Source organism: Barbatula barbatula, assembly GCF_947034865.1.
Source record: "Barbatula barbatula genome assembly, chromosome: 3".
In the NCBI taxonomy this organism is placed as follows: Eukaryota; Metazoa; Chordata; class Actinopteri; order Cypriniformes; family Nemacheilidae; genus Barbatula; species Barbatula barbatula.
Window position 1 is genome coordinate 4,759,718 of NC_136764.1, and position 121,896 is coordinate 4,881,613.

General features: G+C 42.6%; 5 protein-coding genes and 1 pseudogene across 9 annotated transcripts in view; all 6 read left to right on the forward strand.

The window, feature by feature from the left end:
* LOC306891759 (NLR family CARD domain-containing protein 3-like) overlaps window positions 1-1,466 on the forward strand; it is a 14,395-nt gene extending 12,929 nt beyond the window's left edge. For 2 of the 3 annotated variants that reach the window (XM_079452270.1, XM_079452271.1), the window contains 2 exons: window positions 1-81; window positions 852-1,466. The exon at window positions 1-81 is cut by the window's left edge and continues 93 nt beyond it. In XM_079452270.1, the coding sequence (XP_079308396.1) occupies window positions 1-81; window positions 852-870 (100 nt within the window). In that variant the 3' untranslated portion in view covers window positions 871-1,466. The remainder of the gene's footprint in view (window positions 82-851) is intronic. The other variant, XM_079452272.1, reaches the window with a different exon arrangement.
* Window positions 1,467-7,818: 6,352 nt separating this feature from the next.
* LOC306891771 (NLR family CARD domain-containing protein 3-like) lies at window positions 7,819-23,861 on the forward strand. The gene is made up of 11 exons (XM_079452291.1): window positions 7,819-7,911; window positions 11,423-11,490; window positions 11,911-12,021; window positions 12,201-12,252; window positions 14,598-14,802; window positions 15,124-16,885; window positions 17,201-17,374; window positions 17,652-17,825; window positions 19,901-20,074; window positions 20,370-20,543; window positions 22,986-23,861. The coding sequence occupies exons 2-11, from the start codon at window positions 11,465-11,467 to the stop codon at window positions 23,020-23,022; spliced, it is 2,889 nt and encodes a 962-aa protein (XP_079308417.1). The 5' UTR covers window positions 7,819-7,911; window positions 11,423-11,464; the 3' UTR covers window positions 23,023-23,861.
* A 5,200-nt stretch (window positions 23,862-29,061) lies between these two features.
* On the forward strand, window positions 29,062-31,362 carry LOC306891805 (uncharacterized protein). Its single transcript, XM_079452354.1, has 5 exons — window positions 29,062-29,174; window positions 29,449-29,516; window positions 30,083-30,193; window positions 30,373-30,433; window positions 30,866-31,362. The coding sequence occupies exons 2-5, from the start codon at window positions 29,491-29,493 to the stop codon at window positions 31,067-31,069; spliced, it is 402 nt and encodes a 133-aa protein (XP_079308480.1). The 5' UTR covers window positions 29,062-29,174; window positions 29,449-29,490; the 3' UTR covers window positions 31,070-31,362.
* An 8,352-nt stretch (window positions 31,363-39,714) lies between these two features.
* LOC306892496 (NLR family CARD domain-containing protein 3-like) lies at window positions 39,715-40,533 on the forward strand (annotated as a pseudogene). The gene has a single exon. The product of its transcript is annotated as an NLR family CARD domain-containing protein 3-like (transcript).
* An 18,468-nt stretch (window positions 40,534-59,001) lies between these two features.
* Window positions 59,002-80,228, forward strand: LOC306891760 (NLR family CARD domain-containing protein 3-like). Of its 2 annotated transcripts, XM_079452273.1 has the most exons (13): window positions 59,002-59,076; window positions 59,351-59,418; window positions 59,742-59,852; window positions 62,008-62,068; window positions 63,198-63,402; window positions 63,670-65,437; window positions 65,752-65,925; window positions 68,944-69,117; window positions 69,545-69,718; window positions 71,232-71,405; window positions 78,207-78,380; window positions 78,731-78,904; window positions 79,810-80,228. In XM_079452273.1, the coding sequence occupies exons 2-13, from the start codon at window positions 59,393-59,395 to the stop codon at window positions 79,826-79,828; spliced, it is 3,234 nt and encodes a 1,077-aa protein (XP_079308399.1). In that variant the 5' UTR covers window positions 59,002-59,076; window positions 59,351-59,392; the 3' UTR covers window positions 79,829-80,228. The 2 variants fall into 2 exon arrangements, with proteins under 2 accessions (XP_079308399.1, XP_079308400.1); XM_079452274.1 differs by lacking the exon at window positions 65,752-65,925 and having other exon boundaries at window positions 59,005-59,076.
* A 2,612-nt stretch (window positions 80,229-82,840) lies between these two features.
* Window positions 82,841-112,038, forward strand: LOC306891749 (uncharacterized protein). The gene is made up of 15 exons (XM_079452247.1): window positions 82,841-82,942; window positions 83,217-83,284; window positions 83,612-83,722; window positions 85,175-85,235; window positions 85,807-86,011; window positions 86,339-88,106; window positions 90,113-90,286; window positions 90,633-90,806; window positions 97,238-97,411; window positions 101,759-101,932; window positions 103,141-103,314; window positions 103,466-103,639; window positions 106,629-106,802; window positions 106,926-107,099; window positions 111,310-112,038. Exons 2-15 carry the CDS (start codon window positions 83,259-83,261, stop codon window positions 111,344-111,346), a joined length of 3,600 nt encoding a protein of 1,199 aa, XP_079308373.1. The 5' UTR covers window positions 82,841-82,942; window positions 83,217-83,258; the 3' UTR covers window positions 111,347-112,038.
* Window positions 112,039-121,896: the final 9,858 nt, after the last annotated feature.

Genomic DNA, 121,896 nt, shown 5'->3' on the forward strand with positions numbered 1-121,896 from the left:
ATATAATAATCCAGAAGATTCAGGAGTGAAGCTGCTCTCTGATCTTCTGAAGGATCCACAATGTAAACTACAGAAACTACTGTGAGTTATTTATTATTTTTTAAAACATTTTATTTCTATGAACTATTTCCACACTGTAGGGTTTGCTCAAACTAGTTGACATGAATGCTCTGCCACGACATTTAAAGCTTGATGTCGACTAGTTGCGGGTCATGTGGGCTAATAAATATATTGACGTTGTTCTAAAGTCATAGGCCGTCACAAACAAACTCGACACATGTTTCTGTTGTTTCATCTATTAGTGCTCAAGACACTTTCAGTGGACCCGCGGCTAAACTAGTCATCGACTATTCGACACGACTTCTATCACAGTATAGTCGACCTCAAAAAATCTAAAGTCGTTCAACCGCTACCACACTGTAAAAATATTACAGGTTGAGAAATCTATAGGACTTTAGGACAAACTTAAGTTTACTCAACTTTGGGACTTCGGTTTGCATAACTCAGTTTTCTCAGTGAAGTCACATGTATTTCAACACTCACACAATGTTAAATGAATCCAACTTTCAAATGAATCTGAGTAACCTACATGTCTGAGTCCTTTTAAGGAAATGTTCCTTTAAGTATCCAGTCAACAAAATCATCTTTATTAGAGACATTTTAGGACTAGTGTGTTTTGTACTCACACTTGTGTTAATGTTGGTGTGGTTGCACTTCTTGTATTGTGTTTTCTCTCTCAGATTAATTTAATATGATTTGTAAGTATAAAGTCATTGTGACATGATGTTGATAATGACTGAGATGAGTGAATATTAATATCATATCTGATGTTTCTCCTCAATGTTTTACAGTATTGAGCCTCGACTGTAAAGATCACATTAAGAGTAAAAGGATTCCCTTCATTCAGTAAAGATCATCTGAGCCTTTTTCTCTCTGAAGACTGTGACATCACCGCTGACGGCTGTGAAGCGCTAAAAAGTGTCTTATTTATCATTATTTCCATTAGTATAACATTCTGATCTCATATTCTGAATCATCCTGTATCTCTGAGCTCCTAAAGTCTGATGTGTGTCTGGTCACAATATATTATGGTCAATGGACACCTACATTTACTGCTTTAAAGTTAATTTAATAAAGAATTAACTTAAAATAAAATACTTATAAAATAATAGTTTATGGCATCAGACAAATTGATACTTAAATGATCGTTGACATGAAACAATATAATTACTTTTTCCATATGTGAGGGAGTGTAAGTGATGATGAATATTGATGTGTTTCACACCTGGAGAGATAAACACTGTAACACTGTCATTGTAAGTGTACACAAATAAAAGTAAACCCTTTACACTTTCAAATGATGTTTGATCACAAATGACGAGTTGATTCACATGTTAACTTTTCTGTTTTATCTTGCTCTCAGTTGACATTAAAGGACAATTAAAAAACTTTATTGTTTATAAGCTAATAGTGATGTGTGGTCTGTAAGCTAAAAGTATGTTAAGTGTGTAAAAAAGTTAAATCTGACAGTACGTAGTTGAGAAAATGTCGGCCGACGTCCACATCAATTGTTTTCTTTCCTTTGTTCCTTCCGGCTCCGGGCATTTGTGGGTTATTGCTGTGTGTGTGGAAAACAGCTGTGTGTGTAGTACAATGTTCACAGGGTAGTAAGTTACTGCTAATGTACAGAGTAAGACCAGTTCCAGCTGCAGCCTTGTTTTATGGCGCACACGTTATATATAAGACAATGACACAGTTTCAGTTCAAAGGATTTGGCGCCAAGTTATGAGGTAGACATGTTTATTATTGAAGTTTGTGTTCATATAGTGTTAATGTAGCTTAATACAGCTTAACTGCAAAAGGATTTGTTCTGTTGTATAAAGTGAACACTTATAAAATGTACATTTATTACAAAAAGACTCTTTTGATGAGAGGACAAAGATGACAGGTGTTTAAAGGCAGCAGTGCAGATTGATCATAGACAGAAAATATGATTTAAAAGGAAAATGTTTGTTTTTGGTTTCATACAAATTTGGATAAGTTAATGTTTGGAAAATATGTGAGGAGACATTTATGTGAATACAGACCTCGAAGAATATATGGCTTCATGTTATCCAAATGTGGATATAACCTGTGCAACAATGCAAATCAGACAAAATAACAGAAAATAATTCATGATTGCCGTCACAAAGTTCAAATGAAGATGAAAGTAAACATAATCCAGATGAATGGAGGAGTTAAGCCATTAGGTGCTCATGTGTTCGTAAGTATAAGCCCTTGTACCAGAGCTCAGCGCTCCATATGTGTGCCGTCCCATTGGTCTTCCCCTTTGAAGCTCTAGGCCAGTATGGCTGAGCACCCTCACCCTGTAATATCATCCCAGAGGTTTTCCATATCAGGCTAGATGTGGTCTCCAAAGTGTTTCTTCCAGGTAAGGTGCTATATGGCTAATCTGGCAAACTATTTTTATGAAAGCCGCAGTCTATCCACCTTTTTCACAATATGTCAACATATTAATCGTTTAACCGTTAATCGATAGTAAAACCCAACGACCGATTAATATTATCAGTTAGGGCTGGGTGGACTAAAAAACATTCTTTTGTCCTTCTTTCAGTCTGTAGTTTAGTGATCTGCTCCAGCACAGAAAAGCTCATTCTCAACACGTATTTCAGAAGTCAGGTTGTTTTGTAAAGCAGTTAATAGCATGGGCGTAGCGTAGGTTTAGGGGGGGACGCTAGGTAGGCTTCTAGTCCCAATCAATATTTTGAGATGACAAATTTGTCCCCACCAATATTTAGCTAAAGTTCCTCTGAACTGCTCTTTGGATCTTTGCGCTGCTTTTTGGATCGATTCCAACGGCCAGGACGACGACATACAAGAAACGCCGTAATTTGATTGGCGGAGGGATATCTGACATACATGCGCGGGCCGGGACTACTTTAGCGCATGCACTGGCAGCGAGCGAGCGGGTGGTGTGTGTGTGTGCGCGCGTGTTGATGACGCTAATGGTAAATTACCAGCGCGAGAGTAAAACATTTTAATATTCCGGTTTTTCCCCTTTTTGTACTTTGTAGATCAGTTATGACACCCAAGAAGAAGAAAGGGGACATATTTCATAAAGCAGAGTGTAATTTGGCGAAATAACTAGCCACACAAATAAACTAGCAGCAGTGACTGACAGGCTTTCAAATGCAGATTTTATTGTGGATAATAATATTAACTGGTGATAGTTTGTGTTACTCAGGATGATAGAATGATGTGTTAGTCACTGAATGTTAGTTAGCCGACATTAACTTAGCATCTTGCAGTCAACATAAACAGTGGATCTGAGACATTTTTCGTTTCTACATTCTGTTTATGTATTTGTGAGTATTTGTGACTGGTTTCCATTTTATTTGTCTGCATGCAACCAGACACAGTTTAATGAAGGACTGTCATTGCATCACTAGACACATGTGCTGGAAAAACGTGTTGGCAATGTTAAAAATGCAAAAGTTATTCAAATATAATGAATCGTTATTTAATTGATAATATCCAAAAACACTATCTGGTAGGAACACTGGTATCTGGTAGGAGGGTTAAACTTGCTAGCCATAGGATAGACTACAAAATGAATGAAGTATGTTACTATGTACATAGTAAATTATGTTTGTTTGTTAATTGTTCAGCATTTCACATTCCCAGGTATTAACATGAGTGTGAGTATTTGTTGGAGGTACTGGAGGGTAAATAGTGTTTACAATAGAAAAAGGTTTTTATATTTATTTATTTAGATTTGTTTTGCTCCACAAGTTCTGAAAGTGTGACAGTATTTTTTGTTAGTTTAAATACTAAGGTACATAATAATTTATGTTAATAAAACGTTTGGTTGTTCAGCATTACACAGTCTCAGGTTTTTATTTTAATTTTTTGAGAGCATTATTGAGATTATACAGTTATACTAGCTCTTTAGGGACAGCATACAGGATGGTGTATCGGGGTCAGGATACAAAATAATGAGATGAACTAGATTCACTTTTGTATTGTGATATTCTGTATTTAACTAACTAAACCTACCTATTGCACTGCAACTTTAATAGCCAATGTCTATTTTACACTATTTTGCACTATCTTAGTCTAAATTATTATCTGTTCACATCCATCCTGTACATTTATGTTCATAGTATATAGCCATCTGTATATATTGTTCATAGTATATACCTACTTTCATATTTTTGTAGAACATACCTACTGCTAAATATTTTTATAATCCATGCCCACTGTATTATATTCTCTCATTGTACTCTGTATTTATTTTAACTGTATATCCTGCACTTGCTAACTGCACTTCTGGTTAGACCTAAACTACATTTCGTTACACTGTACTTGTATATGTGTAATGACAATAAAGTTGAATCTAATCTAATCTTGAATCATCTAAAATTTCCAACAGTCTGAAATAAAAATGGAAATCGCCATAAAAGCACCGTTAACTTACAATAAAATTTGTCCGGGGGGAGGGGGTGTCCCCACCAAAGCTGAGACCAAACCTACGCCCATGGTTAATAACTTTAATAAAATGTAAATTCAGGCAAACCAAGGTGAAACTTGCGTTGAAAACGTTAAAGACCTACAGTACAGACCCAATGAGCCCCACTGCCACCACCCACCCTCTTTTCACACAAAACAAAAAATGTGTCTATTGAAAAATAACTTAATCATTTTAACATTGATTCAACTAACTCCAAAATCCAGAATTTTGGAGACATTTTTTGCAGAACAGAACTCCTTGCATGGCAATCCCTTTAAAGTAAGAATGTTAGAACGGAGCCGTTTTAACTAACTTAACCGAAAATACTGAATGAGTGTTCGCTAACACATCCAAACAAGGTTTGAGACCTTTTCAGGACACCAGTTTAATTGTGAGAGTTCACACAGACAGCCCCCGTAACAAACACAAGACCTTCTTCACACAGCTTTTCCTGACCCTTAACTCCATGTGCCTCCTTTTCTATCAACAGTCATCAGATTGGTTAGATTAGATCTTTATTGTCATTGAACAAAGTAACAGGTACTTGGACAAGCTCAAGTCGTCAATGGAATGAACACTTCAGACTGTGTGTTGGTACACGACTTCAATGGATTTATTTAAACAGCAAGTTACACACCTGACCCAGGCGACAAAACAACATGTAACAGAAAATCAGAAATATTAAACAGATGCTGTAGCCAGCACACAGAGTCGAATAGACTTGGTTCTAGGCAGACACAAAACAACCACCCTTGACCATTAATAGTACAAACCAAGAACTCAAAATCACAGCACACACGTAATATAATCATCACCAATAAATCCACTGTGTGTCTTCACTGCAATACACCACCAGTGACCAAGGGGACGATTAACCTGGTAATGGAGGCTACAGCCTAAAAAACGAAACAAAGAAAAGTATAACAATAATTAAAAAAATAGATCGTTTTCTCTTAATAATCTTCTGAAATGATAGAATTCGTAGTGCTGGTTTAATCCCTTTTTCTGTGACTTTAACATCATCTTTCCATAGGAAAAATACCCTAGCAACCATCTGGAAAACCCTCAGTTTCTGCCATAAAAAAACAAAAAAGTTAATATATAAGAGCATATTGTTCATTTCTCATGTATTTATCAGCTTACATTTGACCGCTATTGACGACAGCTATTTGTACAGCTTGAGTGATATGAATTGCATGTACTGATTTATTATTGTGTGGAGTATTGAATAACGTGCATTGTGAAGCTTTCTGGGTCTGTTGATATTTGCTGTGTAACGTGTGTATACTGTGGGTGGGCACATACTTTACTTTATGAATTGTACGATCCTTTTGTATCCCTGCTGGTTGCATACATAAGAAATATTCTACCTGGACATAATGTGGACCCTCCGCTGCTCTAGGGGTTTAATGTAATGCGATGAGACTGATCGGTGCCTCCCCTTCTGTTTCTAACTTGCATTTGTAGAAATAAAGAATTTTGTACTTTGAGTTTGATGGGATGATGCTCTCTTGGCTGTTGGCCAGAATAAACGTTGTCCAGTACTGAACCTGGTGATGTGATTCTTTACACAAGCATCGTGTCAAGTCCGCTTTATTTATATAGCGCTCTTTACAATTTTCATTGTTACAAAGTAGCTGTATAACAAAACATTGACTTTAAGCAAAACCTATAAGGTTATGCAAGTCAAAAACAATGATTCACTTTAGAAGACCTTTACAGTAAGAACACAGAGTCGTGTCGAGCTGTTCTTTGATCGATGGATGTACTTTTTAGAGCTTCCAAAAACTGCCCACCATTCACTCCCATTCTGCCTCTTGATACTTGGAATTATAAATCCGACTGCAGTTTTCTTCAAGAAGAAAGTAATATTCAGTTTTCAGTATTCAACTTACACTATCTTAAAATATATCAGTGTGATTGTTTTGTCTCAAGATCACACAGCACACAGTAATGTTTTTATAAGTATGTTTTTTGTAAACTGTTTAAATATCCTTATTTAACTAAGACCTAGTCCTGGCTCAGACTAACCCTTGTCTGGGAAACCGGCCCTATAAGTAAATGTATTGTTGTGATGTTTCTGCAGATGTTTATTCATCCGGAGAAGTTGTCCAGCTCTGTGTCCTCTCATTCAAACACGAGCAGGAAGCCTCACAACACAAACACAACACAGCCAGGACACCGTAAAGCCAAAGATCATGAAAATACAGATACAGACATTTTATTCTTCTAGAGTCTCTTGTGTTTTATCTTTCAGATGGACAGTGATCACTGTTTCACTAACACACATGTTATGAGATACTGCAGAACTTACATTTGACATGTAATGAAATCTTTCAGATTTTAGTCAAAGTTGTGAAAAGTTTGGTTTTATTTGTGATTTTAATCATTTTGATTGAAGAAAAAATTAAGTATAGTTGAAAAAATGTGGAAGAGTTTTGATCTCTGTTAACCCTTTACAGACATGTTAGCAGAGTTTAAGGGATGAAGTTTATTGCTTGTGATCTTATATTTTGTTTATCATTACTGAAAGGACAGTCAGTAGTCATTGTACAAGTTAAGATCTCTTCAGTGATTCATTACAGAACAGTTTGTGTCTTATTAAATGATCATTCATGTAAATATCTGTTTTTATTTGGTTATTATTTTGAGATTCACATTCAGGGATATTTGGCTCCAGAAGCATAACACTAGACAGTCTTAATGTTCTTTATTGACTCTTTATTGAGTGAAATGTCAATTTATTGGAGTTTTATCTCCAGTTTCCAGATGTTTTTTAATGGATGTCTTGCTGTTGTCAATTGGAAAATAATGTTTGAGCAAATATTTTGTTTTGTTTATAAAAAAAAGCCTTGTTTTCATATCTGGAAATAAAGTTGATACTAGTGAAAGTTAAGAATGTATCTATACAGTATTAGTTTAAACAGTTGTTGTATATTTCTTCTGCACCTGATGATGTCTTAGAATGAACCTGTACATTGTAAATATTTCATTGCAGATTAAGCTTTTTTGTTCTTGTATGGATGAAGTAAACTTGTACTTTAAAGTGCTTGTTTTTGTGTCATTAACTTATTTAATCTGCTGTTATTAAAATAATTGTTACCTCAGTTGGTTCACTTAAAAAGCACATTTCTGTTTTCTGATTTTGATTCACAATAGTTGTAGAACATAATAAAAAAGAGTGTGTGTGTGTTTGTACGTGATCACGTGTGTGTGTGTTTGTGCGTGATCACGTGTGTGTGTGTGTTTGTACGTGATCATGTGTGTGTGTGTGTGTGTATCATATGTTTGGTGGCTTCTTCTCCTTCACAGGAAGCTGCAGCTGAAAGTGAAACTACTATTTGCCATTTTACAGCAAAGCCTCGTTCAAGAAAATAAATCATAAACAAGCTAAAAACACAGTAAGTATAAACAGCCTCATGTTTATTCAGTAGATTTAATATCGTCTTGATCTGAACATCACATTAAGTTTATTGCTTGAAGAACTGTCTTGAATATTGTGTTGTTTTTGGAATGAGGAAGTGTGTTTATAAACTCAAAACATTAAGACGTTTTGAAAATGTAGTTTAATTGTTTAAAGACCAAATGTGAAGCTGATTGCTGTAGAAAAGGGGTTCTTTTTGGAGAAAGGGACCCCTTACAGCATTTTTTTCATATTTATTTGCACTACCTGTATGCTCATTTGCACTGCTGACTGTTCATTGCAGTAACTACTGTTTACACATGAATCTTTGCACTCCGGTACTTCAACTAAATATGCAAAAACTTCTCCACTGCACTGTTACTTATATAGCTGAGAGGTTTGGGTCTTGCCCACGTGGGGTACCCGCAACTCTAGGCATTCGGTGGACATGGGGAGTGCGTGCTGATCCCCCACCCTCCGATGGAGTCAAGCGCCGACATGAGAAGCGTTCTTTATTATTAGAGAGAAAGATCGGGTTCTACAGGGGTTCGAACGGGGCCTTACGGAGGCCCGCCAGGGCCATGTTAAGGTCCCACAAGCGTACGGATAGCAGACGGCGCGGAAGATGTACTTACGCTTGTCCGGCAGCCAGCTGAGCGCAAAGGCATCCGTCCCGAAGATGTCTCGGTCAGGGAGTACCTAAGTGGGCAATGAGGTTGAGGGCAGCCTCCCTGACCTTCGTAAAGGCACAGGGAGGCAGGGCCAGACCGAGGGGGAGGAATGAAATGGTCTGCTGGGGGAGAGTCAAGACACGAAGTACAGCACGTGTCCTTCGGGTAGTATGGATTATGCTCTTTTGTTAAATGTCATATTATACTACCACTGTATTAATAGTCAAGTCAAGATTTATTTATATAGCGCTTTTTACAATTTTCATTGTTACAAAGCAGCTGTACAAGAAAACATTGACTATAAGTAAAACATAAAAGGTTATGCAAGTCAAAACACAGGTCAAATATCAGACACACTATAAATTCCTATATGCAGTGTTAATTAAATAAAACTATACAATTCTAGCAGCCCCCCCGGCCAGGCAAACAGTGCAAAACAGTATGCAAACGGTGGCAAGGAACCCAAAACTCCATTGGAGGAGAAAAAAACCTCAGCGGAAACCCATGCCTAACCAGGGGATTCCAGTTCCCCTCTGGCAAAAACTGCAGCCTCTGCACAAGCTCGACAGTGCTTGCACAACAAGGCAAAATAAAAAAATTATTAGATTTAAGATTTTCATTAATAATTTTGTAGAGTCGCCACGTCCTTTGTCCAGCTCTGTCATCAAAGCATTTGTCAGGTCTGGGCATGGACTGCGTCCTGCCCGCTCTGGTAACCTTGGACTGCGTCCTGCCCGCTCTGGTAACCTTAGAACAATGAGACAAAACTGGCTGAGAGTAGAGTACTGTTCTGCACTCTTTGATGCAACAAATGCATCAGTTGTTATTGGAAGTGTTCCTGGTTCCGGTTGATCTAACTAGTGCAGCCTAAACATTTGGAAAATATATATTATGATAGTGTAGTGTATGCAAGATTAAAAATATGCGACTTTAGTCTAGATTTAAACTGACAGAGTGTGTCTGCCTCCCGGACAGTGTGGGGAAGACTGTTCCAAAGTTTAGGCGCTAGATAGGAAAAGGATCTGCCGCCTGCACTTGATTTTAAAATTCTAGGTATTACCAACTGACCTGATGCCTGAGAGCGTAGTGCACGTGATGGACTATAATACGTTAGAAGTTCTCTCAAGTAGTGAGGAGCTAAACCATGCAGGGCTTTATAGGTAATAAGCAAGATTTTAAAGTTTATGCGATGCTTTATAGGTAACCAGTGCAAGGTTGACAGAACCGGGCTAATATGCTCATACTTTTTTGTTCGTGTAAGATCTCGAGCTGCCACATTTTTGATCAGTTGTAATTTTTGTAATAGGCCTGCAGGGCAACCACCTAATAGTTTATTTCAGTAATCTAGTCTTGATGTCATAAAGGCATGTATACGCTTCTCTGCATCTGATGGTGACAGCATATGATGTAGTTTAGATATATTTTTATGATGGAAAAACGCAATTTTACAGGTGTTGGCGACTTGTTTCTCAAATGACAGAGTACAGTAGAATAAAACGCCAAGATTGTTTGCTGAAGATGAGGGTTTTATGGAACATCCGTCAATAGTTAAGCAGTATTCTTGGTTGTTGCGTATGGCTGGTTTTTGGTCAAATAAGAAACGCTTCTTTTTTGTCGAGTTCAGTAATAAGAAATTGTTACTCATCCACTTTTTTATATCGACTATGCATTACACTATTCAAGGGAATTGCTGTGTTTCATGAGGCTTCGATGACATATAAAGTTGCGTATCATCAGTATAACAGTGAAAGCTTAATCTGTGTCGCTTTATTATATCTCCTCTATCGTGTCCTGTCGGGTCAATTTATTATTATTGCTTGTTCATTATTGTTTGCCCCTCATGGGTTCTTGTGTTTTATAAATAAAGCCTTTGGTTTCACACCACCTTCCGCTGCCTGCAATTGGGTTCTTTGCCTGAAACTCGTGACATATATACATACAGTATATATGTCATGAATCCGCTATCATGTCATGTTTATTCTTGGTCTTGCAGCGGAGTCATGGCATAGCCTTAGGTTTTGTGTGAGAAAGACATGGCTTGGTTTTGATTCTGACATGCCATGTGCTTTCTCGTGTCTCGTCAGTGTTTCCCGCCCTTTTGTCTCGTTAGCCTTACCATTAGTGTTTCATTACCTTCAACTGCCCCTTAGTAATTATCCTGTGTTTGTTCCCCTATTTAATGCCCTCTTGTCTATTGTCTTTTGCTGGTTCGTTGTATATTGTTCCTGCTCCGTAAAGTACCCTTGGTCTTGAGAAATACGTTTAAGTATATTCTAGTCAGTGTTAGTGTTTTGTTTCAGTCTTAGTGTTTTATGGTTAAGTCTTGTTGAGTGTTTAGTTATCAGTTTATTGTGTACTCTGCTTTTTACCCCCTCGTGGGTTTTTGTTTTGTTTCCTGTGTTATTATTTAATAAAATCCTGTTACCCCTTCATCCCTGCTGCCTGCGCTTGGGTTCTTCACTACCTGTTCCATAACAATATATCTATAAATATTGGCCTACATGGATTCACTCTTCTCCCTGGACATGCGGTTGTTTGTGAGTGAACAGAGAGCGTGTCATGCCATGTGACATGAAAATACAAAAGACAGATATATGATTTGTTAATTATTTGTTATTTATCAGTAAGTGAATAATGTAACATGTTTTTTGCGTGTTCTGGAGATTAAGCTGCAAGAAATCATGAGGTTCCGTTTGCATTTTCCACACTACGGAAATCATTTCGTGGACCCCTGACACACGTGGACCCCGCTTTGAGAAACCAGCTGTAGACTGACTTGAAAGAAGTGTGTATTTCTGATATGACACATGACATAACACACCAGTATTTTGTTTACAGGTTTAAAATTAACTCTTTACGTTCTGATACTGTGTGTTCATCATGAATCTCTCCAAACAGACCAAAAGGTGAGATCATTTAAAGATTTTAATAAACAACCATTGTTTTTATTATAATTGAAAAATGTTTGTCTAAAGTTACATGTGCTTGTACAGTAGAAGGCAAAATTTTGGTTTGACAGATGTAAGAGTTTGTATTTAATAACTTAATTCAGTTTAACGTTTATGTATATAACAAAAAAATTGTATAACTTGTATACACAAATATATTATGAGTTATATTAAAATAAATTTTATAATTTGTTCATATTTATATTATTTGGTGAAAACGCTAATTAATACAAGTGCTTTATTGAAACACTTTTGAATATTAAGATCATATGCTGTTGTTGTTGAATTTGTGTCCTATTGCTGCACTGCGTAAATAGATGATATTTATAACAAACTGATGAACTAAACATGAAGTAAAGTGTTGTGATGTTGTTTTAGTTTGACTGGTGGAGAATCTCCTAAACCCAGCTGTGTGTCCATGAAGAGTGAAGCATCAATGGGTCAACCATTTAACTTCAGTTCAGGAGACTGTGATGATCCAGATGTGAGGTGAGAACAGTCTGATGGTTTAGACGAGTAAATCACTTCCTCAGTCTTTATTCTCTGATCTGAGTCTGTGCTGTTGATGTTACTGCAGATATTCACTGAACACTTTACCGACAGATACACACATTAATCCATGTGTTCACTGTGTGGAAACAGATATTTAATTTATTGTTCAATTACAGAAACACAACAAATGTCTCATTCAAAGGGAAGCACATGGAGTCTGTTTTCCAGGTGGGTGTCCGTGTGCATTTTTGTTGTGTTTTCATGATTCATCATCTGATTCATTCATGTAGGAGATGTAATATAATACAGTAAAACTCTTTCCTGACTTTATTTTAGTATAAAACTTAGAACAAACTCAAACCACATGCACATATATCACAGACTTTGGCCTTAATAAAGAAATGGGTAGCACTTTATTTTACAGTCCTGGTTCTCATGTTCATACTGTGTACTTATAAATATAATAACTGGGGAATAATGAGGGTCTAATCCTGAACCTAAATTTATACCATGTGTAGTTACCGTACACCACAGCACAGAAACCGCCCTCCTCAAAGTCCTCAACGACCTCCTCACCTCGGCTGACACCGGTTCCCTCAACATCCTCATCCTACTCGACCTGAGTGTAGCCTTCGATACCAGGAGCCATAAAATCCTGCTCACCAGACTCAAAGACCTCGTCATCGAAGGTACTGCGGTCAGCTGGCTCCATTCCTACCTATCCAACAGATCCCACTTCATCTCTCTCCATAACCACACCTCTACAGCAGCCACAGTCACCCAAGGCGTTCCCCAAGGCTCTGTACTCGGCCCCCTCCTCTTCCTCATCTACATCCTCCCTCTTGGTCAGATACTCCGCCACTTCAGCCTGGACTTCCACTGCTATGCTGATGACATCCAGATCTAACTCAGCACCAAATCCCCCCACAATCCTCCCCTCTCCCACATTAATTCCTGTCTATCAGCTGTTAAAACTTGGATGCAACACAACTTTCTCAAACTCAACCGTGATATAACGGAATTCCTCCTCATCGGCTCCAAATCCACACTCAGCAAAACCAATAACCCTACTCTCACCATCGACGGCACCATTGTCTTTCCGTCTCCCCAGGCCCGCAACCTTGGCGTGATTTTTGAGTCCACCCTCTCCCTTGAGCCTCACATCCGCCAAGTCGTTAAAACCCCCTTCTTTCACCTCGGCAACATCGCCAAAATCAGACCCTCTCTCACACTCCCAGCTGCCGAAAGACTCATTCATGCCTTTATCTCCTCCCGACTGGACTACTGCAACTCACTTCTCCTTGGCATCAGCTCCACCCACATCAAACGACTTCAACTGGTCCAGAACTCAGTCGCCCGACTCATCACCCGCTCCAAATCTTGGCATCACATCACTCCAGTCCTTAAACAACTTCACTGGCTTCCCATCTCCCACCGGATCACCTACAAAATCCTGGTCCTCACCTACAAAGCCCTTCACCATCTGGCCCCCACATATCTCACTGACCTCCTCTCCCTGTACCAACCCTCACGGCCCCTCAGATCCACCTCAGCTAGTCTCCTCTCCATCCAAAAGTCCAAGCTCTGCAGTTTTGGGGACAGAGCATTCTCTAGGGCAGCTCCCAGGCTCTAAAACTCCCTCCCCCATGACATACGCACCTCTGAGACACTTGCCATCTTCCAGTCCTGCCTCAAGACCCATCTCTTTACCTCTGCCTACCCATAGCCCCATGTCCCATTTGTTTTTGTTTTTTTGTATCTTCTTGTAAAGCGACTTTGAGTTCTTGAAAAGCACTATATAAATTCAATTTATTATTATTACTACCCATTACTTTCTTTGCTAAGTACACTGTAAGTACACTACATACAGTAAAATAAAGTGCAACCAAAACATGTTTCAGCCTACACCAGGATGTTTCTATAAATATACTTATTAGAAATATAATTATTGCAAGTTGATTAATGGATGCGTAACATCTACTGTGTAACAACCGTTTTTATATAAACATTTATTATTTTAGAGTATTTAATTTAAGAAAATGTGTCTTCTAGTATTTTACTTTAATTGAAAATAATTTATTTGACATTCATTTGATTGACATTCAAAATCATGTTTCATTCACAGTTTATTCAGAAATGTAGATGCTCTTCTTCAAATGAAACTTTAAAATGATTTTATCCCAAAATATGTTTATAAGCCCAAAATCAAAGCTGTATGTTAAAGAGGCATTTCATGAGATTCTTTTACTGTCAGTCGTACTGCAGCTTTACACAGATTACTGTATTTATTACTGATGATTCTGAAACATGTTTAGATGTTTAGTTTCAAACTGATTCATTGTAGTAAGAAGTCACAATCATATTGATTTGAAATAGATCTCAGTGTGTTATCAATGCTGATGTGTATGTGATGCTTGGAGAATCATTTGAAGGCAAAATATGAATTAAAGAAAATATGATTTTGTTTGTGTAGTTTCTGTAGGAAAAAAACTGTGTTCACTAAAATGAGCATTAAAACCTTTTTCTGCTCTCAGAAGAAAACAAAATCATGTGTGTTTGAACAATGTTTTCAGGAGCTTGAGCACAAACTCATCTCTCTGATGAAGAAAGAGCTGAAGATCTTCAAGAGTCTACTGAGTCCAGATTACCCATCATGCTCTGAGAGAGAAGAGGAGGATGATGAAGATCAGATCAAAGTCAGAGAGATGTTTCTGAATATCACACTGAACGTCCTGAGGAAGATGAAGCAGACAGACCTCGCTGACAAACTACAGACCAGTAAGAGCTCTCAGTCATGTGACTATGACATCACTTTACCTTCAGACGAACAGACACAGTGTCTGTATTTACTGATGATTATTAGTGAAAATACATTTACAGTTAATAAATCAACAGAATAGAACCATGAAGCTTTTTGTGTTCATCTAATGTCATGATCAGCAAAATCTTAAGACACTCTTAAGGTCAAATATAAGAACAAATTAGGCAAAAATATTCATTTGGTTTAATAAGCATAGAGAGCTTTACTATATTAAAATGATATTAAATAAGAAATATATATTTGCTTGTTTTTATGCTTAAATACTCTTTGTTTATCAGAACTTGCCCCTTTATACATGAAGAAACACAAATCCAGACTAAAAGATAAATTCCAGAGAATGAATGAAGGAATCTCAGGTCAAGGAAGCTCAACACTTGTGAATGAGATCTACACAGAGCTGTACATCACAGAGGGAGGGAGTGAAGACATCAATAATGAACATGAGGTGAGACAGATTGAGACGGCATCCAGAAGATCAGAGACACAAGAAACACAAATCAAATGTAATGACATCTTTAAAGTCTCACCTGAACTAAACAAACCCATCAGAAGTGTGCTGACTAAAGGAGTCGCTGGAATTGGAAAAACAGTCTCTGTGCAGAAGTTCATTCTGGATTGGGCTGAAGAAAAAACAAATCAAGATCTTCACTTTATATTTCCACTTCCTTTCAGAGAACTGAATCTGGTCAAACAGACAAATATCAGTCTGATGGATCTTCTTCATCAGTTCTTCACAGATACAACAGAACTGAGATCGACAGACTTTGATGATTATAAAGTTGTGTTTATCTTTGATGGTCTGGATGAGTGTCGTCTTCCTCTAGATTTCTCAAAGAATCCGAGTTTGTTTGATGTCAGAGAATCAGTGGATGTGCTGCTGACAAACCTCATCAAGGGGAATCTGCTTCCTTCTACTCTGATCTGGATCACCTCTCGACCAGCAGCAGCCAATCAGATTCCTCCTGAGTGTGTTGATCTGATCACAGATGTACGAGGATTCAATGACCCTCAGAAGGACGAGTATTTCAGGAAGAGAATCAATGATGAGAGTCTGGCCAACAGAATCATCACACACATGAAATCATCCAGAAGTCTGTACATCATGTGTCACATGCCAGTCTTCTGCTGGATTTCAGCCACTGTTCTCCAGAGAATGTTGAGTGAAGCAGAGAGTCCAGCACAGATCCCCAAGACTCTCACTCACATGTTCACACACTTCCTGATGTTTCAGATCAAACTGAAGAGTCAGAAGTATGATGGGAAATGTGAGGTAGATCTTCAGCAGGCTAGAAAGAGTCTTGAGTCTCTGGGAAAACTGGCTTTTCAACAGCTGGAGAAAGGGAACCTGATCTTCTATGAGGAGGATCTGAGAGAGTGTGACATTGATGTCAGAGAAGCGTCAGTGTACTCAGGAGTTTGTACTCAGATCTTCAGAGAGGAGTTTGGACTGAACCTGGGGAAGGTGTTCAGCTTTGTGCATCTGAGCGTTCAGGAGTTTCTCGCTGCTTTATTCAAGTTTCTGTCATTTCTTCAGCAAACATCAGGACTCTTCGGCAGATTGAGATCAAACATGAGTGATTTACTGAAGAGTGAAGTGGACAAGGCCTTACAGAGTGAGAACGGACACCTGGATCTTTACCTCAGATTTCTTCTGGGTCTCTCACTGGAGTCCAATCAGACAATCTTACAATATCTGATGACACAGACAGGAAGAAGCTCTGACAGTAAACAGGAAATAGTCGAGTACATTAAGATGAAGATCAGAGAGAATCTCTCTCCAGAGAAATCCATCAATCTGTTTCACTGTCTGAATGAACTCAATGATCATTCTCTAGTGCAGGAAGTACAAACATATGTGAACAGAAGAGATGAGTCTAGTCTTACTGGAGTCCTTCTCTCTCCTGCTCAGTGGTCGGCTCTGGTGTTTGTGTTACTGAATTCAGAAGAGAAGCTAGATAAATTTAATCTGAGGAAATATGATCGATCCGATGAATGTCTTCTGAGGCTTCTGCCAGTGATCAAAGCATCCAGAACAGCTGAGTGAGTCATTTACCTGCAGTTTCACCTGAACATCTAACAGTCCACATTACTGTAGTTAATGTCCTACAGAGACACAATAAAACATGATGGAATGGTTCACTGCATCTATAGAGTGAGAGCTGCTCTCTTGTGGCTTCTTTCTGATTTTTATTCATTTGTTTTTTATTTATAATGTCTGTCAGGGTTCAGTTCTTGCAGTGATTCTCTATCAGGTGCAGATGTTGCTTCAGCTCTTTTGCAGAGGATTCTCATTGTTCAAACATTATCTCTTGATGTGTTTATATCTTCAATGTTATCTTGTTATTTCTCTTTCAGTCTGAGTGTCTGTAATCTGACAGAGAAAAGTTGTTCATCACTGGCGTCAGTTCTCAGATCAAACTCCTCAAGTCTGACAGAACTGAACCTGAGTTACAATAAACTGAAGGATTCAGGAGTGAAGCTGCTCTCTGATGGACTGAAGAATACAAACTGTAAACTTAAAACATTAAAGTAAGAAAATCCAATAAAGTTAAAAATGTATGTTTTTATATGTAAATAGAATAAAAATTCATGTGAATCATCTTTATATAATGTTGTTGTAAAAGACACTTGATTCAGATTATTCTGATCATCTTACATTGAGAAATAACTGTGAGACACTTTAACCAAACACACATCTGATGTAAATACAGAATTAACCATGAGACAACGAGGAAAGCTAAATAACCCCAGATGTAATTGTAAAATATCATTGAGTTTTCTAATTAAATGTTTCTTCTCTCTTCAGTCTGTCTGGTTGCAGTATTGGATCTGAAGGTTTTGTTGCTCTGACTTCAGCTCTGAGATCAAACCCCTCACATCTGACAAAACTCAATCTGAGTTTTAATAATCCAGAAGATTCAGGAGTGAAGCTGCTCTCTGATCTACTGAAGGATCCACACTGTCAACTACACAAACTACTGTGAGTTACTGATTAAATTATAATTTTGTTTATAAACTCACTATTTGTAATAAACAGCAAAAATACTTTAGTCACTTGTGATTATGTTTTGCTGTTTCACTCTTGTTCTTGTGAAAAATTGATGTAGTCACTTTACTTGTATTATGTTTTCTCTTGGATAAACTCGTTCTTCTTCTATTAATCTCATGTGTAAATCCCTCTGGATAAAATCAGTTCCCAATTAATAAATGTAATTTTATTATACAGAAAGTTGCTCCATTTACATGAAGTTAACATGACATACTGTTCTTGTGTTTCTGGACACACACACCATGTTTTACTGAAGTTCACTGTCACTCATGGAAGTTGTCAAGCTTTCACGAGTTCGCCCTCGCCGATAAACAGCTACTTGTTGGGATAGATGGTAAAGCATGGGCATGAAGGTTATGCGTATTTTGCGTGTTGTGCAGGGAGTGGGCTCCGAGCTCGCCGGATCTATCCGAACCCGGTCAGAGCAAGTGCTCTGCAGAGCACTTGTTGGAAGCTCGGACCCCTGCGGGGCCGGTCGCTGCTGCGATACTGGCATAATGGCAAGTTGTGAATGGTGCTCCAGAGCACTGGTTGGAAGCTCGTGCCCCTGCAGGGGCGGTTGCTGCTGCGATACTGTCTGCATGGCGAGTGGTGCAGTCTTCGAGACTTTGAGAACAACGTCGTGAGATGGAAGTGCTGGCTGCAGTGTTAACAAACTGTATGGTGGTGCCACCTTCAGCAATAAGGCCCGGCTCAGCCGAGCACAAGATGTGAGAACCATCTCCTGCGAAGGGGTTCCCGGGTGACAAAGCTGGACAACTGGTAACTGTGAATGTGACACCTGCTTAAGTCGATAGGTCCGAAGGTGATGCGTAATCGAGTAAGAAATCGTCTCCGAATCCAGCACTTGGAGGTCATTCACGGTGGGGTGAACCGAAGGGTCGGTCGAATGTGGATGTGGTGGTGATCTATGAGCATCGTAGAAAGCCGAAGAACGCCAATGTGAACATGGCATCGAGTGTGTGGGCAACATCTGTGGAGTGATATCCCTTGCGGAGGGTGGAGATGCATTTGGTGAGAATCTCCGGGGTAATGGGCCTCCTGGCGTCCTGACGGGCGGGTTGGGATCTTCGTTTGGGAGCTTGCTATGGCCCGTGACAGGGAGTTGAAAATCAATTTATGGAAGAACTGGAGTCCGCTGAGGTAACCTCTGATTGAGCTGGCCTGAAGGTTTTTTGCAGTGTTGAGAAATTAGATGTATGAGGTAATTGTGAGAAGAGAAAATTCCGGGAAGGGAATGCTGAAAGCCTGGTGAAAAGATCTGAAGCTTCTCCATAGTGATGGAATTGAGTGAACATTCTCCTTAGTGATGGAATTGAGAGAGGCATCAAGAAGCGTTTGCACTGGGTGATTCACTGGAAGATCAACTCTGGATAAGGTGGTACAGGAATAGGCATGGGGTCCGCTTCGGGCGCCAGCAGCCTGAACTTCTGTTTACGCTCTGATGCTGCTGGAGACTGGTGGAGGTTCCATCGCATGAGCGTGTGGAGGCGCTGGCATCGCAGCGGCTGTGGCCAATGAAAACGTGGGGCGTGCCTGTTGTAGAGAGAGAATGGCAGCCGTTTGCATGTTGTGCGGAGACAAGCTCACGCTGACGTTGGCAGCGTTGGAAGGCTGGGGTACGCATGGATGGCGCCGAAGGATCTGGAACATTTGCTACTTTGGAGACCACGGGAGACTCTGACATAGTGGCGAAACTTGACGATGCTTATCTGGCAAGATGCATAAGGTAAGATTGTTTGTCTATTTATGATAGAGCTTGCTGGAGCTGATAGGGTAGATACGGTGATTGCTGATGGTGAACCAGCCCAGATAATTAAGAAGAGATTGCGTGCTCGGTTGATAGGTGATTGCTGCTGATGGAACATCGGACTGATTTATATGCTTAGGTTCCTCCCGAACTTTGTTAATAAAACCTCATTTCATTGAAATTAGATCAACTTGTTTTGACTTTAAGTTTATTACTAACTTTGTGACTCACTGTTATCTTGTTATTTCTCTTTCAGTCTCAGTGACTGTAATCTGACAGAGAAAAGTTGTTTATCACTGGCGTCAGTTCTCAGATCAAACTCCTCAAGTCTGACAGAACTGAACCTGAGTGACAATAATCTGAAGGATTCAGGAGTGAAGCTGCTCTCTGATGGACTGAAGAATACAAACTGTAAACTGAAGACACTAAAGTAAGAAAATCCTTAAAGCAATAAAGTTAAACATGTGTATGTATTATGTAAATGGAGGTCTTCATAAGTTTATCAGAATCATCTTTATATGTAAGAGACTCAACAGTGACTGTCAGTCAATGACTCTCTGTAGATTCAGATTATTCTGATACTTTCTTACTGTGACAAACATACATCTGATGATAATTTATACAGCCCATTAAATCATTTTACATTAAAGGTATAAAAAATATGAAACAAGATATTATTGTAAAATGTCATAGAGTTCTGTAATTAATTTTTCTTCTCTCTTCAGTCTGTCTGACTGCAGTATTAGATCTGAAGGTTGTGTTGCTCTGACTTCAGCTCTGAGATCAAACCCCTCACATCTGACACAACTGGATCTGAGCTTTAATAATCCAGAAGATTCAGGAGTGAAGCTGCTCTCTGATCTACTGAAGGATCCACACTGTCAACTACAGAAACTACTGTGAGTTATTTATTATTTTTAAACCCTTTAATTTTTTTAAACAATTACCACAATGTAAAATGTTGAGAAATCTTTAATATTAAACTCAACAAAGTGTTGGACAAACTTTTAATATAACTCGACTTTTGGACAAGATGTTTGCATAACACACACAAACACACACACAGACACTTTTTTAAATTAATATGAGTAGCCTATATTTCTGAGTTTACTCAAATAAGTTCACCCAACCTCATGTTCTTCTGCAAAACACTGAAAACCGTTGGTAGCCATGAACTTCTATTGTATGTATACAAAACCAATGACAAGACAATGGGGACCAACATTTTTCAAAATATATTTTGTGTTCTGCAGAAGAAAGTCATACAGGTTTGGAATGACACAAGGTGTAAATGATTAAAGAATTTTCACTTTTCGGGACCAGTTGTTATAAACCTGAATACATTTCTTTGTTGTGCTGAACACAAATAAACATGAGAGTTTGTAACTCTAGGTGTACTCAGTCTTTATTACTTTTGTGTTCAAGTGACTGTCATATCAATGTTTTGTACTCACACTTGTGTTAATGTTGGTGTGGCTGCACTTCTTGTATTGTGTTCTCTCTCTCAGATTAATTTAATATGATTTGTAAGTATAAAGTCATTGTGACATGATGTTGATAATGACTGAGATCTACAACTTCTAAACCTACAACTTGCTTACTAGACCCCATACCAACTAAATTATTAAAAGAGTTACTACCTGTTGCAATTGAGCCCATTTATAACATTATCAACTCGTCAATTAATCTAGGCCATGTCCCAGGACCCTTTAAGATGGCCGTCATTAAGCCTCTTATCAAGAAACCAAACTTAGATCCAAATGAACTAGGAAACTATAGACCGATTTCAAATCTTCCATACCTGTCTAAAATCCTAGAAAAAGTAGTGTGCACTCAGTTGTGCTCTTTCTTACAAAATAACAACATGCACGAAAAATTTCAGTCAGGCTTCAGACCGCATCATAGCACTGAGACTGCGCTCGTTAAAATTACAAACGACCTGCTTATAGCATCAGATAAAGGTAACATCTCACTCCTGGTCCTGCTTGACCTTAGTGCTGCGTTCGATACCGTAGACCATAACATACTTCTAGATCGCTTAAACAATTATACTGGTATTGAGGGACAGGCACTACAATGGTTTAGATCTTACTTGTCAGACAGACATCAATTTGTCCATTTAAATGGGGAATCATCAAATCTAACGCAAGTAAATTATGGATTACCTCAGGGATCGGTTCTGGGACCCGTTCTGTTCTCCATATACATGCTGCCCCTCGGAAACATTATTAAAAAACATGGAATTAGCTTCCATTGCTATGCAGATGATACTCAGCTATATATCTCATCAAGACCAGATGATTCCTCCAAGCTATCCAAATTGGCAGAGTGCATTGTAGATATAAAACATTGGATGACCTGTAATTTCCTTCTTTTAAATTCTAATAAAACAGAAATATTACTTATCGGACCAAAGACACGCAAACCAAATATTTCTGATTATAAACTGCAAATTGAAGGATGTACTGTTACTCCAACAAATACAGTAAAAGATCTAGGCGTTATATTAGACAGCAACCTGTCATTTCAAAATCACATCTCAAATGTCACAAAAACAGCCTTTTTCCACCTAAGAAATGTGTCCAAGCTACGAAATATTCTGTGTGTTGCTGACGCGGAGAAGCTTATTCATGCATTTATAACCTCAAGACTTGACCACTGTAATGCGCTACTCAGTGGCTGTCCTGCATCATCAATAAACAAACTACAGTTAGTTCAGAACGCAGCTGCCAGAGTTCTGACCAGGTCCAGAAAATACGATCACATAACCCCAATTTTATCAACCCTTCACTGGCTACCCATTAAGTATCGTATTGACTTTAAAGTTCTTTTAATCACTTATAAAGCCCTAAAGGGTTTAGCCCCTACCTACCTAACAGAGCTTCTATCACACTACAACCCATCACGCTCTCTAAGATCTCAAAACGCGGGACTTTTGATAATACCCAGAATAACTAAATCCTCCAAAGGGGGTCGAGCTTTCTCATACGTAGCACCTAAACTCTGGAACAGCCTCCCTGATATTATTCGAGGATCAGACACACTCGCCCAATTTAAATCTAGATTAAAAACGCATCTTTTCAGCCAAGCATTCAATTAATGCAAATATGCTAAATAAATCAGATTTACATAGATATTATTTACTAGAATAATTGGATTTTTATAAAACACCATGTAGCGTGTTTTACCCTTTCTTGGGTTTTTCGTTTTTCCCCTGTAAAGCTGCTTTGGAACAATGCAAATTGTGAAAAGCGCTATATAAATAAAATTGAATTGAATTGAATTGAATAGATGAGTGAATATTAATATCATATCTGATGTTTCTCCTCAATGTTTTACAGTATTAAGCCTCGACTCTATCAATCACATGAAGAGTGAAAGGATTCCCTTCATTCAGTAAAGATCATCTGAGCCTTTTTCTCTCTGAAGACTGTGACATCACCGGTGACGGCTGTGAAGAGCTAAAAAGTGTCTTTTTTATCATTATTTCCATTTGTATAACATTCTGATCTCATATTCTGTATTATCCTGTATCTCTGAGCTCCTAAAGTCTGACGTGTGTCTGGTCACGATACATTATTACATGGTCAATGGACCAGTAGCGGCGCCAGGATTTCGATTGTAGGTGGGCCTCCAGAAAACTGGATGGGCCAGTTAAAATAAGCCCAAAAAACGGGTTCCCCTTTATCTCCTTTCAGCGCTTTGGACAGAGGACAGCGACTCAGTAGCCGACCTGTGTGGCTCTTGTGTCGCTGTCCTCAGCTCAGTGCTGAAGCGGACAGAGACGTACACCTTGGCAGTAAGCCTAACTTCATTTATCTCTTTTGAACGTTCAATACACAAAAAGACTGAAACGGAATTATATCTTTGGAGGGTCTGTTTCTCTCTCCATTTATTCACCCAGCACGGCGGGAAGGGAACTGTCCAAAATGATTGAACTGTTTCTTATGAATTCAGAATGACAGAAGAATGGTAAAAAATGTAAACTACAAATCTGACAAATGTTTCATATTACCCTTTCAATTATTAAATTATGTTGATTTGTGGCCTTTTAAATGCAAAAAAAATATGTTTTTCATGCTTTCTGATGATATTTGTTTGGTGCACATAATCCATTAGTTCATATTTAGATATGTTAGTTCACGTGTCACTGGAGGTTAATGTACGTAAAGTTAATAATGGTAATTATGTATGTGACAATAAAAATCTCGAACAGTAAGTGTCTTTGTCCAGAAGAGGGCGCTCACCCTCATTAAATCAGTATCAATCATTCTGTGCTCCGCTGTACACTGCTTTATAAAGGCCTGAGCGTTTTGGATACATTTTTAGTTGACTTAAAAATAGTTTTTAATAGATTCGCTAATTGTATGTAGAAAATCTTCGCTTTTATGTGATTCATTTAGTTTTCTACAATTGAAGAGTTTTAAAAGAATGGTACCATTTTTACCCAATGGTAGCGCCGCGGCTGTAGACAACCAGACACTAACGTTAACATTAGCCTAACTGTTAGCCTACTTGCCTTGCTGGTGTGAGTGGGTGGCTATGAGAGTACTTGATGGAGAGAGGGCGGCCGAGCAGGATGGTAGCTGGTCACTAACCGCATTACTTATGGCAGGAGTTTCCTCCTCCTGCTCCTCGGAGCGTTTCTTACTGAAATTAAATGAAAATAAGCTGCTTTGCTTTGCGTTTCATAGCTACCGTGTGCAAAGAAAAACTTGGCTAGGCTACAGAAAAAAAGAGAGAAGAAAAAAAAAGAAGAAAAAGTAGCGGCTAGTTTTTCTTCTTTTTTTTCTTCTCTTTTTCATTCATTGAGCTTGCTTGAAAAGCTTGCGCGCCAACGTCATTCATTTCATTGGATCTCTAGCTGGTGACGATACAGCCTGTGGGCGGGTTTAAGAGTCCACACGTGGGGTAGAAGGTTCTCTTAGCCGCTGAAAGCTTTCCTCGGCCTGGGTGAAAATGGGCGGGCCCAGGCCCACCCGGGCCCAATGGTAGCGCCGCGGCTGCAATGGACACCTACATTTACTGCTTTACAGTTAATTTAATAAAGAATGAACTTAAAATAAAATACTAATAATAAAATAATAGTTTAGGCATCAGACAAATTGATTCTTAAATGATCGTTGACATGAAACAATATAATGACTTTTTCCATATGTGAGGGAGTGTAAGTGATGATGAATATTGATGTGTTTCACACCTGGAGAGATAAACACTAAACACCTATAATGGACATCAAGGTGAAATATTCTGAAGCAACTAGAACAAAGAATGTGATTAAACTTCACATGTTTTATTGGTCATTTCTTTTTAAAATCTCTTCAGACTACGATCAACATGAGCACACAGTTACACGTCATATGTCTGTCATGTGTTCTGTCTTGAACATGTAAATTATATAAATCTGTAAATAATTGTTAGCATATATTGTGCAAAGTATTAAATAATATGAATACCAACAATGACCATGTGTAACAAAAACAACACTTTATTGGTGGTGTGGAATGATCTCCACTGAGTGCAGTCGCTCTTCACAATGAAATGTTTTGTTGTCATTGTTATTGTACACAAATAAAAGTAAACACTTAACCCTTTCAAATGGGTTTACACATACATGTATGATCACTAATGACGAGTTGTTTCTTATGCTATGAGAACAAAACCCAGTGTTCTGCAAGGATCATGTTTGTCGACGCCTTAGGGTTAATAAAGCAAGAAAGAAGAAAGCACATGGACAAGTCATTGATACAAACAGAAAGTGTGAACTTTATATTCTGTCATCTGAGAGTTTAAAGGAATCACGAGATTAAATGTTACTTGAAGAAACTGAATGTCTGATTTGCTCAGAAACTGTATTGAATAGCACAGTGCTGGTAAAGCATGTGTACAGTAAACATTGTGTCAGATAGACAGGTCATAAATAAGGGATAATCCACGGCTAGCCGTGCACTGAAGGATTTTAATGCTTCACCTCATTTGGTTCTTCGCCTCCACGTTGTGCATTACGATCCTTTATACCATTGTCATTTACCAAGTTCAAAACAAGTTAAAGCTGTTGTTGTTGTTTTCCCGGTGGGCAGCTTTTAAATGTGGTGGGTGCTCTTGCCGAAGATTTCCAGGGCTGCTGCTTTTAATCCTAGTCCAGATTTGAGGAAATGTCAAAAAACTAAATCATAAACTTTTTGCAACTGGTAAACCGTTTTTCTCGCAGGGTCCATCCCAGGGGCTTTCCATTTCCAGTTGGATGTGGTCTCTCCACTATTTCTTCTTCCAAATGAGGGAGAACTTCTCCCATTCTTTTCAAGCTAGGTGGCTAACTACTTTTTTAAGGAAGCCACCATCTATCCATCGATTTGGCAATGCGAAATCAAATACAGTGTTTGGTTGAGTCTTCTATGCACCCCAGCACTTAAAGGGGCTAACCTCTTACATTTCCATCACAATAAGGCTAATGAATCACTCTTTAAATTAACTCAAAATATACACAAAGTACAAATTTGTCTTCACTTAGTGTAAACCACCAGTGTGATTCTGGTACCTGTGCAAACTCAGTTCAGAACCAACATATCAGTCACCAATTCAAAATAAACAACTTATTGTGGGCCCACCACACACACACACACACACACTCGCACATTCACCGATGTATGGCATAAACTTGAGTAAAGTTTCTCACCAGTAACACTAATAGTACAGTTCACTGCAATAAAGATCAAAGATTGAACTATAACAGTTCTTCTGAATGGCGTCGTGTTGACTTCACAACAGAATATTATTATGTTTAACACTTAAATACTGCAGTTCTGACTATATTTCACACAAATAAACCAGCGCGCTCTGGGACCCGTTTCAATAAGGAGGTTCAAGCAACACTGAGTTAAAATATGAACTCTGAGTTGATTTACTCAGATAATCGCTACTCTGAGTTTTCTGTTTCAGAACAGCTGGTTTCAATCAGTTCAATCCACTCTGAGTAAGTTCACCCGAGGTTACTCGTGTTCACCGCGGCTTTAAAAAGCCATCATCAATTGAGCGAAGATAACACGATTCACCATGGCAACGCCACGTGACAAAAAACGCTCCGTTTATTTCTCGCCAGTCGAATTGGAGGAACTATATATATATATATATATTATGTATATCGTATATGTATAAACATATATACCTACGATTTTTTGTCATGTAGGTGCAATCCTTCTGCAATAAAAAGAACGTGGCAGCAGCTGGAAATGAAATATAAAAACATCATTCAGTCCGGTGAGTTTAAATGCTCTTGCTGGTAGGATGCCTGACTGGGAAATGTTTGATATATTTAATAAACTGGCCTTGAAAGTTATGAGGATATGAGAACCGAGCACTGTGGCTATAGAAGACAAAAAACTGGCCATGCTTGCCCCTGCTCCAGCTATGTGTAACGGAGGCCAGCTAGAGATGCTCTAGCGACAGACGTAATAGGGACTGCGGTCGTTAGGCTCGTGGTTAGAGCGCCGGTCCCTCGTTCTGACCGACGGCAGTTCGAAGCCAGAACAGAACGGGGCGAGTGGGACCTTTTAAATGTGCACCCAATCACATTGGGAAATCCTGAAGGGTATTTGAATTATTAGAGGTGGCAGCAAGAGCACATTTATTTGATCAGCTTATTCAGAAAGACGTTCACCATTCACCTGCAATCCTATGAAACTCCTCTTTGATGGCTCTCACAGGAAACTTAACACAAATGTATATAAAGTGCTTGAGAGCGATACACACTTTTCTTACTGCTCTGCATACAGTTGCCTTGCTAACGTGTTCTGCATCCCCGGTGTTATATAGAAAGCTTCCGTTAGCAAAGAAACGTAACAGAGAATCTGCTCAGATGTAAGAGCGTGACCCCGATGAGTGAGGTTTGTGATGTAAGGATGAAGCAGATTATGAATATATTTAATGGACTGTAAAGAAAAACTGTGCCTCTCAAATAAAGAATCCTCCGGATATGATAAAACATCCAAACGTGGCTTCACCATATATTCTCTCCCGACGTAAATGTAACTCTCTCTGAATGAATGCAGCTTCCTCATCTACGGGTACTGAATAAACGGACATTTAATGTCTGTGTTACGAACTTGTGCGCGATTAAGGAAAACGAATGAAAAAACGAACGGCGAAGGCAATTTCAACACCGCTCGCGCTTCGAAAAGGGGCGGAGATTGTAACAAACCTCGGGTTAGTGGAATAAAACCTGCTCCTGACCAGGTTAGGTTCACAGAGTAGATTACTATGGTTACTCACTCTAAGTATAAGATACCTTGATTTCTGAAACAGGCTTGACTTACCCCGCGGTCACGGGTTTGATATACCTCGCGTTCTGAAACTGAAAACCCAGAGTATCCCGTTTTCTGGGGTTAACTTACACTGAGTTTGCTCTTACCCTGCTTTCTGAAACGGGTCCCTGTTATCATGACGACAACTCTCGCTTCCCGCTTTTAGTTTTTTTCCCTCCCCCTCTCTCTTGACTGACATTCGCCCTGGCCAATCACCGTTGCCGTAACTGATACGAGACGGGATCAAGTTGTTTTTTTAGCCAATAACGTTAAACCAAACACAACTTACTGACATGAACATTTCTGAACAGGTACACTTTGAGTCAATAATAAGCTCGAAACCAAGCAGCAGATTTCTGCATATTCCCATTTAAAATAAACAAATAAATAAAAAGCCCCTTGTGTCACATCATCAACGCCTCCATTAGGGAACGGACGTTGATGTCACCACCTGTCTGATCTGTAATGTTGTACTTCTCATTTAAGAAAAGAAGCTCCCATGTGGGTGTGTGGAGAAGCGGAAGCCAGAGAAAATGATTGTGAAAATGAGGTTGTGATAGCAGGAGGTTAAGAGCGGTTCTGAGTAAAGTGTTACATTTTCTAATGAGTAGCCTACTGTTGTCCGCCTCAATGGCGATTTTCAATGCGCAGCATGAAGACGAACTATAAAGGACAGCATCTTATGGCATCGATCGGATTGTCACTAGGACCCAGAGAAAAAGAAGCTCCAGATATCGCTGTGCAGAGACATGGAAAAGTGAGTGAAATGTAAGAGAATGGATTAAGAAAGAATAAAAAAAAGTATATATATTGTAAGTGGATGCCTTGCAACTGCAGACTATACAATCAATCTGCCAATGACTGTACACAAGTAAACAGGATAAACACTATTCAACAAACTTGTCCCTGTTGGTTTATAAAACCATGCCCCATTGATGAGCTATTTCCACCCAGAGAGAGAAACTAATGTCATTGCATCTTGGCACAGAGAGACAAAAACAATGACTCACCGTTCTCCAGCACAAGTGTTACATTCCCACAGGTCTTGTTGTCCGTCTCAAGTCATTACTGGATCTTGCAACACATAATCAAGTCAAACAAGTCTTTCATGTTTGGTGGCTCCTCCTCCTTCACAGGTAACTGCAGGTGAAAGTGAAAGTATTACAGCAGGAGCCATTTTACAGCAAAGCCTCGTTCAAGAAAATAAATCATAAAGAAGCTAAAAACACAGTAAGTATAAACAGCCTCATGTTTATTCAGTAGATTTAATATCGTCTTGATCTGAACATCACATTAAGTTTATTGGTTGAAGAACTGTCTTGAATATTGTGTTGTTTCTGGAATCAGGAAGTGTGTTTATAAACTCAAAACATTAAAAGTGACGTTTTGAAAACTTAGTTTCACTGTTAAGAGCAAATGTGAAGCTCAATGTTGTGGACGGACTGATGGGAAAGAAGTGTGTATTTCTGAGATGACACATAACACATCAGTATTTTCTTTACAGGTTTGAGATTAACTCTTTATATTCTGACACTGTGTGTTCATCATGAATCTCTCCAAAGAGACCAAAAGGTGAGAAATGAAAGATTTTAATAAACTTTTATGTGTTATTGTAACACTCCCGTCTGTTCCCCTGCTGGTTTTCTCTATGGACTTTATGTCACACGATCCCGAACCAGTTTGTTATCCGTAATCACCTCGTTTCCCTCACCTGCCAGCCATCAGTGTCATCACCAAAGACTAATTATAGTCTGTGTTTCCTTTGTCGCCTTGTCGATTATTGAATGTCTTTTGTAAGTCTCGCGTTACATGTACCAGTCTGTTTAATTATTAAAAGTTACCTGTTTTTGTAAACCGGGTTAGTCTCGTCCGGCAGGTGAGCTGTGACAGTTATCATCTATAGTTAGATGTGTTTGGTCTGACAGATGTAGGAGTTTGTATTTAATAACTTACTTTAGTTTAAATATTTTCAGTTTAGTTTGATTTAATATTTGTGGTTTTATAATAATTCAAATGTGAAGACATTTAACTTTTTATTTAAATTTTTGTTATTTAAAGTATTATTATTGGGTAAAATATATCATTAATACAAGTGCTTTATTTATTAATGCATTAAACTGAATGCAATGTTGTTTTAGTTTGACTGGTGGAGAATCTCCTAAACTCCGCTGTGTGTCCAGGATGAGAGTAGCATCAATGGAACCTCCGATTCTCTTCAGTTCAGGAGACTGTGATGATCCAGATGTGAGGTGAGAACAGTCTGATGGTTTAGACGAGTAAATCACTTCATCAGTCTTTATTCTCTGATCTGAGTCTGTGCTGTTGATGTTACTGCAGATATTCACTGAACACTTTACTGACAGATACACACATTAATCCATGTGTTCACTGTATGGAAACACATATTTCATTTATTGTTACATTACAGAAACACAAACAAATGGATCAGAGTCCACAAAAAAAGGAAGCGCATGGATTCTGTTTTACAGGTGTGTGTGAGTGCAAAGTTGAGAAATGTTTGCGAAGAAACTTCTGTGTAACAACCGTTTGTATATACATTTTCTTTCAAAGCGTTTCATGAGATTATTTTACTGTCAGTCGTACTGCAGCTTTAAACCGATTACTGTTATTATTACTGATGATTCTGAAACATGTTTAGATGTTTAGTTTCAAACTGATTCATTGTAGTAAGAAGTCACGATCATATTGATTTTAAAATAGATCTCAGTGTGTTATCAATGCTGATGTGTATTTGATGCTTTGAGAATCATTTGAAGGCAAAATATAAAATAAATAAAAAATATAATTTTGTTTGTGTATAGTTTCTGTAGGGAAAAAACTGTGTTCACTTAAATGAGGATTAAAACCTTTTCTGCCCTTATAAGAAAACAAAATCATGTGTGTTTGAACAATGTTTTCAGAAGCTTGAGCACAAACTCATCTCTGTGATGAAGAAAGAGCTGAAGATCTTCAAGAGTCTACTGAGTCCAGATTACCCATCATGCTCTGAGAGAGAAGAGGAGGAGGAGGATGATGAAGATCAGATCAGAGTCAGAGAGATGTTTCTGAAGATCACACTGAACGTTGTGGTGGAAATTTTCAAGACGTGGGTTTCTTCATACTAATCTCTGTAAAAGTTGATTCAAGACTGTCTATCTTGTTGTTCTTAAATTCCTTAGAAATGTTTTGCTACGTGGCAGACCACTCAGCTCCTTTGCCCTTGAGCAAAGACCAAGAGGTTCTGGTCAAGATGTTACCAAAGATGCGTTCTTGCTCGAGGGAGGGGAGGGGAAGGGGTGTCACGTGGGAATAATATTAAAGCCCTGTAATTGAGAAGGAGGGCACCTTCTATCTGCACCATGCTTGTGATGCGGACTGAATGTCAATAAAATATAAAATACCTTGCAAGGTAACTCATGCTCTCTGTGTGTTGCATTTGTCTAAAGTGTTTAAAACTCACCTTGATTAAGGAATAAGAAAATTCCACAACAATTTGGCGACGAGGTATGGGATCACAAGGCTGACGGAGAACGGACTAGAGTTGACTGATCATCCTGGACATAGCAAATCCAGCTCTAACCCCATACAGGGACGAGAGAACTCTACTCCGGACCCCAAGCTGATGTGATCCCAAAAGAACTCAGTGCAAGGCACAAAAGTGAAAAACGGTGAGTTAAAAAGATTCTAAACAACCTGATTAGAGGGGGGACTACTCAGAATCGTGAGTGGGCGGTGAGTATGATTTCCTTAGCATATGCAATGAAGAAATGCTTTTTCCTACTGTATGCAACGAAGATCTGCTTAGCTCACATTCCATGATGAATGAAACCGCTTTCCGAACTTTGCTAAAATGCACAATGCTTGTGTGCAACAAACCGCTTGAATTTTTGATAGATTCAGGGGCAACAAATCGCCTACTGTGATTCACAAGAAGTGTTTAAATTTGCCAGAGTCTAAACTAGCTGTGTTTTACTTAAATGCTAGTGGCTCTAATGTAAAATAATTTATGTCAAAAGGGTGCAATGTGAGTTGGGGAGTGTCAAATTTCAACACAGGTTTCTCATGTCTGACTGCTGACCAATTCATTTGCTGGGCAGAGTCATAATGTGTATGATGACAGATTGAGCATGATACCAACACGACCTGAGTGCAGCGCTCGTACAGCTGTACGATGTAGTTTTGAATTACGTATGTACGATGCTAAAAATGTTTTGCCTCACAGAGCCTCATGACGTTGATTACAATGGTGTGGGGAGCTGTGGGTGTTTTGCTAACAAATATGCGCACGCAATAGAATGGGTTAAAAGGGATGACGCGCAATATTCAAATTTGTTGCACACCCATCGTGAGAATCATGCCTGTCTGTCAGTAACAAGGGGACTTGAAGTGTTTTCACACACAAAAAGATTAATGAAGAGTATTGACATACCAGAAATTTTGGAAAGGTGCCCTTTCAACTGTTGGAAACAGGAAAATATTATGTTGGGTTGATAAAGAACTGTGAACCCTGTTGTGATAACGCCCAAGGGTAATTTTCATCCGTGCAAACAGCAATACCCCCTCAAAACAGAAGCCTCAAAAACGAAGCCCTCAACAGCATAAGGCCAATATTAAACGAGTTTCTCAAAAAAGGCATAGTTGTGCCATGCCCAAATTTACAGGTGCGCAGGCCTTTGTTTAAGAGAAAAGAACACAAAGTAAATGTCTCCAAAGTCCAGCTGGCAAAACGATTTGTTCATTTTTGGGTCACGAAATTACTGACCGTGGCAGAAAGCTGTCCGCAAAGCGTGTCTGCAATTTCAGACATTGCATGTCATAAAGAAAATAAGTAATTGATATCATTTTTAGGGACAATTTCTCTGCTCAGACAGCAGAGCTCATTGCACTCACACGTAGGGCCGTGCACAGACATTTTGAGGGGCAGTGGCCTAAACCAAAAAAGGGGCACTAAGGGGGTGGTTGCTTGTTAACACAAATTATCCAGTTATTAGAAAATATACAATTAAAAAAGAATTCAGCACACGCTCAAATACATTTTAGACTTTATTGTAGATGTTTTGATAGAACATACTCTAACCAGGGGTGTTCTTCATACCACTGTCCCTGAAAAGAACGTACTTGTTCATTGTACCACATTGTACATTATATTGTCTTTTTTTTTTACATGCACAGGATCTGATGGATTTTGTAACTGAAGCAAAAACTCAAATGCTTCTGGCTTTTTCTCCCTTGTGTACATGGCAGTGGCTGCCTCACTCTCCATTTCTTCCTGCCCGCGTCTGTCTCTTCCCTCTCTGTCTCTTTGCATTGCATGATTCTTTCTCATTCTGAACTTTTTCTGTCTCTGACTCAGTTCCAAGACCTTCACTTTTACTCTGTTGAGTTTATTCTGAGGCAGTTTCATCTTAATAGAGAGAGTTTGAATAACAATCATATCCCAAATACAATTGTTAGGCTTAGTGCTAATTCAATTTATGTTCTTGTAATATAACTACTCTTCCATTCAAATAATTTAATGTCTATCTTTCTTTTTATCAAACTCTAGCGTATTCAGAATCCTTTACTGTCAGCCAGTTTAACAACACTTACCTGTAAGTGGCTGATTTACAACATCTCACTCCTAGTCCTGCTTGACCTTAGTGCTGCGTCCGATACTGTAGACCATAACATACTTCTAGATCGCTTACACAATTATACCTGTATTGAGGGACAGGCACTAAAATGGTTCAGATCTTACTTGTCAGACAGACATCAATTTGTCTATTTAAATGGGGAATCATCAAATCTAACGCAAGTAAACTATGGACTACCTCAGGGATCGGTTCTGGGACCCGTGCTGTTCTCCATATACATGCTGGCCCAATTTAAATGTAGATTAAAGACACATCTTTACAGCAAAGCTTTCACTTAATGCAAATATGCAAAATAAACCAGCGGGAGACTGCTGACATTAGATATTATTTACTAGGCGTTATATATCAAGTTAAACTAATCATGTACTGTGTTTTACCTTTTCCCCTGTAAAGCTGCTTTGGAACAGTGCACATTGTGAAAAGCGCTATATAAATAAAATTTGAATTGAATTCAAATCCCTCACTCTCTGAGCCTGCCTCTGCCTCATCATCAATGGAGTAATAAGTAATAAACATTTAATTTCAATATACAACTCATTTAGAGCCTATGATGTGTTAGTCAGAACTAAGACAAGTGATTACAATGGGAAATATATTTACAAGAATTAAACTGGAGCTTTGAATCCATGTTTGCAGTGTTGAACTGCCTTTAACAGCCTCCCTTCGCTCATTCTCTCTCGGTCTTCTTTTTTGTGAAGGCATTGTTGTACATTTGGGGGGGATTGACAAAGTGTGCCAACAACAGGACATTATCTAAATCTGATAGTTGAGTACAATCCTTTGATTAGACTAGCAGCTAACTTTAATTCTAAAAACGCGGATATGTTGTACAAGTTGTTAGCACTAGTAGAAGACCAAGAGCAAAACATTACCGACATACAAAAAATAAATAATACCAAATGACAAATTTTGCAGATTAAAACACAGTCTCTTGCGTAACCGACCTGTCAATGCGACAGCTTTCGTTAACTGTCGTGTTCACTCTCAGTTTCAAGAGACAGAGAGCGCGCTGCCCAGAGACACTGTGAGTGATGCTGCGGAGCGAGCGGGAAAACCTGGAGCGGAAGACTTTGAGTGGAGCGGTGGGGGATTGGAAGAGGGGCGATGGGAAGAGGGGCACCTCAGTCGATGAGGGCAGAGGGGCAGTGGCTCTAGCCACCGGGCCACCCCCCTGTGCAAGGCCCTGCTCACACGCGCATACGAATTAGCAAAGAATAAAAATGTAGACATTCACACAGATAGTAGATATGCATTTGGTGTAACTCATGATTTTGGCACACTGTGTAAACACAGAAACTTTGTAAAAGCTGATGGTAGAAACATTCTTAATCACACATAGGTTGCTGATATGCTATCTGCCATTCTTCTACCATCAGCCATTCTTCTACCATCAGCCATCAGCCACACACACACTTTTTATCAGAAACAATTTCTACAGGAAACCGACAAGCTGACCTTGCAGCAAAGCAAGCAACATCAGAGACAGACAGATAGATTTTCTCCAGAAGTCACTAACAAAACTCTTTCTCTTGCAGAGATGCAAACATTTTGCAGAACCAGCTGAGTGTGCACTCTGGAAGGAGTGCTCATGTAAATACACAGACAATGTTTGGGGGGGCCCAAATGGCCTCACCTGTTTGCCAAAAAAAATTTTCCCTGCTTTTGCGATTTTGACGCATGGCCTAGACCACACGTCAAGAGGGGGGATGTTACAAGGCAATGTGTTTTGGTGTTTTTGCTCTCAAAATGTTTGTGCAGGTCAAAAGAGCAGGAGCAAATGGAGCTGACAAATCATTACACAGCCTCCAGGAAGTTGTGGGAAAGACATGCCTCCCACTGCAAAAAGGTGTCTAAGGAGTGGCTACCCCAACCGTAGGCCATCAAAATGGCATCCACAATGGCTCTTCGCAATGGTCGTGCAAGCGACAGGAGGAGCGACACTGCTGGTGCTCGCAAAGGGAATCAACAGTTCGAGTCGGGGATGCATCGAACCCCGACAAAATTAGAGATTATAGAATTTTGTTTCTGTGCAACACTATATTCCAAGTTTAATAAAATGGTATGTGGAGGGACAGTGTTACCCTAATTCTGCAAGGTACTGGGGAACAAATATGTTTTTGTGTAGAGGTACGTGTACCTCAGGTCATGTTGTGGATAAGGCAACAACATTTGAAAATGTGGGCCATTATGTCCCCCGGGGCGGTCAAATAAAAAGGGAAAAGAAAGTTTTAGACTAGCTCTAACTCAGACAAATTTAAATATTAAGGAATGGGAGGAACTCCACAAATGAGAGTAAGAATATGGAATCTGACAATGGAAGATGCAGGGCAGTACTGGTGTATGTGGTCGACGAAGGGGAAAGACACAGGTCAGAAGGTCCAGATATCAGTGCAGCCAAGGAATTTTCAGGCCGCAGAGCAGGCAGAAAAAGAGGCACGAGAAGCAGAGGCCGCACGGAAGACAGACTGCAAAGAACCAGGTGGTATGTACAGTATCATGACGAAATTGAATGGATTGGCTTGGCAGATTTTGGCATTGGCAAACTCGACTGAAAAAGCCTTGGGTCTATTGAGCAAGGAAATGGCACAGATTAGGGAAGTAGTATTACAGAGTAGATTAGTTTTAGACATGCTTACAGCAGAGGAAAGCTGTGTGTGTGTAAAATGCTCGGGGTCAGTTGTTGTTTCTACATTCCGGATTATGCTGATAATGTAACCGACATTATAAAACACATGAAGAATGCAATCAGGAAACCGGATGATATGACTAACAGTCTGTTGAAATGGTGGAATAGCCAAGGTTGGGGGGCGTGGCTGATGCAGGTGGCATTACCCATTCTAGTGGGATTGTTGTTGATTATAATTATGTCACCATGTTTAATTTACTGTTTTCAAAACTGTTTAAATAAAATACTATTAGGGAGCATGGCTGCAATTGAACAAAGGTTCATGGTGCAGACCATCGATCTCACAGAATTTATTGAGTACTATGACAACGGCCCATGAAATCTGTAGGAGAAAGGGCAGTGCTCATCTTACAGGTTGAGGCATAAAGATTTTGGTTATCATATATGATAAGAGATGGGAATGTGGTGGAAATTTTCATGACGTGGGTTTCTTCATACCTCTGTAAAAATTGATTCAAGACTGTCTATCTTGTTGTTCTTAAATTCCTTAGAAATGTTTTGCTACGTGGCAGACCACTCAGCTCCTTTGCCCTTGAGCAAAGACCAAGAGGTTCTGGTCAAGATAAGAGATGGCGACACATTTTTGTTACCAAAGATGCGTTCTTGCTCGAGGGAGGGGAGGGGAAGGGAAGGGGTGTCACGTGGGAATAATATTAAAGCCCTCTAATTGAGAAGGAGGGCACCTTCTATCTGCACCATGCTTGTGATGCGGACTGAATGTCAATAAAATATAAAATACCTTGCAAGGTAACTCATGCTCTCTGTGTGTTGCATTTGTCTAAAGTGTTTAAAACTCACCTTGATTAAGGAATAAGAAAATTCCACAACAACGTCCTGAGGAAGATGAAGCAGACAGACCTCGCTGACAAACTACAGACCAGTAAGAGCTCTCAGTCATGTGACTATGACATCACTTTGCCTTCAGACGAACAGACACAGTGTCTGTATTTACTGATGATTATTAGTGAACATACATTTACAGTTAATAAATCAACAGAATAGAACCATGAAGCTTTTTGTGTTCATCTAATGTCATGATCATCAAAATCTTAAAACACTCTTAAGGTCAAATATAAGAACAAATTAAGTAAAAATATTAATTTTGTTTAATAATCATAGAGAGCTTTACTATATTAAAATGATATTAAATAAGAAAAATAAATATGTTTGTTTTTACATTGTACATACTGTAGAATTAAGGATTTTCGTATATGTGTATTTTTATTTATATTCTCTTTGTTTATCAGAATTGGCCCCTTTATACTTGAAGAAACACAAATCCAGACTAAAAGAGAAATTCCAGAGAATGAATGAAGGAATCTCAAGTCAAGGAAGCTCAACACTTGTGAATGAGATCTACACAGAGCTGTACATCACAGAGGGAGGGAGTGAAGACATCAATAATGAACATGAGGTGAGACAGATTGAGACGGCATCCAGAAGATCAGAGACACAAGAAAAACAAATCAAATGTAATGACATCTTTAAAGTCTCACCTGAACTAAACAAACCCATCAGAAGTGTGCTGACTAAAGGAGTCGCTGGAATTGGATAAACAGTCTCTGTGCAGAAGTTCATTCTGGATTGGGCTGAAGAAAAAACAAATCAAGATCTTCACTTCATATTTCCACTTCCTTTCAGAGAACTCATTCATTCATTCATTCATTTTCTACCGCCTATCCGGGGCCGGGTCGCGGGGGCAGCAGTCTAAGCAGAGATGCCCAGACATCCCTCACCCTAGACACTTCCTCCAGCTCTTCCGGGGGGACACCGAGGCGTTCCCAGGCCAGCCGGGAGACATAGTCCCACCAGCGTGTCCTAGGTCTTCCCCGGGGTCTCCTCGCGGTCGGACGGGCCCGGAGCACCTTCCGGGGAAGGCGTCCAGTAGGCATCCGTAACAGATGCCCAAGCCACCTCAGCTGACCCCTCTCGATGTGGAGGAGCAGCGGCTCTACTCCGAGCTCCTCCCGGGTGACCGAGCTTCTCACCCTATCTCTAAGGGATCGCCCAGCCACCCTGCGGAGGAAGCTCATTTCAGCCGCCTGTATCCGGGATCTTGTCCTTTCGGTCATGACCCAAAGCTCATGACCATAGGTGAGAGTAGGAACGTAGATTGACCGGTAAATTGAGAGCTTCGCCTTGCGGCTCAGCTCTTTCTTCACCACGACGGACCGGTACATCGACCGCATTACTGCAGAAGCTGCACCGATCCGTCTGTCAATCTCCCGTTCCATCCTTCCCTCACTCGTGAACAAGACCCCGAGATACTTAAACTTCTCCACTTGAGGAAGGAACTCTCCACCAACCTGAAGTGGGCAAGCCACCCTTTTCCGACTGAGGACCATGGCCTCGGATTTGGAGGTACTGATTTTCATACCAGCCGCTTCACACTCTGCTGTAAACCGTCCCAGTGCATGCTGAAGGTCCTGGTTTGAAGGGGCCAACACGACAACATCATCCGCAAATAGCAGAGACGAGATCGTGTCGTCCCCAAACCTGACACCCTCCGGCCCCTGGCTGCGCCTAGAAATTCTGTCCATAAAAATTACGAACAGAACCGGTGACAAAGGGCAGCCCTGCCGGAGTCCGACATGCACTGGGAACAAGTCCGACTTACTGCCGGCAATGCGAACCAAGCTCCTGCTTCGGCCGTACAGGGACCTGACAGCCCTTAGCAAAGGACCACAGACCCCATACTCCCGAAGCACCCTCCACAGGATGCCACGAGGGACACAGTCAAATGCCTTTTCCAAATCCACAAAACACATGTGGATTAGTTGAGCAAACTCCCATGAACCCTCCAGCACCCTGTAGAGGGTGTAGAGCTGGTCCAGCGTTCCACGGCCTGGACGAAAACCACACTGTTCCTCCTGAATCCGAGGTTCTACTATTCAGAGAACTGAATCTGTTCAAACAGACAAATATCAGTCTGATGGATCTTCTTCATCAGTTCTTCACAGATACAACAGAACTGAGATCGACAGACTTTGATGATTATAAAGTTGTGTTTATCTTTGATGGTCTGGATGAGTGTCGTCTTCCTTTAGATTTCTCAAAGAATCCGAGTTTGTTTGATGTCAGAGAATCAGCGTCAGTGGATGTGCTGCTGACAAACCTCATCAAGGGAAATCTGCTTCCTTCTGCTCTGATCTGGATCACCTCTCGACCAGCAGCAGCCAATCAGATTCCTCCTGAGTGTGTTGATCTGATCACAGATGTACGAGGATTCAATGACCCTCAGAAGGACGAGTATTTCAGGAAGAGAATCAATGATGAGAGTCTGGCCAACAGAATCATCACACACATGAAATCATCCAGAAGTCTGTACATCATGTGTCACATCCCAGTCTTCTGCTGGATTTCAGCCACTGTTCTCCAGAGAATGTTGAGTGAAGCAGAGAGTCCAGCACAGATCCCCAAGACTCTCACTCACATGTTCACACACTTCCTGATGTTTCAGATCAAACTAAAGAGACAGAAGTATGATGGGAAATGTGAGGTAGATCTTCAGCAGGCTAGAAAGAGTCTTGAGTCTCTGGGAAAACTGGCTTTTCAACAGCTGGAGAAAGGGAACCTGATCTTCTATGAGGAGGATCTGAGAGAGTGTGACATTGATGTCAGAGAAGCGTCACTGTACTCAGGAGTTTGTACTCAGATCTTCAGAGAGGAGTTTGGACTGAACCTGGGGAAGGTGTTCAGCTTTGTGCATCAGCGTTCAGGAGTTTCTCGCTGCTTTATTCAAGTTTCTGTCATTTCTTCAACAAACATCAGAAAACTTCAGCAGATTGAGATCAAACATTTGTGATTTACTGAAGATTGAAGTGGACAAGGCCTTACAGAGTGAGAACGGACACCTGGATCTTTACCTCAGATTTCTTCTGGGTTTCTCACTGGAGTCCAATCAGACAATCTTACGAGATCTGATGACACAGACAGCAAGAAGCTCTGACAGTAAACAGGAAATAGTCGAGTACATAAGATGAAGATCAGAGAGAATCTCTCTCCAGAGAAATCCATCAATCTGTTTCACTGTCTGAATGAACTCAATGATCATTCTCTAGTGCAGGAAGTACAAACATATGTGAACAGAGGAGATGAGTCTAGTCTTACTGGAGTCAGTCTCTCTCCTGCTCAATGGTCGGCTCTGGTGTTTGTGTTACTGAACTCAGAAGAGAAGCTGGATGAGTTTAATCTGAGGAAATATGATCCATCTGATGAAGGTCTTCTGAGGCTTCTGCAAGTGATCAAAGCATCCAGAACAGCTCAGTGAGTAATTTACCTGCAGTTTCACCTAAACATCTAGCAGTCCACATTACTGTAGTTCCCTTTCTGTCCGTCTCTTGACGTTGTGTCGACAGAATGGGGTTTTACGATTCTCAGCACCAAATTGAAATGAATGCAGCACGCCAGTTCACTTTTATACCCAGATTTCCGGGGAGGACACTGGCATGTAAATTTCATTCGCCAATTCTCATTGGCCTTTTCAAGTCAGTCAGAGATGATAGGTTCACAAGTCAAACCCCATTCTGTCAACACGTTAATGTCCTACAGAGACATAATATAAAAATTAAGGTATTGTTCACTGCATCTAAAGAGTGTGAGCTGCTGTCTTTTGATATTTTCTGAAAATCATGATAATTTATTTATAATTGTCAGTCAGGGTTCAGTTCTTGCAGTGATTCTCTGTCAGGTGCAGATGTTGCTTCAGCTCTTGTGCAGATGATTCTCATTGTTCAAACATTATCTCTTTATGTGTTTATATATTCACTGTTATCTTGTTATTTCTCTTTCAGTCTCAGTGACTGTAATCTGACAGAGAAAAGTTGTTCATCACTGGCGTCAGTTCTCAGATCAAACTCCTCAAGTCTGACAGAACTGAACCTGAGTTAAAATAATCTGAAGGATTCAGGAGTGAAGCTGCTCTCTGATGGACTGAAGAATACAAACTGTAAACTGAAGACACTAAAGTAAGAAAACATCAAAATTCTGTGAAACATGTGTCTGTATCAAGTTCACTAGAGGTCCTTCTAAACGTTCATGCAATTCATCTTTGTATAATGTTGTTGTAAGAGACTTGCATTGACTGACCAGTGACCTGTTGATTCAGATTATTCTGATCATTTTACAATGAGAAATCACTGTGAGACACTTTAACCATACACACATATAAATACAAAATTAACCATGAGACTATGATATTTCTGTACTACAGCCTATACATCTACATTGTCATTTTACAGACGCTTTTATCCAAAGCGATTTACAAAGAATTCAGGGAGCAATAAGCGATATGTCATACAAGAGCAATAGGTGCTAATACATAGTTACTAGTTTCAACAAAAGCTAGACCACTACCTGTTGAAAGAAAGAGGTGTATGTGTACTTACATTTTGTTTGGTTCATTTGTCTGTCAAGTATTCACAGTAAAGATGGGTTTTAAGCAGTTTTTTGAAGGTTGTGACAGATGTGGTTGACCGGTCCGAGTTAGGAAGAATGTTCCACCAGGAAGGAGTTGTAAAGGAGAATGATCAGGAAAGTGATTTACTGCCCTTATGAGAAGGCAATACAAGTCCCCACTCATTTGCTGATCGCAGGGTTCTTGATGAGATGTAGGACTGTAGGAGGGTGTGAAAGTATGTCGGTGACTATCCAGTGATAGTCCTGTAGGCAAACATCAATGACTTGATTCTGAAACAGGCTTCAACCGGTAGCCAGTGGAGAGGGATAAAAGGGGTGTCACATCCCAGCAAACACAATCATGTGGGGCCCAAATGGGTTGCACTTGGGCTGATATCTGGGGCCCACCTGGGCAACCCAACTGGGACCCAGCTAATTTTGTCCGCAGTTTCCATGGAGGCCCCACATGTGTTAGCCCACATGGGCTTATGATGGGCCCTTAATGGACACCATATAGGCCCCACTTGGGTTAACCAGATAGCTCCCATTTGGTGTCTACAGGAGTTTGCCTAGATGGGTTAATGATGGGACCTAGCTAGGTCTTATATGGGTCTCTTATGGGCCACAATTAGTGTACATATGGGCTAATTTATTTGTATATACTGTATAGTTTGTATGGGTTAAATTATTTTACGCTAAATCCAAACATTTATCTCATTAAAATCCTAAAAGTATTTAATGAATCAAAACCAGTAGTGCATGCTTTTAAGCAAAGTTTATTTCAATTTAAAACTTTTCTTTTGAATCATACATACATAAAATATAAATTCAAACTTTATAAAACACATGTACATTTATAACTTTGTGTATTATAATCTAAACTTTTAATACAATTTTCAGGAAACAACTGTGCAGCTCCTCAGTCCTCGTTCCTCTCTCTCCCAACAGCCCTGTGAAAAGACAATAATTACTCAACCATGATAACACAAGGGCTGTCAGGTTAGCATTTTGGCGCCAAACATCAAGATTTAAATTAAAAGTCTTTTACCGATCTTGTGCCCTTGCAGAACGATTTGTTTGCATGATAAATATGAAATAATGTTTTAATTGTATGTATTGTTAAAAGTTGTTAAAGCCTTTTTGTTTATCATTGACAGAGATCTGTCCCAAGCTGCTTTATACACTAGCGTATACTAGCTTCTCTGCTATGAGCCCTTTCATCTAATTATAACGCTAATCTTCCTCGATCATGAGCACACCGTATGGTGCCAAACTTGTAGTTTAAGTATAAGCTTTTTCGTGTCTTGAACTATTAGTTGGCGTTGGGAACAAAGGCATAATTTACAGCATTGGCGCCAGAAATAAGAAAAATGATGTGATATTGTCTTAATTCTATCATGACAAGAATCAAAACTACGTTTTTGAACCATAATGAAACAGTATTTTCATACTTAAAGAGTATATACATTGTGTATGTATATATATATATATTATTTTATAAAACTTGTAATTCTTACCTTCTATAAACTGCAGGCAAAGTACTGCCAAGTCTGTGCACTTGCAGGAAAATGCACGATTCAAATACTTATAGGGGGATGGGAATTGCTAAAGGAAATCTCACCGGATCTTTCTGGGCTGCATCTCGCGATACTTTGATGACATACGCCAATCGTTCTGCTCAGTGAAGACCATTCTTTTTTTATTCAAATATAAATGTTGGGTACATTAGGCAAAAACAATATTTAAATTATAGAAATATATAAAATAAAAATAAAAAAAGGTTAAATTAACACTAAGTAACAATATACTTTTATATTTGCTAAACATTACATTGAATTAGATAGGATTTCCGCCTTAACAACTATATAGGTTTGTCTCCTGGAAATGTACAATGTACATTTGTGGATACTAAATTTGGCTAGAAAAAGAAAACATAACTGTAGCCCATTTTAAACCCATGCACACATTTCCCATGAATTGCCCAACTAGAAACCACATTTAGGAATTCCCCTGGGCGTTCAGCAGCTGTCACAGGTGTCAAGCATATTTCTAACAGAGCACATTACAGCGTCCTACAGCGTACACATGTTGCCAGGCATGTCTTGCCGCCATAGACTTGGATGCCACCGATCGTCGACAAGCTAAACAGGCACGATACCTGCTTCACATGTCTGGGAGCAGGGCATGCGAATCCTCAATTATCTCGACGACTGGCTTACCTGCCAATTCGCAAGATTTGTTGTGTATAAACAGGGACCCTGTGCACGAGCACCTTGACCAATTGTGCTTATGGGTCAACTGGGACAAGAGCATGCTCCCCCATGCACGGAGCACCTCTTCTCCTAGTATGGAAGTAGACTCTGTTACCGTAACAGCGTCCCTGATAAGAGCGTGCACAGTTGGTGTAGTGCTGTCTGGCCTTCATCAGGCAGCAGTCAGTGGTCCCCCTGAAACACTCAGAGGCTCCTGGGGCATATGGCCTCCTCATTGGCAGTAATGCCACCTGCAGTGGCATCTAATTGCCCGGAGTTACTGAATGATTGGCCTGCGATGAGACAGCCGATGTGCTCTCGTGACAGGTTATGCTCCGCAGAAGTGTGACTCAATCCCCACGGCAGCCCAGTTGGGAAGAGTTTGGGCGGGGACAGGTGGTCCTGTTCGTCTCCCCAGACCCTTCCCATTGCCTGTGTTGGCACTACCTGACGAGGTCCCCAGGTAGGGTGCAGAATCTGCACGCACCCTCTGTGTCCAGCAAGGGAAAGACCAACAGAGTGTGCAGTCAGTGTCACGCTGTCCACTTAGGTAAGTGTCTTGGACGTCACGACCTGACCAGCGATTTCTAAGGGGCACAGCGGAGGGGCTAATCCCCCCGTCCACCCCGCACCCTTGTACCTTAAGGGGACCTGGTGGGCCTGCGTAAAGGCCCCCTCGAGCCCCTCGGAGGACCCCACCTTCCTCTTCACGATGGAAGACGGTTCTCCTGATGGCGCTCGACCCTAGGGAGGGTGGGGAATCTGCATGCACCCTCTGTGTCCAGCAAGTGCATGGGGGCAAGTCCCCAGTCTGGCCATGTGTCCGGACCCCACCACTCCCTTCAGGGCCAGGTGGGGAATTTGCAGGTGCCTCCCCCATGGGAGGAAGACCTGACCCTCAGGTATCGTATCCAGCATGCGCCTTTGCGACTCTGTTGGACCTGATGCAGAGCTCAGACGGTCTGAGCAGCTCTCTGTCTTTACTGGACCCAGGAGGCTGTCTTCAAGCAGGGACTGGCACACTTGATCACGGATGCCCTCACTTTATCCACTGCTTCCAGGCCCTGCCCATTATTAGTGATGACTCACTCGACCAGGGTGTAGCCTACATTGACCTGACCAGCGATTCCTAAGGGGCGCAGCAGAAGGGCTAATACCCCGTCCACCCCGCACCCTTGTGCCTTAAGTGGTCCTGGCAGGCCTGCGTTAAGGCCCCCTTGAGCCCCATGGAAGACCCCACTTTACTCTTCACTATGAAGGCATCTGCAGGCATTAGCACGCATCTGCAGAGTTGCGGGTGGCAGCACTCCACCAATGTTGGACCTGGTCTTGACCAAGTAAAGAGCCTGTCTTGATCACACAAATTGATGCTGTGGCGGGCAGAAAGCAACTCAGACACAGTATTGTACAGTTGGTACCCCGGAGGGTGATTTATTAGTGACCAACAGCTAGGAAGAAGTGTACGGTGAGAAGGGGAAGTAGCGGTTGGTTCCCAGCAGGGTGCGTTGGTGAAGGATCTTCCGGTGTGCGTGCGGTGATGGTGAGTGTCTGCCGATCCATATAGGCACTAGTCTCTGTGAGAAAGAAGCAAAACCAAGCATTAGAGATTACTTCAGTCAGGAGAACAAGCTCACCCTCTTCTCCTCGGCTTCTACTTATAACTGGTGTTTCTGCCGAGGCGCATGTGAGATCGATCGGCAGGTGACGAGGCGTGATTGTGGCGTTTCCATGGCGACGCTGATTGGCCATTGGCCCGCTCGCCACAATGCCTTACTACACCACTGGATGGTTACAGTTTGTAGAGAAGGTCACTTTTGACGCGCCTAGGCTGGTCAGTATCGTTCCACTGGAAATCGTGACACGGCGCAGTGCCGTTTTCAATAGGAAACCCATTCTGTCAGTCTCAACACAACGTTGAGAGACCGACAGAAAGGGAATGTCTCGGTTACCTATGTAACCTCAGTTCCTTGATGGAGGGAACGAGACGTTGTGTCCATCATGCCACAGGCGCTGTGCCGGCCCTTTGCAGCGAACGAGAGTGCCTCTCAGGTTCCTCAGCCCAAAAAGGTGAATGAATGTGTGAAAATCGCTTCAAACCCACAGACAGATGTTTCATAACCACAAACGACCACGTTCCTGGAGTACGAGTCTAAAATATACACCAAACAAAAAATGAAATGAACAGCAAGTATTATTAAATATAAAACATTTATTACCTTGTCACAGTGCAGGTTATTGTAGATGTAGTGGCAAGGTTGAAGCATTGCAAAATCTGTGACATCTAAATGAAAACACAGGCAATCAAAAAACACATGCAGATATTTTATTCAATGAACTGCGACTGCGCAACACTGGCACATGGAGTACATTTTTTAATTATCGTATATAAGTAATTACATATGTAACCTCGGTTCCCTGATGGAGGGAACGAGATGTTGTGTCCATCATGCCTCGAGCTGTAATGATCTCATCTTTGGGTTGCTTGTTCCCTCCACTCCTGCAGATGGCGCCAACGTCCCTAACCTTGTCCAGTACTCTGCTCGTTAATCCTCATACCCTACACCTGTGTCTAGCCCTTTATAAGTCTGTTTGTTCCCTTCCTTTGTGTTCAGTCTTGAGCCTATGTATTCTGTGCTTCAGTGTGCTGTGATCAAGTTTTCAAGTGTGTTACTTTTTTTATATACCTTTTTGACCCTGTCTGTTTTGTTTCACTGTTTTATGGAAGCTCGGCTATCCTTGTTTATTTGTACTTTGTATTTTTTCTTGGGTTCAACTGTTGGGGAGTTAGCTCAGTGGTAAACACCTTGCACTTGAGCACTGCAGACCCGGGTTCGATCCCCGCCTAAGGCAGCCACGTTACAGCAAGACTGAACCATTGAAGAGAGCCCAGCAGAAGAGTCTTCACCACCCTCAAATGTAGAATGAATTCTGTCAGCCCTTTCGGATCAAGCCTCAACAGTTCAGAGGCATGATCAGGCTCACCTTCTGAGTCACCAGTCCAGACCCACCTCCTGATCTCCCACTCAGATCTATGGTTGCTTTACCATCAGAGCCCAGACTACCTGCCCCTGAACGATTTGATGGCAGTCCTGAGAGATGCAGAGTGTACACTGGCCTTCCAGCTCCAGCCTAGCAGCTTTCCCACTGAAAGTAGTAGAGTGGCGTACATCATTACCCTTCTCACTGGCAAGGCATTGGACTGGGCCTCAGCCTTATGGGATCAGAGATCTCCACTCACAGCCAACAGTCAAGACTTCATTTCTGAGATGAAGAGAGTTTTCCATCATCCAGCTAGTAGGGGAGATGTGGATGACCGCTTACTCAATCTCTCTCAAGGTACCCGGTGTGCAGCAGAGTTTGCTATTGAGTTTCGCACTCTCGCTACAGAAAGTGGATGGGATCAACGAGCCCTGAGAGCTACCTTTCACCATGCCTTGTCTCCTGAGCTCAAGGATGAGTTCACATACCGAGACCCTGTGCCTGATCTCGAATCTTTCATTGACGTGGCCATCCGGGTAGACCATCGTCTCAGGGAACGTCGACAGGAGCAACAACTGGAGAACAGATTGCTTGAGTCTGCTAGCCCTATTAAACTACTTTCGTCTCCTAGTGACCCAGCGGAACCCATGCAGTTGGGTGGGACCAGGATATCTCAAGCTGAACATAACCGACGGATGAGAGAGAGATGCTGTCTCTATTGTGGTAAGCCAGGCCACTTTCGCTTTGCATGCCCTGAGTTGTCGGGAAAAGCCCACTCTCGTCCAGGAGGAGGGGGTCCAGGGCGAGAATAGGAATCACCCCTGCTCGGTGACCTCTGGTTTGACCATCCATGCCGCCATCACCCAGGGCATTCAACATCATCAAGTTAGTGCCTTTGTAGACTCTGGGGCCGCTGGGAGTTTTATGGACTTTGAGATGGCCGAGAGACTTTCTATTCAGCATGTGATGCTTCAGAAACCCCTTAACATTACGGCAGTTGATGTCAGTCCTCTGGGTTCAGGACAGGTTAATCATTGTACCCCATCTCTCCAGCTAAAGGTGGGGCAACACCAGGAACAGATACAGTTCTTTTTGATTCATTCTCCTAAACTCCCTCTAATCCTTGGCTCCCCTTGGCTGACTGCTCACAACCCACACATTGACTGGGCCCGAGGGATTGTTAGATCCTGGGGAACTAACTGCCGGGTTTCAGACATCGCCTTCTGCTGTTCCCCCAATCTCCTAGAATCATTCCCAGAACCTTCGTCAGATATCTCCATGTGGAGATCTGCCTCTGTTCCCGAGACCCTGTCCACTGAAGTCATGGCTGTTCCCAAGATGGAGTCAGCTAAGACCAAGTCTGTAGCTCATCTTCCCGAGTTATCCCGAGTTCCCCCGGAGTATGCAGACCTTTATGAAGTTTTCAGTAAGGACAGAGCTGCCTCACTGCCCCCTCATAGACCTTATGATTGCCCTATTGAACTGGTTCCTGGTGCCTGCCCACCTTGTGGAAGGCTCTACTCTCTCTCTGGTCCTGAAAGATTAGCCTTGGACAAGTACCTAAAAGAAGCTCTGGACAGCGGATTCGTCCGTCCTTCTACCTCACCAGCTGGAGCGGGTTTTTTCTTCGTTGAAAAGAAGGATGGCAGCCTCCGACCCTGCATAGACTACAGAGGCTTAAACCGTTTTACCATCAAGAACCGGTACCCTCTTCCCCTCATGACCACAGCTTTTGAGATCTTGCAAGGTGCCACCATATTTACTAAGCTGGACCTTCGTAATGCATACCATCTAGTTAGAATCCGTGAGGGAGACGAGTGGAAGACTGCATTCAACACCCCAACGGGCCACTACGAATACCAGGTAATGCCATTCGGCCTGGTTAATGCTCCAGCAGTCTTCCAGGCCTTTATTAACGATGCTGTCAGAGAGATGCTGAATATTTCTGTATTTGTTTATCTGGATGACATACTCATATTCTCCCGCAACTACCAAGAACATATTCAACATGTTCGGCAGGTTCTGGTCCAGCTGCTAAAACATAAACTCTTTGTGAAGCTGGAGAAGAGTGAGTTTCATGTTCCTGCAGTCTCATTTCTAGGCTTCCATGTGTCCAAGGGCAGCCTCCATATGGATCCTGGCAAGATCCAGGCAGTCCTGGATTGGCCCCATCCAACTTCGGTGAAGCAGGTACAGCGCTTTTTGGGTTTTTCCAATTTTTATAGGAGATTCACTAGAGACTTTAGTTCTGTTGCAGAGCCTCTCTCCGCACTGACTTAGAAATCAGCCAAACCATTTGTGTGGACCAGCAGAGCTAACCAAGCCTTCAATAGATTGAAGCGACTCTTCACATCTGCCCCAATCCTAACTGTCCCTGATCCAGAGATACCCTTTGTATTGGAGGTGGATGCCTCAGATGTGGGGGTAGGAGCTGTCCTATCACAGAGGAGTAGGAGTGATAACAAGCTTCACCCGTGCACATTTTTCTCTCGTCGGCTTACCCCAACTCAGAGAAATTATGATATTGGGAACAGGGAACTTCTGGCCATTAAGATGGCATTGGAAGAGTGGAGGTATTGGCTGGAGTGGTCCAAACACCCTTTTCTCATATGGACGGACCACAGAAACCTCATTTACATCTGGGAGGCTAAGAGGTTGAATTCTCAACAAGCCCGTTGGGCCCTCTCTTTTAAACGATTTAACTTCACTCTTTCCTATCGCCCAGGTTCCAAGAATCTCAAACCTGATGCACTCTCGAGACAGTTTGAGCCACAAGAGGGGGAGTCCGTTCCAGAACCCATTCTCCCCACTTCCATGGTGGTGGCCCCCATCCAGTGGGATATTGAGACGGCTGTCAAGAGGGCCCAACTGCAGCAGCCAGGACCAGGTAATGGCCCTCCTTGGCGCCTCTTTGTCCCTAACGGTCTGCGTTCTGAGATTTTGCAGTGGGCTCATGCTTCCCTCCCTTCTGGACACCCGGGAACTACCAGAACATGCAAGCTTGTCCAGAGGAAGTTCTGGTGGCCTAAAAGACGTCCGGGCCTTCGTCACTGCCTGCTCCGTTTGTGCCCAGAATAAGGAGCCTAGGACCCACCCTCAAGGCTTGCTGCACCCACTTCCTATTCCAAGACGCCCTTGGTCTCACATTTCCTTGGACTTTATCACAGGTTTACCACACTCAAGGAAATACAGTAATTCTGGTGGTGGTGGATAGATTCTCAAAGACATGCCATCTCTTACCTCTGCCCAAGCTCCCCACAGCAAACCAAACAGCAGAACTGTTGATGAGGCATGTGTTCAGGATCCACGGCTTCCCGCAGGATATGGTTTCCGACCGGGGTCCACAGTTCACTTCACGGTTCTGGAAGGCATTCGGACGGCTTATCGGATCTTCCATCAGCCTGTCTTCCGGCTTCCACCGCCAGTCCAACGGCCAGACAGAGAGAGTAAATCAAGACATTGAAAGGACATTAAGATGCCTGGTTTCCGACAATCAATCCACATGGAGCTCTCGATTATTCTGGGCTGAATTCGCTCATAACACCCTTTACCATTCCTCCCTAGATATGTCTCCTTTTGAATGTCAGTATGGTTTCCCTCCCCCTCTGTTTCCCGGACAGGAGCCAGAGGTTGACGTCCCTGCTGCTACTCAGCTGGTCCGCCGGTGCCGACATTCCTGGTAAAGAGCACGTGTTGCTTTATTGAGGGCCAGTCGACAACAACAGAGGCAGGCTAATCGACACCGGAGGGTGGGACACTCGCTTCACTTAGGGCAAAGAGTGTGGCTGTAAAACCCGAGATCTTCCTCTGCGGGTGGAATCCCGCAAGCTGGCCCCACGATACATCGGTCCATTCAAGATCCTCCGGAAGATTAATCCAGTTTCCTATCGACTCCACCTCCCCAGGTCCATGAAGGTTCACCCCACTTTTCATGTTTTCCGTCTAAGACCTGTTGTTTGCTCTACTCTGTCCCCAGCTAGGAATCCTGCCCCAGCACCTCACATCATTGATGGGCAGCCAGTTTACACAGTCCGTAGACTGCTGGATTCTCGCCAGGTCCGTGGGAGAACTCAATATCTGGTGCACTGGGAAGGCTATGGCCCGGAGGAGCGGACCTGGGTTCCGGCTCGAGACATCCTGGATCCGACTCTCATCTCAGAATTCCACCGAGCCCGAGGGAACTGCCAGAAGAACGTCAGGAGTCGTTCCTAGGAGAGGGGCTCCTGTAAAGATCTCATCTTTGGGTTCCTTGTTCCCTCCACTCCTGCAGATGGCACCAACGTCCCTAACCTTGTCCAGTACTCTGCTCATTTATCCTCATACCCTTCACCTGTGTCTAGCCCTTTATAAGTCTGTTTGTTCCCTGCCTTTGTGTTCAGTCTTGAGCCTATGTATTCTGTGCTTCAGTGTGATGTGATCAAGTTTTCAAGTGTGTTACTTTTTATACCTTTTTGACCCTTGTGTCTGTTTTGTTTCACTGTTTTATGGAAGCTCGGCTTTCCTTGTTTATTTGTACTTTGTATTTTTTCTTGAAGCAAAGATTATATTTTTTGGGAAGAAACACAGGCATCCTGGCTCATTGCTCTTCTGCTGTTGGGTTCAACTGTTGGGGAGTTAGCTCAGTGGTAAACACCTTGCACTTGAGCACTGCAGACTAGGGTTCGATCCCCGCCTAAGGCAGCCACGTTACACGAGCGCTTGAGAGCGACTCATGCAGTGAACGAGAGTGCCTCAAGTTCCTCAAAAAGGTGAATGAATGGGCAATCGTCCCAATTGCCAAGTTCATTGGCCTTTTTAAAGTAGAATCGGAGATGATAGGTTCTCAAGTCAAACCCCATTCTGTCAGTCTCGACACAACGTTCTTGTTCCCTCCACGAAAAGTTATGTTGATATTTATTGTAAACTATACATGCTATTATTGTAAAATGACAGTGATATACAATCATTTAATTTATTACATCTTGTAAAAAGGGACACATATTGATGAATACATTTGAATATTATATTATAATAAACAATTTCACTGATTATTGTCTAAATGTTATTGTCATTATCTCATTTATTTTTCTTCTCTCTTCAGTCTGTGTTACTGCAGTATTGGATCTGAAGGTTGTGTTGCTCTGGCTTCAGCTCTGAGATCAAACCCCTCACATCTGACACAACTCAATCTGAAATATAATAATCCAGGAGATTCAGGAGTGAAGCTGCTCTCTGATGTACTGAAGGATCCACAATGTAAACTACAGACACTACAGTGAGTTATTTTTAAAAACAATTACCACAGTGAAAAAGGTTGAGATATCTTTCATATTTAACAAGACAAAGTGTTGGGCAAATTGGTAATATTACTCGACTTTTGTTTGTATAACACACACACACAGACACCATTTTAAATTAATCAAACTTTCACATTAATATGAGTAACCTATATTTCTGAGTTTACTCAAATAACTCCACCCAACCTTATTTTCTTCTGCAAAACACTGAAAACCTTTGGTAGCCATAAACTATTGTATGTATACCAGATCAATGACAAGACAATGGGGACCAACATTTTTTGATTACCAACATTCTTCAAAATATCTTCTTTTGTGTTTTGCAGAAGAAAGTCATACAGGTTTGGAATGACACAAGGTGTAAATGATTAAATAATTTTCTTTTTTGCTTTGTTATAAGCCTGTATAAATTTCTTTGTTGAGCTTAACACTAATAAATACGAGAGTTTGTAACTCAGCCGTTGTGGGTAACCATTGACTCCCATAGTATTCTTTTCATATTTGGGTGAACCGTTCCTTTAAGTATCCAGTCTACAAAAAAGGGACTCGTTTTATTCAGTAAATATAAATAATAAAAACTTAAAATCTTTGTTTTAGTTACTATTAAATTTCAGGTTCCTTCCGAACACTAAATCTCATTAACACTTTCTGTGTTTTGGATCACCATTAAAATCTCAAATCATAAATAGGTTGGAAGTTGTGAGGGAATTCTTCTGCAGATCTGGGAGCACAAAAACAAGACACAGAGAGGCATCAAGCGTTTGAACTCATTTATTTCAGGGAAGACACGTCTTTATATAGTGCACAATAAGACACCTGCCCTGTACCAAATAAGGTACAGAAAACAGCATGTCAGACAAAGAATGTTTAGTTTAGAATAAATCCCCTTCCTCCACATTTAGGCAGCTGTCCGCTGTGAGCAGTAAAACCCCACATAGGCTACACTTAGTCATTCATTTATATGGATTTATTAATCCATGGGGAAAATAAATCTAACAGGTACTTAAAGGACTTTTTGGGAGCCTTTTTCAAGTAATTTTTTTAAGTGGAATCACTTGTGTTCAAGTGACGGTCATATCAATGTTTGATACTCACACTTGTGTTAATGTTGGTGTGGTTGCACTTGTATTGTGTTCTCTCTCTCTCAGATTAATTTAATATGATTTGTAAGTATAAAGTCATTGTGACATGATGTTGATTATGACTGAGATGAGTGAATATTAATATCATATCTGATGTTTCTCCTCAATGTTTTACAGTATTGAGCCTCGACTGTATCAATCACATGAAGAGTGAAAAGATTCCCTTCATTCAGTAAAGATCATCTGAGCCTTTTTCTCTTTGAAGACTGTGACATCATCTGTGACAGCTGTGAAGAGCTAAAGTGTCTTATTTATCATTATTTCCATTATCCCCTGGTTAGGCCTGGTTTCCCTTGTATAGTTTTATTTAATTAACACTGCATATAGGAATTTATTGTTTGATATCTGACCTGTATTTTGACTTGCATAACCTTATATGTATTGTAGTCAATGTTTTCTTGTACAGCTGCTTTGTAACAACGAAAATTGTAAAAAGCCCTATATAAATAAAGCTGACTTGACTTGACTTGTATAACATTCGGATCTCATATTCTGTATCATCCTGTATCTCTGAGCCCCTTAAGTCTGGCATGTGTCTGGTCACTGAACATTATTACATGGTCTATGGCCATGCGTTTGTGGCTTTAAAATTAATTGAATGTAGAATTAACTCTATAAAATAAATTACTTAAAAAAAACGATTTTAGGCATCAGACAAATTAATACTTAAATACGACAAAATAATGACTTTTGCCACATGCGAGGTCATGGTTCTGTACTCTTTTGTCTTGATTTTGTAGTTGTAGGATCATTATAGAGCTTTTGTGCGGAGAGATATATTATCGTCAGTCATGACTATGCGTTCTCTCCAGTCTTGTCTCTGGCTCTGCCCCTCTCGTTTGCTCATTAGCTTCCATTAGTGTTTCACTCCCCAAACCTGCCTTGTGTTAATTATCCTTTGTTAGTTTCCCCTGTCTTACGCCCTTGAGTGTGTTTTCTGGAGTGTGCGCTACACTGTCTTACATTTCAAATAGATGATCTTGTTTTTGGTGAGGTTACCGGTTAGTTGTGTTTTAGTCTTTTGAGGTTTTTCCATGTTTATCATGCTGCTTTGTTTTGCCCCATCGTGAGAAGTTTTTGTTTCTTGTTTCTACATGATACGATCCTGTTTTTCCCCCATCGTGGGTTTTTTGTTTTATAATGTTTTCGTGTGTTCCACTACTGCTGCCTGCCCTTGGGTTCTTCTCCCTCCTGCCGTTCCTGACATATGCCTGACAATATATTCTGATGCTATGAGAACAAAATCTAGTGTTCAACATGGATCATGTTTGTTGACCTCTGGGGGTTAATAAAGCAAGAAAGAAGAAAGCACATGGACAAGTTATTGATACGGACAGAGTCATGAATGGTTCTTGTTGTCAACAGCTGCTGTATTTTAGGGAGAGTAAATGTGTTTAAAATAGAAAAAGACACATGTTAAATTCTCTGTCTCTGAGTTGAAGAACACACAGCAATGATTTTCTTCTGCAAGACTACTGAAGTGTGAACTTTATATTCTGTCATCTGAGAGCTTAAAGGAATCATGAGATTAAATGTTACTTGAAAAAAACGAATGCCTGATTTGCTCAGAAACTGTATTGAATAGCACAGTGCTGGTAAAGCATGTGTAAAATACAAATAAATTCCTGCAGACAAGCTAGACACGTCATAAGGGATAATCCAAGTTTGCCATGCAGTAAAGGATTTTAATGCTTCACCTCATTTGGTTTTTCGCCTCCACATTGTGCATTAAGATCCTTTATACCATTGTCATTTACCAAGTTAAAAAAGCTGTTATTGATGTTTTACCAGTGGGCAGCTTTAAAATGTGGGCCGGTAAGCGAATGGACACTACTGGCGGAGGGATCTTGATTTCCAGGGCTGCTGTTTTTAGTTCTAGTCCAGACTTGAGGAAAATTTGAAAACATATATCTGTGAGCGAAATGTCTGAACTATGCATGCGCATCTGTGTGATATGATGACAGAGGGAGCGCATTCATTATTAACGGGGATTAAACTGACTAAAACTACCTGTGCATCAAACAGTTTTTATATATTTGGCTTCCAACCAATCATATATGAGAATTCCGACACACCATGGTATAATATATACAGTTCATTTTAAATGACACCCCAAATGGAAGGAAGCAGGCGGGAAGCGCAGAACGTAAAAATACTTTTAATAAAATAAACAAACAAAGTAAAATGTAATACATAATACAAACATAATCTAACATAAATCAAAGTCCAGGCCTGGTCCTCTCTCCCTGACGGTTTGGTCGCTCGTCCTCTTATGCTCCAGATCTCCTCCGTGATATGAGACTGGTGCGCGTTCAGCGGCCTCGAATCTCTGCTTTCGTCCCACCTACCTCACTACAGTAAAAGAGCAATGTCTAAATTATTTCATAGAGGCGGGCTTCAGTTTTTACATAGACCATCAAAAACTACTTTCTGACCATAAGAAGTTATACAGTGACATTTACTGGGATTGTGACATTAAACTCCAGACCAAGGCTCTCTCGAATTGAAATGGAAAAAATGGTTACAAAGATTTGAAACAAAACCAGACGAAGAGCCATTTTACTGTACTATGCAAATGAACAGGTGCAAGATATTTTTGAAACTGTCCTTTGGAAGAAGAACCTGTAAGTGCATAAACAACTTTACCCTTATTTGTATATGTGTGTACCTATTCTTTATGTCTGCAACATGAGTTGCAGGAGTCCACACCTAGAGAAAGGCTTGCAGAACAGTCTGCACAAAGAAAGAGGCGGGCAGTGTTGTACTTTTACTTTTGACTTTTGAGGCATGTTTTGACCCATGTTTTTCATAACAATTACACAGGGTGACATCCGTTCCCTATATAAGTGGCATCTTAAACAAAAAATAGAGTATTTTGAGGTGAAAAGAGAAATTGAGAGGAGAAATATATCTCGACAACTTGAAAAAGAGAAAAATTGCACAGGAGATAGAGTTGCTTCAAAAGGACCTTCAGAGTAAGTGCTAATACACTATTTTACACATAGCGGTATTGCTGACATTACATTCTCTTATTGCAGGCAAAAGATGACTTGCTGGCTTTTCTTTATAAAGAATCTTTTAAATAAAACTCAAGGAACTAAGCATATTTGTCTTGACTTGTCTTGTCTTGTCCCGTGCAGCTCTGCCACTAGGTTGGTCCAAGTGCACTGGCTGGAGGTCATCATCAGGGATCCTCTCCTTTCTGATAGTGGCAATGTTATGCAATATGGCACATGCAACAATTATGTCACAGGCCCTATCAGGTGCAACCCTCAGACTTTTCAGACACTGAAATCTTCCCTTTCGTTGCACAAAAGTCTTTTAAATGCGTGCCCTTGGCCTGAGCTGCATTGTAACGGGTTTGGCTCAGGGACGGGCATCATAAAATAGCATTTGTCTCCAATCAGGATCCCGTAAAAATCCCCTTTATAATGGAAAATTGCAGTTCTGTTAGGCTCAGCATAATACTGTGTATAATACTGAGCTTGAAATCTATATGTTCCCTTACCACATTCAAATTATGTGCATAAATGTGACTCTCTTAAAATTCTTGAGTCATGCACTGATCCTGGCCATTTTGCTTCCACATTTGTTATATGGAACATACAGTAGAGTCACACATTTACATTTAATCATTTAGCAGACGTTTTTATCCAAAGCGACTTACTAAGAGTTCAGGGATCAATAAGTGATATGTCATACAAAGAGCAATAGTACAATAGATGCTAATAGTTACTAGTTTCAACAAAAGCTAGGCCACTACCTGTTGAGAGAAGAGCAGGTTAGTGTGTTTTTGTTTTTTGTCTCAAGTATTCACAGAAGAGATGGGTTTTTGTCATGATTCCACTATCATGTCATGTTTATTCTTGGTCTTGCAGCGGAGTCATGGCATAGCCTTAGGTTTTGTGTGAGAAAGACAAGGCTTTGTTTTGATTCTGACTTGCCATATGCTTTCTCGTGTCTCGTCAGTGTCCTTTCCGGCCCTTTTGTCTCGTGTACCTTCCCTGAGTGTTTCAGTACCCGCACCTGACCCTTGTTAATTATCCTGTGTTTGTTAGTGAGTGAGTGAGTGAGTGAGTGAGTGAGTGAGTGAGTGAGTGAGTGAGTGAGTCTCGTCTCGTCTCGAGTCTAGTTAGTAAGTGTCCTGTTGTCATTATTATTTGTCTTGTCCTGTTTTACCCCCTCGTGGGTTTTTGTTTTCTGGTTATTGTTAATTAAACTTATTGTTTACCCCTTCATCCTTGTGTCTGCTTGCAATTGGGTTCTTCCATTACCTGTTTGTGACAGGTTTTAAGCTGTTTTTTGAAGGTTGACCGGTCCGAGTTAGGAAGAATGTTCCACCAGGAGGGAGTTGTGAAGGCGAATGAGCAGGAAAGCGATTGAATGCCCTTATGAGAAGGCATTACAAGGCGCAGCTCGTTTGTTGAACGCAGGGTTCTTGATGGGGTGTAGGAGTGAAGAAGAGTGTGAAAGAATGCCGGTGCAGATCCAGTGATAGTCGTGTAGGCAAACATCATTGACTTGAATCTGATCCGAGCTTCAACCGGTAGCCAGTGGAGAGATGAAAAGGGGTCACATGAGTCCTTTTTGGCTGTTGGAAGATGAGGTGTGCTGCTGCGTTTTGAACCAGCTGAAGTGGTTTGATAGCCTTTGCAGGAAGACCAGCCAGAAGAGCATTACAGTAGTCCAACCTTGAGATGATCAGGGCCTGGACACACACCATCTAAGTGATTTAAGTCAGTCAACCGTATACTTTTTGATTCCATTTCTTTTTTTTAAGTAATTCATTACTAATCTGGAATATTATAAATTACCTGCACGTTTACACTGTGAACCCCCTTTCACAAAATCCCCCTCAGTGGGAAGTCTGAAGGACACATACTGTTAGTCATAATTATTGCCATGGTCATCGGTGCATGTCATTAACAATTATAAATGTACTTGAAATAGCAAAAAAATCCTGCTTTACAACCTCTGGGGTCTTAAGTGGCTTGGATATACCACAAAAAACCCTAAAAACTGCTTGAGCGCCAGGTAAACTTTGCGAATGGCACGACAGACAGCACTTTTCACCAAGTTCTTTGCATCTCCAATAGTTAAAGGAAAGTCTCGAAAAGAATCTCAAATAAATACAAACAGTCTGTGCTGTTGTTAAAGCCCGGCTCCTCCATGTTGAACACATAATGTGTGGTTCCAACAAACTGATGATGTAAATAACCCTCACAAGAAAAACGGTATCTCTCAACAATTACACTATTGCGCTGCGCTACAGGATCCTGTCTATCCCAATTCGAATAGCTCTGCGAATTATTCTTGCACCTTCCGCAACAGGTTGCTGTCGAAAAAATGGACAAGACATGGCTGCGACAGACTTACCTATCTCCTCTGCTAATAAAGCCGCAATCTAATCCTGTTTACATGAAGTAAGCCTGCTCCCGAGCAGGTTCAAGCTTACGGTCCTGTTGCTATGACAGCAAGTCCAGGATGAGCGTACAGGAACCAAACAATCCAAGATCATGAAAAATTGTCAACAATCAAATCCAGCAACTGAGTTAGCGACGTATGAAGAACGGACCCCTGTTGTCCGCCTCATGTCATTACTGGATCTTGCAACACATAATCAAGTCAAACAAGTCTGTCATGTTTGGTGGCTTCTCCTCCTTCACAGGTAACTGCAGCTGAAAGTAAAACTATTACAGCAGGAGCCATTTTACAGCAAAGCCTCATTCAAGAAAATGATGAATGAAAAAAACAAGCTAAAAACACAGTAAGTATAAACAGCCTCATGTTTATTCAGTAGATTATATATCGTCTTGATCTGAACATCACATTAAGTTTATTGGTTGAAGAACTGTCTTGAATATTGTGTTGTTTTTGGAATCAGGAAGTGTGTTTATAAACTCAGAACATTAAAAGTGACGTTTTGGAAACTTAGTTTCAGTGTTAAGAGCAAATGTGAAGCTCAATGTTTTGGACGGACTGATGGGAAAGAAGTGTGTATTTCTGAGATGACACATAACACATCAGTATTTTGTTTACAGGTTTGAGATTAACTCTTTATATTCTGACACTGTGTGTTCATCATGAATCTGTCCAAAGAGACCAAAAGGTGAGAAATGAAAGATTTTAATAAATGAAAATGTGTTGTTGTCTATAGTTAGATGTGTTTTTGTCTGACAGATGTAAGAGTTTGTATTTAATAACTTACTTTAGTTTAAATAGTTTCAGTTTAGTTTGATTTAATATTTAAGGTTTTATAATAATTAAAATGTAGAGACATATATTAAGAATTATATGTTTGTCAATTATATTCAAATCTTTTTTTATTTACAAAAAGTATTATTATTGGGTGAAATATCTGATTATTACAAGTGCTTTATTTAAAAATGCATAAAACTGAACATGAAGTAAAGTGTTGTAATGTTGTTTTAGTTTGACTGGTGGAGAATCTCCTAAACCCAGCTGTGTGTCCATGAAGAGTAATGAGTCAATGGATAAACCAGTTAACTTCAGTTCAGGAGACTGTGATGATCCAGATGTGAGGTGAGAACAGTCTGATGGTATAGACGAGTAAATCATTTCATCATTCTTTATTCTCTGATCTGAGTCTGTGCTGTTGATGTTACTGCAGATATTCACTGTTCCCTATCAAAACCTAGTTTAGATGCTGCGTTTCAAACGCTTTGGAAGAACGTCTTTGTTCGACTGGTTGTGAAACACGTGTGTCAAACACAGACACCTGTGGCTGAACCTCACGGGCATCAAGGACCGGGACCGTGCGTTTTTCCTTGATGCCCCAATCTCGGCTTCTGGACTGTTTGGTGATTCGGTTTATACCGTAGTTATTAACGGAGTGTGGCGAATTGCGCCCCCCTCAAAGAGGAAGGGGAGCGGCCGACCGTGGCCCTCAGGCCACCTCCAGTGTGGGAGGGGTGCTTAAAATTCCAAGAGAAAGAGGCTCCTCTTCGGCACCCTCAGGGACGCTTTGCAATATCGGCCGCTACCGGTGTTTTGGAGATTAGCGGTCTCAAAAATGCTAAATGTTCGGTCATATCCTGCCACGATTCAGGACGCCGAATGTCTGGCATCCCCCCAACTAGACAAGGTGACAACATTGATTTACATAGACGACTGGCTGATTTTAGCTCAGTCTCGGGAACTAGCACCAGCGAGATCAGGATGTCGTCCTAGTTCATCTCGAGACTCCTGGGTTGAAACTCAACGTCAAAAAGAGCATTCTTTCCCCTATGCAGAATACAACGTATCTGGGGGTTATATGGGACTGGATCGCAATGCAGGCACAACTGTCACCTGCACGTGTCGAATCCATCCAGAGCACCCTGAGCAGCATCAGGTTAGGCCAGAAAGTGACAAATCATCACTTTCAAAGAGTTCTAAGTCAAATGGCGGCAGCTTCTATAGTAATTAAATCTTGGCCTTCTGCATTTGAGACCGTTTTAGTTGTGGATCAGAGCCAGGGGGTTTCACCCTTTCTATGTGGTTCAGACCACGGTTTCTGACTCTAGGTCCCACTCTCGATCCGTGTTGTCGTCGCAAGATGCTAACAACAGACAGATCCCTCAAGGGTCTGGGAGCGGCCTTAAATGCTACACAGGAGACAGCACAATGTCCACCTTACTTCTCTCCGATTCATCCAGCTCCCCTGGGTCTGGACGCGATGGCCCATTCGTAGCCCAGACCATGTCTTTACTCAATTCCTCCGATAGCTCTGCTGCCGGGAGTACTAGTGAGGGGTCTCGCCTCTTAATGATAGCTCCCCATTGGCCAACCAGAATATGGTTTTCGGACCTAGTATTGTACACCATGCACACCCAATTCACTGCCAGATTGTTTCAGTGTTGGAGTTTCTGCAAGAGAAACTGTCCTCAGGGACAAGCCCCGGTACTCTCAGGGTTTATGTGGCCGCCATTTAGGCTTGCCACGACCTGATTGAAGGGGTTTCTCTACCATGCATCCGGTTGTTCTTGAGGCCTTCTATCCTCTGCTGTTTACGATGTCGGAGCAGGAACGACTACACCTACTGTGTCCAATAGGTACTCTTCAGAATTACATCCACCGCACTAGCCAGTGACGTAAATCGGAGCAGCTTTTCATATGTATGGGAGCCGCAGCAAAGGGGGGGCTGCCACCAGGCAAACAATGTCACATTGGGTGAGGGGTGCTATTGCTCTGGCCTGTAAGGCCCACGGGCAAGCTTCACCTCTAGGTGTCAGAGCTCATGCAACAAGAAGGGTTTCATCTTCTATGGCCTTATCAAGAGGTGTACCCCTGCAGCAAGTGATAGGGAACTTCTCAGGTTACTTGGCTGTAACCCTGTTCCCTGAAAAAGCATGAATGAGATGCTGCGCCTCAATGCCGCACTGTAGGCGTGCCGGACGTCCTTTCAGACAAAGTCGGAAGCTAAAAACGCATTCGTGCCATGCGTATTTATAACCTGCAGGTGCAGGTGTAATTAGCTACGTCACCTGCCGAGGTAATTTAAAGCCAAAAAATATTTGCCGTGTTTAACACACGTGCTTCACAACCGGTCAAACAAAGACATACTCCCATAGCGTTTGAAACGCAGCATGAAGTCCAGCCAAGTAACCCAAGATGATCACTTTACTAATAGATACACACATTAATCCATGTGTTCACTGTATGGAAACAGATATTTCATTTTATTGTTAAATTACAGAAACACAGCAAATGGATCAGAGACCACAAAAAAAAGGAAGCACATGGATTCTGTTTTCCAGGTGTGTATGTGTGAAAGTGCAAAGTTGAGAAATGTTTGCAAAGAAATTACTGTGTAACAACCGTTTGTAAAAAAATATTTTTTAAGGCTTTTTTTATAGTATTTTATTTTCAAAAAAACTTATCTTTTGGAATTTTTCTTTAACTATGTCATGATTCTGCCATCTCTTGTCTTGATTTTCTGGTCTAGGGGCAGAATCATGACAGACCCACGTGTTTTATGTGGAGATAAACATATTATTGTCAATCAGGACATAATATGTGTTCTCTCCAGTCTCGTCATTTGGCCCCGCCCCTCTCGTTCCTAGTATAGCTTTCCTCCTGTGTCTCATTACCCACACCTGCCCATCGTTATCTCCTTTGTTAGTCTCCCTATTTAATGCCCTCTTGTCTATTGTTTTGTGCTCGTTCGTTGTACAAGTTTCCTGCTCTGTACTTGTTCATTGGAGTCATAGTTTATGTATGTATATTGCCATTTCCAAGTTCCTTATTCATTGTCCCTAGTTGTCTATTTTTGCCCCCCTTGTGGGAAGTGTTTGTTTTCTGTTTTTGTATTTAGTTTTGGTTAGTGGTTTTTCCCCATCGTGGGTGTTTGTTTTGTATATTCGTTTTATCATTAAAACCTATTTGTTAACCCCTTCATCCCCACTGCCTTGCACTTGGCTTCTTCCACCACGATTCACGACAAATTAACAATAATTGATTGTACATTCATGCTCAAAATCACAGCTGTATGTTTAAGGGGCGTTTCATGGGATTTTTTTACTGTCAGTCGTACTGCAGCTTTACACAGATTACTGTTATTATTACTGATGATTCTGAAACATGTTTAGATGTTTAGTTTCAAATGGTTCATTATAGTAAGAAGTCACGATCATATTGATTTTAAAAAGATCTCAGTGTGTTATCAATGCTGATGTGCATTTCTTGCTTTGAGAATCATTTGAAGGCAAAATATGAATTAAAGATAAAATTATTTTGTTTGTGTACATTTTGGATTTTGTTTCTGTAGGTTTCATGAAATTGGGTTTATCCAATTTAGAAAAATCTTTGTTCACTGAAATGAGCATTAAAACCTTTCTCTGCTCTTATAAGAAAACAAAATCATGTGTGTTTGAACAATGTTTTCAGGAGCTTGAGCACAAACTCATCTCTCTGATGAAGAAAGAGCTGAAGATCTTCAAGAGTCTACTGAGTCCAGATTACCCATCATGCTCTGAGAGAGAAGAGGAGGATGATGAAGATCAGATCAGAGTCAGTGAGATATTTCTGAAGATCACACTGAACGTCCTGAGGAAGATGAAGCAGACAGACCTCGCTGACAAACTACAGACCAGTAAGAGCGCTCAGTCATGTGACTATGACATCACTTTACCTTCAGACGAACAGACACAGTGTCTGTATTTACTGATGATTATTAGTGAAAATACATTTACAGTTAATAAATCAACAGAATAGAACCATAAAGCTTTTTGTGTTCATCTAATGTCATGATCAGCAAAATCTTAAAACACTCTTGGGCATTATACATACAGTAGAATTTAGGTTTAGATTTTCCTGATTGTATACATGTATTTTTATTTATATTCCCTTTGTTTATCAGAATTTGCCCGTTTATACATGAAGAAACACAAATCCAGACTAAAAGAGAAATTCCAGAGAATGAATGAAGGAATCTCAAGTCAAGGAAGCTCAACACTTGTGAATGAGATCTACACAGAGCTGTACATCACAGAGGGAGGGAGTGAAGACATCAATAATGAACATGAGGTGAGACAGATTGAGACGGCATCCAGAAGATCAGAGACACAAGAAACACACATCAAATGTAATGACATCTTTAAAGTCTCACCTGAACTAAACAAACCCATCAGAAGTGTGCTGACTAAAGGAGTCGCTGGAATTGGAAAAACAGTCTCTGTGCAGAAGTTCATTCTGGATTGGGCTGAAGAAAAAACAAATCAAGATCTTCACTTCATATTTCCACTTCCTTTCAGAGAACTGAATCTGATCAAACAGACAAATATCAGTCTGATGGATCTTCTTCATCAGTTCTTCACAGATACAACAGAACTGAGATCGACAGACTTTGATGATTATAAAGTTGTGTTTATCTTTGATGGTCTGGATGAGTGTCGTCTTCCTCTAGATTTCTCAAAGAATCCGAGTTTGTTTGATGTCAGAGAATCAGCGTCAGTGGATGTGCTGCTGACAAACCTCATCAAGGGGAATCTGCTTCCTTCTGCTTTGATCTGGATCACCTCTCGACCAGCAGCAGCCAATCAGATTCCTCCTGAGTGTGTTGATCTGGTCACAGATGTACGAGGATTCAATGACCCTCAGAAGGACGAGTATTTCAGGAAGAGAATCAATGATGAGAGTCTGGCCGACAGAATCATCACACACATGAAATCATCCAGAAGTCTGTACATCATGTGTCACATCCCAGTCTTCTGCTGGATTTCAGCCATTGTTCTCCAGAGAATGTTGAGTGAAGCAGAGAGTCCAGCACAGATCCCCAAGACTCTCACTCAAATGTTCACACACTTCCTGATGTTTCAGATCAAACTGAAGAGTCAGAAGTATGATGGGAAATGTGAGGTAGATCTTCAGCAGGCTAGAAAGAGTCTTGAGTCTCTGGGAAAACTGGCTTTTCAACAGCTGGAGAAAGGGAACCTGATCTTCTATGAGGAGGATCTGAGAGAGTGTGACATTGATGTCAGAGAAGCGTCAGTGTACTCAGGAGTTTGTACTCAGATCTTCAGAGAGGAGTTTGGACTGAACCTGGGGAAGGTGTTCAGCTTTGTGCATCTGAGCGTTCAGGAGTTTCTCGCTGCTTTATTCAAGTTTCTTTCTTTTCTTCAGCAAACATTAGGACTCTTCGGCAGATTGAGATCAAATATGAGTGATTTACTGAAGAGTGAAGTGGACAAGGCCTTACAGAGTAAGAACGGACACCTGGATCTTTACCTCAGATTTCTTCTGGGTCTCTCACTGAAGTCCAGTCAGACAATCTTACGAGATCTGATGACACAGACAGGAAGAAGCTCTGACAGTAAACAGGAAATAGTCGAGTACATTAAGAAGAAGATCAGAAAGAATCTCTCTCCAGAGAAATCCATCAATCTGTTTCACTGTCTGAATGAACTCAATGATCATTCTCTAGTCCAGGAAGTACAAACATATGTGAACAGAAGAGATGAGTTTAGTCTTACTGGAGTCCGTCTCTCTCCTGCTCAGTGGTCGGCTCTGGTGTTTGTGTTACTGAACTCAGAAGAGAAGCTGGATGAGTTTAATCTGAGGAAATATGATCGATCAGATGAATGTCTTCTGAGGCTTCTGCCAGTGATCAAAGCATCCAGAACAGCTGAGTGAGTCTTTACCTGCAGTTTCACCTGAACATCTAACAGTCCACATTACTGTAGTTAATGTCCTACAGAGACACAATAAAACATGATGGAATTGTTCACTGCATCTATAGAGTGAGAGCTGCTCTCTTGTGGCTTTTTCTGATTTTCATTCATTTGTTTTTTATTTATAATTGTCTGTCAGGGTTCAGTTCTTGCAGTGATTCTCTATCAGGTGCAGATGTTGCTTCAGCTCTTGTGCAGATGATTCTCATTGTTCAAACTTTATCTCTTGATGTGTTTATATCTTCATTGTTATCTTGTTATTTATTTCTCAGTCTGAGTGACTGTAATCTGACAGAGAAAAGTTGTTCATCACTGGCGTCAGTTCTCAGATCAAACTCCTCAAGTCTGACAGAACTGAACCTGAGTGACAATAAACTGAAGGATTCAGGTGTGAAGCTGCTCTCTGATGGACTGAATAATACAAACTGTAAACTGAAGACATTACAGTAAGAAAATCCTTAAAGCAATAAAGTTAAACATGTGTATGTATTATGTAAATGGAGGTCTTCATAAGTTTATCAGAATCATCTTTATATGTAAGAGACTCAACAGTGACTGTCAGTCAATGACTCTCTGTTGATTCAGATTCATACAGAATTATCACCATACTGAGATCATTTTAGATAAGGTTAGATTAGATTAGATTTAATTCAACTTTATTGTCATTACACATATACAAGTACAGTGTAACGAAATGTAGTTTAGGTCTAACCAGAAGTGCAATTAGTAAGTACAGGACTGTCGTGATTCTGCCTTCTCTTGTCATGATTTTCTAGTCTAGGGGCAGAATCATGACAGACCCACGTGTTTTATGTGGAGAGAAACATATTATTGTCAATCAGGACATAATATGCGTTCTCTCCTGTCTCGTCATTTGGCCCTGCCCCTCTCGTTTCTAGTATAGCTTTCCTCCTGTGTCTCATTACCCACACCTGCCCATTGTTATCTCCTTTGTTAGTCTCCCTATAAAATACCCTCTCGTCTATTGTCTTGTGCTCGTTTGTTCTTGTAAATCTCACACGTCTCGTGGGTTTTAGTTTTTTCAGTTGTATTATTAAAATCCGCGTTACCCCTTATTGCTGCCTGCGCTTGGGTTCTTCACTACCTGTTCCGTGACACAGGACATACAGTTTGAATAAATACATTTACATTTATTCATTTGGCTGACGCTTTTATCCAAATGACTTACAAGTAGTTTTTTTACAGTGACACATTACTGCAGAGCAATCAGGGGTAAGGTGCCTTGCTCAAGGGCAGAATACAATATTGAGAAAATATTATACAGGGACTATGAAATTATTTTGGAGTAGGTATTTTCTTATGAAAATATGACAGTAGGTATGTACTATGAACAATATATACAGATGACTATATACTATGAACATTAACACTATGAACATTAATGTAGAGGTGGATATGAAAAGATAATAATTTAGACTAAACAATAGTGTAAGTGACTTAAGTGCGCATAAATTATTGACATTAGCTAATAAAGTTGCAATGCAATAGGTGAGTTAATGCAGTTGTTGAAGTTACAGTGCAGTGGGTGAGTTAATGCAGTTATGAAAGTGGTCCATTAGTGCAAATGAGAACTCAGTTATATATTTCTGGTGTGCAAGTGAGCAGTATAGACTGCAAATGATACTGTGGGTGTGTAAGCAGGTAGAGCAGATAACATGAAGTACTGGTGTGTACAGTTCAGTAATGCATGCAGCCCTGTAGTGCAATGTAAACGATGTTATAGCAGCGATGAAGTTAAAGGTAAGAAAGGTAGTGTAATCAGTGAGGGGCAGAATTCAAAAATGAAACCGCTCTGGGAAAAAAGCTGTTTCTTAGTCTGCTGGTTCTTGTCCGGAGTCACCAGAAGCACCTACTGGAAGGCAGGAGAGTAAACAGTCTATGAGGGGGTTGAGAGGAGTCCTTGAGAATGCTGCGAGCTCAATGCAGACAGCGTTTCTTCTGGATGTCCTCAATGGCAGAAAGTGTAGTCCCTGTGATGCGCTGGGCTGTTTTCACCACCCACTGCAGTGCCTTGCGCTCAGCAACAGAACACTTCCCGTACCAGACTGTGACACAGTTGGTCAGGATGCAGGATAGTTGAAAACAGTTCTTGTTTAATAACTAACTTAAATATATCAAAATATTCATGCTATTTATGTAAAATGACAGTGATTTACAATAATTTTATATATTACATCTTGTAAAATGGGACATAATTTGATACATTTAATGAATAATAATTGCATAATATATGAAATAATTAAAATATATCAAATGAAATATAATTAACTATATTAAATAATTGTACTCTAAATAATGACAATAAAATTATTTGGATGTCATCCCTCGGCTCGGTCATTCAGAAGCATGGCTTTTCTTATCACTGCTATGCCGACGACACACAACTCTACTTGTCATTTCTACCAGACGATCCGACGGTCTCTGCTCGCATCGCGGCATGCCTGAGTGACATCTCGCTTTGGATGAAGGGTCATCACCTGCAGCTAAACCTTACAAAAACGGACCTGCTTGTGATACCAGCCAACCCAAACATTCACCACAAACTTACCATTCAACTAGTCTCATCAACTATCACACCATCCAGCACAGCCAGAAACCTGGGGGTGGTAATGGATGATCGGCTTAACCTCACAAGTCATGTTGCCAGCCCCACCCGGTCCTGTAGATTCATCCTCTACAACATTAGGACAATTAGACCTTTCCTATCAGAGCACTCTACACAATTCCTAGTCCAGGCTCTTGTCCTGTCCAAACTGGATTATTGCAATGCGCTTCTGGCAGGACTTCCTGCTTGCATAATCAAACCTCTCCAGATGATCCAGAATGCAGCGGCAAGAGTGGTCTTCAATGAACTGAAGAGAGTGCATGTAACTCCGCTCTTCATCAGGTTACACTGGCTCCCTGTTGCCGCCCGCATAAAGTTCAAAGCTATGCTCCTGGCCTACAAGACCCACACCGGATCTGCACCATCGTATCTCCACTCGCTAATGCAGATCTATGTTCCTGCCAGATCACTGTGGTCTGCAAAGGAACAACGATTAGTGGGACCATCCCAAAAAGGAAAAAAGTCACTCTCCCGTACCTTCTCTGGATCTGTTCCACATTGGTGGAATGATCTACCAGCTGCTACAAGATCAGCAGACTCTATTGCCATCTTTAAAAAACGCCTAAAAACGCATCTCTTCTGTCAACACGTCTCTGATTGATTTATCCTAATTCTTTTCCCTTTCCTTCTTAAAAAAAAAAAAAAATACTAACCTAACTATTCTTAGCTTTGTATACTGTGCTAGGCTTTAATGGACTAGTTTGATGCACTTATGTCATTATAATTGCTTCCAATGTTTTCTCATCTGTAAGTCGCTTTGGATAAAAGCGTCTGCTAAATGACTAAATGTAAATGTAACATTTAGACAATAATTATATTTATTTTCTTCTCTCTTCAGTCTGTCTGGTTGCAGTATTGGATCTGAAGGTTGTGTTGCTCTGACTTCAGCTCTGAGATCAAACCCCTCACATCTGACACAACTGGATCTGAACTATAATTATCCAGAAGATTCAGGAGTGAAGCTGCTCTCTGATCTACTGAAGGATCCACACTGTCAACTACAGACACTACTGTGAGTTACTGATCAAATTATAATTGTGTTATAAACAATTTTGTTTAATACAAGTGACTGTAAAGTATTTTTGCTATTTTACTCTTGTTCTTGTGTAAATTTGAAGGAGTTACACTACTTGTATTATGTTTTCTCTTGGAGACACATGAGATGAATACAAGAAGAATGAGTTTAAGTCCCTCTGGATAAAAACATCTTCCCATTTAATAAATGTAATTGTATTATGCAGAAAGTTGCTCTACATTAACATGAAGTAAACATGACATACTTTTCTTGTGTTTCTGGACACACACACATTATGTTTTGCTGAAGTTTACTGTCACTCATATAAGTTTTCAAGCTTTCATTGAAATGAGATCAACTTCTTTTGTTTTTAAGTTTATTACTAAAGTTTTAACTCACTGTTATCTTGTTATTTCTCTTTCAGTCTAAGTTACTGTAATCTGACAGAGAAAAGTTGTTCATCAGTGGCGTCAGTTCTCAGATCAAACTCCTCAAGTCTGACAGAACTGAACCTGAGTTACAATAATCTGCAGGATTCAGGAGTGAAGCTGCTCTCTGATGGACTGAAGAATACAAACTGTAAAATGAAGACATTAAAGTAAGAAAATCCTTAAAGCAATAAAGTTAAACATGTGTATGTATTATGTAAATGAAGGTCTTCATAAGTTTATCAGAATCATCTTTATATGTAAGAGACTCAACAGTGACTGTCAGTCAATGTGTCATGATTCTGCCGCATTATGTCATGTTTCTCTTGGTTTCGTGGCAGCATGCCTGTTCGTGTCTGCTGGCTATCGTGTTCATGTCTGCCGTCGCTACCCAGTTCGTGTCTGCCTTTGTATGGACTTCCCTTGTTTGGACTCTTGTTTTCCCCTTTCTTGGACTCTTGTGTTTTGGTTTATTGTTTCATCATGTTGCCATTTACATTTATGTATTTATTCATTTATTTGTTTTTGTCAGTGTCACATTCTGTCTTGTCTTGTTTGTGCCTTGAGGAGCATCAGGATGCTGCTCCTTGAGGGAGGGGCTTCTGTCATGATTCTGCCGCATCATGTCATGTTTCTCTTGGTTTAGTGGCAGGATCATGACAGAGTCTCATGTTTTGTGTGGAGAGAGGCGATTATGGTTTATTTGCTTTGCCATAGGCTCTCTCCGGTCCCGTGTCTGTTCCCGTCCTCTCGTTTCCTCGTTATTGCTTGTTAATTAGTTCATGCCCCGCACCTGTCCCCATCTTGATTATTCCCTTATTTAATGCCCTTTCTGTCTTCTGTCTTGTGCTGGTTCATTGTGGTTGTGTGGTGAGTTCTTGTGTCTTGTTCAGTGTAGTTTTAGTCCAGTTATTTGTACCCAATGTTTATCTTTAGTCTTTTCAGGTTTAGTTTAGTTATTCCATGTTCCTGTGTCCATGTCAAGTTTTGTTATGTTACCCCCACGTGGGTCTTTGTTTTATTATTTATTATTAAAATATATGTTAACCCCTTACAGAATTATCACCATACTGAGATTTTTTTAATAACTAACTTGAATATATTAAACTATTCATGCTATTATTGTAACATGACAGTGATTTAAAATCATTTAATTTATTACCTGTATCTTGTAAAAATTTACATAATTTGATACGTTTAATGAATAATAATTTAATAATAAATGAAAATATATGAACTAAAGAATAAATAACTATAATAAATAATTTTACTCCTGATTATTGTCTAAATGGGTCAAGCCCTGTTGCTGGTGCCTCGGTTCGCCACCTGAGTGTGCCATGCTATTCTGTGTTCTGTCTATTCTGTAAGGACTCCAGTTCCCATCATGCTCTGTCTCCTTATCTTGTATTGGTGTCTCATTACCTGTTTGTCCCTTCATCTGTGTATATATAGCACTTATGTTCAGCTGTCTGGTGAGTATCGTTCTTGTAAGTTAACACTGCTGTGTCTCTGCTCGTATTGGTCTTCCTCGTGTGTCTCTGTACCTGGGTTTACCCATATCTGTGTCTTTAGGATTTATATTAAATATCATTCTCTGCATTTGGATCCTATTCTTGTTTTTCCTCTGCCACTAGTGACAAAATGTTACTGTCATTATTTCATTTATGTTTCTTCTCTCTCCAGTCTGTCTAACTGCAGTATTGGATCTGAAGGTTGTGTTGCTCTGACTTCAGCTCTGAGATCAAACCCCTCACATCTGACACAACTGGATCTGAGTTTTAATAATCCAGAAGTTTCAGGAGTGAAGCTGCTCTGTGATCTACTGAAGGATCCACAATGTCAACTACAGAAACTAATGTGAGTTACTGATCAAATTATAATTTTGTTTATAAACTAATTTTTTGTAATAATCACAAGTGACTGTAAAGTAATTTAGCTGTTTATGTTTTGCTGTTTCACTCTTGTTCAAATTTGATGTAGTCGACAGTGGCGGCATTTCACCAAAACCTAAACAAATCGTTCACAAGAATCCAAAAAACTGAATGAATGCATGAACATGCACAGAGACTTACAGATAACAAACACAAACCCTCATATCCATTAAAATGTGTTTTTTAAAGCTCTAACTCTGCAGCAAAAGGGCGTCAAGTTTATTTATGTAGCACTGTTTACAATTTTCATTGTTACAAAGCAGCTGTAGAAAAAAATATATTGACTCTAAGCAAAACATATAAGGTTATGCAAGTCAAAATTGTTGATTGTTGTTAATTAATTAAACTATAAAATTCTGGCAGCCCCCCGGTAGTCAAACAGTGCAAAACAGTATGCAAACAGTGGCGAGGAACCCAAAACTCCATTGGAGGAGAAAATAAACCTCAGAAGGAAATCAGGCCTGCCCGCTCTGGTAACTTTGGACAGCATTCTTTCCGCTCTGGTAAACTTTGAACAATGAGACAAGACTGGCTGAGAGTAGAGTACTGTTCTGCACTCTTTGATTCAACAAATACATAAGTTGTTATTGCCAAGATTCTTGGCTGAAAATAAGGGTTTTATGGAACATCCGTCAATAGTTAAGCAGTATTCTTGGTTGTTACGTATGGCGGAAATCAGTCCATTAAGTAATAATTCTGTTTTCTCAGTAATAAGAAATTGTTACTCATCCACTTTTTTTATATCGACTATGCATTCCACAATTCGATGGAATGGCTGTTTCTAGAGGCTTCGAGGATATATAAAGTCACGTATCATCAGCATAACAGTGAAAGCTTACTCTATGTCGCCTTATTATATCTCCTAGAGGTAGGATGTATAATGCGAAGAGCATAGGCCCTAAGATGGAGCCCTGTGGTACACCGTACTGGACTTGCGATTTGCTTTACACCTCATTGTTATTTTAACATATTGAAAATGGTCGGATAAATAAGATCTTTCAGTAGATTTGAGGGTATAGGGTCTAGCATGCATGTAGTCGATTTAGATGATCTAATGATTTTAGAGAGTTCATTGTGATCTCTGGTAGAAATAATAATAATCACAATTTCTCCTGAGGGGCGCTGTTGTTTTCTTGATGAAAGGTAGGCGGATCTAGACGTTTTTAGGGCTTTCCTGTATTTTCGAATACTATCCTTCCATGCTGTACGTTATACCTCTAATTTTTTTTCTAAACGTTGCGTTCCATTTTTCCTGCCGCTTTCTTAAGAGCCTGAGTGTGTTCATTATACCACGGTGTCGGCTGTCATTTTAATCTTCTTAAGGAGCGCAGAGGAGCAACTGTGTCTAGCGTTTCCAAGAAGGTGGCGTTACAATTTTCAATGGTAAAGTCAAGATCTTCCGCGTTAATAATCATGTTAGAGATTTGAGATGTTTAACATGTCTATTTTATTATCTGTTATCATATCGTTAACAAAAAGTGCTTTATTAGAGAGAGATCTAATATTTAGCACTCCAAGTCATAACAGTCGATTATCTGTATTTTGTTCATGTTTAATTCGTTTAACATTGATGAAATTATCTTTGAGAGATTTACGCATTATTTTATGTTTGCTAATCCAGGGGAAAGACACATTCTCTATTTTATGATGTTTGGGATAAAGGATTATCGCATGTTGTGCATTTTGTATATTCTGCGACGTGAGATGGCAAGCAGACAGTTGGTTGTGCCATTCTGTCTGCTTCCAGACCTGGGCCCCAGTGTCAACATTAAAGACCTCACTACTACCCCTTACCTTACTATACTTATTATTAAACATGTTTATAGTTTATTCCTTTTGCTGAAAAAAAAATGTCTGCATGATTTAATATGTGATGTGAAAATGAAACAAGACAAGTGAAAGGTGGATTGGAACCTGCGTCAGGAAAGTGTTAAAATGATCATTCACATGTCTTACTCACTACACCATTGAAGCTGTTGGTGAGTGAATGTTGTTTTTACACTGTAATATACACACGCTTCTGACGGCCATGCAAGAAATACAGTATACAACAGTCTAAAATATTTAGATGATCTTTATTGAGCATCATTATACACACTTTGTTTCACTGTTTTGTCTGAACGCTAGGGTATTACAAACTAGCATATTCTGCAAGACACAAAAGCTGCCTCTTGTAGTTACTCTACTTATAGTATGTTCCCTTTCTGTCGGTCTCTCGACGTTGTGTCGAACCGACAGATGAGGTTTGACTTGAGAACCTATCATCTTCTGACTATTTTGAAAAGGCCAATGAAATTGGAGAATTAAATTTGTATGCCTGACTCCGCCCCCGGATATCCAGGTATAAAAGGGAGACGGTGTGCTGCATTCACCTTTTGTTTTTCGGAGCCTTCGCATCTGATGACAATTGTTTTGTTGTTGGAAAGGACTTTATAATTTGACTGGTCCTTAAAGGTTTGTGGCCGCCAGGGAGCATCGATTAGAATGCAGACAAGATGTTCTGTTTAGGTGTTTATTGGAATAAAGGTTTGAATATGAAGGTGTGTGAGATTCTGAAACAAAGGTACAGGCATAAATCAGTAGATGTTAAATAGTACTACATTCCTAACAGGTATATCATTGTGGTGAGGAAGGCAGGACGAGAGCCGTGACGCTGGGCCGGTGGCGTGAGTGACAAGTGCAATCAGCTGTGCGTGCACCGGTCCCGCATCTATCACAGAGGAGATTGGGAGCTTAAAAGGACGACCGGCAGGACTGTTGACGAGAGAGGACCGGGCCCGGACATATGTTTAGTTTATGTGTATCTTTTATGGCCGGCAGTCTACTGTGAGGTACTTCCGTGTTTATTGTTTATTTAATTAAAGTTTTATAGTTCAAATGTTCGCCGGTTCCCGCCTCCTTCCTTCCCGTCTACGAACTTTATTACAATCATTAAACCAAAACAATTAAAGATGAAATCCTCGTTTGGTTATGTATGACTTAGATGCAGTGTTTTAATAAATGCTTATTACTAAGCGAATACAACCTTAGAAATACAGTAATACAATATATATACCTGTTCAAAGATTAATTTGCTGCGCAATAACTGCAACAATATAACATACTACATTTGGCTGAACATAAAATAAGTATGAACCGTAGAGTTACTCCTTAAATCAAACAACGTTACACATTGTGCATGAACAACAGAGAAAATAAATTATTTCAATTAAAACATGTAAGGCTTGCAGATTAAATCTCCATTAACTATCAGCTTTCAATTAAATCCACTAGCAGTGCTAAATTAGCTCCACCATTATACGATAATAATCAACATGCCACTACATTAATCTGAGGTGAAAATAACAACAAACTTCAGTATACTCTCTGGTAGTTGCACGCACACAGTTCTAGAAACTCATAAATGAGTACCGTCAGTATTTGAACAAATATAAATATAAACTGCACAGTCTCTCAACACCAACGCTCTCTTCCAAACTTTTCCAAAACCGAAACTTAACTGTATCCTTCTGCCGCACTGGTGCTGGGCACATTGACGCTCCTGATTGGCTGATTCTCAAGCAGCGAGTTCTATCGGTCTGAAAAGGATCGTCCTTTGTCACAACAATCCTTCTAAAAGAGCTGATTTCTCGACGTGGTGCAGCGGACTGTCCATCGTCAGGTACTTCCCCTGGCGTCTCAGCGGTTCCGGAGGTGTTTTTCTCTCTAAAAGAGCAAATGTTTACAGCGCAGCATGTATCGCTGTTCTTACGGGTGCAACACACTCATTGAGGAGGGGGAGGGACACGATGTCTACCTCGCCTGCTTGGGGTCCAACACGCTGAGGCAGCCGTCGTGGATACGTCCTGCCCGCACTGCGGGTGGATGGCTATTCAGACGTTACAGTCACGGGTGGCCGTGTTCTTTTAAGAGGCTCCCACCACCTAGTTTGCTTCCCGTCCTGTGACCGCGGTGGCTCCGCTCTTTACACTATGGCTGTCCTGCAGGTCCATCAGTGAAAGAGTTACATGTGAGAAGACCGACCCAACGGTAATGCAGGAACTCCATGCCGCCACCGACCTCGCCCTCCGGGCGACTAAGGTGGCAGCGCGGGTCTGGGTCGAACGATGTCCACAATTGTGGTCCAGGAGAGGCACCTCTGGCTCAACCTTGCCCAGATGCAGAACGCCGAGAAGGTCCGCTTTCCCGATGCTACCATCTCGCAGGTTGGGCTGTTTGGTAAGCCCCACTGCGGGCCGGCTGCCTTGTGGCTGTCGAGGTCCCGTTCGGGGTCTGCTCCTAAACAGCCCCCGTCGTCCCTGGTACCGGCGCCCCTCATCAGGTGGCCCCGCGGAAGCACAAGTGTTCCTGATGAGACAAACCCAAGGAGAACGAGTTTTTGGCCCGACCCCAGCAATTCCATCGTTGCCGGGTCGCACTGGGATGGTTCCTGCCCCGTCCCAACATCTGCTGGGCCCCTTTGGGGACCCGGTGCACACATGTTCACAAGAGTTTTCGTTCCCCCTGGTTCTTTCTGACAGCCGCTCTCACCCTCTGCTTGACGTTGTTCGACAACTCGACATTATGTCACGGCGATGCGCAATGCCGAATATAAACATAGCCAGCCCTCAGCACTCTCACCTCGACGGTGCGTTGAGCTACGCCATCGCCAGGCAGGAAACACAGCGGAGCTGCTGCTGACCGTCAAACCACCCCCCGTGGGGGCGATAAGGCTGGTCTACGGTGGCTACAGAATACGGTATTTCGGCTATGCGATCCAATTCGCCAGGCCTCCGCCCAGGTTTCGCGGCATCCTCTTCACCTGAGTCAGAGGCAGAGAGGCTCCCATACTACGGGCCAAGATTGCCACCGGACCTAGTGCCCCACACGGAGTAACCCCCCAACAGGGTGTTTTCGTCTGAGGTTTTCCTCATGAGATGGTCCCCCTCGTGGTGACCCATGACCTCCTCCAGGTGGACATCCACCTAGCGGTACCTTAGTCCGTGTTTACCTCCCATGAGTTCTCCTCTGCGTGAGAGACCATGTTGGTGTCTCCACTATAGTCCTCCCTGTGGTGGGAGGTGGTCTCAGTAGCGCATATCCCCCTTCAGGGAACAGCGCTTCCCCAGTGGCCCTACGGTACTGGACAGCTTCTTGCCATTAGAGATACAAGTCCTCCGTCTGTCGTGGCCGAGGGCAGGTGCCTCTCATCTTTGCCAAAGCTCTGGGACGCCCTGCCAAATCCACTGGATGGTTACAATTTCGCCATAGCGCTCGCGTCTGACACGCCTAGGCCAGTCACCGTCGCTTCGCTAGAGATTGTGACGCGGCATAGTGCTGTGGCGTTTTCCATAGGAACCCCATCTGTCGGTTTGACACAATGTCGAGAGACCGACAGAAAGGGAAATATTTCCCGTTCCATGATGGAGGGAACGAGACGTTGTGTTCCTCATGCCACAAGACTTGCCGCCCGCAGCAGCAGTCAAGAGATGCTCTCAGGCTCCTCAGCACAAAAGGTGAATGAATGCAGCACCCCGTCTCCCTTTAAACCCGGATATCCGGGGGCGGAGTCCGGCATGCAAATTTCATTCGCCAATTTCATTCGCCTTTTCAAAATAGTCAGAAGATGATAGGTTCTCAAGTCAAACCCCATCTGTAGGTTAGACACAACGTCTCATTCCCTCCATCAGGGATCGGAGGTTACATACGTAACCGAGACGTTTTCTCTTGGATAATCTCATTCTTCTTGTATTAATCTCATGTGTAAATCCCTCTGGAAAAAAACTCTTGGAACATTGTTATATGTATTACATTTTTTGATACGGTGAGATTTGAAGTCTCACATGAACCTTGTGTCATGATTCTGCCTCATCATGTTATGTTTCTCTAGGTCTAGTTACAGGGTCAAGACAGATCCTCATGTTTAATGTGGAGTGAGGCATTTATTGTTCTTATCGTTTGCCATATACTCTCTCTGGTCTCGTCTCTGTTCCCGCCCTCTCATCTCCTCATTATTGCTCATTGGTTATTTAATGCCCCGCAGCTCTCCCTCTTGATTGGTTCCCTTATTTAATGCCCCGCAGGTCTCCCTCTTGATTGGTTGCCTTATTTAATGCCCCGCAGCTCTCCCTCTTGATTGGTTCCCTTATTTAATGCCCCGCAGCTCTCCCTCTCGATTGGTTCCCTTATTTAATGCCCCGCAGCTCTCCCTCTCGATTGGTTCCCTTATTTAATGCCCCTGTGTCTTCATCATTGTGTGATGTTGTCCTTGTCACTCGCCTTGTCGTGTTTGCGACGTAAGTCTAGTTTAGTTAAATGTAGTTAGGTCAAGTGTTGTATTTAGTCTTGTCTCGTCTCATCTCGTGTAGTGTAGTCAGTCTATGTTCCTGTGTACCCTTACTGTTCTTACCTGGCTGTTCTGTTGTTTTAATCCCTCATGGTTTTTTTTGTGTTTTGTATTTATTATTAAAAATCCTTTGTAAACATCTGACCCATCTGTCTGCACTTGGGTTCTCTGTCCTTGTTCCCACAACACGTTCCTGACACCTTGATGCTTCATACGATATCCTGAAAGATAGAAATGAGATTAGAAATGATCATTAAGGATTGATCTGTTAATGCTTTGCCTGATATTCTTCTCTTTGTGCAGCGTTATTTAAATCAGAAAGATCCATCATGCAGTCAGAAAACAGTCATAAGTGTCTTACTAACATTGTGACTCACTGTTATCTTGTTATTTCTCTCTCAGTCTGAGTCGCTGTAATCTGACAGAGAAAAGTTGTTCATCACTGGCGTCAGTTCTCAGATCAAACTCCTCAAGTCTGACAGAACTGAACCTGAGTTACAATAATCTGAAGGATTCAGGAGTGAAGCTGCTTTCTGATGGACTGAAGAATACAAACTGTAAACTGAAGACATTAAAGTAAGAAAATCCTTAAAGCAATAAAGTTAAACATGTGTATGTATTATGTAAATGGAGGTCTTCATAAGTTTATCAGAATCATCTTTATATGTAAGAGACTCAACAGTGACTGTCAGTCAATGACTCTCTGTTGATTTAGATTCATAAAGAATTATCACCAAACTGAGATCATTTTAAAAACTAACTTCAATATATTAAACTATTCATGATATTATTGTGATTTACATCTTGTGACAAGGGACATCATTTGATACATTTGATTAATAATAAATGATACATTAAATAATTGTACTCCTGATTTTTGTCAAAATGTTATTGTCATTATTTCATTTATTTTCTTCTCTCTTCAGTCTGTCTAACTGCAGTATTGGATCTGAAGGTTGTGTTGCTCTGACTTCAGCTCTGAGATCAAACCCCTCACATCTGACACAACTGGATCTGAGCAGAAATAATCCAGAAGATTCAGGAGTGAAGCTGCTCTCTGATCTACTGAAGGATCCACAATATAAACTACAGACACTACTGTGAGTTATTATTATTTTTTAAACCAGTTTATTTCTATAAACTATTACCACACTGTAGGGTTTTGCACAAACTAGTTGACATGAATGCTCTGGCACGACATTTAAAGCTTGATGTGGACTAGTCGCGGGTCATGTGGGCTAATAAATATATTGACGTTGTTCTAAAGTCGTAGGCCGTCACAAACAAACTCGACACATGTTTCTGTTGTTTCATCTATGAGTGCTCATGACACTTTCATTGGATGCCACTAAACTAGTCATCGACTATTCGACACAACTTTTATCACAGTATAGTCGACCTCAAAAAATCTAAAGTCTTTCAACCCCTAACACACTGTAAAAATATTACAGGTTGAGAAATCTATCTTATTGAACGCAACAAACTGTAGGACAAACTTTTAAGTTTACTCAACTTTGGGACGAGAGGTTTGCATAACAGTTTTTTCAGTGAAGTCACATGTATTTCAACACTCACACAATGTTAAATGAATTCAACTTTCAAATGAATCTGATTGGCCTACATGTCTGAGTTACTCAACTAAGTCCACCTAACCTTACTTTCAACCTTAACACAGAAAACTGTTGGTAGCCATAAACTTCTATTGTTTGGATTCAAAACCAATGACAAGACAATGAGGATAAAATGTTTTCAGTTGTCTTTTAAGGAAATGTTCCTTTAAGTATCCAGTCAACAAAATAATCTTTATTAGAGACATTTTAGGATTAGTGTGTTTTGTACTCACACTTGTGTTAATGTTGGTGTGGTTGCACTTGTATTGTGTTCTCTCTCTCAGATTAATTTAATATGATTTGTAAGTATAAAGTCATTGTGACATGATGTTGATAATGACTGAGATGAGTGAACATTAATATCATATCTGATGTTTCTCCTCAATGTTTTACAGTATTGAGCCTCGACTGTAAAGATCCTTTCCTCTTTGAAGACTGCGACATCATCGGTGATGGCTGTGAAGCGCTAAAAAGTATAGAGTTATATTTAATGTAAATTATTTTATAATTATCTCATATTCTGTATCATCCTTTATCTCTGAGCTCCCAAAGTCTGGCGTGTGTATGATCACAATATATTATTACATGGTCAATGGACACCTAGATATTCTGCTTCAAAGTTGATTTAATAAAGAATGAACTTAAAATACAATTCTTATAATAAAATAATAGTTTTAGGCATCAGACAAATTGATGCTTAAATGATCGTTGACATAAAACAATATAATGACTTTTTGCCATATGTGAGGGAGTGTAAGTGATGTTGAATATCGATGTGTTTCACAACTGGAGAGATAAACACCAATAAAGTGAGAAATAAGAAAGCACATGGACAAGTTATTGATACTAACAGAGTCATGAACGGTTCTTGTTGTCAACTGCTGCTGTATGTCAGGGAGAGTAAATGTGTGTTTAAAAGAGAAAGAGACACATGTTAACTTCTCTGTTTGAAGAAGCAATGATTTGTTTCTGCAAGACTAGTGAAGTGTGAACTTTATATACTGTCATCTGAGAGTTTAAAGGGATCATGAGATTAAATGTTACATGAAGAAACCGAATGTCTGATTTGCTCAGAAACTGTATTGAATAGCACAGTGCTGGTAAAGCATGTGTACAGTAAACATTGTGTCAGATAGACAGGTCATAAATAATGGATAATCCAGCTAGCCGTGCACTGAAGGATTTTAATGATTCACCTCATTTGGTTCTTCGCCTCCACATCGTGCATTAAGATCCTTAATACCATTGTCATTTACCAAGCTCAAAGCTGTTTTCTCTCTGTTTGAGATTTTGCTGTTACCATTCTAAAGACCAGTGTCAGCCAATGAAGTGAAATCTGAATGGGTGTAACATTGCCCTTTTCTAAAATAAATGTTTCTGCATGTCATATGGAGATTGAGAGAAATACTAAGGTGCTAAGTGACTAACTATTTTTTAAGTAAGCCACAGTCTATCTACCCTTTTAGCAATGCGAAATGACCCATTATGCCTTTAGTTTACGGGTAGGGCTGATGCTTAGACTTCTGGTTCGCCGCTTGATCCCATTACCAAGTTAGGTTGAAAGTCTTTTATTTGACGATTTCATACTTTTATGTAATTTATAACAGCATAATGTCAAAGAGCAATGTCTAAATTATTTCACAGAGGCGGGTTTGAGTTTATAACCTAGACCATCAAAAACTACTTTCTGACCATAAGAAGTTAGATAGCAACATCTACTGGGATTGTGACATTAAACTCCAGCCAGCAGGCACATTTGATATATCATCTTATGTATATAAACAGCCAAGAGGTTGATTAAATTTATATAAACACCGGTGTGTTATTTTATAAAGTAAATGACCAAGTAAACAATATGTTCTGATGTTTTTGAAAGGTGCAGAATACAGAAGTAAGAGATAAGGCCGAGCTGTCTTTAAAGGGTGAGCTTGACGAGACTCAGGTGCCAACGATCGGCAGGTGTGGCGGGTTGATTGCGCCGTTTCCTTGGCGACGCTGATTGCCCATTGGCCCGCTCGCCACAGTATATAGAGAGAGATATTCACATTTTGACGGTATCAACAAAATGAATATAAAAGTGATTGACAATTAAACGATTCGAGGGGCGAGAAATAAACAGAGTGCTTTTTATCATGTGCCGTTGCCATGGTGCATCATGTTATCTTTGCTCAATTGATGATTGATTTTTAAAGTGCACGTGCATAACCTAGGCTAAACTTACTCAGAGTGAATTGAACTAATGGAAATCAGCTGTTCTGAAACAGAAAACTCAGAGTAGCGATTCTGTGAGTAAATCAACTCAGAGTTCACATTTTAACTCTGTGCTGGTTGAACCTCCTTATTGAAACGGGCCCATTATGTCATGTTTCTCTTGTTTCAGTGGCAGGATCATGACAGAAACACTTGTGTGAAGAGAGGCATTTATGGCCCTTACGGTTCTCTGTCCTCTGTCCTCTGTCCTCTGTCCTCTGTCCTCTGTCCTCTGTCCTCTGTCCTCTGTCCTCTGTCCTCTGTCCTCTGTCCTCTGTCCTCTGTCCTCTCTCCTCTCTCCTCTCTCCTCTCTCCTCTCTCCTCACTCCTCTCTCCTCTCTCCTCTCTCCTCTCTCCTCTCTCCTCTCTCCTCTCTCCTCTCTCCTCTCTCTCTCTCTCTCTCTCTCTCTCTCTCTCTCTCTCTCTCTCTCTCTCTCTCTCTCTCTCTCTCTCCCTTGACGCTTTTACCTAGGGTTTATTGTTATTGTATTTTATTAAACACAGGGAGGAAGGTTATGTTGTACGTCTCCTTTAAGAAAAGGAAGCCAGAGAAAAAGCACGTAAAGATGTGGTTCAGATAGAATCGCTCTTAACCTGCTGCTGGGTAAAATGTTTTATTCTCTAACAAGTCTTTTCAGATTAGATTAGATTCAACTTTATTGTCATTACACATATACAAGTACAGTGTAACGAAATGTAGTTTAGGTCTAACCAGAAGTGCAGTTAGCAAGTGCAGGATATACAGTTAGAATAAATACAGAATACAATATGAGAGAATATAATACAGTGGGCATGGACTATAAAAATATTTTACAGTAGGTATGTTCTGTGAAAATATGACAGTAGGTATATACTATGAACAATATATACAGATGGCTATATACTATGAACATTAATGTACAGGTGGATATGAACAGATAATAATTTAGACTAAAATAGTGCAAGTGACTTAGGTTTGCATAAATTATTGACATTGGCTATTAAAGTTGCAGTGCAGTAGGTGAGTTAATGCAGTTGTTAAAGTTACGGTGCAGTATACGAGTTAACATTTAATAGGTTGCAGTCCAGATTAACTTGTTGTCTTGTTGTCTGCATCAAGTTATTACTGGATCTTTCAACACTTAATCAAGTCGAACAAGTCTGTCATGTTTGGTGGCTCCTCCTCCTCCACAGGTTACTGCAGGTGAAAATAAAACTATTACAACAGGACACATTTTAATCATCCAACCACTGAAAGTCTCGTTCAAGAAAATAAATCATAAACAAGCTAAAAACACAGTAAGTATAAACAGCCTCATGTTTATTCAGTAGGTTTAATATCGTCTTGATCTGAACATCACATTACGTTTATTGGTTGAAGAACTGTCTTGAATATTGTGTTGTTTCTGGAATCAGGAAGTGTGTTTATAAACTCAAAACATTAAAAGTGACGTTTTGAAAACTTAGTTTCACTGTTAAGAGCAAATGTGAAGCTCAATGTTGTGGACGGACTGATGGGAAAGAAGTGTGTATTTCTGAGATGACACATAACACATCAGTATTTTCTTCACAGGTTTGAGATTAACTCTTTATATTCTGACACTGTGTGTTCATCATGAATCTCTACAAAGAGACCAAAAGGTGAGAAATGAAAGATTTTAATAAACTAAAATGTGTTGTTGTCTATAGTTAGATGTGTTTTGATCTGACAGATGTAAGAGTTTGTATTTAATAACTTACTTCAATTTAAATAGTTTAGTTTAGTTTGATTTCATTTCATTTTAAAGGTTTTATAATCATTAAAATGTAGAGACATTTAGTAAGAATTATATGTTTGTCGATTATGTTCAAATCTTTTTTTATTTACAAAAAGTATAATTATTGTGTGAAATATCTAATTGATACAAGTGCTTTATTTGAAATTGCATAATACTTAACATGAAGTAAAGTGTTGTAATGTTGTTTTAGTTTGACTGGTGGAGAATCTCCTAAACCCAGCTGTGTGTCCATGAAGAGTGAAGCATCAATGGGTGTTCCACTTTACTTCAGTTCAGGAGACTGTGATGATCCAGATGTGAGGTGAGAACAGTCTGATGGTTTAGACGAGTAAATCACTTCATCAGTCTTTATTCTCTGATCTGAGTCTGTGCTGTTGATGTTACTGCAGATATTCAATGTTCCCTATCAAAACCTAGTTTAGATGCTGCGTTTCAAAAGCTATGGAAGAACGTCTTTGTTCGACTGGTTGTGAAGCACGTGTGTCAAACACAGACACCTGTGGCTGAACCTCACGGTAGAGCATTCTTTGCACAATGTCCCCTCTACTTCTCTCCGATTCATTCAGCTCCCCTGGGTCTGGACGCGATATCCACAAACGTAGCCCAGACCATATCTTTACGCAATTCCTCCTATAGCTCTGCTCTCGGGAGTCCTAGCGAGCCCCGGTACTTATAGGGTTTATGAGGCTGCCATTTCGGCTTGCCACGACCTGATTGATGGGGTTTCTGAGGGAAAACACCCTTTAGTCGCCCGCTTTATTCGTGGAGCGAGGCGGCTGATGCCTCCTTCTAGACAGACTGTTCCGTCATGGGACTTAGCAATAGTGCTCGAGAGTCTGGGATGCGCCCCTTTTGAACCTATGGAGTCAGCACCTATCAGGCTTCTGACCTTAAAAAGGTTTTTCTATTGGCAATCACCTCTCTTAAAAGAATTGGAGATTTGTAAGGGTTCTCGACCTCGCCGTCCTGTTTAATTTTTGCCCCTGGGATGGTCAAAGTTATTCAGCATCCTCACCCGAGTTATCTGCCTAAAGTTCCATTCTCCACAGTGCATCCGGTTGTTCTTGAGGCCTTCAGTCCTCTGCCGTTTACGATGTCGGAGCAGGAACGACTACACCTACTGTTTCCAGTAGGTACTCTTCAGAATTATACCCCGTGACTAGCCAGTGACATAAATCGGAGCAGCTTTTCATATGTTATGGGAGCCGCAACAAAGGGGGGGCTGCCAGCAGGCAAACAATGTCACATTGGGTGAGGGGTGCTATTGCTCTGGCCTATAAGGCCCACGGGCAAGCTTCACCTCTAGGTGTCAGAGCTCATTCAACAAGAAGGGTTTCATCTTCTATGGCCTTACCAAGAGGTGTACCCCTGCAGCAAGTGATAGGGAACGTTTCGGGTTACTTGGCTGTAACCCTGTTCCCTGAAAAAGCATGAACGAGATGCTGCGCCTCAATGCCGCACTGTAGGCGTGCCATTGGAACCTGAAGACGCATTCGTGCCATGTGTATTTATAACCTGTAGGTGCAAGTGTAATTAGCTAAATATTTGGCGTGTTTTGACACGCGTGCTTCACAACCGGTCGAACAAAGACGTTCTCCCATAGCGTTTGAAACACAGCAACTCGTTCCCATTTTGTCTGGGAACAGGGTTACAGCCAAGTCACCCGAGATGAACACTTTACTGACAGATACACACATTAATCCATGTGTTCACTGCATGGAAACAGATATTTCATTTTATTGTCAAATTACAGAAACACAGCAAATGGATCAGAGACCACAAAAAAAAGGAAGCACATGGATTCTGTTTTCCAGGTGTGTGTGAAAGTAATTTCTTCGCAAACATTTCTAAACTTTGCACTGTGTAACATTTTTTACAGTATTTTATTTTCAAAAAACTATTTTTTTTTAATTTTGCTTTAATTAACAATAATTGATTGTACATTCATGCCCAAAATCAAAGCTGTATGTTTAAGGGGCCTTTCATGGGATTTTTTTACTGTCAGTCGTACTGCAGCTTTACACAGATTACTGTTATTATTACTGATGATTCTGAAACATGTTTAGATGTTTAGTTTCAAACTGATTCATTGTAGTAAGAAGTCACGATCATATTGATTTTAAATAGATCTCAGTGTCTTATCAATGCTGATGTGTATTTGATGCTTTGAGAATCATTTGAGGGCAAAATATGAATTAAAAATAAAATTATTTTGTTTCTGTACATTTTTTTTTGTTTCTGTAGTTTTGTAGAAATGTGTTATAGATTTCATGAAATTGGGTTTATCCAATTTAGAAAAAGATTGTGTTCACGAAAATGAGCATTAAAACCTTTTCCTGCCCTCATAAGAAAACAAAATCATGTGTGTTTGAACAATGTTTTCAGGAGCTTGAGCACAAACTCATCTCTCTGATGAAGAAAGAGCTGAAGATCTTCAACAGTCTACTGAGTCCAGATTACCCATCATGCTCTGAGAGAGAAGAGGAGGATGATGAAGATCAGATCAGAGTCAGAGAGATGTTTCTGAAGATCACACTGAACGTCCTGAGGAAGATGAAGCAGACAGACCTCGCTGACAAACTACAGACCAGTAAGAGCTCTCAGTCATGTGACTATGACATCACTTTACCTTTAGACGAACAGACACAGTGTCTGTATTTACTGATGATTATTAGTGAAAATACATTTACAGTTAATAAATCAACAGAATAGAACCATGAAGCTTTTTGTGTTCATCTAATGTCATGATCATCAAAATCTTAAAACACTCTTAAGGTCAAATATAAGAACAAACTAGGCAAAAATATTCATTTGGTTTAATAATAGGAAATATATTTCTACATTATACATACAGTAGAATTTATTATTTTCCCAATCGCATACATGTATTTTTATTTATATTCCCTTTGTTTATCAGAATTCGCCCTTTTATACACGAAGAAACACAAATCCAGACTAAAAGAGAAATTCCAGAGAATGAATGAAGGAATCTCAAGTCAAGGAAGCTCAACACTTGTGAATGAGATCTACACAGAGCTGTACATCACAGAGGGAGGGAGTGAAGACATCAATAATGAACATGAGGTGAGACAGATTGAGACGGCATCCAGAAGATCAGAGACACAAGAAACACAAATCAAATGTAATGACATCTTTAAAGTCTCACCTGAACTAAACAAACCCATCAGAAGTGTGCTGACTAAAGGAGTCGCTGGAATTGGAAAAACAGTCTCTGTGCAGAAGTTCATTCTGGATTGGGCTGAAGAAAAAACAAATCAAGATCTTCACTTCATATTTCCACTTCCTTTCAGAGAACTGAATCTGATCAAACAGACAAATATCAGTCTGATGGATCTTCTTCATCAGTTCTTCACAGATACAACAGAACTGAGATCGACAGACTTTGATGATTATAAAGTTGTGTTTATCTTTGATGGTCTGGATGAGTGTCGTCTTCCTCTATATTTCTCAAAGAATCCGAGTTTGTTTGATGTCAGAGAATCAGCGTCAGTGGATGTGCTGCTGACAAACCTCATCAAGGGGAATCTGCTTCCTTCTGCTCTGATCTGGATCACCTCTCGACCAGCAGCAGCCAATCAGATTCCTCCTGAGTATGTTGATCTGATCACAGATGTACGAGGATTCAATGACCCTCAGAAGGACGAGTATTTCAGGAAGAGAATCAATGATGAGAGTCTGGCCAACAGAATCATCACACACATGAAATCATCCAGAAGTCTGTACATCATGTGTCACATCCCAGTCTTCTGCTGGATTTCAGCCACTGTTCTCCAGAGAATGTTGAGTGAAGCAGAGAGTCCAGCACAGATCCCCAAGACTCTCACTCAAGTGTTCACACACTTACTGATGTTTCAGATCAAACTGAAGAGTCAGAAGTATGATGGGAAATGTGAGGTAGATCTTCAGCAGGCTAGAAAGAGTCTTGAGTCTCTGGGAAAACTGGCTTTTCAACAGCTGGAGAAAGGGAACCTGATCTTCTATGAGGAGGATCTGAGAGAGTGTGACATTGATGTCAGAGAAGCGTCAGTGTACTCGGGAGTTTTTACTCAGATCTTCAGAGAGGAGTTTGGACTGAACCTGGGGAAGGTGTTCAGCTTTGTGCATCTGAGCGTTCAGGAGTTTCTCGCTGCTTTATTCAAGTTTCTGTCATTTCTTCAGAAAACATCAGGACCCTTCAGCAGATTGAGATCAAACGTGAGTGATTTACTGAAGAGTGAAGTGGACAAGGCCTTAAAGAGTGAGAACGGACACCTGGATCTTTACCTCAGATTTCTTCTGGGTCTCTCACTGGAGTCCAATCAGACAATCTTACGAGATCTGATGACACAGACAGGAAGAAGCTCTGACAGTAAAAAGGAAATAGTCGAGTACATTAAGATGAAGATCAGAAAGAATCTCTCTCCAGAGAAATCCATCAATCTGTTTCACTGTCTGAATGAACTCAATGATCATTCTCTAGTGCAGGAAGTACAAACATATGTGAACAGAGGAGATGAGTTTAGTCTTACTGGAGTCCGTCTCTCTCCTGCTCAGTGGTCGGCTCTGGTGTTTGTGTTACTGAACTCAGAAGAGAAGCTGGATGAGTTTAAACTGAGTAAATATGGTCGATCAGATAAATGTCTTCTGAGGCTTCTGCCAGTGATCAAAGCTTCAAGCACAGCTGAGTGAGTCATTTATAACGTGGCCGAGAAGTGCGAAACAAAACAACAAGTTGCAAGATGAGCCCTTTTTTAACTTTATTAACAAAATGTGGCTTTTGAACCTTTTATCAATGAATATGAGCTGCATCACATATGAATGTCCTTTCTCATAGTAACATTGAGCGTCCTGGATATCTTGATTGACAGGAGTTTTGTCCAATCAGCATTAGCTGTCCCATTCCAACAAAATACCTACCTTTCTGGTTTGACTGATTTGTCGTTGTTTTTTCTGACTTATCAAATTTCAAAACAAAATAGCAAGTCATAATCCACATTGACATTTCATTTGAGATTTGATATTGTTTTTTCAGATTTCTTTTTAGTTTTGCGATTTGCTTTTTTGTTTTGCACTTTCTGGCCACCGTACATTGAACTACATTTACACATGAACATTTAACAGTCCATATTACTGTCACGGTGATAAGTTAATGTCCTACATGTTCAGAGACATAAATAAAAAAATGAAGGAATTGTTCACTGCATCAATAGTTTGAGAGCTGCTCTCTTTAGGCTCATCTCTAATTATACTTTTAAAAAAGGCCAATGAACTTGGCGAATGGGACTGCACGTGAGTCCCCGCTACAGTACATGCGGGTATAAAGGGAAAATGGCTTTTTGTTCTTCAGAACCTGCAAGGCTTATGCTGAACAATCTTCGATTCTTCCTACTGGTGTTTTGGTAGTTGGTCCAAGGTGTCTGCAAAGAGCATATTTCTAAAATAGCAAATTCTCCTATAGCGTGCACATGTCGCCAGGCATGTCTCACCACTATTGGCTTGGGTGCGACCGATCGTCCTTGAGTCAGACAGGCACGATACCTGCGTCACATCTCTGGGTTCCCATCTCGCTGAAGTAGCGTTGGTGGATATGACATACACGCTCTGCCGCACATGTTGATCACAGTATTGCGGTCACGACTGGCTGTGTTCGCTTGGACACAGCCACAACATTGTCTGCTTCCTGCTCTACAGCGGCTGCTAAGCCATCTGCGGCAGCCAGTGGTGGTGGTGATATGCAGGTTCCCGTGGATGTAAATCCATCGCAGCCATTGCCGCGGACCGTATAGACCCCGTCATGCTCACCCATTGGCGTCGTCAGACTGTCCCATAGTGGAACCACACCACAGTGTGCTGAGGACAAGATTTTGGTTGCAACATCGGATGGCGACTTTCTGACATCAGATGCTAAGGAATCCCTGCAGCTCCTGCCTACCGGCGGTCGAGCCCAGGTTACCCGGGGCGACGTGAGCATCGGGCCGCAGTGCACTGCCTTCCCCGCAGCCTCACGGATGGACACGTCTGAATAAGGAACACCGGGAACCACATCCTGCCCAGGCGCCTAGTTCCTGGAAAGGCATGAGGAGCACGGAAACCTGGACGAGCGGTAGACGAGCTCGGTCGCCCTGACTTCCCTCGACTCCGGAGCAGCTAAGGGCTATGTTGGTACCCCAGGTAGAGCCTCTCGTTGTGATCACACGAATTGATGCCTTACTACACCACTGGATAGTTACGATATGCGGGGACGCTCACCTTAGATGCGCCTAGTCCGGTCAGTGTCGTTCCGCTGGAACTTGTGACATGGTGCAGTACCGTGCCATTTTCAATAGGAACCCTATTCTGTCAGTCTCGAAACAACATCGAGAGACCGTCAGAAAGGGAACGTCTTGGTTACGGATGTAAACTCGGTTCCCTGATGGAGGGAACGAGACATTGTGTCCGTCATGCCACAGGCGCTGGGCCGGACCGCTGCAGTGAACGAGAATGCTTCTAAACTTCCTCAGCCCAAAAAGGGGAATGATTAGGCACACCATGCTGTCCCATTCGCAAAATTCATTGGCCTTTTCAAAAGTATAATTTGAGATGATAGGTTCTCAAGTCAAACCCTATTCTGTCAGTCTTGATACACCGTCTAGTTCCCTCCATCAGGGGTTATATCTGTAACCAAGATTTTATCTTGTTATTTCTCTCTCAGTCTGAGTGTCTGCAATCTGACAGAGAAAAGTTGTTCATCACTGGCGTCAGTTCTCCGATCAAATTCCTCAAGTCTGACAGAACTGAACCTGAGTGACAATAATCTGCAGGATTCAGGAGTGAAGCTGCTCTCTGATGGACTGAAGAATACAAACTGTAAACTGAAGACATTACAGTAAGAAAATACACAAATACAGTGAAAAGTGTGTTTGTATCAAGTTCAGAAGTCCTTCTCAAAGTTCATGAGAATCATCTTCATATAATGTTGGTGATTATATAGACTCAACAGGGACTGACAGTCAATGACTCTTTCTGATTCTGATCATTATACAATAAGAAATAACCTTGAGACACTGTAACCTAACATACGTTTGGTGTAAATACAGCATTAACCATGAGACTGCAATTTTTTATCAAAGCCTATAAAAATGTATTTATTTTAAAAAATGACATTAAAATTAAAGATGATATTATTGTACAACATTCATGGAGTTCTCTAATTAAATGTTTTCTCTCTTCAGTCTGTCTGGTTGCAGTATTGGATCTGAAGGTTGTGTTGCTCTGACTTCATCTCTGAGATCAAACCCCTCACATCTGACACAACTGGATCTGAGCAGAAATAATCCAGAAGATTCAGGAGTGAAGCTGCTCTCTGATCTACTGAAGGATCCACACTGTCAACTACACAAACTACTGTGAGTTACTCATCACATTTTAATTTTGTTTATAAACTCACTATTTTTAATAATCACAAGTGACTGAAAAGTATTTTCGCTGTTACACTCTTGTTCTTGTGGAAAGTTGATGTAGTTACACTACTTGTATTATGTTTTCTCTTGGATAATCTCATTCTTCTTGTATTAATCTCATGTGTAAATCCCTCTGGATAAAAACATTTTCCCAATTAATAAATGTAGTTATATTACACAGAAAGTTACTCTACATTAAACAAAGTTAAACATGACATACTTTTGTTGTGTTGCTGGACGCACACACACATCATGTTTTACTAAAGTCCACTGTCACTCATAGAAGTTGTCTGTAATAAATTTACAGAACATGCTCTACAGTTTAGCTCTCCTGACATATACTTTGTAAACCAGAGTTGTGTTAGACCCAAGACTAAATGTTAAAGAGAGAACATAGTGTGTCCGGGTAATGATGTGCAGGCGAAAGTCATTGGTCTTTGATGACGGACAGGTGAGGGAGCGTGCTAAAAGGACACGCTTGGTGAAAAAACGTCCCGGTTACGTATGTAACCTCTGTTCCCTGATGGAGGGAACAAGACGTTGTGTCGAAGCCGACAGATGGGGTTCGCCCTTGAGAACCAATCGTCTCTGACTATTTTGAAAAGGCCAATGAAATTGGCGAATGAAATTTGCATGCCGGGCTCCGCCCCCGGATATCCGGGTATAAAAGGGGAGCCGGCGTGCTCATTCATTCACCTTTTGTGCTGAGGAGCCTGAGAGCATCTCGTGACTGCTGCAGCGGACGGCTATTGTCGTGGCAAGAAGGACACAACGTCTTGTTCCCTCCATCAGGGAACAGAGGTTACATACGTAACCGGGACGTTCCCTTTCTGTCGGTCTCTCGACGTTGTGTCGAAGCCGACAGATGGGGTTCCTATGGAAAACGCCACGGCACTAGCCGCGTCACAATCTCTAGCGAAGCGACGTTGACCGGCCTGGGCGAGCCACACGTGAGCGCTATCGCGAAATTTGTAACCTTCCAGTGGGCAGGCAGGGGCTCCCAGAGCTTTTGGCAAAGATGAGTAGCCCCTGCCCTCTGCCAACTCAGACGGCCCCATTGGCGAGGGCCATCCAGTCGTAGGGCTACTGGGTAAGCGCTGTTCCTTCAATGAGGACGTGCGCTACGGAGACCACTTCCCACCCTAGGGGGGAATACAGTGGAGACACCAACATGGTCTCACCAAATAGGGGAGAACTCATGGGAGGTATGTGCGGAATGCCGCAAGGTGGATGTCCACCTGGGGAGGTCATGGGTTGCCACGCGGGGAACCATCTCATGACGACATCTCAGACGGAACCACCCTAGTGGGGGGTTACTACGTGTGGGGCACTAGGTCCGGTTAGAGCTATATGTAATAACTCAGCTTGATACCCGGCCATAGGCGGCAGGGCTGCTCCGCCGAGCCCGCCGCCCTGAGTGCTATTGATGGATGGACGGACTGCCTATTCTTCACCCTTGGGGAAAGAAGGGAGGCAGCCCATAGCTTACTGGTCCACCTCAGAAGGGGAATGGCGCTATGCGCAGGCGTACGCCCCACGACTGCTGGTCTCACCTGCTGGCAAGACTCGAGCTGCCGACTCCCCACGGAGGTTGTAAGCCTCTGCGAGGTATAGCGTAGCCCAACCCGCAGCTCTACAGATGTCTGCCAGAGAGGCGCACTAAGCCGATGCCCACGAGGAGGTCACACCCCGAGCGGAGTGTACCGTCACTCAAATGGGCACGGGCTAGGATCGGCACGCCGTAGTGACGGCGTGTGCGACCCAGCGCTACAACTCTCCTCGGATACAGCACTCCCGTTGCTGACCTCCATCACAGACAAGAGCTGCTCAGGGCCTTGAAGCCCTCAGTGTGGTTCGAGTAGAGGCGCAATGCGCTTACTGGACACCCCACGTACAGGTTGGGTCTTTCTCCCGGTGTGGGAGCGCCTGCAAGTTCACCACCTAGTCCCAAAGGGGGGCGGCGGAACTTTGGGCACGTAAGTCGGCCGGGGTCTCAGGATCACGTGAGAGTCACCGGGCCTGAAATTTGGCAATCGGTGGACACGGAATGCTTGCAGGTGCCTCACCCTCTGGATGGACTCGAGCCCCAGCAGGAGAGCCAACCCCCCTCGCAGAACGAGGAAGGGGCTCTCGGCAGGGCCCGAAAAAAGGGGACCCAAAGGTCCACCTTAAGGTCCCAAGAGGGTACGGGGCGCGGACGAGGCCTTAGCCCCTCGCGCCCTAGAGGAACCTAATAATCAGGTCATGCCGCCCCAGAGGCTCACCAGCAACTGGTACGTGATAACCGCGACAGCGGGTACCCACGTTCCAATGTGGAAGGGGAGATTACTCCCCAGCCTCTCCTGCAATAGGACAGCACGTTCCTGAGCGAGCAATTCCGCGGGTCTTCTCCTCGAGAAGAGCACCAGGACGAGAAGGGGCGCCACTTAAAGGCATCCAGCCTTGTGGGCATGGCCCTTGCCTGAGTGACAGTCTCCACCACTGAGGGGGGGTAGGTCATCCAGGAACTCCTCGTCCCATCCAGGAGCCAGACCCAGAGGTCCGGCTCGAACGCCACAACGTGTCCATCCCCTGCGAGTAGGCCCTTCGCCAGGGGATTTGGCCAGGGGGAGTTGTCGTCAGGAGTATTAGCTCCGAGGACCAAGTGTAGTTGGGCCCGTAAGGCGCAACTAGCAGCACTTGATACTCCCTTCCCAGACCTTGCACAGGACCTGCGCAATGAAGCTCACTGGGGGGAAGCGTAGTTCCGCTTGTCCCGCGGCCAACTGCGCGCTAGGGCCTCCGTGTCGAGGGGGGAGCCTCGACCAGGGAGTGCCCAGCGGCACTGGGGGGTGTTCAGGGAGGCAACAGGTCCACCTGTGCCCGCCCAAACCACACCCAAGCCGGCCGCAGTGGTGGAGTCGTCACTTCGCACGAGGTGTCAACTGACGAGAGAGCGCTTGGCTGTCTGGTTCAGGACACCCGGTGGCGTGTGACCTGCAGGGGCCTTGCCACCTGCTGTCTCCACCAGGGGTGGAGTCATCACTTCCCACGGGGTGTCAACTGACGAGAGAGCGCTTGGCTGTCTGGTTCAGGACACCCGGTGGGCATGTGACCTGCAGGGGCTTTGCCACCTGCTGTCTCCACGGGAGGAGGCGTTTTGGGCGAGTTGCGATGACTGCAGCGAGCGAGTGCCACCCTGAGGTTTAGTACGCTACGCCGGTCGTGCTGTCCGGGCCAGTATGCTGGCTCTGCACGAGAGGCCGGAGCCTCATCAGTGCAAGCAGGACAGCTAGCAACTTGAAGGCAGTGATCTGCCAACGCAGGCGGGGGCCCGTCCAGCGACCCGACACTGCGCGCCCATTGCACACCGCACCCGCACCCCGTAGGGAGGCGTCTGTCGTTCCACGACCGGCCTCAAGACCTGCTCGGGGTTAGGATGCGACGGCAGCAGGTGTAATGACGATACGCCTACTGCCGGTGCGCCACGCTCTCCAGGGAACTCATCTCTGTAGTCAGTGCTGTCGCGGTCCCATGTGCGTCAACCCGAGGGGGACAGGCCACCCCCGAGGACACCATGCCCAGGAGCCTCTGAAACTGATTTCAGGGGACCGCTGGCTGCTGCCTGAAAGTTCAAGCAGCTCAGCACTGACTGTGCGTGCTCGTGAGCGAGCACGCCGTCATGGAGACAGTGTTGAGTTCTCTACCAGGAAAAGGGGGAGCTCCGCGCCAGGGAGAGCTGCTCTCTTTTTCCCGGCTGACCCGTTTACTGACATGCCAGCCCCTCGACAGTGCCGAGGGAACTGTACATGAGAGTATGCGGTCAGTTGTCATGAACCACTCCTGGCGTCTGACAGACACCAGGACGCGCTTCTGCGCCTCCCGAACGGCACCCTTGCAAGGTGCTGCTCAAGGTATGCAGCGACCCCTGGTTTTGGGGATGATGAAGTGCGGCTGTCGAAGCCACTGGACATCTCGGCCGAGGGGACGGTTCGATCGCCTTCGCCAGAGGGGTGGCAGCCCCGGCCTGGAGCACAGGAACATCCCTGCCTCTGCTGAGGTAAGAGGATGCCTGAAGTCCGGCGGAGGTCTGGCGAGCTGGATCGAATGCCGAGACGGACCACACTCCCAGCCACCGTGATGGTTTGAAATGCTAACCAAGCACCCAGAGACCTCACAGGGGGGGCTGCGATCTACTTCATCAACCCGCGGGGGTTGGTTCAATGACTAGCAGTGCTGTTCTCCCCGGGGGGAACGGCTCCGCTAAATCACCTGCCAGGCGATGGCGCAGCTCGACGCACCGTCGAAGCGAGAGTGCTGAGGGCTGCTTTATACTCGTCATTGCGTGCCGCCACGACGCAACGTCGAGTTGCCGAACACCATCTTTCAGAGGGTGAGAGCGGCTGCAAGTGGGACCCAGAGAGAGACCTCTCCTTGTGAGAAGGCGGGCACTAGGCCCCCGAAGGGGCCCAGAAGGTGTTTGGGACGCGGCAGGGACCGCCCCAGTCCGACCATCCAGCAACCCAGGCTGGGTCGGGCCCGATGGTTCAATCTCTCTAGGTGGTCCTTCTCTTGACGTCCTCCTCCGGGGGGCCACCTGCGGGGGCACCAGAACCGGAGTCGACGCTGGAGAAGGCCAGGGCTGCTGGGGGCAGACCACGCGCGAGACCTCGACGGCCGAAAGGCGGCCGGGTCACAGCAGGCCGGTCTGTTTCTACACTGTCAAAAGGCTGCTGGAGCAGTCCTTGACAGCGCCACCAATCAGCCGACCTTGCGAGAGGGGAGTCGGGAAAGTGGCCTTTCTCGACATCGCCCCCCTGCGCAAGATTGGGTCCGAGGCATCTTTCCGGGCCACTGATGTGGACATCGTCCGACCCAGCCTGCGCTGCCACCGCGGTCCCCGGAGGGCCAGTCGGCGGCGGCACTACTTGGGTCGGTCTTACCCCGTGGGGCTCTCTTTAGCGCCCTGGCCTGCAGGAAGGCCATGCGTAAGAGTGGAGGCAGCTTGGTCCACGGCACTGCCAGCCTCAACACCAGAGATGTTGAGACCTTACATGCCCTGGACGGTGAGTCTAGGTCAAGCCCCCCAGGTGGCCGCCGTCTGCGGATACCCGCGACTGCATGCTCCACCCAGGGTGCATTGACATAGTCCCTAGCTGCCTCCCCGCCCCGAGGGAAGAGAGGGCGATAGAGTCAGCTAGACGGAAGCGCGCCGAAGGGGACGCTCCAGGTCTTACTGAACTCCTTATGCAGCTCGGTAAAACTTGGCACTTGAGCCGGGCCCAATGTGCGAGTACCCAGCCGCGAGCACCAGGGCTGCACCGCAACCCGACGCTCACGGCGGTCCGAGCGAGCATGGCTGACATCTTGACGTCTGCTCTCACCTGTGCTCGACCTCCCGAGGGAGGGAGCTTCAGGGAATCGCCAGAGTCTGATGCCAGCAGGTCGCGCTCCGATGTTGCAAGAGACACCTCATCTCCACGGCTCGTGTCCGAGCGCGTGGCTGAGGAATAAGATGGCTTAGGACCATCCTTGGGGACCTGCTAAACAAGCGAGACGGGGCGCGAGCGGTCCGCGAGCCGACCGGCTGACGGATTAACGCTCACGATAATCCCCACATCACCCTCGCTGCTCGCCGCCGCTGACGGCAGGGCCGTAGCCGCTGCGGTCACAGAACGGGAAGCAAACGAGGTGGTGGCTTGCTCTTGACAGAACGTAGCCAACGTGACGCAACGTCTGAATAGCCGTCCGCCCGCAGTGACGCAACGTCTGACTAGCCATCCGCGCGCAGTGACGCAACGTCTGAATAGCCATCCGCGCGCCGTGCGGGCAGGACGAATCCACGAGGCTGCCACAGTGATCGGACCCCCGAACACTTGCGGCAACCACCGTGTCCGTCCCCGTCCTCGATGAGTGTACTGCACCCAAGAGATCAGCGGGCAATGCCACGCTGAGGAAATTGCTCTTTTAGAAAAATACCTCAGGAACTGCCAGGACGCCCAGGGGAATCTCCGCTGCACCGCGTCGTAGAAATCGGCAATTCGAAGAATGTCATCAGATGCGAAGGCTCCGAAGAACAAAAGGTGAATGAATGAGCACGCCGGCTCCCCTTTTATACCCGGATATCCGGGGGCGGAGCCCGGCATGCAAATTTCATTCGCCAATTTCATTGGCCTTTTCAAAATAGTCAGAGACGATTGGTTCTCAAGGGCGAACCCCATCTGTCGGCTTCGACACAACGTCGAGAGACCGACAGAAAGGGAACAGGGAAAACACGGACTAGGGAAAACAGGAATGTTACAGTGTCAAGCTTTCATTGAAAATTAATGAGATCCACTGGTTTTTATTGTAGGTGTATCACTAACATTGTAACTGTCATCTTGTTATTTCTCTCTCAGTCTGAGTGACTGTGATCTGACAGAGAAAAGTTGTTCATCACTGGCATCAGTTCTCAGTTCAAACTCCTCAAGTCTGACAGAACTGAACCTCAATCAAAACAATCTGCAGGATTCAGGAGTGAAGCTGCTCTCTGATGGACTGAAGAATACAAACTGTAAACTGAAGACACTAAAGTAAGAAAATCCTTAAACCAATAATGTTAAATGTTATGTTTTTATTATGTAAATGAAGGAAAGGTCGGCTGGTCGAGCGCAGGTCGAATCCGACGCAGAGATGTCAGCCATGTTGGACCGACGTGAGCATCTGCCTGACACCTTCCATTGCCCACATGGGTACTCCCTAACCGAGGCCTCTTCGGTACTGTGCAGAGCCAGGGAAGAAAAGCATGTTCGCACGGTTGGCCCAACCAGACTTGGTTCTCGGAGTTCATGCTCTGACGGCCACTCCCCCATGCCAGAGGAAAGGGAAGCTTTAGCACCCGAGACCAGACCTTTGGAACATCCATGTCTGGCCCTTGGACGGGGCGAGGAGATCCGGAGTGACCTGTCTCCCACGTTCGTGAGCACGGTCACTTGGGTAAGAGCACCAACCACTAGGCAACTGTCGCTATAAGTGGCGCCTCTTCTTGCCCTGCTGTGCTTCCCGCAGCACAGAGTGCTCCGGTCTGTGTCTGCCCAAGAACTTACATGAAAGGGGACAGCAAGACACAGACCCAATCAGCAGATCCCTAAGGGCCACGCAGAATGCTAATCCCCCCATCCGTGCTCTTTACCCTCCTGGGACTTTAACGTAGTCCTGGTGGACATGCGTAAGGCCCCATTCGAAGCCCCCGGAAAACTCTTTCTTTTTCTCTAATCTTGAAGATGCTTCTTCTGTCGGCGTTCAACTCCATTGGGAGGTTAGGGGATCAGCACGCACTCTCCCTGTTCAGCCGGTGCCTAGAGTTGTGGGTACCCCAACGGGTGCTAGACCCCTGCTTGGCCACATGCCCAGGGTCCCCACCACTTCCTTCTGGGACCAGGTGGGGCACTTGTAGGCGTTCCCCCTGGGAGGAAGTCCCAACCCTCTACCTGTCGTGTCCAGTACGTGCCCTGCGCCTCTACTCGGAGCAAACACAGAGCTCCAGCACTCTGAGCAGCTCTTTGTCTGTGTTAGGGGACAGCAAGGAGGCTTTCTAGGAACAGAGACTGGCGCACTGGATCTTACACCATCACTTGGATTACCGTTCTCAGTCCCTTCCCACTACAGTGATGCTCAATCCACCAGGGTGTAGCCTCCTCCTGGGCACTGGCTCAGAGTGCTGCTCTGGCAGACATCTACAGAGCTGCAGATTGGGCTGTGTCCTGTTTTTCTCACGGGTGGCAAACAGTGTCGGACCATGTCATGAGCGAGACCGATGGCGGCTGGGCATACACCTGCGAACCACCTTCTCCCCTCTTCAGGCGAGTAAGCGCGTCTATCCACCCTCCCTATTTCCTCCACTGGACGAAGTATAGCCATTCCATCCATAAATAAGCACTTCAGGTTTTTGAGACCGGCAGAGCAGCTCGTATTCAAGCCCCATATATGTGAATTTCCCTCACCAGGTGAACCCTTGTATGTTCAGTTCAGTTAATCTTTATTCATTTCCCGAAGGCAATTTGGTTGCAACAAGTATTCACATAAACAACAACAACAAAAACACAATACAAAAAAACGAACAAAAAAATCTATTTCCTTCCAAGAAAGATCTTACCTTACCCTACTCCATGTATGCTCATTTGCTCATTATGAAGAGATTTCCTCCTAGGGTTTAAATCAATAATCATCTCCTTAGTTTTAGAAACATTAAGTTTTAAGAAAGCATTCTGTCACCACATAATAAAATCATCAACCACAGGACCATATATAGAGTCTTCCTCACTCATTAAACTAAAGATAAGCGAATCATCAGCAAATTTATAATATGCCTATATCTATAACTACTCTTACAGTCATTTGTGTACAAGATAAATAATAAAGGTGAAAGGACAGATCCTTGAGGAGACCCAGTAGATGACCCCAGCCATTCGGAAAAGTAATGTACCCCCTATTTTATCAGGCCCAGGTGCCCTCCGGATTTTACACGGTTTAAAAATTGATATCACATCCCTCACATAAAAAAACACAATCATCCATCCTGTTTCTTTTACATTCATCTTTGCAGCCATCAATTTCCTCTTTAAAATCATCAGCATCGATTCTTAGATAAAAGTTATTAAAATCCTGTTACAGAACTGCGTCTGAACTGAAACCATTTTAAACTAATTCTGTTTTTACTTTTCCGTGTTTGCTGACCTGTTATTGAATACATCCCCTCCCAAGCAGAGCCAAAATTTCCTGTTTTAAAATTTTCTTCAAGACCTTCCCTGTAAGCTGATTTAGCCCTCTTAATTTCCCACTTAATTTCTTTTTTTAGCCTAAAACATCCAATGATTTTGTGACCCATGGTTTACTGTTTGGGAATTTCTAAAACAATTTCACAGGTATTAACATATCCTCACAAAACTTCACATAACTACAAATAACATATGTTAGTCCATCAATGACCAAACCAGAGTCCATAAAAACAGACCAATCTGTACATTCCATACACCCTTGTAAACAGAGGTTAGCTTCTTCAGACCAGTCCTTCATCTTAACTACCTGTGCCTTTTCGCGTTTCAGAACAGTCTAATATGTAGGAACAAGTAATACTGTGTTGTGATCAGAATTTCCCACAGGTGGTTTTCCAAATGATTTGTAAGCTCCTTTTATCGATACATAACACAAGTCCAAAATTGTATCCTTACGTGTTGCGCAAATTACATAATGGTTGAAGTGTCCCAATGATTTCCAATGCACAGTTATTAAAATCTCCCAGGTGCATCAGGAGATACGGTTTGCAATTCATACACCACGCGTTTAATCTCACTTGCCGCATTGTCTTCGTTTGCTCGGGGTTGAATGTAAACAACCGTGACAACAGCTGAGGAAACTCGCAAGGCAAGTGTTGAGGCTTAGTGCTGAGTTGCACCAGTTCGCTCTAATATACAGACATACTCCACCTCCTTGAACTTTACCAGTTTCCCTCGCATCCCGGTTCATGCGAACAGGTACTCCAAAGCCATCCAGTCGTAGGCCCAAATCCGAATTCCCCTCGGAAAGCCATGTCTCTGTGAGCGCCATCAAGCAAACATCCCTGTAGACATGCTGGAACTTCACCATAGCTTGAAGCTCATCAGTTTTTCTCCGGAGGGATTGCATGTTCGCCAAAATATTTGTAGGAAGCAGAGTTTTTGCAAGATTTATCTTTTTCAGTCTCTGACGAACGCCTACTTTGCATCCACTTTTCCAAATTTTTGCTTTTGAATCATTTTGTCTGGTGCAATTTTGTTTCTGATTAAAAGGTAAAAAACTTCTCGATAGGGAAACACAAGTTCCCCAGCTTGCTTCCCACTACTTGGCTTGTAACATTGTAAAAGAAACTCCCGGGAATACTGAATTCTTGCCGAGTCCAGGGGTGATTCGAACAAGCCCATGCTCAAATGAATTAACGTCAATTAAATGATTACTTCCATTTTCTCCATTCCCTCCTCTTTCAATTTCTTCAAAGAAGATATAAGGAAAAAATCTCCACAACAAACATTGCTTAAAAAAATCTTTAAAGGAAGGAAAACATACAAACAACTAGTAGACAAAGCACACTGACACCTGTAGCTGCTAGTCGCCACGTGCGCAGCGCCTGGCATAGTCTGCTCCACACGTAGTGACTCCCTCTCCTTGGGTAGTCCCGTCTGATGCTTTCTCACTCTCGGTTCCCCTGTCGGCGAACCTGTGACCTCCCCTCGGTGGACTCTACAGCTTCTGTGCACCCCGGTTGGGGCCCTGCACTACTACTCCCATGAGTTCTGCCCACTGGTTACACCGTGTAGGTATTCCATGTATAGTCTCCCTTCGGCAGATGTGGTCTCGGTAGCGCCTCCCCCGCCCAGGCGAGGGGGTACCACTTCCCAGTGCTCCTTACGGTGTCGGGTGGCCTACTTGCCTCTAGAGTAGCAAGGTCACAAAAATGTATGCCTTACTACACCACTGGATGGTTACGATTCGCGAGGACGTTCACTTGTGACTCACCCAGGCCGGTCAGTGTTTCTCCACTGGAAATCGTGATGTGGCGCCGCTCCGTTTCTTTTGCGACAGGAACCCCATTCTGTCAGCCTCGACACATGTAACCTCGGTTCCTTGTTATGTCCATCATGCCACAGGCACTGCGCCAGCTCGCTGCAGCGAACGAGATTGACTCAAATTCCTCAGCCCAAAAAAGTGAATGAATAGGGAACGCCATGTTCCCTTTTATAGAGTCTGGCGTCCCATTCGCCAAATTCATTGACCTTTTCAAAGTATAATCAGAGATTATAGGCTGTCAAATTAAACCCTATTCTGTCAATCTTGGCAGACCGTCTCGTTCCCTCCATCAGGGAACCGAGATTACCTCCATAACAAAGACTAATCTCTCTCTTCAGTCTGTTTAACTGCAGTATTGGATCTGAAGGTTGTGTTGCTCTGGCTTCAACTCTGAGATCAAACCCCTCACATCTGACACAACTCAATCTGAGTTTTAATAATCCAGGAGATTCAGGAGTGAAGATGCTCTCTGATCTACTGAAGGATCCACACTGTCAACTACAGAAACTACAGTGAGTTATTTATTATTTTTTTCAAATTATAATTATAATTTTGTTTATAAACGCACTATTTTTTATAATCACAAGTGACTGTTAAATGTTTTTGCTGTTTCACTCTTGTTCTTGTGTAAAGTTGTCGTAGTAACACTTCTTATTACACGGCTCATTTTTATGCTTGATTCTGATTGGCCAGTCGCAAAATATCAATCGCTCAAAACTACTAACACCCTGTAACCCGGATGCTGTAAATCATTTTGAGAGGGGCAGTTTAATATTTCACAAAAATTCATTGTAAATATGTATTTCAATAACATATATGACATTATATTTACAAATGTCTGTTCGTGACAGTCAAATTTAATTTCTTACTTTACAACCGATACTAAACGTATTTTCCTAACTACAGGTCTGCATTGTGTAAAAATTTGCTTATAAAATATTTCAAATTCACATTTTATGTCCAGTTTTTTTTTCATGTGGCAAGTAGCCGTGTAATAAGTGGGATAATGAACAAGCAGCCGGCTGTTATCACGAAATAAGACCCGGCAGTGTGATCAGTACCAACATGAAACGGAGGATCTTGTATCACACTGAAGGGGCTTATTCTGCGTTAACAACCGGCTGCCTGTACATTATCCCTTACATGCGTTTTTTTATTCTTGGATAATCTCATTCTTCTTGTATTAATCTCATAACATCCATCTCTGAAATGTAGTGACCAAACAAACACACCTCATCTCCTCTCAGTATCGCAAGACTAACAAGCTACAGGCTCACAGTGCAGCCTATCTTGATGGTAGGCAGGTCTACCTATATCGTCGGTTGATGCGTATGCGGGCTATTTCTTATGCTTTTCTGGGTGAACTGCCTATTAAGGAACACAGAACAACTACGTAATCCGTACAACTCGTTTTTCAGTTGACCATGTTAAGCATGAGAAGACAACAAGTTTAACATAGTAAATGAGTCAGAATGCACGAAACACCGTTGCACAGTCGCTTTAAGTGTCACATGAACTTTGCTGCTTCATACGATATCCTGAAAGATAGAAATGAGATTAAAAGTGATCATTAAAGATCGATCTGTTAATGCTTTACCTGTTATCTTTGTGGCAAGTGCATCATTATAAAAATATAAAGATCAACCATGCAGTCAGAAAAAAGTAATGTAATGTATTACTAACATTTAAACTCACTGCTATCTTGTTATTTCTCTCTCAGTCTGAGTCGCTGTAATCTGACAGAGAAAAGTTGTTCATCACTGGCGTCAGTTCTCAGATCAAACTCCTCAAGTCTGACAGAACTGAACCTGAGTCACAATAATCTGAAGGATTCAGGAGTGAAGCTGTTCTCTGATGGACTGAAGAATACAAACTGTAAACTGAAGACACTAAAGTAAGAAAATCCTTAAAGCAATAAAGTTAAAAGTGTGTATGTGTTTTTTTTTTGTAAATCAGTCAGTCAATGACAATGACAAAGCAATTTTAATCTTAATGATTGTCTAAATGTTATTGTCATTATTTCATTTATTGTCTTCTCTCTTCAGTCTGTCTGGTTGCAGTATTGGATCTGAAGGTTGTGTTGCTCTGGCTTCAGCTCTGAGATCAAACCCCTCACATCTAACACAACTCAATCTGATCAGAAATAATCCAGAAGATTCAGGAGTGAAGCTGCTCTCCGATCTACTGAAGCATCCACAATGTCAACTACAGAAACTACTGTGAGTTATTTTTAAATTAATTTTATAACAATTACCACAGTGTACAAGGTTGAGAAATCTTTAATATTAAACTCAAAACATTTAGGCAAACTTTTAATTTTACTCAACTTTTGGACAAGTTGCATAACTCAGTTTTCTCAGAGGTGTCACATGTATTTCAACAAACACACACAAAAATGTTTGTGTTCTACAAATGTTCTATAATGAATGCCGGAAGGGAGAAGGTTAAACTCATGATACATTGGGTTGGAATCATCTAACAAAATGCTTGACTTGAAGGGGCTAGGGAGAGGTGTGTGTCCAAGTGGGAAAAAAGCTTGAGCCTGAGGCATCGGCTGGGAGGCCGCCTGCGGATGGGCAGGACCAGACGCCTGCGGATGGGCAGGACCGGACGCCTGCTGAAGGGCAGGACCGGACGCCTGCTGAAGGGCAGGACCGGACGCCTGCTGAAGGGCAGGACCGGACGCCTGCTGAAGGGCAGGTCCGCCAGCCTGCGGAAGGGCGGTTCCGGCCGCCTGCGGTTGGGCGGGACTGGACACCTGCTGGAACGCTGACGGTGAACCCGGCAGGAGAGCTGGCTGGGCTGGGATACGTGACCCCCTCCGTTGCCTCTTCCTCTACTGCCGGGCCAATTGCCTGGTAGTCGGCTGGAGGAAGGAGGTGAAGGACGGGGCTGGCTCCGTATTGGAGGCCTCCGAAGAGGACCCCCAGAACTTTCTCCTCCCACGCTTGCCCTGAAGACTGACTGGTGGTGGAGTGGTAGCAGGGAACAAGGCTGACAGCGTGAAGGTGGTCACGACCCCGAGCTTCAGGGCGAGACCCTCATTGATTGGGCCCAACGGAGAAGACACCCTCGGAAGGACAGAGACCCTGGGCTCCGGTCGGCTCATGGCGAACCGGAGTACGCCCTCAAAGTCAAGAGGTCTCAGGCTCCTCATCTCTGCTGGCAATAGGAGGACCCTGAGGCCGCTGTTGAACGCCCCCGTCACCTCTCCCTCCCCGAGGAGCACCTCCCCTGCAGCCTCCAGGAACCTGTCAAGGTAGATATCCAGGTCCAAGTTCCCCTGGCGAATGCTGCAGAGGGGACGAGGCTGGTGAGACCTTGCAGCGAAAATCGCTGCCTGCTGGGTTCTTCTGGGTCGGTGCATTCTGTCACAAAATGGTTTGGACAGAACCCAGATGAAGGCAGACAAGGGGTTAAATAGAAACTTTTATTAAATCAAACACCCACAATGGGGAAAACATGAACCAAAAAACAAGGAAAACAAACACTTCCCACGAGGGGGACATAAAGTCTTAAGAAAAGTGAAAATAATAAATTCACAAACTGAACCGGGAACAACAGGTAATCCAACGACATGAGCGCAAGACATCTAGTGATCGTAAACACAAACATTAGACAATGCACCGACAGTGAACAGAGGGCATCTGAGACTATATAAAGGGAGACACTAACGAGGAGTGATTACATGGGGAGAGTGGTGACAGGTGATTGGAATGAAACCATAACGAGAGTGATTAACAGACCAGGTGATGGGAATAAACCCTAACGAAGGTGAACCACAAAGCAGATGATGGGAATGAAACCCTAATGAAATTACAGGAGATAACATAAAGCCACGTGTCTCCACACATAACAGAAATCCCAAAAGACGTGGCAATGTCATGACTCTGCCCAGTGAGCTAGAAAGCTCGAGACAGGAAGGACATAGTCCTAACACATATATAGAGTCTTCCTCACTCATTAAACTAACGATAACCGAATCATCAGCAAATTTTATAATATGCCTATAGCTATAACTACTCTTACAGTCATTTGTGTACAAGATGAATAATAAAGCTGAAAGGACACATCCTTGAGGAGACCCAGTAGATGACCCCAGCCATTCAGAAAAGCATTCATTCACTTTAACTCTCTGTTTTCTCAGCAAAAGGAAATCTAAAATCCATACTACCAGACTAAAATCCAACCTAAAATCATTAAAAAGCTTCTTGACCAAGATATGTGTCTGGATAGTATTGAAAGCGGATGAAAAATCAATAAAAAGTAATTTTACAAATGTTTTCCGCTTATCTACATGCTGTAGAACTAAATGTAAAAGTGTAGCTTCTGCATCCTCTACCCCTCGATTAGACCTATAAGCAAATTGTAGGGAGTCTAGAGAATTCTGTTTTCTTTGCGTAATTACCTTCTGAACTAATTTTTCAAAGCATTTCATCACTAGGGATGTAAGCGCCACAGGACTAAAATCATCCAATACCTTTAACTTTTTTGGTACTGGAATCACTGTAGACTGCTTCCACAGTGCAGGTACTTTTTGTTGCTGGAGAAACAAGGTAAAAATTTCATAAAATATTGGACCTAACTGCTTGGCACATTTAAAAATTTATATCACATCCCTCACATTAAAAAAAACACAATCATCCACCCTGTTTCTTTTACATTCATCTTTGCAGCCATCAATTTCCTCTTTAAAATCATCAGCATCGAATCTTAGATAAAAGTTATTAAAATCCTGTGACAGAACTGCGTCTGACTAACAAGACTAACTAGCTGCAGGCTCACATTGTAGCCTATCTTCTTGGTTGATGCGTGTGCGGGCTATTTCTTACGCTTTTCTGGGTGAACTGCCTATAAAGGAACACAGAAATACTACGTAATACGTCCAACTCGTTTTTCGACAAGTTGACCATGTTAAGCATGAGAAGACAACAAGTTTAACATAGTAAATGAGTCAGAATGCACGAAACACCGTTGCACAGTCGCTTTAAGTGTCACATGAACTTTGCTGCTTCATACGATATCCTGAAAAATAGAAATGAGATTAAAAGTGATCATTAAAGATCCATCTGTTAATGCTTTTCCTTTTATCTTTGTGGCAAGTGCATCATTATAAAAATATAAAAGATCAACCATGCAGTCAGAAAAAAGTAATGTAATGTATTACTAACATTTAAACTCACTGCTATCTTGTTATTTCTCTCTCAGTCTGAGTCGCTGTAAACTGACAGAGAAAAGTTGTTCATCACTGGCGTCAGTTCTCAGATCAAACTCCTCAAGTCTGACAGAACTGAACCTGAGTCACAATAATCTGAAGGATTCAGGAGTGAAGCTGCTTTCTGATGGACTGAAGAATACAAACTGTAAACTGAAGACATTACAGTAAGAAAATCCTTAAAGCAATAAAGTTAAAAGTGTGTATGTTTTTTATGCCCAACGCTCTAACCACTAGGCCACAGCTGACCCCATTTAATTTATTACATCATAATTTTCTTCACTCTTCAGTCTGTCCTGTTGCAGTATTGGATCTGAAGGTTGTGTTGCTCTGACTTCAGCTCTGAGATCAAACCCCTCACATCTGACACAACTGGATCTGAGATTTAATAATCCAGAAGATTCAGGAGTGAAGCTGCTCTCTGATCTACTGAAGGATCCACACTGTCAACTACACAAACTACTGTAAGTTATTTTTAAATTTTAAACAATTACCACAGTGTAAAACGTTGAGAAATCTTTAATATTAAACTCAACAAACTGTAGGCAAACTTTAAATTTTACTCAACTTTGGGACAAGTTGCATAACTCAGTTTTATCAGTGGTGTCACATGTATTTCAACACACGCACATAAAAATGTTAAATTAATCAAACTTTCAAATGAATCTGAGTAGTTTACATGTCTGAGTTCCCTATCGATACTCGTATTCCGTAGCAGGACGCTATGGGGAAAACTCATTTTTCCCGATGACTTAAGCCTTTTTCAATAACGAAGGGAAACTGCACGGCCATCGCCATAGGGTCCCCAGATCTCTTCTCCTTCAGCGACTACTCTATCTTCGCTACTTGAGACTGACTGCCTCGTCGTCAAAAAGTATCTGCAGCGGTTTGGACCTCCTGCTCAGTGGCTTCGCTATTCAGCAGCGCCGGTCTTTTCCCTGCCGCCATCGGGCGACTCTAGGAGACTCTTTCCTGAGTTTTTTTTTAAAATGCTGCGCCAAACATGTCACTCGTGCTGGGGTTCCTGCACACTGCTGACAGCCACGGCGAGAGTGTCTTGTCCATGGGGGTGTCTCACGCCGAAGATGCACTCATAGAGATTGAATGCTCTCATTGCAAGAGCATTAGTCTCTTCTCTCTCCGCTCGTAGATTGCTTTCTTTTCAGAGAGTGAATCCGCTCCTCGTGCCCTTATGCATTCTTTCCGCTTAGTAGAGGATCTATGTGCTCGGATAAGAGTGGGCTCACGCTCTCTGCGTACTCAGCCTTCAACACCGAGTGAGATGACTCGCTGGTTCACTTCTCCCAGCCTGGGAGAAGCTTCCCCCACCCTCAATGACAGGGACCCCGGCCAAAGATCAAGAGGCTCCTTCCTGAGACCAAAGTGAGGGAGACGGTGGGACCAGGTCTCGCTACAGCTCTTGTGTGCGCCCAGTCACCCCGTTCAGTTCCGAGTGCCGGCGAGAATGTGTTTTAGTATTGTAAATGCCGGGTCTTTTCTAACGCCCACACAACCTACCGCTGTTATAACGAAAAATTCAATACAACACAAACATTGTCAGGAAAAGAGCATCCTTCTTCCACTCACCATGGGAGTCAAGTCCCCATAAGGTGGTGATTCTCCTCATTGCATTCAACCCCTTGCCACATGGGCCGAGGCCTGATGGGCCATCCCCGCGGTATCGGATTGGGTACTGGAGATAATATCTCGAGGATATTCACTCCAGTTCCCTCGCAGACCCCCACCATTTCGAGGGGTAATCCCCACCCGTGCCATAGAACCGGTTCCACTAAACCAAACCGACTCGGGCTTCTATAGCCACTACTTCCTCGTACCTTAGATCGAGGATGGGGTGGAAGCCGCCATCCTTAAGGCATCTGAACCACGCCCTTATGATCGCGCTTCAGACTGATTTCACTGAAACAGATCCTCTCTTAAATATGCCCAGAGGACTGGTTCTTCTCCCTGGATCTGAAGGACGCATACTTCAACATCCAGATAGCCGCCCATCACAGATGATTCTTGAAATTTGCCTACGAAGGGGTTGCATATCAATATATTGTTCTTCAATTAGGACTATCTCTGGCTCCCCGCACTTTCGCTAGGTGCATGGACGCTGCTCTATCCCCTCTCAGGCAGATGGAAATCTGCACTCTGAACCACCTCGAGGACTGGCTTGTTCTTGCACAGTCTGAGGACGACCTAAGGTCCCGCAGGTCCCTCCTCCTCAGCCATCTGGAATGCCTGGGGCTCAGAATCAACCTTGCCAAGACTCACTGCCCCTCAAGGCATATCAGAGAATGCTGTGTCTCATGGCCTCCGCATCTCAAGTACTAAAGTTGGGGGTCCTTTGGATGCGTCCTCTTCAGTACTGGCTGAAACCGAGAGTTCCGCCACACACTAAGCATCTCTGACTTCTACGTGGTTGGCCGGACCAAGTCGGCGTAACTGCTCTAGCCCCTTAAAAGAATCCCCTTTGGCTGGAGCAGGGTGTAGACGGAAGGTGGTCACGACAGACGCCTCCAACACAGTTTGGGGGGCTCTGTGCGATGGTGACCAGCCTTTGGCCAATGGACGAATCAGGCAAGAAGCCTGCACATCAACTGCCTGGAGATGCAGGCAGTGTGGCTGGCCCTTCGCTACTTTCTGCCGGTCTTATGGGACCTCCATGTCTCTTTTGCAAAGCAGAGGTCGACCTTTTTGCCTCAGAAGCCAATACTCATTGCCCAACTTATTTATCGATGGGCAGGGACGCCTTGCCCAACAATTGGCCCAACCGGCTCCTCTATGCTTTTCCCCCGATCGCCCTAATACAGCAGACGATAAGGAGGATCAAAGAACAGGTTTGTAGCCCCACTGCGGCCTTGGGTCGCGGAACTGTCTCAGCTGCTCGTAGAAGCCCTGTGGCCTATTCCCCTGAGACGGGACTTCCTCTCTCAGGCAGGCAACATAATCTGGCACCCCAGCCAGAGTTATGGGCTCTACACCTTTGGCCTCTCGATGGGAGCCTTCGGTCAGCCCCGAGAGTATCGTGAACACGATATCTCAGGCTAGAGCTCCGTCTACTAGACGGCTCTATACCCTCAAATGGTCCATCTTCTCCGCCTGGTGTACAGCCCGTGGCGCAGACCCGGTATACTTACATTTACATTAAGTCATTTAGCAGACGCTTTTATCCAAAGCGACTTACTGATGAGAAACATTGGAAGCAATTATAACAACATAGGCAACAAAATACATAAGTGCATCAAATCTAGTCCATTAAAGCCTAGCACAGTATACAAAGCTAAGAATAGTGAGGTTTTTTTTAATAAGAAGGAAAGGGAAAAGAATTAGGATAAATCAATCAGCGACGTGTTGACGTAAGAGATTCATTTTTAGGCGTTTTTTAAAGATGGCGACCGAGTCTGCTGATCTTGTAGCAGCAGGTAGATCATTCCACCAATGTGGAACAGATCAAGAGAAGGTACGGGAGAGTGACTTTTTTCCTTTTTGGGATGGTACCACTAGTCGTTGTTCCTTTGCAGACCGCAGTGATCTGGCAGGAACGTAGGTCTGCATTAGCGAGTGGAGATACGATGGTGCAGACCCGGTGGTGGTCTTGTAGGCCAGGAGCATAGCTTTTTGCTTTATGCGGGCGGCAACAGAGATCTTCCTTCGAGCCTCTGCAGTTTGTGGACCTCTGTTCCTTAACGCTTAAAACCGCTCTGATTCTAGCTCTACCATCGGTAAAGCATGTGGGCGACCAACAGGCGCTCTCTGTAAGCCCCTTCTGTCTTGATTTTGGGCCTAACGTCTCTAAGTCAGGCCTCAAACCAAGGCATGGTTATGTACCTGAGGTGCTCTCTACTCCGTTCAGAGCACAGGTAGTGACGCTTTGTACGCTCCCCTCCGCCGAGCAGGACCCGGAGCTGACCCTGCTCTTCAGTTGAAGTAACCTGAGGACCCTACGGTGATGTGTCTGCTTATATAACCATAAACCCCGCCCCTTTTGGCAGGTGCCATTGCCATAGGTCCGTGCAGCTTCACTGCCATTGGTTTTTAAGTTTTCTTTTCACAAACTAATGGCTGTGCAGTTTCACTGCGTTATTAAAAAAAGCTTCAGTCATTGGAGAAAAGGGAGTTTTCCCCCATAGCGTCCTGCTACGGAGTACTCGTTCCCATATCTCAGGGAACCAAGGTTACATTAGTAACCCTAGTACGTTTACTCAACTAAGAAAATAAAGTCCACCCAACCTTACTTTTGTCTGCCAAACACTGAAAATCATTGGTAGCCATATACTTCCATTGTATGTATACATAAACAAATTTCAAGACAATGGGGCCAAATGTTTTCAGTTGTCCTTTAAGTAAATGTTCCTTTAAGTATACAGTCAACAAAATAATCTTTATTAGACACATTTTAGGACTAGTTTTATTCAGTGTATTAAAAAAATATCTATTTGTTGCGACACATTTTTAAGTGGATTTATTTACAGTGAACAAGTGACAGAAATGTTTTGTACTCACACTTGTGTTAATGTTGGTGTGGTTGCACTTCTTGTATTGTGTTCTCTCTCTCAGATTCATCTAATATGATTTGTAAGTATAAAGTCATTGTGACATGATGTTGATAATGACTGAGATGAGTGAATATTAATATCATATCTGATGTTTCTCCTCAATGTTTTACAGTATTGAGCCTCAACTGAAACAATCACATGAAGAGTGAAAGGATTCCCTTCATTTAGTAAAGATCATCTGAGCCTTTTTCTCTCTGAAGACTGTGACATCACCGGTGACGGCTGTGAAGAGCTAAAAAGTGTCTTATTTATTTAACATTCTGATCTCATATTCTGTATTATCCTGTATCTCTGAGCTCCTAAAGTCTGACATGTGTCTGGTCACAATACATTATGACATTGTAAATGGACACCCGCATTTACTGCTTTAAAATTAATTTAATAAAGAATGAACTTAAAATAAAATACTTATAAAATAATAGTTTTAGGCATCAGACAAATTGATGCATAAATGATCATTGACATAAAACAATATAATGACTTTTTCCATATGTGAGGGAGTGTAAGTGATGATGAATATTGATGTGTTTCACACCTGGAGAGATAAACACCAAACACCTATAATGGACATCAAGGTGAAATATTCTGAAGCAACTAGAACAAAGAATGTGATCAAACTTCATATGTTTTATTGGTCATTTCCTTTTCAAATAGTTCAGACTATGATCAACATGAGCACACAGTTACACATCATATGTCTGTCATGTGTTCTGTCTTTAACTTGCACTGATTTGCAAAGATCAGAGATTCAGTGATGACATTTTTTAATAATTGTTACCATATAATGTGCAAAGTATTGATTAATAATATAATAAAATATGAATACTAACAATAACCACTCATAAAAAAAACACTATTGGTGGTGTGGAATGATCTCCACTGTGTGCAGTTGCTCTTCACAATGAAATCGTTTATCATCAGAGTCGAGATCTTTTAATCGAATGAAAACAAACTTTTAGTCTTGAATTGAATCATCTGAAGGTCTACCTAAAGGTGCAGTAATATCAACATATTTCACGAGGAATCTCGCTGTTTTTCTGCGACTTTGTTTGGGGCGTATGTGCGCGTGGCTCTGCAGATCATTACCTGCGTGAGAGTGTGATCACAATAGAGATCAGAGAGGAGAACATGTGTCCGTCTTTACTTTCATGCATATGACATCATTACACAATATTTATTTTATCCAAAGCGACTTACAGATGAAACAAGCAACTGGAACAACATGAGGACAATATATTTACATTTAGTCATTTAGCAGACGCTTTTATCCAAAGCGACTTACAGATGAGGAAACATTGGAAGCAATTATAACAACATAGGCAACAAAATACATAAGTGCATCAAAACTAGTCCATTAAAGCCTAGCACAGTTTGCAAAGCTAAGAATAGTGAGGTTAGTATATATATTTTTTTTAATAAGAAGAAAGAAAGGGAAAAGAGTTCGGTTAAATCAGAGACATGTTGACGGAAGAGATGCATTTTCAGGCGTTTTTTAAAGATGGCAACAGAGTCTGCTTATCTTGTAGCAGCAGGTAGATCATACCACCAATGTGGAACAGATCCAGAGAAGGTACGGGAGAGTGACTTTTTTCCTTTTGGGATGATACCACTAGTCGTTGTTCCTTTGCAGACCGCATGGATCTGGCAGGAACATAGATCTGCATTAGCGAGTGAAGAAACGATGGTGCAGACCCGGTGTTGGTCTTGTAGGCCAGGAGATTAGCTTTTAACTTTATGCGGGCGGCAACAGAGAGCCAGTGTAATCTGATGAAGAGCGGAGTTACATGCGCTCTCTTCATTTCATTGAAGACCACTCTTGCCGCCGCATTCTGGATCATCTGGAGAGGTTTGACTGTGCAAGCAGGAAGTCCAGCGAGAAGCGCATTGCAATAATCCAGTTTGGACAAGAGAAGAGCCTGGACTAGGACTTGCGTAGAGTAGAGTAGATGAGTTAATGCAGTTATGAAAGTGGTCCATTAGTGCAAATGAGCATTCAGTATAATATCTCTGGTGTGCAAGTGAGCAGTATAGAGTGCAAATAATGCTGCGTGTGTCCGGATAGAGCAGATAACATGAAGTACTGGTGTGTACAGTTCAGTCTTCCAAGGCAGCCCTGTAGTGCAGTGTAAACAATGTTATAGCAGGATTCAAGTTAAAGGTATGAGAGGTAGTGGAATCAGTGGGGGGTAGAGTTCAATAATGAAACAGCTCTGGGAAAAAAGCTATTTCTTAGTCTGCTGATTCTTGTCCGGAGTCACCAGAAGCGCCTACCGGAAGGCATGAGAGTGAGAGGAGTCCTTGAGAATGCTGCGAGCTCGATGCAGACAGCATTTCTTCTGGATGTCCTCAATGGCAAAAAGTGTAGTCCCTGTGATGCGCTGGGCTGTTTTCACCACCCGCTGCAGTGCCTTGCACTCAGCAACAGAACAGTTCCCGTACCAGACTGTGACACAGTTGTTCAAGGCAAGGCAAGGCAAGTTTATTTGTATAGCACATTTCATACACAATGGCAATTCAAAATGCTTTACATAGAAGAAATTAAAAATATCCATTTGATAAAACAGTTAAGAAATAAGAAAAATAAAAGTAACCAGTTAAGAATAAAAAAATAAAATAAAATATAGTTTAGAATAGATAATAAATAAAATAAAGTACAGCACAAACAGTCGGACGTTCAGGATGCTCTCTATCGTGCAGCGATATAAGTTCACCAGGATAGTTGAAGACAGTTGGTTCTTCTTCAGTGTCCTCAGAAAGAAGAGATGCTGGTGAGCCTTCTTGACCAGGTATGAGGTGTTGGTGGTCCAGGACAGGTCCTCCAAAATATGAGTCCCCAGGAACTTAAAACTGGAAACACGTTTAACAGCCATCCCATTAATTTGGATGGGGTCTTGTGTGCCTCCTTTCACCTTCCTGAAGTCCACGATGACTTGGCAAGGTTGTGGTGAATCTTTGGGTTCGCTGGGATCACAAGCAGTTCAGTTTTTGCAAGGTTCAGCTGCAGGTGATGATCCTTCATCCAAAGCGAGATGTCACTCAGGCATGCCGTGATGCGAACAGAGACCTTCAGATCGTCCGGTTGAAATGACAAGTAGAGTTGTGTGTCATCCGCATAGCAGTGATAGGAGAAGCCATGCTTCTGAATGACCGAGCCGAGGGATGTCATGTAAATGGAGAAGAGTAGCGGTCCAAGCACAAAGCCCTGTGGCACCCCCGTGTTGAGGTGTTGGGATGCAGAGACCTCATCTCCCAAGGATACTCTGAATGACCGAACCAGGAGGATGTGATGATTCACAGTGTCAAAAGCAGCTGACAGATCCAGTAGGATGAGCACAGATGACATGGATGATACTTTTGCCAGTCTCAGGGCTTCGATGACTGAGAGCAGTGCTGATGTGGAATCCTGCTTGAGGAGAAATGATGCGGTCAGGTTGATGAAGTCAGCAGCCTGTGGCTTTCCAATGTGGATATTGAAGTCTCCTAGTACCACCAGAGGAGTACAATCCTCAGGGAAGGATGAAAGAAGCACATCCAGATCCTCCAAGAAATGTCCAAGCTGATCTGGGGGACTATAGATAACTACAAAATGTAGAGACATGCGGTAAGCAGAAAACATGAAGGTTTCGTTGGCGGCACGGAGGTGGTGCACAAGCAGTGCCCAAAATCCTCTTCGCAAGCACTCTTTTTGAAAGTGGCATCCATGCTGGCTTTAACCTATCAACATTTTACTAATCTCAAAACATGGAGAACATAGTTTTAACGAATTCCCGAAGTTATAGGACCTAACAAAAAGAAAACAAAAACAGAGATTTAAATAAAGAATACAGAGTCGGTTGATTTGCAAGTTAAAATACACGATATGTGCAAAATGTCCGCCCAGAGACAACACATTTTCACTACGAGAGACAGCAGCAACGCAGGAACTCCACAAGTCTGGTCGTAGAATGTGAGATTTTTTGCCATTGACATTCAGTTTTCCCAAAGAAAACAAGCACACTTCCCTTTGAAATGCTTTACACAAACAAAACAGGCTTTTTTCATGCCGAAAGTGCCCCCTACTCATCGGGAGCATTTCCTTTGTGTTGTGACGTGATTCCGATGTGTTGTTGCTTTATTCCGTTGTGTTGAACAGTGGCTGGACTGCATTGTGAGATTATACTTGCTTTTTTATTTTCGTAGTGTTTTGCACTATTTGGCCACCATAAATATTTAAATGATATTTTAGACTCCTAAACGAACACATGGATTCGCTTCAGAAGACATTGATAAGACCACGGAACCGTGTCGAGCAATTCTTTGATCCATGGATGCACTTTTTGGAGCTTCCAAAAATTGCCCCCACATTCACTCCGATTCAACCGCTTGGAAGACCAGTCAGGATGCCTTGAGGGTAAAACATGGGGAAGTTGTGTTTCTTGGTAAAAGAATCACTTTAAATCTCAAAGATGTCTTGATCGAAAACAACTTACACTGACATATTGGTTCTTCGTACCTTGCTAACTCATTTAGCTGGATTTGATTGTTGACGATTTCGCATGATCTTGGATTGTTCGGTCCTTCGACTCATCCTGGCAAAAGGTCCGTTAGCTTAAACCTGCTTCGGGAACCAGCTTATTTCTTATAAACAGTATTAGATCGCAGTATTAGAAGTCTACTTCATTCATACAAAAGAATCTTGTTGCAAAAGGTACAGGATTAATAGAAAGAGCTTTGCCTATTTAACATGTAATAAATACAATGTTTTGCTTTTAGAACAATATATATTTTAATATAATAAATTTAGAAACATTTTTATTTTCTGTGAAAAGTCTTTGGTGAGGACCGGAATAAATTAATGAATAAATAATTGTTCTTTTCTTGTGAAGGAGATATTTGACATTAATTTGTTGGACCTTCATAAATATACTGTATATTATATATACTATGTGTGCGTGTGTGTGTGATGCAGGGAGGGAATTTATAAAAAGTCTCCTGCGATTTGCAAATTTGTGGCATTTCAGTCTCTTAAGACCCCAGCTTAGTAAATATGATGTAGGGGAAATAAAGATAGAAGTCGTTTCTTGTCATGGATCACACAGGAGTCTCTTTATTGAGAACAGGGCAGGCTTACTCGCCGTTGCGGGAGAAATCAGATAGTCACAGGGCACGGCAGTCAAGAGGATATATTAGACAGATCTCAGCAAAGACAATGCATTGATAATATACACCCACCCAAACAGTCCATTGAGACGGAGCTACTGTCTATAGTCCCGGGACTAGAAGAACACAGTCCATGAAAATTCCCATGGCAGGGTAGTAAAAAACTCAAGGTTAGCACAAATCCGAGGCGGAAGCACTCAGGGTAAGACCATGGGTAGATAAGAGAATACAACCAGGAAGTAGCGTGTAGAATCGTGATCCTCAGAGGCGTAAGTAATCTGGGAAACCCCTTCCAGGACTCCGACGACTAGGAAGAGAAATGCCAAGCTCTGTATAAGCCGAACTCAGATTCCTCCGGAATGGACGCACCCACGGATTGACTAGGGCCGAAAACGTCTCCGGAAGATCCAGTCAGTGGCAGAGGATGAAGCAGGAGGCAGCGGTCGCTGGGTAACAGTGATGAGAAAACCACACCCGGAAGTGTTCTAGAAGCTGGAGTCAAGACAGGACACTGTGAACACAAATTAACAATACAAGAGCTTGATACACCCAAAGGCAAATGACTGGGATGGGTCAAAAACTACAAAGGTCTGACAACAGACTAGGGTGAACACAGTATATAAAAGGAATGAAATTAATGAGGAAAGGGGAAACCGGCCGTGTACAAAGTGATGGAGAAGAATGACCAGGTGAGGGGAATTAACTTAACTAATAACTAATTAAAGAAACGAGTGGTAATGGGAAAAACATGCAGACTCCGAGCACGTGAGAGCTGTCACAACAGCATCACGTGCTCGACACGACAATGACAGAAGACAACACAAACAACATAGGGAGTGCTAGACCCGAGACCTGACAGTATCCCCCCCCCAGTAGCGCCACCAGGCGTCCTAGGAGGGGGCTCACCTCGATTCCGGTATAAGTCCACGATCAGGGATTGGTCCAGAATGTCCCGGGATGGTACCCAACTTCTCTCCTCTGCGCCATAGCCCTCCCAATCCACAAGGTACTGAACGCCTCTGCCACGGCAACGGACTTCCAGTAACTTCCTGACCGTATAGACTGGCGAGCCATCCACCAGACGAGGAGGAGGGGGGTTACGATGGTTACCGGCAGGATTAAGGAAAACACAGGTTTAACCCTGGACACATGAAAAACAGGGTGGACCCGACCATGGGGGGGGAGCTTGAGAGCCACCGGATTAACCACCTTGGAGATGCGGAACGGACCAATGAATCTGGGCGCCAGCTTACGAGATGGGGCCCGGAGATGCAAATCCTTGGTGGAAAGCCATACCCGCTGCCCACAAACATGGGTAGGAGGAGAGGACCGGTGACGATCGGCTTCTGCTTTGGTCCGTCTCTCGGTTCGGGCCAGAGCCTCTCTGGCCCTCCTCCAGGTGCGACGACACCGTTGGACGAAAGTCAGAGCAGACGGTACCGCAGCGTCGGGTTCCTGTGACGGAAACAAGGGAGGATCATAATCCATGGAACACAGAAAAGGGGACATACCTGACGAGGCAGAGGGGAGAGAGTTGTGGGCGTATTCTACCCACGAGAGTTGAGAGCACCAGGAGCTCGGGTTGTTAGATGTCAGACAGCGGAGCATTCTGGCAAGATCCTGGTTGGCCCGCTCGCATTGCCCATTGGTCTGGGGTGAAAACCGGAAGACAGACTCGCAGAGGCCCCGATCTGTCTACAAAACTCCTTCCAAAACCGAGCAGAGAACTGTGGCCCCCTATCAGAAACCACGTCGACCGGCAAACCATGGAGTCGGAAGACGTGATCTACCAACAGTTGAGCGGTTTCACAGGACGAGGGAAGCTTGGGAAGGGGAATAAAATGAGCCGCCTTAGAGAAGCGGTCCACCACCGTGAGCACTACGGTGTTACCTTTAGAGGAGGGTAGCCCTGTGACATCAAGAGCAATATGGGACCAAGGGCGGGAAGGGATGGGCAAGGGCCGAAGAAGACCAGCAGGTGAACGATTGGGCGTCTTGCATTGTGCGCAAGTGGGGCAGGCCAACACAAACTGTCTGAAATCGATGGCAAGGGATGGCCACCAAAAACCCTGGCGGATGGCAGCCTGTGTTTTCTGAACTCCTGGATGGCAGACTAGTCTGGATGAGTGACCCCACCGTAGAACGTCGGGACGCAAAGCCTCCGGAACCCATAATAGACCCTCTGGACACTCAGCTGGCACTTGCACCCCTCGTCCGGCCTCCACCACTCGCCGTTCGATACCCCAAGAGAGGGCACCGATCACCATCCTCTTAGGGATGATGGTCTCTGCCGTAACCTCCCTCTCTGGGGTCTCGAACTGCCGCGAGAGTGCATCAGGCTTAAGGTTCTTAAAACCCGGCCGGTACGAGAGGGTGAAGTTAAATCTGCCAAAGAAGAGTGCCCATCGGGCCTGACGTGGACACAATCTCTTGGCTGAACGGATGTATTCCAGATTCTTGTGGTCCGTCCAGACCAAGAAGGGTTGCGCTGCCCCCTCTAGCCAGTGGCGCCACTCCCCCAGAGCCAATCTTACCGCTAACAACTCTCGATTTCCGATGTCATAGTTACGTTCGGCAGGGCAGAGGCGGTGGGAAAAAAAGGCGCAAGGGTGCACCTTCCCATCAGTGGGGGATCTCTGAGATAAGACTGCACCAACCCCGACATCTGATGCGTCCACCTCGACAATAAATTGAAGTTCAGGATCTGGAAGAGAAAAAACAGGTGCAGAGACAAAACGGGACTTTAATGAATCAAAAGCAACCTGAGCCTCCTTACTCCACCTGAAAATCGTTTTAGTGGAGGTCAACGCGGTAAGAGGTGCAGCGACAAGACCGAAATTCCTGATGCAACGCCGATAGAAATTGGCGAAACCCAGGAAGCATTGGAGGGCCTTTCGAGAGTCGGGAGAGGGCCAATCGGCAACAGCCTTTATCTTAGTAGGATCAGCCCGGATACCGCTGGGAGAAATAATATGACCGAGGAACGTAACCGACACCGTGTGGAATTCGCACTTCTCCGCCTTGACATAGAGTTGATTCATGAGCAAGCGATGAAGAACCCGTCTAACGTGTTGGGTGTGAACCTGGAGAATATGAGAATATCATCCAGGTACACAAAGACAAATCTATTTATCATGTCCCCCAGCACGTTATTGACGAGGCCCTGGAAGACAGCAGGAGCATTGGTAAGACCAAAGGGGAGCACCCGATATTCATAATGTCCCGAGGGGGTATTGAAAGCCGTCTTCCATTCATCGCCCTTCCGTATACGGACCAGATGATAGGCATTGCGGAGGTCTAACTTAGTAAAGACCTTGGCTCCCTGTAAGAGTTCAAAGGCAGAAGACATGAGAGGTAGGGGGTACCTATTTCTAACAGTAATGTCGTTCAAACCTCGATAATCAATACAAGGACGAAGGGAGCCGTCCTTCTTGCCAACAAAGAACCCCGCACCCGCTGGGGAAGAAGAGGGCCGAATAAGACCAGTCGAAAGGGACTCCTGAATGTACTTATCCATGGCCTCTCTCTCGGGACCAGAGTACAGACGACCCTTAGGCGGAGAGGTGCCCGGGAGGAGATCTATGGCACAATCGTAGGGGCGGTGCGGAGGAAGAGAAGTGGCTCGGGTCTTGTTGAACACTTCACCCAGATCGTGGTACTCCACCAGAACTCCCGTCAGGTCCGCGGGCTGCACCTGGGGGCGACAAGAAACAGAAACAGGAGGAGAAGCAGAACCAAGACAAGAAACATGACACGAAGGACTCCAGGCAAGAAGAGAGCTAGACTGCCAATCCACTTGAGGATTGTGTTGTACTAACCATGGATGACCCAGTACCACTTGGTTACCAGGGGCATCGAGGATGTACAACACAATACTCACGGTGATTGCCCGAAATCAAGAGACTTACACTGGGAGTTACGTGAGTGATAGAAGGAAAGGGTCTGTGTCCCAACGACCTGGCCTCCAATGGTTCGTCGAGTGGTAAGGCTGGAATTCCCCACTCCCGAGCAGCCTGGGTGCTGATGAAGTTGCCCTCAGCCCCCGAATCCAGAAGAGCTTGAGTCTGGTGTTGAACACCCCGATACCTGACCGTGCAGGACAGAAGAGTGCGGAGAAGAGGAGAGGTTGAAGCCTTGATCACGCCCACCCGGATTCTCCGACTCACGGGTGGGCCTTGGCTTTTAACGGACACTGGATTGCAAAGTGTCCAGGCTTGCCGCAGTAAAGGCATAGGCCCTGGGAAAGACGTGCCTGCTTCTGCTGAGTTAGCACAGCAAGCTGCCTCGGCCTCCCAGACAGCGACTGCCCAATCCCGAGCGGTTCCTGAAAGCAGGGTGATGACGTGTGCCACCTTGGAATTCTCAGTGACATACCGGCGGGGTTGTAGAGCAAACACAAGAGCACATTGTGAAAGAAAGGCCCGACAAGACTGAGGGTCTCCACTGTAAACTGGAGGGTTATTGGCATGAGGTTCTGGGTGTGTTGCACGCATTCCTGGGTTTAATTGTAGGAGATCGAAATGAACGCGCATCTGCGTCATCTGAGAGTTGAGTTCGCTCACCTCCTGGACTGTGGTACTGAGGAGAGTGTGTTGTTGACCCAACAGAGCTCCCTGCTGTGCGATGGCAGAACGGACAGGGTCTGATCCTGCTGACTCCATCCTTTGGTCAGACCTTTCTGTCATGGATCACACAGGAATCAGATGCAGAATATGACAGGTATCTCTTTACTGAGAACAGGGCAGGCTTACTCGCCGTTGCGGGAGAAATCAGATAGTCACAGGGCACAACAGTCAAGAGGATATATTAGACAGATCTCAGCAAAGACAATGCATTGATAATATACACCCACCCAAACAGTCCATTGAGACGGAGCTACCGTCTATAGTCCCGGGACTAGAAGAACACAGTCCATGAAAATTCCCATGGCAGGGTAGTAAAAAACTCAAGGTTAGCACAAATCCGAGGCGGAAGCACTCAGGGTAAGACCATGGGTAGATAAGAGAATCCAACCAGGAAGTAGCGTGTAGAATGGTGATCCTCAGAGGCGCAAGTAATCTGGGAAACCCCTTCCAGGACTCCTCCGACGACTGGGAAGAGAAACTGCCAAGCTCTGTATAAGCCGAACTCAGATTCCTCCGGAATAGACGCACCCACGGATTGACTAGGGCCGAAAACGTCTCCGGAAGATCCAGTCAGTGGCAGAGGATGAAGCAGGAGGCAGCGGTCGCTGGGTAACAGTGATGAGAAAACCACACCCGGAAGTGTTCTAGAAGCTGGAGTCAAGACAGGACACTGTGAACACAAATTAACAATACAAGCGCTTGATACACCCAAAGGCAAACAAAATCTCCAGTTTTAGGGTTTGAATTTGCATATATCCAACCTTTTAAGACTTTTAAAAGTTTAAAAACCTAATGGTTAGAGCGTTGGGCTTGTGATCAGAAGGTTGCCGGTTCTAATCTCAGTGCCAGCAGGTCATGACTGAAGTGCCCTTGAGCAAGGCACCTTACCCCTGATTGCTCTGCAGTAATGTGTCACTGTATAAAAACTACTTGTA

Bases quoted from the DNA above. Each gene is read 5' to 3' on its own strand.
- LOC306891805 (XM_079452354.1), top strand. From the start codon at position 29,491: ATGAATCTCTCCAAAGAGACCAAAAG. The intron at 29,517-30,082 runs GTGAGAAATGAA...ATGTTGTTTTAG, and splicing joins CTCTCCAAAGAGACCAAAAG to TTTGACTGGTGGAGAATCTC. The intron at 30,434-30,865 runs GTGTGTGTGAGT...CAATGTTTTCAG, and splicing joins GCATGGATTCTGTTTTACAG to AAGCTTGAGCACAAACTCAT.
- LOC306891760 (XM_079452273.1), top strand. From the start codon at position 59,393: ATGAATCTGTCCAAAGAGACCAAAAG. The intron at 59,419-59,741 runs GTGAGAAATGAA...ATGTTGTTTTAG, and splicing joins CTGTCCAAAGAGACCAAAAG to TTTGACTGGTGGAGAATCTC. The intron at 78,381-78,730 runs GTAAGAAAATCC...TTCTCTCTTCAG, and splicing joins TGTAAACTGAAGACATTAAA to TCTGTCTAACTGCAGTATTG.
- LOC306891749 (XM_079452247.1), top strand. From the start codon at position 83,259: ATGAATCTCTACAAAGAGACCAAAAG. The intron at 90,807-97,237 runs GTGAGTTACTCA...TTTCTCTCTCAG, and splicing joins TGTCAACTACACAAACTACT to TCTGAGTGACTGTGATCTGA. The intron at 97,412-101,758 runs GTAAGAAAATCC...CTCTCTCTTCAG, and splicing joins TGTAAACTGAAGACACTAAA to TCTGTTTAACTGCAGTATTG.
- LOC306891771 (XM_079452291.1), top strand. From the start codon at position 11,465: ATGAATCTCTCCAAACAGACCAAAAG. The intron at 12,022-12,200 runs GTGAGAACAGTC...GTTCAATTACAG, and splicing joins TGTGATGATCCAGATGTGAG to AAACACAACAAATGTCTCAT. The intron at 17,826-19,900 runs GTGAGTTACTGA...TTTCTCTTTCAG, and splicing joins TGTCAACTACACAAACTACT to TCTCAGTGACTGTAATCTGA.